Source organism: Oncorhynchus mykiss, chromosome 26 (genome assembly GCF_057628025.1).
Source record: "Oncorhynchus mykiss isolate SJ-2025 chromosome 26, ASM5762802v1, whole genome shotgun sequence".
Taxonomy (NCBI): domain Eukaryota; kingdom Metazoa; phylum Chordata; class Actinopteri; order Salmoniformes; family Salmonidae; genus Oncorhynchus; species Oncorhynchus mykiss.
This window is the reverse complement of record NC_143047.1, coordinates 15,866,345-15,993,380: the sequence shown is the minus strand read 5'-3', so window position 1 is coordinate 15,993,380 and position 127,036 is coordinate 15,866,345. Positions and strand designations below refer to the sequence as shown.

Below are 127,036 nucleotides of genomic sequence, written 5' to 3'. Positions count from 1 at the left end.
TCCACATCGACGGGACTGCAGTGGAGAAGGTGGAAAGCTTCAAGTTCCTTGGCGTACACATCACTGACAGTCTGAATTGGTCCACCCACACAGACAGTGTGATGAAGGCGGCATCAGCGCCTCTTCAACCTCAGGAGGCTGAAGAAATCTGGCTTGGCTGCTAAGACCCTCAGAAACTTTTACAGATGCACAATTTAGAGCATCCTGTTGGCTGTATCACCACCTTGTACGGCAACTGCACCATTCGCAACCGCAGGGCTCTCCAAAGAGTGGTACGGTCTGCCCAACGCATCACAGAGGGCACACTGCTTTCCCTCCAGGACACCTACAGCACCCGATGTCACAGGAATGCCAAAAAGATCATCAAGGACATCATCCACCCAAGCCACAGCCTGTTCACCCCACTATCATCCATAAGGCAAGGTACACTAGAATGAAAAACAGCTTCTATCTCAAGGCCATCAGACTGTTAAATAGCCATCACTAGCCAGCTACCACCCAGCTACACAACCCTGCACCTTAGAGGCTGCTGCCCAATATAGATAGACATGGAATCACTGGCCACTTTAATAATGTTTACATACTGCTTTACTCATCTCATATGTATATACTGTATTCTAGTCTAATGTATTTAGTCAATGCCAATGTGAATTGTTAGATACTACTGCACTGTTGGAGCTAGGAACACAAGCATTTCGCCACACCCGCAATAACATCTGCTAAATATGTGTATGTGACCAATAAATTTGATTTGATTTGATACATACTGATTACCTTATGCCTAACCCTAACCTGGAATGAAGACCCCCAAAAATGTTTTGTGTTAAAAAAATAAAAAAAGAAAGAAAAAATTGGTATGTCAAACCAAAACAATGTGTGCACTAAAATTACAAAAAGTTAACTCTGACAGCCCTAAAATATATATACAGTGCCTTGCAAAAGTATTCAGACCCCTTGATTTCTTCACATTTTACTGTGTTAAAGTGGGATTAAAATGGATTTAATTATATTTTTTTTGTCAGCAATCTACACAAAATACTCTGTAATGTCAAAGTGGGGAAAAAAAAGAAAAAAAATCATGACCAAAATATAGTTGTCAAATCAAATTTTATTTGTCACATACACATGGTTAGCAGATGTTAATGCGAGTGTAGCGAAATGCTTGTGCTTCTAGTTCCGACAATGCAGTAATAACCAACAAGTAATCTAACTAACAATTCCAAAACTACTGTCTTATACACAGTATAAGGGGATAAAGAATATGTACATAAGGATATATGAATGAGTGATGGTACAGAGCAGCATAGGCAAGATACAGTAGATGGTATCGAGTACAGTATATACATATGAGATGAGTATGTAAACAAAGTGGCATAGTTAAAGTGGCTAGTGATACATGTATTACATAAGGATACAGTCGATGATATAGAGTACAGTATATACGTATGCATATGAGATGAATAATGTAGGGTAAGTAACATTATATAAGGTAGCATTGTTTAAAGTGGCTAGTGATATATTTACATCATTTCCCATCAATTCCCATTATTAAAGTGGCTGGAGTTGAGTCAGTGTCAGTGTGTTGGCAGCAGCCACTCAATGTTAGTGGTGGCTGTTTAACAGTCTGATGGCCTTGAGATAGAAGCTGTTTTTCAGTCTCTCGGTCCCAGCTTTGATGCACCTGTACTGACCTCGCCTTCTGGATGATAGCGGGGTGAACAGGCAGTGGCTCGGGTGGTTGATGTCCTTGATGATCTTTATGGCCTTCCTGTGACATCGGGTGGTGTAGGTGTCCTGGAGGGCAGGTAGGTTGCCCCCGGTGATGCGTTGTGCAGACCTCACTACCCTCTGGAGAGCCTTACGGTTGAGGGCGGAGCAGTTGCCGTACCAGGCGGTGATACAGCCCGCCAGGATGCTCTCGATTGTGCATCTGTAGAAGTTTGTGAGTGCTTTTGGTGACAAGCCGAATTTCTTCAGCCTCCTGAGGTTGAAGAGGCGCTGCTGCGCCTTCTTCACAATGCTGTCTGTGTGAGTGGACCAATTAAGTTTGTCTGTGATGTGTATGCCGAGGAACTTAAAACTTGCTACCCTCTCCACTACTGTTCCATCGATGTGGATAGGGGGGTGTTCCCTCTGCTGTTTCCTGAAGTCCACAATCATCTCCTTAGTTTTGTTGACGTTGAGTGTGAGGTTATTTTCCTGACACCACACTCCGAGGGCCCTCACCTCCTCCCTGTAGGCCGTCTCGTCGTTGTTGGTAATCAAGCCTACCACTGTTGTGTCGTCCGCAAACTTGATGATTGAGTTGGAGGCGTGCGTGGCCACACAGTCGTGGGTGAACAGGGAGTACAGGAGAGGGCTCAGAACGCACCCTTGTGGGGCCCCAGTGTTGAGGATCAGCGGGGAGGAGATGTTGTTGCCTACCCTCACCACCTGGGGGCGGCCCGTCAGGAAGTCCAGTACCCAGTTGCACAGGGCGGGGTCGAGACCCAGGGTCTCGAGCTTGATGACGAGCTTGGAGGGTACTATGGTGTTGAATGCCGAGCTGTAGTCAATGAACAGCATTCTCACATAGGTATTCCTCTTGTCCAGATGGGTTAGGGCAGTGTGCAGTGTGGTTGAGATTGCATCGTCTGTGGACCTATTTGGGTGGTAAGCAAATTGGAGTGGGTCTAGGGTGTCAGGTAGGGTGGAGGTGATATGGTCCTTGACTAGTCTCTCAAAGCACTTCATGATGACGGAAGTGAGTGCTACGGGGCGGTAGTCGTTTAGCTCAGTTACCTTAGCTTTCTTGGGAACAGGAACAATGGTGGCCCTCTTGAAGCATGTGGGAACAGCAGACTGGTATAGGGATTGATTGAATATGTCCGTAAACACACCGGCCAGCTGGTCTGCGTATGCTCTGAGGGCGCGGCTGGGGATGCCGTCTGGGCCTGCAGCCTTGCGAGGGTTAACACGTTTAAATGTCTTACTCACCTCGGCTGCAGTGAAGGAGAGACCGCATGTTTTCGTTGCAGGCCGTGTCAGTGGCACTGTATTGTCCTCAAAGCGGGCAAAAAAGTTAATTTAGTCTGCCTGGGAGCAAGACATCCTGGTCCGTGACTGGGCTGGATTTCTTCCTGTAGTCCGTGATTGACTGTAGACCCTGCCACATGCCTCGTGTCTGAGCCATTGAATTGAGATTCTACTTTGTCTCTGTACTGACGCTTAGCTTGTTTGATAGCCTTGCGGAGGGAATAGCTGCACTGTTTGTATTCGGTCATGTTACCAGACACCTTGCCCTGAATAAAAGCAGTGGTTCGCGCTTTCAGTTTCACGCGAATGATGCCATCAATCCACGGGTTCTGGTTAGGGAATGTTTTAATCGTTACTATGGGAACGACATCTTCAACGCACGTTCTAATGAACTCGCACACCGAATCAGCGTATTCGTCAATATTGTTATCTGACGCAATACGAAACATATCCCAGTCCACGTGATGGAAGCAGTCTTGGAGTGTGGAGTCAGCTTGGTCGGACCAGCGTTGGACAGACCTCAGCGTGGGAGCCTCGTTTTAGTTTCTGTCTGTAGGCAGGGATCAACAAAATGGAGTCGTGGTCAGCTTTTCCAAAAGGGGGGCGGGGCAGGGCCTTATATGCGTCGCGGAAGTTAGAGTAACAATGATCCAAGGTCTTTCCACCCCTGGTTGCGCAATCGATATGCTGATAAAATTTAGGGAGTCTTGTTTTCAGATTAGCCTTGTTAAAATCCCCAGCTACAATGAATGCAGCCTCTGGATAAATGGTTTCCAGTTTGCAAAGAGTTAAATAAAGTTCGTTCAGAGCCATCGATGTGTCTGCTTGGGGGGGGATATATACGGCTGTGATTATAATCGAAGAGAATTCTCTTGGTAGATAATGCGGTCTACATTTGATTGTGAGGAATTCTAAATCAGGTGAACAGAAGGATTTGAGTTCCTGTATGTTTCTTTCATCACACCATGTCACGTTAGCCATAAGGCATACGCCCCCGCCCCTCTTCTTACCAGAAAGATGTTTGTTTCTGTCGGCGCAATGCGTGGAGAAACCCGTTGGCTGCACCGCCTCAGATAGCGATAGCGTCTCTCCAGTGAGCCACGTTTCCGTGAAGCAAAGAACGTTACAGTCTCTGATGTCCCTCTGGAATGCTACCCTTGCTCGGATTTCATCAACCTTGTTGTCAAGAGACTGGACATTGGCAAGAAGAATGCTAGGGAGTGGTGCACGGTGTGCCCGTCTCCGGAGTCTGACCAGAAGACCGCCTCGTTTCCCTCTTTTTCGGAATCGTTTTTTTGGGTCGCTGCATGGGATCCACTCCGTTGTCCTGTTTGTAAGGCAGAACACAGGATCCGCGTCGCGAAAAACATATTCTTGGTCGTACTGATGGTGAGTTGACGCTGATCTTATATTCAGTAGTTCTTCTCGACTGTATGTAATGAAACCTAAGATGACCTGGGGTACTAATGTAAGAAATAACACGTAAAAAAAACAAAAAACTGCATAGTTTCCTAGGAACACGAAGCGAGGCGGCCATCTCTGTTGGCGCCGGAAATTCATGTTTTTGCATAAATATTCAGTATTCTTTGTTTAGGCAAGCCTAAATTAGTTCAGGAGTAAAAATGTGTCTTAACAAATCATATATTAAAAGGGGTTGACATGATTTTTCTATGACTAACACTTCCTCTGTCCCCATACATGGGCCTTCTGAATGGCGCAGCGGTCTAAGGCACTGCATTGAAGTGCGTCACTTCAGACCCGGGTTCGATCCCGGGCTTTATCACAACTGGCCTTGATTGGAAGTCCCATAGGGCGGTGCACAATTGGCCCAGCGTCGTCCGGGTTAGGGGAGGGTTTGGCCGGGGTAGGCAGTCATTGTAAATAAGAATTTGTTCTTAATTAACTTGCCTAATTAAATAAAAAGTTAGATAAAATAATACATAGAACATCTGCAAGGTCCCTCAGGCAATAATTGAATTTCAAGCACAGATTCAACTACAAAGACCAGCAAGCTTTTCGAAAGCCTCATAATGAAGGGCAGTGATTGGTAGATGGGTAACAATAACAAATCAGAGATTGAATATCTCTTTAATAGTAACGCTGTGGATGATATATTAAACCACCCAGACACATCAAAGATACGATAATCCTTGTAAACTGCAAGACAGGAATGAAACTGCTCATGGATGTTACCATGAGGCCACTGGTGCTTTCATTTATTTGCACAATGGAAAAAAAGTGATAGATAACAATACAGATAAAAAACAATAAAAAAAGAACAGTGGTGCTGGAAGCCCAAAGGCTTATATGAGAGTTAGGCAATATGGAGGAGATTACTGAGTAGATTGGTTCATCAGGCTGACCCCCAGTCTTCGCTTGAAGTTGTTGAGGGATGATGATGTTTTGGCAATGTGAAGATAACAATTCCAGAGTATGGTACTGTACCTTTGGAAAGTATTCAGACAAATCAAAAACTGAAAAATTGGGCGTGCAAAATTATTCAGCCCCCTTAAGTTAATACTTTGTAGCGCCACCTTGTGCTGCGATTACAGCTGTAAGTCGCTTGGGGTATGTCTATCAGTTTTGCACATCGAGAGACTGACATTTTTTTCCCATTCCTCCTTGCAAAACAGCTCGAGCTCAGTGAGGTTGGATGGAGAGCATTTGTGAACAGCAGTTTTCAGTTCTTTCCACAGATTCTCGATTGGATTCAGGTCTGGACTTTGACTTGGCCATTCTAACACCTGGATATGTTTATTTTTGAACCATTCCATTGTAGATTTTGCTTTATGTTTTGCATCATTATCATGTTGGAAGACAAATCTCCGTCCCAGTCTCAGGTCTTTTGCAGACTCCATCAGGTTTTCTTCCAGAATGGTCCTGTATTTGGCTCCATCCATCTTCCCATCAATTTTAACCATCTTCCCTGTCCCTGCTGAAGAAAAGCAGGCCCAAACCATGATGCTGCCACCACCATGTTTGACAGTGGGGATGGTGTGTTCAGCTGTGTTGCTTTTACGCCAAACATAACGTTTTGCATTGTTGCCAAAAAGTTCAATTTTGGTTTCATCTGACCAGAGCACCTTCTTCCACATGTTTGGTGTGTCTCCCAGGTGGCTTGTGGCAAACTTTAAACGACACTTTTTATGGATATCTTTAAGAAATGGCTTTCTTCTTGCCACTCTTCCATAAAGGCCAGATTTGTGCAATATACGACTGATTGTTGTCCTACGGACAGAGTCTCCCACCTCAGCTGTAGATCTCTACAGTTCATCCAGAGTGATCATGGGCCTCTTGGCTGCATCTCTGATCAGTCTTCTCCTTGTATGAGCTGAAAGTTTAGAGGGACGGCCAGGTCTTGGTAGATTTGCAGTGGTCCGATACTCCTTCCATTTCAATATTATCGCTTGCACAGTGCTCCTTGGGATGTTTAAAGCTTGGGAAATCTTTTTGTATCCAAATCCGGCTTTAAACTTCTTCACAACAGTATCTCGGACCTGCCTGGTGTGTTCCTTGTTCTTCATGATGCTCTCTGCGCTTTTAACGGACCTCTGAGACTATCACAGTGCAGGTGCATTTATACGGAGACTTGATTACACACAGGTGGATTGTATTTATCATCATTAGTCATTTAGGTCAACATTGAATCATTCAGAGATCCTCACTGAACTTCTGGAGAGAGTTTGCTGCACTGAAAGTAAAGGGGCTGAATAATTTTGCACGCCCAATTTTTCAGTTTTTGATTTGTTAAAAAAGTTTGAAATATCCAATAAATGTCGTTCCACTTCATGATTGTGTCCCACTTGTTGTTGATTCTTCACAAAAAAATACAGTTTTATATCTTTATGTTTGAAGCCTGAAATGTGGCAAAAGGTCGCAAAGTTCAAGGGGGCCGAATACTTTCGCAAGGCACTGTACAGCCTTATTCTAAACACACAACCGACACACAATACACCATAATGACAAAGCAATAACAGGTTTTTAGAAATGTTTGCAAATGCATTAAAAAAACATACATTTGCATAAATATTCAGACCCTTAACTCAGTACTTTGTTGAAGCACCTTTGGCAGCGATTACAGCATTGAGTCTTCTTGGATGGGGAGCGTTAATGTACAGCTATTTTCAGATCTCTCCAGAGATGTTTGATTGGGTTCAAGTCCAGGCTCTGGCTGGGCCACTCAAGGACATTCAGAGACTTGTCCCGAAGCCACTCTTGCGTTGTCTTGGCTGTGTGCTTAGGGTCGTTGTCCTGTTGGAAGGTGAACCTTCACCCCAGTCTGAGGTCCTGAGCGCTCTGGAGTAGGTTTTCATCAAGGATCTCTCTGTACTTTGCTCCGTTAATCTTACCCTCGATCCTGACTAGTTTCCCAGTCCCTGCTGCTGAAAAACTTCCCCACAGCATGATGTTGCCACCACTATTCTTCACCATAGGGATGGTACCAGGTTTCATCCAGACGTGACGCTTGGCATTCAGGCCAAAGAGTTCAATTTTGGTTTCATCAGACCACATAATCTTGTTTCTCATGGTTCGAGTGTCTTTAGGTGCATTTTGGCAAAATCCAAGCAGGCTGTGATGCCTTTTACGGAGGAGTGACTTCCATCTGGCCACTCTTCCATAAAGGCCTAATTGGTGGAGTGCTGCAGATGGTTGTCCTTCTGGAAGGTTCTCCCATTTCCACAGTGGAGTTTACCCCACCAACATTTAAATGCTGAAATCGCCACTGGCATTGCTTAAAATGCTAAGGTCCTATTATACACTGAGTGTTGCTGGGTTTTTCACAGCCAACAGTTTCCCATGTATCAAGAATGGTCCACAACCCAAAGGACATCCAGCCGACTTGACACAACTATGGAAAGCATTGGAGTCAACATGGGCCAGCATCCCTGTGGAATGCTTACGACACCTTGTAGAGTCCATACCCCAATGAATTTAGGCTGTTCTGAGGGCAAAAGGAGGGAAATATACACTGTATTTCTAAGTGAACTAAATCTAAGTGAGGCTTCCAAGCAGAGTCCTTTAGAGAAAAGTCAGACAATAGAAACCCTTATTCTGCTCTATGCAGACCACCTTGGCTGGCTTATTTATTGCAGATCCATGCTGTAATTTTATAAGCATCAGTATGAAAATCCCTTCACATTCCTCCTCGGATCTCATAGGATTATATTACCTCTGAATTATCAACCCTTCTAGAATGAATGAAGAATGATGTTGTCGTTAAAGTCTGTATAACGACAAACTGAAAGTTCTTTGTTCTTTTGAAATGTCCTCCACAATAGATGTGGAAGAAAAAAAGAACGAACCAATGAGGGACAAAGTGTTTTTGGAAAACATCTAAGCTGCATGATACCTTTATTAAAAAACAGAGCTCCTTTAACAGTCTTCTGGAGAATCAACATCTACATCAGTTTAACTATTACACACAAAGAAAGCAGCCACACACAACTATAACAGCATTAATTTTTAAAGTGCACATTTGGACTTTCCTATTCAAACCTTTGATTAAATGGGCTGAACAGTTAAAGTACAGTTGTAAGTTTAGCAAAATCTTCAAAAGCAAATAGATAAAACATCTGTCAATAATACTGTATGTCTACATCAATGCCACATATATTTGTCATGTGAACAAAAAGTATAATGAGTGAGACAAGTAAAAACATATTGTTGTACCACACTGTGTACAGATGAAAGCCATAATCATTCCTCTTTCATTTTCATTTTCAAACATGACCTGCAACAGAAACATCTGATAATGCCAATGAAAGCCAGCAGAGTAAATAACACAACAGTCAGTAAAAAGACCATTACATCTACAGAGTGGTACGAGTACCAGGGCATTTTGTAGGACTCTGTACGCAGGTGAGCAGCACCTTTGTGTCTCATGACAAACTCAATCCAGAAGAGGGCAGTGTCCAGGGGCTCCATTGGCACGTCCCTGTGTAGCCTGGAGAGTCTCTGCATGTTCGTCCTGTAGGATGGCTCATCCAGAACTTCCTGTAAGGCCTGGGAGAATATGTTTCTATCTAGTGTTGCTAAATCTACAACCTTTGCTACACCCTTCACTTTCATTCTAGAAAGATTGTCAGTTTGGTCGAACACCAGAGGAAGGCCTACTATTGGAACACTGTGGTAGATCGCCTCGAAAATCCCATTTGTTCCTCCGTGAGCTACAAACAGCCTTGTCTTAGGGTGTCCTAAAAGATCATTCTGAGGCATCCAGTCAACTAGTAAGGTGTTGTTACCCAGAGTAGCTGGCCTGTCTCCTTTATACCTCCAGATTACCTTCTGAGGCAGTTGGGCAAAAGCAACAGCTATCTCATCAGCTATATCATGTGGAAGCTGCCCAATTAAAGTCCCCAAAGACATGATAATGACTCCATGTACCCCAGAACTCTGAACAAACTCCTCTAGTTCTTGGGGAAGAGGCTTGGCAGGTTTACATTGGAAGCCTCCCATATATATAACATTAGGCATGGTGGGACGAGGGAACTCAAACACAAAGTCAACTCTCACAACTGTGGCACATTTAAATAGTGCGCCAGCACAACGCCTCCCCCATTTAATGGGTCTGTCAGAACCAAGTCATACTTGGTTTCTCTAATAGACTGCATCAACTGTTTATTCTCTAACATGTGGATTATCATCTCACACACTTTGCGGTGAATTTCAAAAAACCCGTCCTTCAACTCCATGTCCAAACTAAAACGAGTCCAAGCAGAGTTTCCCTCTCTCTTTATCTGTATTAGTCTTGACACAAATGAGCGAAAGAATTCCTCATCAGCTCCACCTGGAATATCAATTGTGATTGAACTGTAGTGAGGGGAAGTTTCCTTGATGTACCAGCTGTCTGATGGCCGTACTACTGACACACTGTGACCTCTTGAATGCAGCGCTTCAATAATGACCTTCATGTTGACCCAGTGGCTGCCTTCTTGAGGAAACACCAGGACTTTCCCACCATGGACAGCAGGAATAGAGAGGGTCAACAGGGTAACAATGAAGATACCAGGGAGACACATCTTCACTAGCTGCTTCACATAAGCATGCATCAATTTTACCTGAAATATACAAAAAGAAGGTCAAATAAATCTAATGAAATTATGTTTTGACATAAGAATAATTAAAACAGGCCTACGTTTTTTTTTCTTTAGGCTACAAATAAGTTCCTACACTGTCCACAATATTGATTGGCCTACTTTAAAGTTCAGCCTAGTTATGTCAAAAGGTTGATTAAGTAATACAGTATAATATTTCACTCAGTCACAGAAATACTTTTTTTACATGAGAAAATTTTAACAGGCTTGATTGTGACCGCTTAATTATATATTTTTCGCTACAAATAAGTCCCTACACTATCCACAATACTGATACTTTCAAGTTTAACCAACTTTTCATAAGAAAAGATTGATCACGTAATACAGTATAATCTTTCATTCTGAGAGATCAATTATTTTCTTTTCCGATATAAATGTCTCTTGAACGTTAGTCAAATTCTGTAGATTTTGCCAAGGTGAAACCTATTTCACATCCTAATGTTAGACTACACGTTAACATTGTATTATATTTAGCAGTAGCTCCGAATCAACAACCTATCGTGAGTGTGAACAAACAACGTCACGACAGAATCAATTAATGCGGACCTAATTTAATTGAAGGCTTACGTTCCGGTTTTCATCCAAAGAACAAAGAATTTGAAATTAAGGCTATTTCAGAGCCTGTCTGTCTATAAATCAGTTCGAAAGTATTTGTAATAATCTCGGAAATCAGAAAGGAAGAGGCGAAATCAGTATAGTCTCTAGACATCCGCGTTGGCTCCCACAATTTTCAAATTCTCCTGCTATTTCTGTTTTTCAAGGCCGTAGACTTGTCAGCATATAGAATGGGTGGGTTCGAGCCGATCGCTTTTATCAAGTCGCTCACCACCTTTCAAAGCGTATTGCGTAATGACAGGGCCGGTCCTGAACGTTCTGCATTTTTGTCGAGACAAAAATCTTCAATGCACGTAACTAACGTGAGGTTAATCCAGTCAATCGCACCATAGCGATGTTGTTTTGTGTTGGCAGGGTTCACACACACACACAATAGCTGAATTTGCAGAGCTAGCGAGCAAACTAAAGCAAACATTAACTATCAAGCTAGATAGTACCTATTCCATTTTATGTGGCGTAGTCAAAGATGGAATCTTTGCTATTGTCTGTTTATTCCAAGATCAGCATGCAGCTGTAGTGCTTCAAAGTCCCTGTGATAAGGTTAGCGATAAACTGAACTCCAAACTGAACAGAACTACACTATCTTCTACCGTTGTCTTAAATATCTGTAATGGTCTCATTGCAAAAGCTAAAATTGTCGCTAGGGGACTTTGAAGTACCTGTGTGCGGATCTTGGAGTAAACTGACAATAGCAAAGATTATATAGCAAACACCACAGAAATGAGATGCCCATCTCCTACTGTAAATAACCTGCACACTGTGTGTGTAGCCAGCCAGCCAGGTAGAAAAATGAAAAAAAAAAAGACAGAGTATTTTTTCAGTACACCAAAACGCAAGGTAAGAACCCTAGTAGCCTAATATCTCAAAGACTAGTTGATAAAATGCTCATAAGAAAGAAGTGAAATGGAAATGTTTCACAATGTTGTCATTAGGCAGAGCAGGCAACAAACAGCAGAGCTGGGGACAGATGGGCAGGGACAGACTGGCAGGGACAGATGGGCAGGGACAGACTGGCAGAGACTGATAGGCAGGGACAGACTGGCAGGGACAATGCCATGGATACCCCCCACTCTCAACTTAAAATGGTGACTGAACTAAGATTTGTTTAAGCCAATGGTATTGCTGTTGTGATAAATTGTGTAGTTTTTGGTACCGGTAGGTAGGAGTACGGCAAACACCTTATTTCCTTTCTAGGAGACAGACTGAGGCAGTGAGGGTGGTGAAAGGGAAAGAGCCAGGGAGAGAGACTTCAGAGGACAGTGTCACAGCCACGGCAGGACCAGGTGTCACCCTTGTTGCCAGCTGCACCAGTATAGGGGACAGTGGCACAGCCACAGCAGCACCAGGTGTCACCCTTGTTGCCAGCTGCACCAGTATAGCGGACAGTGTCACAGCCACGGCAGGACCAGGTGTCACCCTTGTTGCCAGCTGCACCAGTATAGCGGACAGTGTCACAGCCACGGCAGGACCAGGTGTCACCCTTGTTGCCAGCTGCACCAGTATAGGGGACAGTGTCACATCCACGGCAAGACCAGGTGTCACCCTTGTTGCCAGCTGCACCAGTATAGGGGACAGTGGCACAGCCACGGCAGGACCAGGTGTCACCCTTGTTGCCAGCTGCACCAGTATAGGGGACAGTGGCACAGCCACGGCAGGACCAGGTGTCAACCTTGTTGCCAGCAGCACCAGTATAGGGGACAGTGGCACAGCCACGGCAGGACCAGGTGTCAACCTTGTTGCCAGCTGCACCAGTATAGGGGACAGTGTCACAGCCACGGCAGGACCAGGTGTCACCCTTGTTGCCAGCTGCACCAGTATAGGTGACAGTGGCACAGTATTGTCCAGTTACCTCAGTGATGGCACAAAACCATATCAGCCACACCCACAATTTATAGATCCACAAACTATTGACCTTTCAATTTCCTCTGGCTACATTATAAATCTTTTCACTGTAGCCAAGGGTTTTCAAGCCAGCCATCTTTTGGCCAAAGAGCCTTCATTAGTGCAGGATTTAGGAACTGGAGAAAAGCCATTGTAAAATTCACAGCACATCAAAACTGCCAAACCCACCGCCACGTTGTAACTGTAACAGCACACCAGCTAAATCTAATCAGTGTCCAGTTATCCAGCGCGTGGGGTAAACAGCAGAAATGACGAAAGCTACCTTGCACTGTATGAGAAAGCAACGGCATTGATTGACTCCAATGAATCCATTGAGACACACTCAAGACGATTTGCTGGCAAAGCAGTGGATCACTATAGGGCATAATTCTTTTAAGTGTTGCATGGTGTGCAGGTTCAGTTTGGTGACCATTTTGACGAGGACAGTCTAAACGTCCTGCAAAAGTTGGAAAGAGCGCTTCTTACGGGGGAGTTGGATGAGTTTCTAGATCAGTACCCTAAGTTGAACATAGATTCTCTTTCAGTGCAGTTGCCTCTCTTTTGCAACAAATACCCCTATAGCAGCCGTGGAGAGGCAGCAGAGGTCCTCAGGAGGCTTCCAGTGGAGGTGCGGGGGTTGGTTGACCAAGTTGAGGTGCTGATCAGAATTTGGTTTGTGGTGCCAGTGTCTTCATGTGAGGCTGAGAGGAGTTTAAGTGCAAGACTTGGTTACGGGCCAGCATGGGCCAAGAGAGACTGAACGGTGTAGTTGTCTGTAATGTACATAAAGACAGGCTGGACAGTCAAGAGGGAAAATATCTGCCAGCAATTTGTTGGATCCATTGAAACCCACAAACATATGTTTGGTTCTTTTGTTCAGTAGTGTGTATAGTAGTGGTTCTCAACCTTTTTTGGGTACAGGAACCCCTGCATATTTTGAGGCAAGGTTTTGAGCGGTCCTCGAGACCTCCACCCCCTCTATATTATATGTAAAGTTACTGGAATCCTTTTGGTGCTGAATACATTCATTACACTTTTTATTTCACGAACCCCTTGCAATTACACCAGGGACCCCTAGGGGTCCACGGTCCACTATTTGAGAACCCCTGATGTATAATATGATATTTGTTCTTTTTTTTATTTTTTGAATTTTACCCCTTTTTCTCCCCAATTTCGTGGTATCCAATTGTTGTAGTAGCTACTATCTTGTCTCATTGCTACATCTCCCGTACGGGCTCGGGAGAGACGAAGGTCATGAATGTCACAACCCAACCAGCCGTACTGCTTCTTAACACATCTCGCATCCAACCCGGAAGCCAGCCGCACCAATGTGTCGGAGGCTACACCGTGCACCTGGCAACCTTGGCTAGCGCGCACTGCGCCCGGCCCGCCACAGGAGTCGCTGGTGCGCGATGAGACAAGGAGATCCCTACCGACCAAGCCCTCCCTAACCCGGACGACGCTAGGCCAATTGTGCGTCGCCCCACGGACCTCCCGGTCGCGGCCGGTTATGACAGAGATATTTGTTCTTTTGTTTAGTGGTTTTTAGTACATGACAGTACACTTACTAATTATTTATTTTGTTATTTTATTTCAAATTGCAGACTTTGTGTGACATACTTGTCCATAGCTGCTGTTTGAAGAGTTGAGACACTGACTGAACAATAAATACAGATTTTTGAAGAATATTTTGGTTGATTTATTTGGGTTATTCCTTGAAGTAGTTCTTTCGCTTTTATAACTGTTCTTATTTTTAGCTTTTTGTTATTTTCAAGCTATTGTAGTAGACTCAGGACAGTAGCACATATTTAATGACTATATAAATGTATCAGAAAAAGTCAAATAAAAAGGTCAATTCAATACGGATACCAACTAAGTTGTCCTTCTGGAAGGTTCTCCCATGGCACTTTCAAAAGTTACTTTTCCTACCCAGATGCAGAAAACTGTAAGCTTCAACTGCTGGCTACTCATCCATTGTACAGTGGCTTGCAAAAGTATTCACCCCCCTGGACATTTTTCCTATTTTGCTGTCTTACAACCTGGAATTAAAATATATTTTTGGTGGGGGTTCGTATCATTTGAAGATGCAAAATATTTTCCATTGTGAAGCAAACAAGAAATAAGACAAAAAAACGGAAAACTTGAGCATGCATAACTATGCACCCCCCAAAGTCAATACTTTGTAGAGACACCTTTAGCAACAATTACAGCTGCAAGTCTCTTAGGGTTTGTCTCTGTAAGTTTGGCACATCTAGCCACTGTAATTTTTGCCCATTCGTCAAGGCAAAACTGCTCCAGCTCCTTCAAGTTGGATGGGTTCCAACTTTATGATGGTTCTCAATGGAGATTATTTTAAATGAGATCACACCATGTTCATTGTATTTATGAAAACTGCACCCATATACAGTGTACAGTACCATTGCCACCTACTGGCCTTTCTTGGTATTGCTGCCACAAAGAAACACAGTGGGAAAAATAGTTAAGCCCGCACAAAGAGCAGGCGGGCCTACCGGCTTAAATAGCCCAACTAATCAACCTCAACAAGGAACAGGTGAAACTAAACAGACAAAACAAACAGAAAAGGGATCGGTGGCAGCTAGTAGGCTGGTGACGACGACCGCCGAGCGCCACCCGGACAGGGAGAGGAGCCACAGACGGCTGGAGCATTCTTTAACCCATACGGCATGACGAGGTACTCATAATGGCCCGATGTGGTACTAAACGCGGTTTTCCACTCGTCTCCCTCCCGAATACGCACAAAATTATACGCGCTCCTGAGGTCCAGTTTCATGAAAAACTGCGCTCTGTGAAATTATTCCACAGCCGTAGCGATGAGAGGTAGCGGGTAACTAAACCCCACTGTGATGGAATTGAGACCGCTATCATCAATGCATGGACAAAGACCTCCCTCCTTTTTCTTCACAAAAAATAAACTTGAGGAGACGGGTGAAATGGAGTGCCGAATGTACCCCTGTCCCAGAGATTCCGTGACATATGGCTCCATAGCCAACGTCTCCTCCTGTGACAATGGGTACACGTGACTCCTGGGAAGCGCAGCGTTGACCTCGAGGTTTATCGCACAATCCCCCTGTTGATGAGGTGATAATTTAGTCGCCCTCTTCTTACAGAATCGGCATACTCAGAGGGAATGCGCACAGTGGAAACCTGGTCTGGACTCTCCACCGACATGGCACCAATGGAAACTCCCATAAACCTACCTGAACTCTCCTCTGACCACCCCTGGAGAACCCCCTGTCTCCACGAAATCCTGGGATTGTGACTGGCCAGAAAGGGGCCCCCCAGCACCACTGGAAACGCAGGTGAATCGATAAGGAAGAGACTAATCCGCTCCCTATGATTCACCTGCGTCACCATGTCCAGTGGAACCTTGGCCTCCCTGACCAGCCCTGACCCTAATGGCCGGCTATCTAGGGAGTGCACGGGGAAGGGGGGATCTATCGGCACCAGCGGAATTCCCAGCTTGAGGGCGAGTCCTCGATCCATAAAGTTCCCAGCTGCGCCTGAATCGACTAGCGCCTTATGCTGGGAAGAGGGAGAAATATCAAGGAAAAAAATGTATATAAACATGTGACCAACAGGGGGCTCTGGGTGAGTTTGATGCTGACTCACCTGAGGTGACCGAGAAGTGTTCTGCCTGCCCTCTCGACTCCCAGACGGGCTCCTCCCCCTCCGGTTCCCCTTGAAGCTCCACCCTAACTCCATAGGAATGGGAGCGAGAGGGCTAGGAAGTGCGCTGGAGCCGGCCGCCGGGGGAGGAGTGGGCGGACTCGTCGGAGGAGCCTGAGGTGAAGTGGGGAGACCACTCCTCTCCCATCGGTCCATTCTCTCCATCATCTGGTCCATCACAAACCCAATCCGATGGAGGATGGTGGTGTGATAGAGGACCCGTTCCTCCATCAATGGGAGGGGGTGGCTGCTGCTCCTGCTGACTCCATGCTCTTGGTGTGGGCTTCTGTAACGATCTAATCGTAGTGGGTGCGGAGTCAGGCGCACGAGGCAGAAAGTTCAGGATAGCGTTTATTACGCACAGGGAAAAAAATAGCACTTGCCAAGAATACCGGGTGCACAATAACAAATGCCCAACACAATACGTACTGCCACACAGAAACACAGTGGGAAAAATAGTTAAGCCCACACGAAGAGCAGGCGGGCCTACCGGCTTAAATAGCCCAACTAATCAACATCAACAAGGAACAGGTGAAACTAAAACAGACAAAAAAAAAAACAGAAAAGGGATCGGTGGCAGCTAGTAGGCCGGTGACGACGACCGCCGAGTGCCACCCGAACAGGGAGAGGAGCCACCTTCGGTAGGAGTCGTGACAGCATGGAGAAAAAGTGTGACGGCCCTCGAGGACTGGAGTTGCTCACCCCTGCTTTACAGCCTTATTCTAAAATGGATTAAATTAAATAAATACTCAGCAAGCTACACAAAATATCCCATAATAACAAAGTGAAAACAGGTTTTTAGAAATGTTTGCTAACTTATTAACACTAAAAAACAGAAATACCTTATTCACATAATTCATACCCTTTGCTGTGAGACTCAAAATTGAGCTCAGGTGCATCTTATTTCCATTAATCATCCTTGAGACGTTTCTACAACTTTGAGTCCACCTGTGGTAAATTCAATTGATTGGACATGATTTGGAAGGCACACACCTGTCTGTATAAGGTCCCACAGTTGACAGTGCACGTCAGAGCAACAACCAAGTCATGAGGTCGAAGGAATTATCTGTAAATCTCTGAGACAAGATTGTGTCACGGCACAGATCTGGGAAAGGGTACCAAACATTTTTTGCAGCATTGAAGGTTCCCAAGAACACAGTGGCCTCCATCATTCTTAAATGGAAGAAGTTTAGAACCACCAAGACACTTCCTAGAGCTGGCCGCCCGGCCAAACTAATCAATCGGGGGAGAAGGTCCTTGGTCAGGGAGGTGACCAAGAACCCGATGGTCGCTCTGACAAAGCTCTAGAGTTCCTCTGTGGAGATGGGAGATACAACAAATTTTATTCGTAACATATCATACGGTTAAAAACTTGTAAAATATTGGACAAATTCGTAACATATCATCCGAATTGGAATTCGTAACATATCATACGAAATGGATGATGGACATCCACAAATGAATGAGTACCATACAAAACGTAACATATGGACTGTCTTGGATTTATGTACAGAATAATACAACATGCTGTGAGACCAGGTTGCAGCCTGGGAAATCCCAGAACTGGTGCAACATCACTGGAACATTGTTAATGTGGAAATCAACACGTCTGCCTAGGATGACTAAAATGATCCTGAATTAATCGTGAATATTGATGAGTAAGAAAGTTACACAGGGTCAAAGATCATACCTCTAGACATGCTAACCAATAACAGTGGAGGTCAGCATGTCTTAAGCATAAAGTATGTTATGTTGAACTGGGTGAATAGAATGTGAATAAGTCATCCAATATGCTGTAATAAAAATAAAGTGTAGCTCCCTAATCTTAAACTGCATCAATGATTGCCAATTTAGAACTAACTCGTGTTTAATTCTACCCCACATGATAGGGAGAATTGGATAAATTGGAATCTTGCCATGTAGATAACATGGCTCATCTCTCTATGGCTCATCTCTCATGAGCCATAGATCAGCCCCCTGTAATAACTCATAGAAGTCCAAACCTGGTTGGAAAAACTCATCACAAACAGCCTAGTAATGTGGCTGGAGAGTCAACCTGTTGTGAACAGTAAATAGCAAATAGAAAAGTATCCTTTATTAAATATCCTTTATTCTCTCTCTCTGTGAAAGTCATTTTGTCTGAGTGCCCTAATAAAGTTATTGAAATGTATGACATTGGTGATGGTGCAAAAGTTAAATGTCCCTCTCCACTGTTTATCCACCATACATTGTAGACTCAATTGTTTGACAGACCTTGTAACTATGAACAGAAAATCTCTCAATAAGAGAGAGAGAGTTCAATCAACTCATCTGAGTGAATCAATGTTCCTGTGTTTGGACTTTCACCTTCATGTTGTTTTTAAACTCTCATAAGAATGTTACATATGAACTACATGTTCACTCATTCTCCAATCTAATGTGTTCCTGGATATGTATGGATTTGACATAAAAGGCACAGGTAGATGAGCTGGTTAAGAAGTTTTAAAGTTGGCTTTTTCTACAGAAACAGATGGTGCCTTTCTCTAAGCAGTAGGAAGCAGATCATTAGTCATCCTTTGATCTGTTCTTGATTATGGTGATATCATTTATCAAAGTGCAGCTGCTACTACTCTTAAACCTTCAGATGCCATATACCATAGTGGGCTTTGTTTTGTTACAGGTGACAGTTTTGATACTCATCACTCTATCCTGTATCACAAGTTTGGCTGAACGTCGCTAAAGACCCGTAGATCTCTACATTACTCCCTTTATGTTTACAAGGCCCTACTTCATAAACTTCCGTCTTATCTAACTTTGCTGTTGATGTATACACACCTGGGTTGCCTAACCCGTTCACAGGATTGGTTAACTGTGGAGGTTCCTAGGGTCTCCAAAGCTAGGTAAATCTGCTTTTAGTTTTAATGCACCATCTTGAATGCACCATTTGCAAATGTATAACGTTTAATACAAAGATTGTTCCTCTCTCTATATCAATTACTTTCTTTATGATTGGCTTTACAAATTCCTCATCCATAGCATCAGTGACAGGTATTGTAAAAGAACTGGAGTAGGATGACTCGTTGGATGTACCAACTTTTTGTCGTTCGGTACCACTGACTGTGTGTCCCTGAGAGTGAAGAGCCTTGATCAGAATGTCCATGTTAACCCATTGACTTCCCTCCCCAGGAAAGACCAACAACATCCCACCATGGCAAACTGAACCACACACAATTAAAAAAAATATAAATAGGCACAAAGTCATGTTTCCAATGTATGTTATCATTTATATGATATATAAAAACAAACAGAGCTAGGAAATCATATTCAGTTTGTATGACACGTTGAACGGATATTTACATATAGTCAGTTAGCTGACTATATATTCTCATTTATGTACAAGCATTTCGCTACACCCGCGAAAATATCTGCTAAATATGCACAATAAATACAATTTGATGTGATACAAATCATGAAAGACCATGAAAGCTGTTCTCAATAGGGCGTAATTAATTCTCTATAGGGTTTTGAGAGATTGAGACAATGAAGATGAAACTCTATTCTTCATTTAGATTCACATTGATACAGTATGTAAACAATATCTCAATACATTACATCCTTGCCAATGAACATTAACTTAACATAATTATTATTAGCTTATTCATTCTGGTGTTAAGATGTAGTGAAATGTTACTTACATGTCAAATGTGTAGCTCACTTTGGCTTTTGTGTGGCTTGTTGGTGTATTGGGGTTAAGTAAAGGTCAAAGTACTGCTTCATGATTTCCTTTCCATTTGTTAAAGTCACAGTGATGGTTACTCAAAACTCAGTGAGTAAACATGATTATAATATGGATGTATGTTATTACGATGGATGTATCATATAATATGGATGTATGATATTAAAATATTGTTTAACATAGCAGACACATTTCAATGTCATACAACAAGATCTTCTGGTCCAAACATGTCAATGAAACCCTCTCGGAATTGCCTGTATAGATCTGCCTGATGCTTTTTCTACCCCACACGATAGGGAGCATTGTAACCCTCCCATAAATTGGAACCCTCTATAAATACAACTAGGCATGGTGGGACGAGGGAACTCAAACACAAAGTCAACTCTCATGAGTCAAAGACCAGCCCCCTGTAATAACTCATTGAAGTCCACACCAGGTTGGACAAACCCATTACAAACATCTTGGTAATGTGGCTGAATTAAAAATCTACCCTGAGCTTCCCAATGAAAATAGAAAAGCATATTCTTTATTCGATCTTTATTCTACCTGTGAAAGTCATTTTTTGTGAGAGCAATGATCCAGTCATTGGAATATAAGACATGGGGGATGGTGCAAGGGTGAAATGTCCCTCTCCACTTGTTATCTACCATACATTTTAGACTAGAGGTAGCTGAAGATAATGAGCCACCAAAATACCAGTCCCCCATGCTGGGTGTCACGCCCTGGCCTTAGTTATCTTTGTTTTCTTTATTAGTTTGGTTAGGTCAGGGTGGGACATGGGGAATTAAATGTTTTGTCTGGTCTAGGGGTTTTTGTATGTTTATGGGGCTGACCCTTTTCTAGGTAGTTTGTAGGTCTATGGTTGCCTAGATTGGTTCTCAATTAGAGGCAGCTGTCTATCGTTGTCTCTGACTGGGAACCATATTTAGGCAGCCATATTCTGTGGGTACTTTGTGGGTGTTTGTCTTCTGTCTTTGTGTCATTGCACCAGATAGGACTGGTTTCACATTTGTTGTTTTGTATTTTGTAGTGTTCTCATGTATGGTCTTTATTAAACATGTTGAACTCTAACCACGCTGCATTTTGGTCCTCCTCTCCTTCAGCAGAAGAAAGCCGTTACACTGGGTCAGTAAGCACCATGTATAACTGGCTCTCCTCTAGGGATAGGATATCATTAAGGAATAAACACTTATTTTTTTAACTAGACAAGTCAGTTAAGAAAAAAATTCTCATTTACAATGAGGGCCTACCCTAGCACAATTGTGCACCGGCTTATGGGAATCCTTATCCCAGCCAGATGTGATACAGCCTGGATTTGAACCAGGGACTATAGTGACAACTCTTGCACTGAGATGCAGTGCCTTAGACCGCTGCACCACTCAGGAGCCCACTTAAGTGCACAAAACATTAGAAACATCTGGTGATTCCTTGACAAAGACTGACCAGGTGAATCGAGGTGAAAGCTATGATCCACTATTGATGTAATTTGTTAAATTCACTTCAATCAGTGTAGATGTAGGCAGGTCAAATAAGGACTTTGAAGCCTTGAGAGAATTGAGACATGGATTGTGTATGTGTGCCATTCATAGGGTGAATGGGCAAGACAAAAGATTCACAGTGCCTTGCGAAAGTATTCGGCCCCCTTGAACTTTGACCTTTTGCCACATTTCAGGCTTCAAACATAGAGATATAAAACTGTATTTTTTTGTGAAGAATCAACAAGTGGGACACAATCATGAAGTGGAACGACATTTATTGGATATTTCAAACTATTTTAACAATTCAAAAACTGAAAAAAATTGGGCGTGCAAAATTATTCAGCCCCCTTAAGTTAATACTTTGTAGCGCCACCTTTTGCTGCGATTACAGCTGTAAGTCGCTTGGGGTATGTCTATCAGTTTTGCACATCGAGAGACTGACATTTTTTCCCATTCCTTCTTGCAAAACACCTCGAGCTCAGTGAGGTTGGATGGAGAGCATTTGTGAACAGCAGTTTTCAGTTCTTTCCACAGATTCTCAATTGGATTTAGGTCTGGACTTTGACTTGGCCATTCTAACACCTGGATATGTTTATTTTTGAACCATTCCATTGTAGATTTTGCTTTATGTTTTGGATCATTGTCTTGTTGGAAGACAAATCTCCGTCCCAGTCTCAGGTCTTTAGTAGACTCCATCCGGTTTTCTTCCAGAATGGTCCTCTATTTGGCTCCATCCATCGTCCCATCAATTTTAACCATCTTCCCTGTCCCTGCTGAAGAAAAGCAGGCCCAAACCATGATGCTGCCACCACCATGTTTGACAGTGGGGATGGTGTGTTCAGCTGTGTTGCTTTTACGCCAAACATAACGTTTTGCATTGTTGCCAAAAAGTTCAATTTTGGTTTCATCTGACCAGAGCACCTTCTTCCACATGTTTGGTGTGTCTCCCAGGTGGCTTGTGGCAAACTTTAAACGACACTTTTTATGGATATCTAATGGCTAACTTCTTGCCACTCTTCCATAAAGGCCAGATTTGTGCAATATACGACTGATTGTTGTCCTATGGACAGAGTCACCCACCTCAGCTGTAGATCTCTGCAGTTCATCCAGAGTGATCATGGGCCTCTTGGCTGCATCTCTGATCAGTCTCCTCCTTGTATGAGCTGAAGGTTTAGAGGGACGGCCAGGTCTTGGTAGATTTGTAGCGGTCTGATACTCCTTCCATTTCAATATTATCGCTTGCACAGTGCTCCTTGGAATGTTTAAAGCTTGGGAAATCTTTTTGTATCCAAATCCGGCTTTAAACTTCTTCACAACAGTATCTCGGACCTGCCTGGTGTGTTCCTTGTTCTTCATGATGCTCTCTGCGCTTTTAACGGACCTCTGAGACTATCACAGTGCAGGTGCATTTATACGGAGACTTGATTACACACAGGTGGATTGTATTTATCATCATTAGTCATTTAGGTCAACATTGGATCATTCAGAGATCCTCACTGAACTTCTGGAGAGAGTTTGCTGCACTGAAAGTAAAGGGGCTGAATAATTTTGCACGCCCAATTTTTCAGTTTTTGATTTGTTAAAAAAATTAAATATCCAATAAATGTCGTTCCACTTCATGATTGTGTCCCACTTGTTGTTGATTCTTCACAAAAAAATACAGTTTTATATCTTTATGTTTGAAGCCTGAAATGTGGCAAAAGGTCGCAAAGTTCAAGGGGGCCGAATGCTTTCGCAAGGCACTGTAAGTGCCTTTGAACGGGGTATGGTAGTAGGATTCGGGTGCCCCGGTTTGAGTGTCATCTATAACTTACATATCTGAATTGTGAATTTTGTTAGGTCGTCCAAAAAGTGACATATTGCAGCTGGGATTTTCACGCTCAACAGTTTTTCAAGAATGATCCCCCATCCAAAGGACATCCAGCCAACTTGACACAACTGTGGGAAGCACTGGGGTCAACATGGACGAGCATCCCTGTGGAATGCTTTCGACACCTTGTAGAGTCCATCCCCTGACAAATTGAGGCTATTCTGAGGACAAAATGGTAACTCAAAATTAGGAAGGTGTTTTGTACAGGACTGTGTTTGTTAGTGACATAGGTTGTTGCAATTGTTCATTCACTTCCAGGCCTGTAGCCTTTACGAAGTGAGTGCCTAAGTGTTATAATTTAATTAAGATTAAACACTTTATGACAATACATTACATATATGTTATGGCCTTTCTTTGATGGCCTAGTTTTTCCCTAACACAGGTATTGTAATAGAACTGTAGTAAGACGACTCTTGTTTGATGTACCAACTTTTTGTTGGTGTGTCCCTGAGAGTGAAGAGCATTGATCAGAATGTCCATGTTAACCCAGTGACTTCCCTCCCCGGGAAAGACCAGCAACATCCCACCATGGCAAACTGAACCACACACAATTTAAAAAAATTATAAATAGGCACAAAGTCATGTTTCCAATATATGTTATCATTTATATGATATATAAAACAAACAGAGCTAGGAAATCAAATTCAGTTTGTATGACACGTTGAACAGATTTTGACATATAGTCAGTTAGCTTGTAGCGGTATTTATTAGAGAGGGGTAAAGAAAGATTTTGTTTGGGCGCCAGGCAGGTATTAACCATGCCAAAAGGAAAAGAGTAGAATAGAGAGAGTACCACTACCAGACCCACACACATCAGCAGAAGAGACTGCCTAGAGGGTAGCCTGTTTACCAGATAGCCAGTGGAGAGAAAATAATACACACCATATAAAACCCACATCACAGCACAGGGGTAACCCAAACAAGAATACCTCATACAATAATAGTAATACTAATAATGGCAGAGCAATTCAACAGCAACTTCATACAAGAACGAACCCAGTCATCAACATAAGATTTGCAATAATCTGTATTATTTTCTAGTGGATGAGTGCAGAGGGTATGAATGTGGGGGGTGTTCATCGACACAACAGAGGCCTTAAAAATGTCCACAGTCTTCTCGGCCACATGTCATTAGTACACCTCAATACAGTTCACATAACAATACACAACTTGCAAGCAACCTCCCTTTTAACTAAAATGTCCAAATACTTTTGGCAGGGCAATAATAGTCCAGCTCTAATGAACTTCAATGGGAAGTGCTTTGGAAAAATAGAGAGCCTGTTGCAGGGTAAAGCACTGGAACAATAGAGGGAAGAGAGAAAGAGAAAGAGAACAAGAGAGATCTTAGCTGTGGTCTTCAGGCGTGCAGGTGTACTGTCTGACTGTCCGATGGTTTGTTGGTTTGTATGTTAAAGCTTCGCAACAATGTTGCTACTAATCCAAGCGATCCATAACGGGCGTGGTCCCAAACGGAAACAACCACGACCTAGAGCGATTACACCGATGATTGAGTTAAATACTCTATAAACTACATACGCTGAAAACAAACAAAACTTCTGCAGCACAGCACACACAATCAAACTGTCGCGCCACCAAAGAGCCCCTCCCCAAAGAGCTGAATGAGCTCTCTTCATTTTCTCCTTCCTTACTGCTCTTAAAGTGGCAGTGCACGGTGAAGGCTCCGTGCAGATTTCGCCACAAGCTGACTATATATTCTCATTTATGTACACGCATTTCGCTACACCCGCGATAATATCTGCTAAATATGCGCATGTGACCAATAAATACAATTTGATGTGATACAAATCATGAAAGACCATGAAAGCTGTTCTCAATAGGGCGTAATTCATTCTCTATAGGGTTTTGAGAGATTGAGACAATGAAGATGAAACTTTATTCTTCATTTAGATTCACATTGATACAGTATGTAAACAATATCACACAATACATTACATATTTGCCTATGAACATTAACTTAACGTAATTATTATTACTTTAGTCAGTCTGGAGGTAAGATGTAGTGAAATGTTACTTACATGTAAAATATGTAGCTCACTTTGGCTTTTGTGTGGAATGTTGGTTTATAAGCGTTAAGTAAATGTCAAAGTACTGCTTTTATGAGAACCTTTCCATTTGTTAAATTTACCAATGATTTTAGGGTGTTCTGAGGGCAAAAGGAGGGAAATATACTCTCTGTATTTCTAAGTGAACAAAAAACTAAGTGAGGCTTCCAAGCAGATTATTCCTCAAACCAGGAAGGCAACTACGTCCATTTCTGTTGGTAAATGTCATCCCCTCTAGGTGTTTCATTTTATTGGTCCCTGATCTGACTTTTTCCTTTCAAACATACTGTATAATAGCATATCAAACGTTTGTTGCCGTGCCATAGGCCGGTCTAGTACCATCTACCCACAGCACATACAGTGGGGAGAACAAGTATTTGATACACTGCCGGTTTTGCAGGTTTTCCTACTTACAAAGCATGTCTGTAATTTTTATCATAGGTACACTTCAACTGTGAGAGACAGAATCTAAAACAAAAATCCAGAAAATCACATAGTATGATTTTTAAGTAATTAATTTGCATTTTATTGCATGACATAAGTATTTGATACATCAGAAAGGCAGACCTTAATATTTGGTACAGAAACCTACCAATTTTTTCAGCTCCAAGGGCCAGTACATCAAGAGCCAGACTAGTGCAACATTTTGGGTCAGTCACAGAGGAGGAAGAATCAGGTATTGATGAGATATTGAATATATTAATCTATACAATTCCTTGTTATTCAGTGGCCTTGTAATTAATTTATTGTATTTTTATTAAATCTGTCATTTGTAGTTGAAACAATAACAAAGCACACTCCCCTCCCCTGTTTTGGTTAAAAGCTGAGTGATGGGGTTGGAGAAATGTAACCACTTTCAATTTATTGACAGAGCTATTATTGCAATAACTTACCATCAATGTTATTAAAATAATAGGTTTAACCATATATCATTAATATAAATCCAAAAATGGCTTTATCAACTTCTGAATGTCCCTTTAAGTCTAATCCTTTCCTTTTTTGCATATCTTATTTTAGAGAGGAGGACCAGTGGATTGGAATCCACTCCAGTTTTAAACATTGATGAAGAAATAGGTATGTTTAAATTGTTTTACTTTCAAAATTGGGTCATCTTGGTGTTACTGAATTATACTGCACTACATCTTTATTTTGACAGCGATGTAACATTTTAGATGTGTCTCAAGTCTCCAGAATTTCGGATTTGAGATCAAATGTTTGATATGAGGTTACAGTACAGAATGTCACCTTTTATGTCAGGGTATTTTCAGACATTTCTGATTTACCGTTTCGAAATGAAAGCACTTGTCAAGTTTTATTAGTCGTATGTACAGGATACTGATGGTAACACGATCCAACGAAATGCTTACTTGCAGGTTGTGTCACGTTCGTCATAAAGAGCGCAGCGCAGCGTGATTAGAATACATATTATATATTTTAATAAAGACGGACACTAAACAAACTACAAAACAACAAAACGAACGTGAAGCTATACTATAAATGTGCATACACAGGCAACTAGACATAGACAATAACCCACGAAATACCCAAAGAAGATGGCTGCCTAAATATTGTTCCCAATCAGAGACAACGATAAACACCTGCCTCTAATTGAGAACCAATCTAGGCAACCATAGACATATATAAACACCTGCATGATAAACAACCCCATAAACCTACAAAACCCCTAGACAGTACACAAATGCATACATCACCCATGTCACCCCCTGACCTAACCAAAACAATAAAGAAAACAAAGAATACTCAGGTCAGGGCGTGACAGGTTGCTTCTCGACAAAGCAATTGAAAATGCATAGAGTATAGAGACTAATTCAACATTTTAGCATCACTGTCCAAATACTTCTGTAGGGGAGTGCAATAACAACATCCAAATACTTCTGTAGGGGAGTGCAATAACAACATCCATATACTTCTGTAGGGGAGTGCAATAACAACATCCAAATACTTCTGTAGGGGAGTGTAATAACAACATCCAAATACTTCTGTAGGGGAGTGTAATAACAACATCCAAATACTTCTGTAGGGGAGTATAATAACAACATCCATATACTTCTGTAGGGGAGTGTAATAACAACATCCATATACTTCTGTAGGGGAGTGTAATAACAACATCCATATACTTCTGTAGGGGAGTATAATAACAACATCCATATAGTTCTGTAGGGGAGTGTAATAACAACATCCATATACTTCTGTAGGGGAGTGTAATAACAACATCCATATAGTTCTGTAGGGGAGTATAATAACAACATCCATATACTTCTGTAGGGGAGTGTAATAACAACATCCAAATACTTCTGTAGGGGAGTGTAATAACAACATCCATATACTTCTGTAGGGGAGTATAATAACAACATCCATATACTTCTGTAGGGGAGTATAATAACAACATCCATATACTTCTGTAGGGGAGTGCAATAACAACATCCATATACTTCTGTAGGGGAGTGTAATAACAACATCCAAATACTTCTGTAGGGGAGTATAATAACAACATCCAAATACTTCTGTAGGGGAGTGTAATAACAACATCCATATAGTTCTGTAGGGCAATAACAACATCCAAATACTTCTGTAGGGGAGGGCAATAACAACATCCAAATACTTCTGTAGGGCAATAACAACATCCATATACTTCTGTAGGGGAGTGTAATAACAACATCCATATACTTCTGTAGGGCAATAACAACATCCAAATACTTCTGTAGGGGAGTGCAATAACAACATCCAAATACTTCTGTAGGGGAGTATAATAACAACATCCATATAGTTCTGTAGGGGAGTATAATAACAACATCCATATACTTCTGTAGGGGAGTATAATAACAACATCCATATACTTCTGTAGGGGAGTATAATAACAACATCCATATACTTCTGTAGGGGAGTATAATAACAACATCCATATACTTCTGTAGGGGAGTATAATAACAACATCCATATACTTCTGTAGGGGAGTGTAATAACAACATCCATATACTTCTGTAGGGGAGTGTAATAACAACATCCATATACTTCTGTAGGGGAGTATAATAACAACATCCAAATACTTCTGTAGGGCAATAACAACATCCATATAGTTCTGTAGGGGAGTATAATAACAACATCCATATAGTTCTGTAGGGGAGTATAATAACAACATCCATATAGTTCTGTAGGGGAGTGTAATAACAACATCCATATAGTTCTGTAGGGGAGTGTAATAACAACATCCATATACTTCTGTAGGGGAGTATAATAACAACATCCAAATACTTCTGTAGGGGAGTGTAATAACAACATCCATATACTTCTGTAGGGGAGTGTAATAACAACATCCATATACTTCTGTAGGGGAGTGTAATAACAACATCCATATAGTTCTGTAGGGCAATAACAACATCCATATAGTTCTGTAGGGGAGTATAATAACAACATCCATATAGTTCTGTAGGGGAGTGTAATAACAACATCCATATAGTTCTGTAGGGGAGTATAATAACAACATCCATATAGTTCTGTAGGGGAGTGCAATAACAACATCCATATAGTTCTGTAGGGGAGTATAATAACAACATCCATATAGTTCTGTAGGGGAGTGTAATAACAACATCCATATAGTTCTGTAGGGGAGTGTAATAACAACATCCATATAGTTCTGTAGGGCAATAACAACATCCATATAGTTCTGTAGGGGAGTGTAATAACAACATCCATATAGTTCTGTAGGGGAGTGTAATAACAACATCCATATAGTTCTGTAGGGGAGTGTAATAACAACATCCATATAGTTCTGTAGGGGAGTGTAATAACAACATCCATATAGTTCTGTAGGGCAATAACAACATCCATATAGTTCTGTAGGGGAGTATAATAACAACATCCATATAGTTCTGTAGGGGAGTGTAATAACAACATCCATATAGTTCTGTAGGGGAGTATAATAACAACATCCATATAGTTCTGTAGGGGAGTGCAATAACAACATCCAAATACTTCTGTAGGGGAGTATAATAACAACATCCATATAGTTCTGTAGGGGAGTATAATAACAACATCCATATACTTCTGTAGGGGAGTATAATAACAACATCCATATACTTCTGTAGGGGAGTATAATAACAACATCCATATACTTCTGTAGGGGAGTATAATAACAACATCCATATACTTCTGTAGGGGAGTATAATAACAACATCCATATACTTCTGTAGGGGAGTGTAATAACAACATCCATATACTTCTGTAGGGGAGTGTAATAACAACATCCATATACTTCTGTAGGGGAGTATAATAACAACATCCAAATACTTCTGTAGGGCAATAACAACATCCATATAGTTCTGTAGGGGAGTATAATAACAACATCCATATAGTTCTGTAGGGGAGTGTAATAACAACATCCATATACTTCTGTAGGGGAGTATAATAACAACATCCATATAGTTCTGTAGGGCAATAACAACATCCATATAGTTCTGTAGGGGAGTATAATAACAACATCCATATAGTTCTGTAGGGGAGTGTAATAACAACATCCATATACTTCTGTAGGGGAGTATAATAACAACATCCAAATACTTCTGTAGGGGAGTGTAATAACAACATCCATATACTTCTGTAGGGGAGTGTAATAACAACATCCATATACTTCTGTAGGGGAGTGTAATAACAACATCCATATACTTCTGTAGGGGAGTATAATAACAACATCCATATAGTTCTGTAGGGCAATAACAACATCCATATAGTTCTGTAGGGGAGTATAATAACAACATCCATATAGTTCTGTAGGGGAGTGTAATAACAACATCCATATACTTCTGTAGGGGAGTATAATAACAACATCCATATAGTTCTGTAGGGGAGTATAATAACAACATCCATATAGTTCTGTAGGGGAGTGTAATAACAACATCCAAATACTTCTGTAGGGCAATAACAACATCCTGGCAGAGATTTTTCCTCCACATTTCCTTTAATATGAAGCAATCTGCCATTCCACATTATGGAATTAGTCTTAGTTGAATTCATTCAAATCCACTATTGGAATGTTTATACAGAGTCGTTCCTTTTGTAACCACTGTCTGTAATTGTGGAAGCTGGAAGCATTTGCCTATGAGGAGAGTTTACTCTGTAGTCAAAATACACTGAGTGTACAAAATATTCCTAATATTGAGTTGCACTCCCTTTTGCCCTCAGAACAACCTCAATTCGTCAGGGCATGGACTCTACAAGGTGTCGAAAGCGTTCCACAGGGATGCTGGCCCATGTTGACTCAAATGCTTCCCACAGTTGTGTCAAGTTGGCTGGATGTCCTTTGGGTGGTGGACCATTCTTGATACACACGGGTAAATGTAGATCATGAAAAACCCAGCAGCGTTGCAGTTCTTGACACAAACCGTTGGGCCTGGCACCTACTACCATACCCCTTTCAAAGGCACTTAAATATTTTGTTTTGCCCAGTCACCCTTTGAATGGCACACATACACAATCCATGTCTCAATTGTCTCATGGCTTAAACATCCTCCTTTAATCTGTCTCCTCCCTTTTATCTACACTGAAGTGGATTAAACAGGTGACATCAATAAGGGATTATAGCTTTCACCTGGTCAGTCTGTCAGGGAAAGAGAATGTTTTTTACTCAGTGTGTTGTTGCTGTTTTAAAAACATTCAGAATTTCTATTCGATGATGGGATCAAGTTCTATTGTTTGATATTCCAATTTAGACTTTACTCAACATTTTGGTCTGCCCTCTAATTGAATTTACTGTAGAATCAAAGCTGAGGTTTTTGGCTTGTCACGCCATAGATTGTGCAGAGATATATTTGCTGTCACCTACTTACAGCCCTGTGTGCGTTTTAATAGATTAATTATATAATATTCTTAATTGAATCCTTTTCCCATTTTTGTGTTCATAGAGAAATTAACATCCTCCTAGCTGACTTAGAAGACCCTGAGTGTTCAAATCCTACTGTGCCTGGTGCATCGCACAGTTGGAGTGTGAGGAAGGAACTCTCACAGGATAGGTGGAGGGAGTCCAGGCCTGAGATAGTAGATTCTCTGCGATGTAGAGACTGTCTGCCGAAACAGCTTTACTGCGAAGACTGCGATGTCTCTACACATGCAAAGTTCCCCCTGCACAACAGACAGTCCATCATCGAGGGGTTCTACACGCCCCTTCCTCCAACTACAGCCATATCTCTCCACAGTGATGGCAAATATGCACTTCATGAACAGGGTGTGCTTTAATTTTTTTTTGCGGTTGAATGTATTATATCAAAGTTCAAATGTATTCTTGTATGTTGTTGTATATAAATATTGTCCCTAGATTGTTTCTTACCATTGGATGTACCAGAGGTGATATGTGATTGCCTGACAAGCACCATCCATGTTGGCCCCTGGAAACATATAGTCCTCGTAGTAATAAATGGTATGTGCAATTTCTACAAGAACCAAACAGTGATGTAGCAATGCAATGTAAAACAAACTTAATTCAGACTACATTTTTTTCCTCAAGCTCGCTGCAATGTCACAGTGCCTGCTGCAATGTAACAGCAAACTTGGCAGATCTGATAAAGAATGGGTACTGGCCTGCCACTGTCAACTGTGACACCATATACCAAGTAGATCTGTTCAGCTCTTTCAAGGAGCTGAAAGTGTCAGCCCCAGGAATGTCCCGTCTGGCATTTATGTGGATTTTGGAGCAGCAAACTGACTTCTTTGGCATGGTAACAATCAATTATACTCAGCTTTACCAATGTATGACTTCAGGTTAACTATGTTACATTTTGTTACAACACTTTGTGTAACAACTTTATTTCCAGTACTATAACTATGTTAAAACTTCAGGTCTCTTGCTACAGTGTGTTAGCCTCCTGCACCACTGTCCTGCGATGCACCGTATCTGTGCCCCTCTTGCTACAGTATGTGTTAGCCTCCTGCACCACTGTCCTGCGATGCACCTTATCTGTGCCCTCTTGCTACAGTGTTAGCCTCCTCCTGATTTGATTCCAGGACCATGGACAGAGACGGAGAGAAAACATCGCTGACTGCAATGCAGCACCACAGCAGTGGAAAGATGACACTCTAGCTGGAGATTAAATAAATACATGTTTGAAACTGATGTTGGACAATCAAATTCAACATGTAACTAAACGAAATTCGTTCCGGCTGGGTCATTGACATGAAGCTTATTTTACACTGCTCCAGCGAAACGAGGCCCGCCATGCATTTATGACAGCAGTTGTTTCCAAAGCTCAAATTATCTTATTCTGTTTTACAGTTCTACAGAAATATTAAAATATATGTCAAACACGTTATATAAAAATGATATTTTTATTGTAATTGTAACAATTATGGGGTCGTGCCATGTGTGATAACCGGTGGGATATTCATAAGAAACTCGTTTTCTACTATAGGTAGTAGGTAGCATAGTGATGGCAACATTGTAACTCTCCGATGCATGGGGTTAAATATAATTGGAGCTTATTTGTTCATCTTCCAATAAATAAGTGGTAAGTCTACCTGTTTGACAGACACACTTATCAAATCCATAGATGTCGGTATAGCCAAAAACTAAAATACTGTCGCATGCACTGATTAAATACCTCCATGTCTGTGAAGGGCTTGGTGTGTTTGACTAAAACTTGGGCTCGAGTTGAGTGAGGGTATCACATACCCTTTGTTAATGAAAATTATATATATTGTTTGCTTTATATTTTGAAATAAATACATAAAACGATTCCAAATGATATAACAATTCTTAACTCGGTGATGGCTTATGGTAGAAACAAGTTCTAAAGACGTGACTCCGATGCATATGGTGATATATTGATTCCTCTCTATGACAATCTGAAGCTAAACTGCTGCCTATAATATTCGAGGAGATAAAAAAATATACTTTTTTGCTATTCTATCTTTATTAATTGAGCTTTTCTCTTTCTGAAAAGAGAAGATGTTTGTTTAAACGCAGGCAGCTTTTAGGGAAGCACTTCTGTTGTTGGGTTATACAGTACCTTGCAAAAGTATTCATCCCCCTTGGCGTTTGTCCTATTTTGTTGCATTACAGCCTGTAATTTAAATAGGTTGTAATTTGGATTTAATGTAATGGACATACACAAAATAGTTTACATTGGTGAAGTGAAATTGAAAAAATAACTTGTTTCAAACAATTCTAGAAAATAAAAAATGGAAAAGTGGTGTGTGCATATGTATTCACCCCCTTTGCTATGAAGCCCCTAAATAAGATCTGGTGCAACCAGTTACCTTCAGAAGTCACATAATTAGTTAAATAAAGTCAACCTGTGTGCAATCTAAGTGTCACCTGATCTGTCACATTATCTAAGTATATATACACCTGCTCTGAAAGGCCTCAGTCTGCAACACCACTTTGCAAGGGACACCACCAAGCAAGTGGCACCATGAAGACCAAGGAGCTCTCCAAACAGGTCAGGGACAATGTTGTGGAGAAGTACAGATCAGGGTTGGGTTATAAAAAAATATCAGAAACTTTGAACATCCCACAGAGCACCATTAAATCCATTATAAAAAATGGAAAAAATATGGCACCACAACAAACCTGCCAAGAGAGGGCCGCCCACCAAAACTCACAGGCCAGGCAAGGAGGGCATTAATCAGAGAGGCAACAAAGAGACCAAAGATAACCCTGAAGGAGCTGCAAAGATCCACAGCAGAGATTGGAGTTTCTGTCCATAGGACCACTTTAAGCAATACACTCCACAGAGCTGGGATTTGTGGAAGAGTGGCCAGAAAAAATAAGCAAACACGTTTGGTTTTCGCCAAAAGGCATGCGGGAGACTCTCCAAACATATGGAAGAAGGAACTCTGGTCAGATGAGACTAAAATTGAGCTTTTTAGCCATCAAGGAAAACACTATTTCTGGCGCAACCCCAACACCTCTCATCACCCCAAGAACCCCATTCCCACAGTGAAGCATGGTGGTGGCAGCATCATGCTGTGGGGATGTTTTTCATCATCAGGGACTGGGAATCTGGTCAGAATTGAAGGAATGATGGATGGCGCTAAATACAGGGAAGTTCTTGAGGGAAACCTGTTTCAGTCTTCCAGAGATTTGAGACTGGGACTGACAGAGGTTCACCTTTCTGCCTGACAATGCCTAAGCATACTGCTAAAGCAACACACAAATTATTTAAGGGGAAACATTTAAATGTATTGGAATGGCCTAGTCATTGCCCAGACTTCAATTCGATTGAGAATCTGTGGTATGACTTAAAGATTGCTGTACACCAGCGGAACCCATCCAACTTGAAGGAGTTGGAGCAGTTTTGCCTTGAAGAATTGGAAAAATATCACAGTGGCTAGATGTGCCAAGCTGATAGAGACAATCCCCAAGAGACTTGCATCTGTAATTGCTGCAAAATATGGCTCTGGGGGGGTGAATAGTTATGCACGCTCAAGTTTTTTTTTTAAGAAAGTTTTATTTCTAGTTTGTCCCCCCCCCCCCAAAAAAAATGTTTAATTCCAGGTTGTAAGGCAACCAAATAGGAAAAATTCCAAGGGGGGTGAAAACTTTCGCAAGCCACTGTACAATGGCCTAGTAACCAGCAGTTGAAGCTTACCGTTTTCTGTATCAGTAGAGCCTCTATCTGGGTAGGAAAGGTAACTTTTGAAAGTGCCATGCTTAGTTTCAGAAGAATGTCTAAATTGTAATTATTTTTGCCTCGCCTAGGGCGGCAGAACGTCTAGGGCATTGGTGATTTTATCAATGTAATCAGATTGAAAATATGAGGCCATGTTATTGACATTGTACTGATTACACAGCCTACTAACCAGATGTGTTAAAAACGGTGTTTAATTTGTAGCATAGGCTTATTAATTGGGCTGCTGTTATGTTCTGTTCCTCCAACTATTAGCTGATAAAAAATAGGGGGAGTGGCAGATTTGTCCAGGACCGACACTGCCATTCATTACGCAATAAGCTTTGAAAAGCGGTGAGCGACTTGATAAAAGCGATCGGCTCGAACGCACCAATTCAATGTGCTAAGTCTACGGTCTTGAAAAACAGAAATAGCAGGAGAATTTGAAAATTGTGGGAGCCAACGCGGATGTCTAGAGACTATACTGATTTCGCATCTTCCTCTCTGATTTCCGAGATTATTACAAATACCTTCGAACTGATTTACAGACAGACAGGCTCTGAAATAGCCTTCATTTCAAATTCTTTGTTCTTTGGATGAAAACCGGAACGTAAGCCTTCAATTAAATTAGCTCCGCATGCATGGATTTTGTCTTGACGTTGTTTGTTCACACTCACGATAGATTGTTGATTCGGAGCTACAATAAATAATACAATGTTAACGTGTAGCCTAACATTAGGATGTGAAATAGGTTTCACTTCGGCAAAATCTACAGAATTGGACAATTTCCTAACCTTCAAGAGACATTTACATCGGTGAAAAAAGTATTTCTCTCTCAGAATGAAATATTATACTGAATTACGTGATCAACCTTTTGTTATGAAAATATGTTTCAACTTGAAAGTATCAGTATTGTGGATAGTGTAGAGACTTATTTGTAGCGAAAAATATAGTTAGGCGTCACAATCAAGCCTGTTTTAATTTTTCTCATGTAAAACAAAAGTATTTCTCTCTTAGAGTCAAAGATTATACTGTATTACGTATTCAACCTTTTGACATAACTTGGCTAAACTTTAAAGTAGGCCAATCATATTGTGGACAGTGTTTGTACTTATTTGTAGCCTAAAGAAAAAAAACGTAGGCCTGTTTTAATTCTTCTCATGTCAAAACATAATTTCATTAGATTTATTTGACCTTATTTTTGTATATTTCAGGTAAAATTGATGCATGCTTATGTGAAGCAGCTAGTGAAGATGTGTCTCCCTGGTATCTTGATTGTTACCCTGTTGACCCTCTCTATTCCTGCTGTCCACGGTGGGAAAGTCCTGGTGTTTCCTCAAGACGGCAGCCACTGGGTCAACATGAAGGTCATTATTGAAGCGCTGCATTCAAGAGGTCACAGTGTGTCAGTAGTACGGCCATCAGACAGCTGGTACATCAGGGAAACCTCCCCTCACTACAGTTCAATCACAATTGATATTCCAGGTGGAGCTGATGAGGAATTCTTTCGCTCATTTGTGTCAAGACTAATACAGATAAAGAGAGAAGGAAACTCTGCTTGGACTCGTTTTAGTTTGGACATGGAGTTGAAGGACGGGCTATTTGAAGTTCACCGCAAAGTGTGTGAGATGATAATCCACATGTTAGAGAATAAACAGTTGATGCAGTCTATTAGAGAAACCAAGTATGACTTGGTTCTGACAGACCCATTAAATGGGGGAGGCATTGTGCTGGCGCACTATTTAAATGTGCCACTTGTTTTCAATGTTAGATGGACTATAGGTGGTGAGGGTCATTTTGTTATTGCTCCCTCTCCGCTATCTTATGTTCCATTTCCTGTTGCAGAGTTAACAGACAAGATGAGTTTTTTTGAGCGTGTCCATAACTTCCTTGTTTATGTCATCAGGCAGTATCTGTACAGACAGGCAATTAGACCTCATTATTCTGCTTTAGTTAGTCGTTACTTTGGTCCTGAGGTCGACTACTTCTCATTGTTTCAAGCTGCTGATTTATGGCTCATGAGAGTTGACTTTGTGTTTGAGTTCCCTCGTCCCACCATGCCTAACATTATCTATATTGGAGGGTTCCAATGTAAACCTGCCAAGCCTCTTCCCCAAAAATTGGAGGAGTTTGTTCAGAGTTCTGGGGTGCATGGAGTCATTATCATGTCTTTGGGAACTTTTATTGGGCAGCTTCCACATGATATAGCTGATGAGATAGCCATTACTTTTGCCCAACTGCCTCAGAAGGTAATCTGGAGGTATAAAGGAGACAGGCCAGCTACTCTGGGTAACAACACCTTACTAGTTGACTGGATGCCTCAGAATGATCTTTTAGGACACCCTAAGACAAGGCTGTTTGTAGCTCACGGAGGAACAAATGGGATTTTCGAGGCGATCTACCACAGTGTTCCAATAGTAGGCCTTCCTCTGGTGTTCGACCAAACTGACAATCTTTCTAGAATGAAAGTGAAGGGTGTAGCAAAGGTTGTGGATTTAGCAACACTAGATAGAAACATATTCTCCCAGGCCTTACAGGAAGTTCTGGATGAGCCATCCTACAGGACGAACATGCAGAGACTCTCCAGGCTACACAGGGACGTGCCAATGGAGCCCCTGGACACTGCCCTCTTCTGGATTGAGTTTGTCATGAGACACAAAGGTGCTGCTCACCTGCGTACAGAGTCCTACAAAATGCCCTGGTACTCGTATCACTCTGTAGATGTAATGGTCTTTTTACTGACTGTTGTGTTATTTACTCTGCTGGCTTTCATTGGCATTATCAGATGTTTCTGTTGCAGGTCATGTTTGAAAATGAAAATGAAAGAGGAATGATTATGGCTTTCATCCGTACACAGTGTGGTACAACAATATGTTTTTACTTGTCTCACTCATTATACTTTTTGTTCACATGACAAATATATGTGGCATTGATGTAGACATACAGTATTATTGACAGATGTTTTATCTATTTGCTTTTGAAGATTTTGCTAAACTTACAACTGTACTTTAACTGTTCAGCCCATTTAATCAAAGGTTTGAATAGGAAAGTCCAAATGTGCACTTTAAAAATGAATGCTGTTATAGTTGTGTGTGGCTGCTTTCTTTGTGTGTAACAGTTAAACTGATGTAAATGTTGATTCTCCAGAAGACCGTTAAGGAGCTCTGTTTTTTAATAAAGATATCATGCAGCTTAGATGTTTGCCAAAAACACTTTGTCCCTCATTGGTTTGTTGTTTAATTTCTTCCACATCTATTGTGGAGGTCATTTCAAAAGAACAAAGAACTTTCAGTTTGTCGTTATACAGACTTTAATAACGACAACATCATTCTTCATTCATTCTGGAAGGGTTGATAATTCAGAGGTAATATAATCCTATGAGATCCGAGGAGGAATGTGAAGGGATTTTCATACTGATGCTTATAAAATGACAGCATTGATCTGCAATAAATAAGCCAGCTAAGGTGGTCTGCATAGAGCAGAATAAGTGTTTTTTTTGTCTGACTTTTCTCTGAAGTACCCTGCTTGGAAGCCTCACTTAGTTTTTTGTTCACTTAGAAATACAGAGAGTATATTTCCCTCCTTTTGCCCTCAGAACAGTCTAAAATCATTGGTAAATTTAACAAATGGAAAAGTTCTCATAAAAGCAGTACTTTGACATTTACTTAACGCTTATAAACCAACATTCCACACAAAAGCCAAAGTGAGCTACATATTTTACATGTAAGTAACATTTCACTACATCTTACCTCCAGACTGAATAAGCTAATTATAATTACGTTAAGTTAATGTTCATAGGCAAAGATGTAATGTATTGTGTGATATTGTTTACATACTGTATCAATGTGAATCTAAATGAAGAATAGAGTTTCATCTTCATTGTCTCAATCTCTCAAAACCCTTTAGAGAATTAATTACGCCCTATTGAGAACAGCTTTCATGGTCTTTCATGATTTGTATCACATCAATGGTCGCATACGCATATTTAGCAGATATTTTCACGGGTGTAGCGAAATGCTTGTGCATAAATGAAAATATATAGTCAGCTAACTGACTATATGTAAATATCCGTTCAACGTGTCATACAAACTGAATATGATTTACTAGCTCTGTTTGTTTTTATATATCATATAAATGATAACATATATTGGAAACATGACTTGTGCATATTTATAATTATGTTGATTATGTGTGGTTCAGTTTGCCATGGTGGGAAGTTGTTGGTCTTTCCTGGGGAGGGAAGTCAATGGGTTAACATGGACATTCTGATCAAGGCTCTTCACTCTCAGGGACACACAGTCAGTGGTACCGAACGACAAAAAGTTGGTACATCCAACGAGTCATCCTACTCCAGTTATTTTACAATACCTGTCACTGATGCTATGGATGAGGAATTTGTAAAGCCAATCATAAAGAAAGTAATTGATATAGAGGGAGGAACAATCTTTGTATTAAACGTCATACATTTGCAAATGGTGCATTCAAGATGGTGCATTAAAACTAAAAGCAGATTTACCTAGCTTTGGAGACCCTAGGAACCTCAACAGTTAACCAATCCTGTGAACGGGTTAGGCAACTCAGGTGTGTAAACTTCAACAGCGAAGTTAGATAAGACAGAAGTTTATGAAGTAGGGCTTTGTAAACATAAAGGGGGTAATGTAGAGATCTACAGGTCTTTAGCAACGTTCAGCCAACCTTGTGATACAGGATAGAGTGATGAGTATCAAAACTGTCACCTGTAACAAAACAAAGCCCACTATGGTATATGGCATCTGAAGGTTTAAGAGTAGTAGCAGCTGCACTTGATAAATGATATCACCATAATCAAGAACAGATCAAAGGATGACTAATGATCTGCTTCCTACTGCTTAGAGAAAGGCACCATCTGTTTCTGTAGAAAAAGCCAACTTTAAATCTTAACTTCTTAACAAGCTCATCTACCTGTGCCTTTTATGTCAAATCCATACATATCCAGGAACACATTAGATTGGAGAATGAGTGAACATGTAGTTCATCTGTAACATTCTTATGAGAGTTTAAAAACAACATGAAGGTGAAAGTCCAAACACAGGAACATTGATTCACTAAAAGGTTGACTAAATAACCTGCTTCCTACTGCTTCAAGAAAGACATCTGTTTCTGTAGAAAAAGCCAACTTTAAAACTTCTTAACCAGCTCATCTACTTATTTTTTTTTATGTCAAATCCATGCATATCCAAATGCCTAAGTATTTATATCCGGGAACACATTAGATTGGAGAATGAGTGAACATGTAGTTCATATGTAACATTCTTATGAGAGTTTAAAAACAACATGAAGGTGAAAGTCCAAACACAGGAACATTGATTCACTCAGATGAGTTGATTGAACTCTCTCTCTCTCCCATTGAGAGATTTTCTGTTCATGGTTACAAGGTCTGTAAAATAATTGAGTCTACAATGTATGGTGGATAAACAGTGGAGAGGGACATTTAACTTTTGCGCCATCACCAATGTCGTACATTTCAATAACTTTATTAGGGCACTCAGACAAAATGACTTTCACAGAGAGAGAGAGTAAAGAATATGCTTTTCTATTTGCTATTTACTGTTTATGACAGGTTGACTCTCCAGCCACATTACTAGGCTGTTTGTGATGAGTTTTTCCAACCAGGTTTGGACTTCTATGAGTTATTACAGGGGGCTGATCTATGGCTCATGAGAGATGACTTTGTGTTTAAGCTCCCTCCCACTATGCATTATGTTATCTATATGGCAAGATTCCAATTTATCCAATTCTCCCTATCATGTGGGGTAGAATTAAACACGAGTTAGTTCTATATTGGCAATCATTGATGCAGTTTAAGATTAGGGAGCTGCATTTTTTTGTTGACGTGCTTGGCTTTATTTCTATTACAGCATATTGGATGACTTATTCACATTCTATTCACCCAGTTCAACATAACATACTTTATGCAAGATCATACCCTTAAGACATGCTGACCTCCACTGTTATTGGTTAGCATGTCTGGAGGTATGATCTTTGACCCTGTGTAACTTTCTTACTCATCAATATTCACGATTAATTCAGGATCATTTTAGTCATCCTAGGCAGACGGGTTGATTTCCACATTAGCAATGTTCCAGTGATGTGATGTTCCCAGGCTGCAACCTGGTCTCAGAGCATGTTGTATTATTCTGTACATAAATCCAAGACAGTCCTTTTAGTATGATATGTTACGTTTTGTATGGCATGCATTCATTTGTGGATGTCCATCCTCCATTTCGTATGATATGAATTACAATTCGGATGATATGTTACGAATTTGTGTATGATACGTTATGAATTACAATTTGTTGTATCTCCCATCTCCACAGAGGAACTCTAGAGCTTTGTCAGAGCGACCATCGGGTTCTTGGTCACCTCCCTGACCAAGGACCTTCTCCCCCGATTGCTTAGTTTGGCCGGGCGGCCAGCTCTAGGAAGTGTCTTGGTGGTTCTAAACTTCTTCCATTTAAGAATGATGGAGGCCACTGTGTTCTTGGGGACCTTTAATGCTGCAAAACAAATGTTTGGTACCCTTCCCCAGATCTGTGCCGTGACACAATCTTGTCTCTGCGCTTTACAGACAATTCCTTCGACCTCATGACTTGGTTTTTGCTCTGACATGCACTGTCAACTGTGGGACCTTATACAGACAGGTGTGTGCCTTCCAAATCATGTCCAATCAATTGGATTTACCACAGGTGGACTTAAAGTTGTAGAAACATCTCAAGGATGATTAATGGAAATAGGATGCACCTGAGCTCAATTTTGAGTCTCACAGCAAAGGGTATCAATACCTATGTGAATAAGGTATTTCTGTTTTTTATTGTTAATAAGTTAGCACACATTTCTAAAAACCTGTTTTCACTTTGTCATTATGGGGTATTTTGTGTAGCTTGCTGAGGATTTATTTTATTTAATCCATTTTAGAATAAGGCTGTAAAGCAGGGGTGAGCAACTCCAGTCATTGAGGGCCTGATTGGTGTCACACTTCTTCTCCATCCCTAGCAAACACAGCTGATTAATCAAATTTGATTCTAAACTGAACATCATGAGTAGGTGATTATTAGAGTCAGGTGTGTTGGCTGGAGCTGGGGCAAAACTGTGACACCAATCAGGCCCTCGAGGACTGGAGTTTCCCACCCCTGCCGTAAAGTAACAAAATTTGGAAAAAGTCAAGGGGTGTGAATAATTTCTGAAGTCACGGTATACAGTGCCTTGCAAAAGTATTCATACCCCTTGGTTTTCTTCTCATTTTATTGTGTTACAAAGTGGGATTTAAAAAAAATACTCTGTAATATCACAGTGGAAGAAAAATTCTTACACATTTTCAAGATGAATAAAATGTAATAACTAAAATATAGTCTTTGAATAAGTATTCAGCGCCTGGGTTTATACATGTTAGAAACACCTTTGGCATCGATTACAGCTCTGGTAGTTAATCCACTGTTCCTAGGCCATCATTGAAAATAAGAATTTGTTCTTAACTGACTAAAATAGAAATAAATAAAATACCCATGTGGGTGACTGAAAGATGACCGAGGTCAGTGGCGGTAATGCACCTAATTGATGCAAGTTGCCAATCGCAATATAAAGTCAAGAGAAGAAAAACTAGAAAAGATTTGGTTGACCGTTTTATGTATGGATTAATTGGCGAAGTAGAGGACCTTGTGCATTTCAGGTAAAATAACAACTCAATGCTTATATCCCAGGATAAATTAGCTGGCAACATCAAGCTAGCTAAATAGGACAAATTAGCTAGCAAGTGCAAGCTAGCTAGCTAAATTGCCCAAAATCTTTAATGCTTTTCGACCTTTCCCCAAATTAACATAATTGGTTCAGAGTTTGTTTTGATATTTTAACCTGCGTGTCGTGATCGTGTTTTTTGGGGGGGACAAATAAATTCATGCACGATGGCGCAGGCGCGCAGCCGGTTTGGGTTCCGTTTAAGGCATCAATCACCGAGTTAAGAATTGTTATAGAACGCTTGATATAATCTGGATACGTTTTATGTATTTATTTCAAAATATAAAGCAAACAATAGATATAATTTTCATTAACAAAGGGTATGTGATACCCTCACTTAACTCGAGCCCAAGTTTTAGTCAAACACACCAAGCCCTTCCCAGACACGGAGGTATTTAATCAGTGCATGCGACAGTATTTTAGTTTTTGGCTATACCGACATCTATGGATTTGATAAGTGTGTCTGTCAAACAGGTAGACTTACCACTTATTTATTGGAAGATGAACAAATAAGCTCCAATTATATTTAACCCCATGCATCGGAGAGTTACAATGTTGCTATCACTATGCTACCTACTACCTATAGTAGAAAACGAGTTTCTTATTAATATCCCACCTGTTATCACACATGGCACGACCCCATAAATGTTACAATTACAATACAAATAACACTATTATATAACGTGTTTGACATATATTTTAATATTTCTGTAGAACTGTAAAACAGAGTAAGATAATTTGAGCTTTGGAAACAACTGCTGTCATAAATGCATGGCGGGCCTCGTTTCGCTGGAGCAGTGTAAAATAAGCTTCATGTCAATGACCCAGCCGGAACGAATTTCGTTTAGTTACATGTTGAATTTGATTGTCCAACATCAGTTTCAAACATGTATTTATTTAATCTCCAGCTAGAGTGTCATCTTTCCACTGCTGTGGTGCTGCATTGCAGTCAGCGATGTTTTCTCTCCGTGTCTGTCCATGGTCCTGGAATCAAATCATCTGAGTTTGCTTGGACACCAGCCTGATCTCCAGCTCCTTCCACCTCTGGAAACTATCAAGGTGTTCATGCGACTTCTCATGCAAGCTGAGTAGGTGGCACAGATTGTTCCAGTCCCTGCTTCCATCCCTGACCAGCGCAGATGTGCAGTCGTGTGATTAAAGTTTGCAGCAAAAACAGAAGGCTGCATCGTTTTGCTTGGAATTGATACGGCTTGGTCTCTCCACTCTCTCCCCGTTCGCCATTCTCCTTTTGTAGTGGGCCACCGAAAACTTTCGTTGCCCCTCATCTCTTGGGAAATTCCCCTCCTTATCCTGATGTGGCCCTGCCTGCACTACCATATCCCGTAAAGATCCATTCCTATATTTTGGCCACTCAGCGGGATCTTTTATGTTTTTTGTCTGGGAGTCGGATTTAGCAGCAGCACCACCACTGTCATCCGAGACGGGGAGCAACGAATCTGAGTCTGGGTCCAAGATAGTAGGGTCTTCGCCGTCATTGTTTGAGAGCTTTCATCATCGGTGGAAGTGCATGGCTCGGACTCCTCCGGTTTGCCAGAATCAGCGAACTGGGGCTCGTCCTCGGTAAATGAAAGGCCTATCCTCCTAGGCTTGTCATTTTCTTCACCGGCTGATGGACATTGCTGCACGCGGATACATTTCACCAGCAAATGTCTTTGGTTTAGAGATTGTGCCTCTCTTCTCATTGTTAAAAAAATCGCTTCCTGATAGTTTGTCTCTTAGACATGGTAGAAAATTGTTTCAAATCTCTATAGATTACTTTAAACTAAAATTATATCCACTAGTAGTAGCTAGCTAACATTAATCGTCTTCTTCACACACAAACATGACACAAAATACAATCATTTAATTGGCAGATTAATTTGTATTAATGTTTCACAATTGTATCATCCCATATAAACACACACATCACCCTAGCTACCAAACTAGTGGGAGTGAATTTAGGGAGGGGTGGGGTGGCTGGGGTGGAATGGTGTGGGGTGGCTATGAGTTTGTGGCTGGGGTGCCGCAGGCGGTGTAATAACAGATCAGGGGCGCAGGAGGACCGCAGCCAATTGTCAAAATGCCGCCCCAAATTCAAGTGCTTTTGTCTGCCCACATGATAGGGAGAATTGGATAAATTGAAACCTTGTCATGTAGATAACATTATGCATGGTGGGAGGGAGCTTAAACACAAAGTCATCTCTCATCTCGCCATAGATCAGCCCCCTGTAATAACTCATAGAAGTCCAAACCTGGTTGGAAAAACTCCTCACAAACAGCCTGGTAATGTGGCTGGAGAGTCAACCTGTCGTAAACAGTAAATAGCAAATATAAAAGCATATTCTTTACTCGCTCTCTCTGTGAAAGTCATTTTGTCTGAGTGCCCTAATAAAGTTATTGAAATGTACAACATTGGTGATGGCGCAAAAGTTAAATGTCCCTCTCCACTGTTTACCCACATTACATTGTAGACTAGAGGTAGCTGAAGATAGTGAGTCACCAAAAAAACAGTCCCCGATGCTGGGTCAGTAAGCACCAGGTCATACTGGCTCTCCTGTAGGGACAGGATGCCTTAGAGACAAAACTTTAGAGTGGCCTTGTTAACATTGACCTTGTTTTTGTTTAAACATATAAATGGACCTATCCTACTCAATTATTTGACAGACCTTGTAACAATAAACAGAAAATCCCACAATCAGAGTGAGAGTTCACTGAGCTCATCTGAGTGAATCAATGTTCCTGTGTTTGTGGACTTTCACCTTCATGTTGTTTTTAAACTCTCATAAGAATGTTACAGATGAACTACATGTTCCCTCATTCTCCAATCTAATGTGTTCCCGGATATAAATACTTAGGCATTTGGACATGTATGGATTTGACATTAAAAAAAATAAGTAGATGAGCTGGTTAAGAAGTTTTAAAGTTGGCTTTTTCTACAGAAACAGATGGTGCCTTTCTCTAAGCAGTAGGAAGCAGATCATTAGTCATCCTTTGATCTGTTCTTGATTATGGTGATATTATTTATCAAAGTGCAGCTGCTACTACTCTTAAACCTTCAGATGCCATATACCATAGTGCACTGCGTTTTGTTACAGGTGACAGTTTTGATACTCATCACTCTATCCTGTATCACAAGGTTGGCTGAACGTCGCTAAAGACCCGTAGATCTCTACATTACTCCCTTAATATTTACAAGGCCCTACTTCATAAACTTCCGTCTTATCTAACTTCGCTGTTGAAGAATAGACACCTGAGTTGCCTAACCCGTTCACGGGATTGGTTAACTGTGGAGGTTCCTAGGGTCTCCAAAGCTAGGTAAATCTGCTTTTAGTTTTAATGAACCATATTGAATGCACCATTTGCAAATGTATGACGTTTAATACAGAGATTGTTCCTCTCTCTATATCAATTACTTTCTTTATGATTGGCTTTACAAATTCCTAATCCATAGCATCAGTGACAGGTATTGTAATAGAACTGTAGTTGGACGACTCTTGTTTGACGTACCAACTTTTTGTCGTTCGTACCACTCTGATGGTGTGTCCCTGAGAGTGAAGAGCCTTGATCAGAATGTCCATGTTAACCCAGTGACTTCCCTCCCCGGGAAAGACCAGCAACTTCCCACCATGGAAAACTGAACCAGACACAATCAACATAATTATAAATATGCACAAGTCATGCTTCCAATATCAATTATCAATTATCAATTATCTGAAATATTATCTGAAATCAATTATCTGAAATATAAAACAAACAGAGCTAGGAAATCCTGATCAGTTTGTATGACACGTTGAACGGATATTTACATATAGTCAGTTAGCTGACTATATATTTTCATTTATGCACAAGCATTTCGCTACACCCGCGATAATATCTGCTAAATGTGCGTATGCGACCATTGATGTGATACAAATCATGAAAGACCATGAAAGCTGTTCTCAATAGTGCATCATTTATTCTCTATAGGAGTTTGAGAGATCGAGACAATGAAGATTACACTTTATTATTTTCTAACCACTAGGCTGGTAACTTAGTGGTTAGAGCGTTGGACTAATATCTGGAAGGTTGCAAGATCAAATCCCTGAGCTGATAACGTAAAAATCTGTTGTTCTTCCCCTGAACAAGGCAGTTAATCCTAGGCCGTCATTGTTAAGACTTGCCTAGTTAAATAAAGGTCAAACTTTTAGATTCACGTTTGATACAGTATGTAAACACAATACATTACATCCTTGCCCATTAACTTAATGTAATTATTATTACTTTAGTCAGTCTGGTGTTAAGATGTAGTGAAATGTTACTTACATGTCAAATGTGTAGCTCACTTTGGCTTTTGTGTGGCATGTTGGTGTATTGGGGTTAAGTAAAGGTCAAAGTACTGCTTCATGATTTCCTTTCCATTTGTTAAAGTCACAGTGATGGTTACTCAAAACTCAGTGAGTAAACATGATTATAATATGGATGTATATTATTACGATTGATGTATCATATAATATGGATGTATGATATTAAAATATTGTTTAACATAGCAGACACATTTCAATGTCATACAACAAGATCTTCTGGTCCAAACATGTCAATGAAACCCTCTCGGAATTGCCTGTATAGATCTGCCTGATGCTTTTTCTACCCCACACGATAGGGAGCATTGTAACCCTCCCATAAATTGGAACCCTCTATAGATACAACTAGGCATGGTGGGACGAGGGAACTCAAACACAAAGTCAACTCTCATGAGTCAAAGACCAGCCCCCTGTAATAACTCATTGAAGTCCACACCTGGTTGGACAAACCCATTACAAACATCTTGGTAATGTGGCTGAATTAAAAATCTACCCTGAGCTTCCCAAAGAAAATAGAATAAAGATTGAGTAAAGAATATGCTTTTCTATCTGTGAAAGTCATTTTGTGTGAGAGCCATGATCCAGTCATTGGAATATAAGACATGGGGGATGGTGCAAGGGTTAAATGTCCCTCTCCACTTGTTATCTACCATACTTTTTAGACTAGAGGTAGCTGAAGATAATGAGCCACCAAAATACCAGTCCCCCATGCTGGGTCAGTCAGCACCATGTCTAACTGGCTCTCCTCCAGGGATAGAATATCATTAAAGAATATACACTTTTTTTTTAACTAGGCAAGTCAGTTAAGCACAAATTCTTATTTACAATGACGTCCTACCCTGGCAACGCTGGGACAATTTTGCACCGCCCTATGGGACTCCCATTCACAGCCGGATGTGATACAGCCTGGATTTGTAGACACCTCTTGCACTGAGATGCAGTGCCTTAGACCGCTGCACCGCTCAGGAGCCCACTTAAGTGTACAAAACATTAGAAACAGCAGTTTTTTCCTTGACATCGACTGACTAGGTGAATCGAGGTGAAAGCTAGGATCCCTTATTGATGTAATTTGTTAAATCCACTTCAATCAGTGTAGATGTAGGGGAAGAGACAGGTCAAATAAGGACTTTGAAGCCTTGAGAGAATTGAGACATGGATTGTGTATGTGTGCCATTCATAGGGTGAATGGGCAAGACAAAATATTTAAGTGCCTTTGAACAGGGTTTGGTAGTAGGATTCGGGTGCCCCGGTTTGAGTGTCATCTATAACTTACATATCTGAATTGTGAATTTTGTCGGGTCGCCCAAAAAGTGACATATTACAGCTGGGATTTTCACGCTCAACAGTTTGTTTCAAGAATGGTCCCCCATCCAAAGGACATCCAGACAACTTGACACAACTGTGGGAAGCACTGGAGTCAACATGGACGAGCATCCCTGTGGAATGCTTTCGACACCTTGTAGAGTCCATCCCCTGACAAATTGAGGCTATTCTGAGGGCAAAATGGCAAGTCAATATTAGGAAGGTGCTCCTAATGTCTTGTACACTCAGTGTGCTTTAGCGGGCTTGTTAACATTTACATTGTTTCTGTTTAAACACATAAACAGACATACCCATATCAATTATTTGACAGATGCGATCATTAACATAGAATCCCTTGATGAGAGGGAGAGTTCAATGAGTTAATCTGAGTGAACACAATGTTTTTGTGTTTGTGGACTTTCACCAATTTGTACATGTTTGCCATATACAATATGTTTTTGTGAGAGCTGGGGCCACCAATATATACGAAAAATGTATGCACGCATGACTGTAAGTGACTTTGGATAAAATAATCTGCTTAATGGCATACATTGTTATTATTTAGCTGTACACAGCGAAATCACCAGTGTACATTGAACTCAGAGATTGTACATTGTACTATATCATAATGTATGTATGAATACAACTTAACTGGTGTTAAAATAACAGTTTTGAAAGTTTTTACTCTCACAGTTTATTATATTTAAACACTGTAGGGTGTAAAGCCTTATTTGAATATTTACCAGTGTGCCTTTTGAGGGAATGATCGAGTTACCACCCATGACTGTGTTTGTTAGTGACAGACCTTCGTTCATTCACTTCCAGGCCTGTAGCCTTTACGAAGTGAGTGCCTAAGTGTTATCATTTACTTAAGTTTAAACACTTTATGACAATACATTACATATATGTTATGGCCTTTCTTTGATGGCCTAGTTTCTCCCTAACACAGAGGTCTGAAATTGTTTGCTTTCAAGCCACATCAGGCCTGCAAATCACATTATGCTGGTTGGCAAAGTATGTATCTTTCTGTAGCATGAAATCAATAATTCAATCAATGTACATGCAAAAACACAGATATTGAAACAAATCATTCTAAACATCAACCTGCAATAGAGCATGATGTGAAATGTGATAATGGTGGGCAGGATTTTATTTATATTTTTCTACACTACACAGAGTAAAAAAAAACATTAACACTCTGAATTTAACATATACAGTAAATGTTTGCAGTGTGGCATTGAATCACAAAATGCACAAACAACTGGAAATACTTTACAAATAAATATATTACACACTAACATTTTATTATGTTGGCATCAATTCAACATTATACATTTTCATGATTCAAAGATGCACTATGCAGAAATCGCTCTGCCATTTCCTGGTTGATAAAATTGTAATAGTTCGCCTAATTTCAGTTTATGTGACAAAACAAACACGTTTAGTGTAAATAATCATTGTACCATCTAAAGATTGTGACATATATATTTCCTTAACGAATAATATTGCATTTTCAGCTGTTTGAAGCTGGTGTGCAAAACCAAAGGTAAAATACGCAAAAACTAAACTTAAACACGGGAATCATAGAAATAGTGCACATAGAATATATCTACGGCATCTTAGACTTGCTTTCAATGAGAATGACAGATCTATAACACACATATCTGTGTGAATTTTGTTGGTTCACCCTAAAAGCTACATATTACAGCTTTGATTCATACTTATCCTATTATTTTTGTGTACCAGAATGTGGAGAATTGGATCTGTTCATTCACTTTTAATCTTTATTTTCAAGCAACTTCTAACGCTTAAATATCTGACTATTGCAACAAGAAGAAGAATAAGCACTACTACAACAGCCAACAATATCAGGACAACATCTACAGAGTGGTAGGAGTACCAAGGCATTCTGTAGGACTCTGTACGCAGGTGAGCAGCACCTTTGTGTCTCATGACAAACTCAATCCAGAAGAGGGCAGTGTCCAGGGGTTCCATTGGCACGTCCCTGTGTAGCCTGGAGAGTCTCTGCATGTTCGTCCTGTAGGATGGCTCATCCAGAACTTCCTGCAAGGCCTCCAGGAAGTTATTGTCCTTGTCTACTGTTGCCATGGATAAAAGCTTCGCTCCTCCTCTTTTTTTCAGACGAAGGAGGTTGTCATATTGATCAAAAAACAGAGGTAGACCCACAACAGGAATTCCATGGTAAATAGCCTCTTGAACCCCATTTGTTCCTCCATGAGCTACAAACAGCCTCGTCATTGGATGTCCTAACAGATCATTTTGCGGCATCCATTGAACTAGTAAGGTATTGTTGCCCAGAGTAGCTGGCCTGTCTCCTTTGTGTCTCCAGATTACCTTCTGAGGCAGTTGGGCAAAAGCAGCAGCTATCACATCAGCTATATCATGTGGAAACTCAGACACAAAAGTCCCCAAAGACATGATAATGACTCCATAATTCCCAGAACTCTGAACAAACTCCTCTAGTTCTTGGGGAAGAGGCTTTGCAGGTTTACATTGGAACCCTGCCATATAGATAACATTAGGCATGGTGGGACGAGGGAACTCAAACACAAAGTCAACTCTCATGAGCCATAGATCAGCCCCCTGTAATAACTCATAGAAGTCCACACCTGGTTGGAAAAACTCATCACAAACAGCCTGGTAATGTGGCTGGATTACAAGTCTGTACTGAACTTCCCAAAGCAAATAGAAAATCATATTCTTTACTCTCTCTGTGAAGGTCATTTTGTGTGAGAGCCCTGATCCAGTCATTGGAATATAAGACATGGGGGATGGCGCAATGGCTAAATGTCCCTCTCCACTGGTTGTCCACCGTACATTGTAGACTAGAGGTAGCTGAAGATAATGAGCCACCAAAATACCGGTCCCCCATGCTGGGTCAGTAAGCACCAGGTCATACTGGTTCTCCTCCAGGGTCTTCATTAAATCCTTGTCTTCCAATACAGCAGTTGCCATGTCACATTCCAGTCTATGAACCTTAGACATTGCAGAGAACATCTCGATTTGCAAATGTATAAAGTTTAATACAGAGCGTGTTCCTCTCTCTATATCAATTACTTTCTTTACGATTGGCTTTACAAATTCCTCAAATTCCACACCATCAATGACAGGTATTGTAATAGAACTGTAATGTAGAGACTCTTCTTTAATATACCAACTTTGAGTTGTCCGTACTACGGTGATGGTGTGTCCCTGAGAGTGAAGAGCCTTGATCAGAATGTCCATGTTCACCCAGTGACTACCTTCTAAGGGAAATACCAGAATTTTCCCACCATCGTAGATTCTCCAAGAAGCAACCAGTAAAGATATGAGAAGGTATGAGCTTATGCTTCCATTGTAGCTTGCCATCTTTCATCTGAATGATAGGAGAAATCAGACGGCAGGTTGAACAGAATGCAAAACAACAACTCTTGTTGTTTTATCAGGTGGACTCTGACCGACTTAAAAAGGATTGGACCCTTTTTTTTCTATTTTCGCCTAAAATGACATACCCAAATCTAACTGCCTGTATGTAGCTCAGGCTCTGAAGCAAGGATATGCATTTTTTGGTACCATTTGAAAGGAAACACTTTGAAGTTTGTGGAAATGTGAAAGGAATGTAGGAGAATATAACACATTATAACACATCTGGTAAAAGATAATACAAAGAAAAAACAACCGTTTTTGTCTTTTTTTTGTATCATCTTTGATGCAAGAGAAAGGCCATAATGTAAGTCCAGCTGAGGTGCAATTTAGATGTTGGCCACTAGATAACAGCAGTGTATTTTTTTTTTAACAGGTCAGTTAAGAACAAATTCTTATTTTCAATGACAGCCTAGGAACAGTGCCTGTTCAGGGGCAGAACAACAGATTTGTACCTTGTCAGCTCGGGGATTTGAACTTGCAACCTTTCAGTCCAACTCTCTAACCACTAGGCTACCCTGCCGCCCCAATGAACCATTGCATTTCTGTTCAAAGTGTTGTATCAAGACTGCCCAAATGTGCCTAATTTGTTTATTAATAACTTTTCATGTTCAAAACTGTGCACTCTCCTCAAACAATAGCATGGTATTATTTCACTGTAATAGCTACTGTCAATTGGACAATGCAGTTAGAGTAACAAAAATGTAAGCTTTCTGCCAATATCAGATATGTCTATGTCCTGGGAAATGTTCTTGTTCCTTACAACCTCATGCTAATCGCATGAGCCTACGTTAGCTCAACTGTCCCGCAGGGGACCCACCAATCCTGAAGAAGTTTTAAGTCCCCAACTAAGTCTCCCAGTGTCTAACAGACTCACAGACTTAAAAGCTAATCTCAAGACACCTTTCTAATACAAAGAGATGGTTTTCGAAGCTGGAAAGTAGGAAAATGAATTCACTTTAACAATGATTTGTCTGCTAAATTAACTGTATCCCACAAGCCAAACAGTTGTAGCTTTTGATCATACAAGAGCATTCACAGCTGAATTCTTCAGTGAAGCTTATTCAAAGAGGATTATAATTAAACTCTTGCTTGATATTGTTATGTAATATTGTTTTTCTGAGAAAGTAGCCACTGTCAAAAAAACTGGCAATTTATTTTGTATTTTACCAACCTAGGGCCCAGTTAATTACGTTTTGGCCATTATGTTAATAAATTATAAAAGAGTAATGTAAGGGTATACTGTAAAAGGGTAGTGTATATAAAAAGGTAATATATTTAAAAATGTAATATAAAAGGGTAATGTGTATAAAAGAGGAATGTCGACTTAAATATAAAATATAATTAAATATAAATATATTAAATTCAAAAGGTAATGGGGTCATATACATATACTTATTTACTGTACACTTATTTATAAAGGGGGGATTAAAAGTTATTTATTTATCCCTGTTAATTATTAGCTAGTCTCATGTGGCCAGCCTTCCATAATCCTGTCTCGTTAACCGTGAGAAGCCTGTTTTTCAGAGGCAAGAAAAACAATAACTTGTCACACCTGCATCCGCTCCCCCTCCTCGCGCTCGAATGCGCCAGGCTTCCCAGCATTACACACTCCTGCCACCATCATTACGCACACCTGCCTTCCCTCATCACGCGCTTCAGCAATTATTGGACTCACCTGGACTCAATCACCTGTGTTATTACCTCCCCTATATCTGTTTGTTACCAAGCTCTGTTCCCTGCTTCAGGATGAATGTTTGTTTGTCTTTGCATACCCGGTTCTGACGCTGTCTCCGTTTGATGTCTGTTCCATATGAAATGTTTGACTCCCTGTACCTGCTTCTCTTCTCCAGCGTCGGTCCTTACATAACCTGGATAATTGTATTCATTGTTATACTTTGTGAGATATGTCTATAGGGAGGTATCCTCCTTCCAGAATATAGAGGGATTATTTCATATAAAACAATTGTATGTTAATTTAATCTAGAAACAGATACAGCAACAGAGACAATAATCCCTCATTCATATACACAAATCAAAAATTGTGATGGAACTAGAATCCATTGCTCTCCCACACCCACATGTGAGTAAGTGTCTCCATCTCTGCACTGACTGTAGTGTCTCTGAATTTGTTGTGCTCAGTGTACATAGACTCAGTTTAGTCTTATCTGCTGCCGCCTGCATGGTTGGGGACAATGATCTTTGCCCATTTGTAGATGACAGGGATGAAGAGCAGAGCAGAGCCCAGTACTGAGACCAGGAGGAAGGTCCACAGGAACACACGATCCAGAACCTGAGCCACAAACTTCCAATCCTGCACCACCTGGAGAGAGAGAGAGACCAAACATGCCCTTCAGACTCCAACACATGACCTCGTTGACACAGGCTGCGAGGGCTTTGCAGTCAGAGGTGCAGTTGCATGTGACAATCAGAGGATGGAGACAAATACACAATATGGAGAAGATTAATATATAGAGAGAATTACAGTAAGACTTCAAAAACCTAAATTCAGTACTGTATGATTGATTTTGTATCATAACAAACACAATATTCTCTCATGCCAACCGTGTCATTGAAACTGCAGGGGCAGACTGATTCTCTGTAACTCTATGGGATCATACCTCTCTGACCTCGTTCTCCCTGACCACATGCATGGTGATGTAACGGATAGAGTCCAAAGCAGCCTGCAGGTTATTCGTGGGGGAGAGATGAGGGGTGGACTTCATAATGCCCCCTACTGTCCCCTCTCTCCCTGCCAGTCCTGCCCCCTCTCTCCCTGCCAGTCCTGCCCCATCTCTCCCTGCCAGTCCTGCCCCCTCTCTCCCCGCCAGTCCTGCCCAGGCCCCACCGGGGGTAGCATAGCGGTCCACGTGGCTGCGCATACACAGCAGCTTAGGCAGCCTGTGCAGGAAGATACGACGCACCCAGGGCGCCATGCCTTGGTGCATGGACGTGGAGCGGTGGTGGATGTTGATGGAAAAGACGGTGATGACAATGGAGAGCGTGACAAAGATCATGGTGAACACCAGGTACTCCCCAATCAGAGGGATGACCTTGGAGGAGGACGGAATTATCTCCTCAATCACGAGAAGGAAGACTGTGAGGGACACCAGCACAGAGGTGCACAGGGAGATCTTCTCCCCGCCGTTGGAGGGCAGGTAGAAGACCAGGATGGTGAGGAAGGAAAGGCCGATACAAGGGATAATAAGGAAGAGGGTGTAGAAGAGCGGCAGTCTACGGATGATGAAGGAGTAGGTGATGAAGGGGAAGTGGCAGGATCCGTCCATCCTCAGACCACGGCTGCCTGTTGCTTTCACTATATCCCATTCGCCACTGTCAAAGTAGTCCCTCTTATCCACATGAAAGTCCTCCAGGAGGATGTCAACCTGTTGAATGAATACAAGGTTAGAAAATATGAAACATCAACAGACGTATCTTCCCTTCAACTCCCCAAAGTATAAACAAGAGATTAACACATTTCTGACATCAATTAATGACTGTATGGTTAGGAGGCTGCGAATTCGGGCAGTTTTTTTTTAAAACTCACGCAAAATTTCAACGTCCTGCTACTCATGCCAGGAATATACTATATGCACATTAGTATGTGTGGATAGAAAACACTCTGAAGTTTATAAAACTGGTTAAATCACGTCTGTGACTATAACAGAACGTGTTTAGCAGGCGAAATCCCAAGGAAAACTTTTCACCAAAAATATTACTCCGCCAGTCTCTGTATTGTTTATGGCAAGCGAAAATAGATGGGGCCCTGTTTACAATGCCTAATGCTTAATCCTTGGTCAGATCACAAATAGGCAGCGGATGTTTGGAGAGACAGAAAATGGAGCATAATTTCCAAATGTGCTGCTATTGAATACAGATCGCCCCGTGATCAATTTGATAGTTTATTAACGTTTACTAATACCCAAAGTTGGATTACAAAAGTAGTTTGAAGTGTTTTGTCAAAGTTTATAGGCAACTTTTTTTATTTTAAAAAATGACGTCACGTTTTGGAGTGGTGCTTTTCCATAGATCAGACGGGCTATATAGATGGACATTTTGGATATACAGTGCCTTGTGAAAGTATTCGGCCCCCTTGAACTTTGCGACCTTTTGCCACATTTCAGGCTTGAAATGTGGCAAAAGGTCGCAAAGTTCAAGGGGGCCGAATACTTTCGCAAGGCACTGTACATGGACCGATTTAATTAAAAAAAAGACCCAATTGTGATGTTTATGGGACATATAGGAGTTCCAACAAAGAAGCTCGTCAAAGGTAATGAATGTTTTATATTTTATTTCTGCGTTTTGTGTAGCGCCGGCTACGCAAATTATTCTGTTTACGTCCCCTTTGGGTATTTTGGGGTTTGCATGCTATCAGATAATAGCTTCTCATGCTTTCGCCGAAAAGCATTTTAAAAATCTGACATGTTGGCTAGATTCACAACGAGTGTAGCTTTAATTGAGTACCCTGCATGTGTGTTTTAATGAACGTTTGAGTTTTATCGAGTACTATTAGTTGTCACTCTGAATTTCTGCTGATGTTGATCCCTGTACAGGGACAGCAGCCCGTAACAGGTTTTAATATACTGTAGACTGTTTCACAATGCTGTGTAGGCTACAACCTGTGAGCCATCATAGGTCCAGGAGCCAAACTTCATGGAGCAGTTCTGCAGGTCAAAGGGGAAGAAGGTGACATCGATGATGCAGGCTGACTTGTAGTTAGCGGGCTGTGTCCAGGTGATGGTGCCATCATACTTGACAACAGCCTTGGTGACAGAGCCCTCAAAACGTCCATCGGCACTGTTAGAGGAATGGATTAACATCTGTTATTCTTCTACAGGGTCGAATCAGGCTTTTCTTGATGTGTTGGATTAATTGAATTTTGTGCTGTTTAAAATATAGTCTATGTCTGTGTAGGGCTGCAAAGCTAATGGTAATTTCCCAAAGTTACTGGAATCTTCAGTCATTTTGGTAAATAACAGAAAATCTATGGCAACCTATCGTAATTTTCGTAATACTCATCTCATATGTATATACTGTACTCTATACCATCTACTGCATCTTGCCTATGCCGTTCGACCATCGCTTATCCATATATTTTTATGTACATAGTCTTATTCATTCCTTTACACTTGTGTGTATAAGGTGGTTGTTGTGAAATTGTTAGATTACTTGTTAGATATTACTGCACGGTTGGATCTAGAAGCACAAGCATTTCGCTACACTCGCATTAACATCTGCTAACCATGTGTATGTGACAAATAAAATTTGATTTGGATTTGATTTGAACTCAGACTTCTCCATGACCTTTAATCTTGCATGGGGAACGCAGGATGCTGACTGTTTAAATGATTTTTTTACTAATTTAAATTTGACCCAGCTGATTACAAAGCCCACTTGTCCAAACTTAAATGACTCTACGTAATGTACTTTGATTAACCTCATATTTACAAATACTCCAGAGAAATATGCTGGGAGTGGGGATTTGCTTTAGATATTAGTGACCATTGTCCCATTGTATGTGTCAGGGATATACAGATGCCTCGATCCAAACCTTGTTTAATCAACAAGAGGAATTTAAAAAATTTCAAAAGAACAGGCCTTTTTTTGTGACCTTTATTTTGTGACTTTGATTGCATTGCATCTATACCTGACCCAGAGTTGGCTCTGAACCACTTCACAAATGTTTTAAATAAACATGATAAACATGCTCCCTTTCAAAAACTGAGAATTAAAAATCAATCTTACCCTTGGTTCAGTCCAGAGCTATCTGAAGTCATACACAACAGAGATACTGCCTTGGCCAATGCTAGATTCACAGACTCGGGTCCAGACTGGCAGTATTTTAGGCAATTGAGAAATCTGTGTGTAAAACTAGTTAAAAAAGCAAAATTGGATTATTACGTTAATATGTACACTATTCTGTGTGTACACTACACTATTCTGGAAAGCTGTTAAATCGCTGAAGGGTTGTGTCTCCTCTTCTCTCTCCCATCAAATTAATTTAGATTCAGGCTCTTTTACTGACAAAATTGATCATCATTAATACATTTAATCACCATTTTATCTCTGCAGGCTTTAAATCTGAATGTATTTCAAAGCCAGCTCTTGAAAAGAGTAGTTCAGATGTAGATGGTGAAAATCTATTGAATGATACTGAAAATGCTGGTCAGGAGTTTTCTTTTTGGAAATTCACTGATAAAGAAGTCCTGGATGCTATGCTAACATTAGACAAAAAAAATCTACAGGGGCTGATCATTTGGAGCCTGGTCTGCTTAAGTGTGCAGACGTATTGCTGACTCGGTAACCCACATTTGCAATTTAACATTGTTATCAGGAAGTATTCCAGAAGCATGGAAATCCACATACAGTGCCTTGCGAAAGTATTCGGCCCCCTTGAACTTTGCGACCTTTTGCCACATTTCAGGCTTCAAACATAAAGATATAAAACTGTATTTTTTTGTGAAGAATAAACAACAAGTGGGACACAATCATGAAGTGGAACGACATTTATTGGATATTTCAAACTTTTTTAACAAATCAAAAACTGAAAAATTGGGCGTGCAAAATTATTCAGCCCCTTTACTTTCAGTGCAGCAAACTCTCTCCAGAAGTTCAGTGAGGATCTCTGAATGATCCAATGTTGACCTAAATGACTAATGATGATAAATACAATCCACCTGTGTGTAATCAAGTCTCCGTATAAATCCACCTGCACTGTGATAGTCTCAGAGGTCCGTTAAAAGCGCAGAGAGTATCATGAAGAACAAGGAACACACCAGGCAGGTCCGAGATACTGTTGTGAAGAAGTTTAAAGCCGGATTTGGATACAAAAAGATTTCCCAAGCTTTAAACATCCCAAGGAGCACTGTGCAAGCGATAATATTGAAATGGAAGGAGTATCAGACCACTGCAAATCTACCAAGACCTGGCCGTCCCTCTAAACTTTCAGCTCATACAAGGAGAAGACTGATCAGAGATGCAGCCAAGAGGCCCATGATCACTCTGGATGAACTGCAGAGATCTACAGCTGAGGTGGGAGACTCTGTCCATAGGACAACAATCAGTTGTATATTGCACAAATCTGGCCTTTATGGAAGAGTGGCAAGAAGAAAGCCATTTCTTAAAGATATCCATAAAAAGTGTAGTTTAAAGTTTGCCACAAGCCACCTGGGAGACACACCAAACATGTGGAAGAAGGTGCTCTGGTCAGATGAAACCAAAATTGAACTTTTTGGCGACAATGCAAAACGTTATGTTTGGCGTAAAAGCAACACAGCTGAACACACCATCCCCACTGTCAAACATGGTGGTGGCAGCATCATGGTTTGGGCCTGCTTTTCTTCAGCAGGGACAGGGAAGATGGTTAAAATTGATGGGAAGATGGATGGAGCCAAATACAGGACCATTCTGGAAGAAAACCTGATGGAGTCTGCAAAAGACCTGAGACTGGGACGGAGATTTGTCTTCCAACAAGACAATGATCCAAAACATAAAGCAAAATCTACAATGGAATGGTTCAAAAATAAACATATCCAGGTGTTAGAATGGCCAAGTCAAAGTCCAGACCTGAATCCAATCGAGAATCTGTGGAAAGAACTGAAAACTGCTGTTCACAAATGCTCTCCTTCCAACCTCACTGAGCTCGAGCTGTTTTGCAAGGAAGAATGGGAAAAAATTGCAGTCTCTCGATGTGCAAAACTGATAGAGACATACCCCAAGCGACTTACAGCTGTAATCGCAGCAAAAGGTGGCGCTACAAAGTTTTAACTTAAGGGGGCTGAATAATTTTGCACGCCCAATTTTTCAGTTTTTGATTTGTTAAAAAAGTTTGAAATATCCAATAAATGTCGTTCCACTTCATGATTGTGTCCCACTTGTTGTCGATTCTTCACAAAAAAATACAGTTTTATATCTTTATGTTTGAAGCCTGAAATGTGGCAAAAGGTCGCAAAGTTCAAGGGGGCCGAATACTTTCGCAAGGCACTGTATGTGCTGCCACTCCATAAGGGGGGGGGGGGGGGGGGGGGGGGGTACAAATGATCTTGACAACTATCGCCCCATTTCAAGACTACCTTGTTAAGCTAAGATTCTTGAATCCTTGGTTAACGTATAACTTTGTTCCTTTTCATCTGATAATTGTATTCTTAATATAAACCAATCAGGGTTCATGCCTGGGCATAGTACTACCACAGCAACCACGCTAGTTGTTAATGATCTTGTCAATGCCTTGGATGCTAAAAAGAACTGTGCTGCCTTGTTTATTGATCTGTCAAAGGCGTTTGACACGGTTGATCATTCTGTTTTACTGAAGAAATTATCAAGGGTAGTCCTGGGATATACAGCCTGTTTATGGTTTCAGAATTATCTTAGCAACAGAACTCAGGCCATCTTCATAGATGGGGTTAAATCTGAATTTCTTGAGATTCATAAAGATGTTCCTCAGGGTTCGATTTTGGGTCCATTATTGTTCACTTTGTATATTAATGGCATAGGAAACACTGTTAATAGTTGTAACATTCATCTCTATATGCAGATGACACAGTTTTGTATTCCTGTGCCACCTCAATGCAGCAGGCCATTTGTGAACTTCAGCATGACTTTGATTCAATTTAGAAATCACTTACAGATCTTAAATTAGTGTTAAATACAAGGTAAACCAAGCTCACTGTCACAGTCGTCATAATGAGGAGACCAAGGCGCAGCGTGGTAAGCGTACATACTTATTTAATGAAAGAACAAACACTGAACAAACTATACAAAAACAACAAAACGAACCGTGAAGCTAATATGGCTAGTGCAGACAGGCAACTAAACATAGAATAACAACCCACAAAACACACAAGGAATATGGCTACCTAAATATGGTCCCCTATCAGAGACAACGATAAACAGCTGCCTCTGATTGAGAACCAATCTCGGCAACCATAGACATATAAACCCCTAGACATACAAACCCCTAGACATATAAACCCCTAGACATATAAACCCCTAGACATACAAACCCCTAGACATATAAACCCCTAGACATACAAACCCCTAGACATATAAACCCCTAGACATACAAACCCCTAGACATATAAACCCCTAGACATATAAACCCCTAGACATACAAACCCCTAGACATATAAACCCCTAGACATACAAACCCCTAGACATACAAACCCCTAGACATATAAACCCCTAGACATATAAACCCCTAGACATATAAACCCCTAGACATATAAACCCCTAGACATACAAACCCCTAGACATACAAACCCCTAGACATATAAACCCCTAGACATATAAACCCCTAGACATATAAACCCCTAGACATACAAACCCCTAGACATACAAACCCCTAGACATACAAACCCCTAGACATACAAACCCCTAGACATATAAACCCCTAGACATATAAACCCCTAGACATATAAACCCCTAGACATATAAACCCCTAGACATATAAACCCCTAGACATATAAACCCCTAGACATATAAACCCCTAGACATACAAACCCCTACACATACAAACCCCTAGACATATAAACCCCTAGACATACAAACCCCTAGACATACAAACCCCTAGACATATAAACCCCTAGACATATAAACCCCTAGACATACAAACCCCTAGACATTTAAAACCCCTAGACATACAAACCCCTAGACATATAAACCCCTAGACATATAAACCCCTAGACATATAAACCCATAGACATATAAACCCATAGACATATAAACCCATAGACATACAAACCCCTAGACATACAAACCCCTAGACATACAAACCCCTAGACATATAAACCCCTAGACATATAAACCCCTAGACATACAAACCCCTAGACATACAAACCCCTAGACATACAAACCCCTAGACATACAAACCCCTAGACATACAAACCCCTAGACATACAAACCCCTAGACATACAAACCCCTAGACATACAAACCCCTAGACATATAAACCCCTAGACATATAAACCCATAGACATACAAACCCCTAGACATATAAACCCCTAGACATGTAAACCCCTAGACATACAAACCCCTAGACATACAAACCCCTAGACATAAACCCCTAGACATTAAAAACCCCTAGACATTAAAAACCCCTAGACATATAAACCCCTAGACATATAAACCCCTAGACATATAAACCCCTAGACATATAAACCCCTAGACATATAAACCCCTAGACATATAAACCCCTAGACATATAAACCCCTAGACATACAAACCCTTAGACATATAAACCCCTAGACATATAAACCCCTAGACATACAAACCCCTAGACATATAAACCCCTAGACATACAAACCCCTAGACATATAAACCCCTAGACATACAAACCCCTAGACATACAAACCCCTAGACATATAAATCCCTAGACATATAAACCCCTAGACATATAAACCCATAGACATATAAACCCATAGACATATAAACCCCTAGACATATAAACCCCTAGACATATAAACCCCTAGACATACAAACCCCTAGACATACAAACCCCTAGACATATAAACCCATAGACATATAAACCCATAGACATATAAACCCCTAGACATATAAACCCCTAGACATATAAACCCCTAGACATATAAACCCCTAGACATACAAACCCCTAGACATACAAACCCCTAGACATATAAACCCATAGACATATAAACCCCTAGACATAAACCCCTAGACATACAAACCCCTAGACATATAAACCCCTAGACATACAAACCCCTAGACATATAAACCCCTAGACATATAAACCCCTAGACATATACACCCCTAGACATATAAACCCCTAGACATACAAACCCCTAGACATACAAACCCCTAGACATACAAACCCCTAGACATACAAACCCCTAGACATACAAACCCCTAGACATACAAACCCCTAGACATACAAACCTCTAGACATATAAACCCCTAGACATACAAACCCCTAGACATACAAACCCCTAGACATACAAACCCCTAGACATACAAACCCCTAGACATACAAACCCCTAGACATACAACCCCCTAGACATACAAACCCCTAGACATACAACCCCCTAGACATACAAACCCCTAGACATACAAACCCCTAGACATACAAACCCCTAGACATATAAACCCCTAGACATACAAACCCCTAGACATACAAACCCCTAGACATACAAACCCCTAGACATACAAACCCCTAGACATACAAACCCCTAGACATATAAACCCCTAGACATACAAACCCCTAGACATACAAACCCCTAGACATACAAACCCCTAGACATACAAACCCCTAGACATACAAACCCCTAGACATACAACCCCCTAGACATACAAACCCCTAGACATACAAACCCCTAGACATACAAACCCCTAGACATACAAACCCCTAGACATACAACCCCCTAGACATACAAACCCCTAGACATACAAACCCCTAGACATATAAACCCCTAGACATATAAACCCATAGACATATAAACCCATAGACATATAAACCCCTAGACATATAAACCCCTAGACATATAAACCCCTAGACATATAAACCCATAGACATATAAACCCCTAGACATAAACCCCTAGACATACAAACCCCTAGACATATAAACCCCTAGACATACAAACCCCTAGACATATAAACCCCTAGACATATAAACCCCTAGACATATACACCCCTAGACATATAAACCCCTAGACATACAAACCCCTAGACATACAAACCCCTAGACATACAAACCCCTAGACATACAAACCCCTAGACATACAAACCCCTAGACATACAAACCCCTAGACATACAAACCCCTAGACATACAAACCCCTAGACATAAAAACCCCTAGACATATAAACCCCTAGACATACAAACCCCTAGACATACAAACCCCTAGACATACAAACCCCTAGACATACAAACCCCTAGACATACAAACCCCTAGACATACAACCCCCTAGACATACAAACCCCTAGACATACAAACCCCTAGACATACAAACCCCTAGACATATAAACCCCTAGACATACAAACCCCTAGACATACAAACCCCTAGACATACAAACCCCTAGACATACAAACCCCTAGACATACAAACCCCTAGACATATAAACCCCTAGACATACAAACCCCTAGACATACAAACCCCTAGACATACAAACCCCTAGACATACAACCCCCTAGACATACAAACCCCTAGACATACAAACCCCTAGACATACAAACCCCTAGACATACAACCCCCTAGACATACAAACCCCTAGACATACAAACCCCTAGACATATAAACCCCTAGACATATAAACCCATAGACATATAAACCCATAGACATATAAACCCCTAGACATATAAACCCCTAGACATACAACCCCCTAGACATATAAACCCCTAGACATACAAACCCCTAGACATACAAACCCCTAGACATATAAACCCCTAGACATACAAACCCCTAGACATATAAACCCCTAGACATATAAACCCCTAGACATACAAACCCCTAGACATATAAAAACCTGTAACAATACAAAACTAAACAAACCACCCTCGTCACACCCTGACCAAACCAAAATAATAAAGAACCTGCATATTTGCGCTATAAATGGAGCCCAATTTGAGCTTGTTTCTCAATATAAGTACCTGGGTGTCTGGATTGATTACACGTTGTCCTTCGTAACGCATATAAAAAATCTGACTAAGAAGCTAAAATCCAAGATAGGATTTATTTCTATATAAAAAAACTGTCTTAGTATTAAAAATAGGAGAAAGATTGTTCAAACAACGCTTCTCCATGTATTGGATTTTGGTGATATTGTTTACATGCATGCGGCAACCTATGTTTTAAAATTCTTGATTGCAGTCTACCATTCAGCAATAAGTTTTATCACAGGGGGACAACTTTAGGACTCATCATTGTAGTCTGTATAAAATGTGGGATGGACCTCTCTGTCTGTAAGAAGGAAGCTGCATTCTCTTTTATTTATTTACAAAGCAATCTTACAGAAACCCTCTCTCTATATGTAGCCGATAAAACAATTTCAATGTTGAAAGATAATGATAAAATAATTCCACTCTGAAACCTTATAATTGTATGAAATTGACTAGAATCATAAAATTATAATCTGATGATGTGTGTAGTTTTAGTCAGAATTAGATTAAACAATGTCTCTGTATAGTGGAAAAACACTGTCTGAGCAAGGTGTAGCTTAGGATTTGAACTTGTATGTGTGTGTGTGTGTGCCTAAGAAAATACCGAAGAACAATTCAACTGTTTGAACCGACCTGGCAGGAACTCTGAGAAAATGTATGAGGACAGGGAGTACTTCTCAAGGTTTCCCTAATCTCGGGGGAATGGAACTGTCGGCTGGGCAGTTATACACAGTGGTGAGGACTATGGAGAAGGATAAAACTCACCTACTGTTGGTGTGTATGCATGAGCGTAGGATACCGAACTGTTTGTGTGGAAGTATGTGCGCAGCTATAAAATGGATGTCTTTGTATAACGGACTATCTTTTTGCATAAACTGAGTCTTTGACTATTTATTATTAAACCCATGGTGTTACAGATCTCTGGGATTGGTCAGAGCTATTGATTGTCAGTTATTATCATTGGGATTGAAAATTCTTGTGACAGTAACATCATTAGTTAAGATAAGAAACTTAAGTTACCAAACCCATTCACAGGAATGGATAACACTAGAGATCCCTCCAGTCTTCACAGATTTGGGAAAATCTCCGTTGTGTTTTTATGCCCCAAATTTGTGGAATATTCTGCAAAGTTCACTGCAGTTAGATGTGCTGGTGCCACTCGGGCAGTTTCCATTATTGATTGAGGATACAGTTGAATGTGATTGCTTTTATTAAATGCTTATTGAAATTTTTATGGTGCTGAATTGTATTGTTTTAAACATGTGTATGTTGTTTTAATAATCTGTTTGTATTGTAATGTGTACAGGGCTCTCTTGTAAAATATATTTTTAATCTCAATGTGACTCCCTGTTTGAAGAAAGGTAAATAAAATAAATAAATAAATAAATAATAGAGGCGAATCCAAGTTGTTTAACGTTGCAGATATATTTAGGCTCTACAGTGCAGGTGGAAAGGCAACAACGAAATTAACGCTTAGTTAGCGATAGCTAACTAGCGAGATAACTGCTACAAGTTATATTTTGAATTGGTGATCTAGTTAGTCTGTCGTTCATTACTGTATACCTTCTGCTGAAATGTCGCGCACTCTCTCCTCCGGCAACCGCCCACTCGCACTGGCACACACGCAACCCCACACTGGCACACACGCAACCCCACACTGGCACACACGCAACCCCACACTGGCACACACGCAACCCCACACTGGCACACACGCAACCCCACACTGGCACACACGCAACCCCACACTGGCACACACGCAACCCCACACTGGCACACACGTAACCCCACACTGGCACACACGCAACCCCACACTGGCACACACGCAACCCCACACTGGCACACACGCAACCCCACACTAGCACACATGCAACCCCACACTGGCACACACGCAACCCCACACTGGCACACACGCAACCCCACACTGGCACACACGCAACCCCACACTGGCACACACGCAACTCCACACTGGCACACACGCAACCCCACACTGGCACACACGCAACCCCACACTGGCACACACGCAACCCCACACTGGCACACACGCAACCCCACACTGGCACACACGCAACCCCACACTGGCACACATGCAACAACACAGACATGCACTAAAGGGTCATTCCGATAATGGCTGATATGTCGTTTTTTAAAATTGATTGACCATATTTAAAAGTGTGCTTTTATAAATTACATTAGAAACAATTATTAAGCTAATTTCCAAGACTTTTCATGACCTTACAAAACCTCATTTGACAATTTGGAGCAGGTATCATGCCACATTTTCAATCTGCGCTATCTCGAATAGCCTATATTGCCACTCACAGATTCAAGCGGCAAATAAACTTGAACAAAGCAGAATCAGGAAACGAATACCCACTTGCCATTGCTGTTCAGTTAAGATCCCACCTTCATTCTGCTTTGATCAACATTTTTTACCTCTGTGTGTGAATCTGGGCCAGCGAAAGGCTACTTTGTTTTTATGGAGAAACTGGTACGCAATTCCCCAAAAATGTGAAGTTCCGGTATGGCGTGCTAACATGGCGTTCCAGGGTTGTGCTGAAAATCTCCCCCTGCCAAAATTCTCCACCTCTTCGCGTTCTTCGTTGCTGCGACTTGCTTGCTAGTTGAGATTTCTGCTCTTCTTACATTTCACTGATCTTAGAAGCAGAAAGCATTTTTGTCTGCAGTTTTTCGATTTGGCTATTTGTTTCAAGTGTATGTCGCGGTTCGAACCCCGCCTTCAGCACCCTCCCCCGCCCGCACCAGGGGGCGCCCCATGCCGCCCCAGGGCTGCCCATGTCGCTGTATTTGTCATCTCTCATGTCTCATTCGACTAGTATTTTTGAAAGTGTAAGGATAATAATTTTGCCATAGTTGTTCTGAAATGTTTATTGCTTGCCAACATTTTACTCCTTCTATGTTTAATATAACACACATACATTAATTATTATTTTCAGTTGCCTATCCTGACGTGAAGTTTGTTCTATAGAAGTTTGTTCTATGGAAACTATTTGACTCTGATGTGTGCCACAGAAAGTATTTGACTCTAGCCACAAAATTAAGGAAATTAGAAGGGGGGGAGGTTGGCACAACACCAGACAGCTATTCCCCAAGTCAACCACAGGTAATATATCCTCCCTTTGCAACCCTTGTGTGGAAGTCATAGGCATGGTACTTACTTGTCATAGAGCACAATGTCTGGGATCCAGATGGAGTCCGATGGGACTCGGATGGTAGTGATGCCCAGGTAGTCATCAGTGTTCCAGCGTAGCTTCATGTCCAACCATTCCTAAACAGGAGCGAGAGAGAGATGGATGAGTCACCTTTTTAATATTTGTGATGTGGAGAAATGACCAGGCAGGAGACACCGTTAGTTTCGTTTAGTCAAAACCTCTCGTGCTCAACCGCCCCCGGCACAATAGTGCGCATGTGCATTTCCTATTAGGTGTAGTAACATAACATTGCCATAATACATTACTGCTTAGTAACAGCATAATAACTAATATAAACAGCTGTAGATCACAGATTCTACACCCCTCCCCCATAGTGTTTAACTCCCAGAGAACAAGGTAAATATGTTAGGGAACTACTAATGCAATATCTGAACAATGCATTCTTAAACATTTTTCAACTACTGGGTTGAAGCAGACTTTTCAGAGCCCAGCACAAATCCAGGGGATTATTCTGCCCTGAAGATGGAATTTGTGTCCTAATAACTAACCCAGGTAATGTCCTTTTTCTTTCCTTTTATCTAGGACATATTAAAGTGTTTGTTTGTTTTACTGTCTGTTACCTCCTGAAACAGCTCAACTCACAGGTCAAGCTTTTGAGGTGCCCTTCGCTGTCAAATAGGATATCTCCGTTCCTCCTAGACTTCCGGTGGTGGGCCAGTTTCGGGTGGAAGATCAGGCTCTGTCTCTCTTGTTTGTCCACCGTCAGGAGAATAGTCCTGGGGGTCTCTGCTGGGGCATTGGACCATAGCAGATGATCCACATGAACGTTGACCTGGCGATGATCAATTTGGACTTAAGTCAAAGGTCCTCTGCATTGCAAGATCACACCCGAGTTCCACAGGTGCTTGGGGTGTCTGAAATCACGTACCATCACCCTCTCTCCCTCTTTGAATTCTCTGACATATTTGAGTGTCTGACATGAGCTTTATTCTGTTGTAGCTGGTGCTTTGCCACAGTGCTTGACAAGTCTGGTTTCAACAATGTCAGGCGTTTCAGAAACAGTTCAACTGGTGTACATTCCGTTACTGTGTGTGGTGTGTTACGGTAAGTAAACAGGAACCGAGGAAGCCTTTGGTGGGTGGGCACAGACTGAACCTCGAGTCTAGTCCTTCTTAAAGTTTTGCACAGCTCTCTCCACTGCTCCGTTTGATGCCGGATGCAAAGGTGGTGACAGGATGTGCCTTACTCCTGCATAGGGAACTGGACGTGGCTTGTGAAAGATTGGCTTGGTTCCTTCTTGCACTCTGACTTTTGCTGTGAAGTCTTGTATTTCGCCGTAGCCATCTTTGAAATGTTCTTTGCCGTAATACATTACTACTTAGTAACAGCATAGGAACTCATATAAACAGATGTAGATCACAGATGATACAACCTTATCATCATTCATGAATGGCCATCTCTTTTTACAAGCAGATTCTTTTGACCAGACTGCTACTGGAAATCACCATAAATTACTTTTCTCCCCCTGAGAGAAAATTGATTCCACTACAGTATACACTGAGTGTACAAAACATTATGAACACCTGCTCATTCCATGACATGGGACTGACCAGGTGAAAGCTATGATCCCTTGTTGATGTCTCTTGTTAAATCCACTTCAATCAGTGTAGATGAAGGGGAGGAGACAGGATAAAGAAGGATTTTTAAGCCTTGAGACAATTGAGACATGGATTGTGTATGTGTGCCATTCAGAGGGCGAATGGGCAAGACAGAGTATTTAAGTGCCTTTGAACGGGGTATGATAGTAGGTGCCAGGCGCACCGGTTTGTGTCAACAACTGCAATGCTGCTGGGTTTTTCACACTCAACAGTTCTGTTCTTAATATTATGTACACTCGGTGTATGTGTAACAATGCAACTGCATATCTGTGATAAGCAGATGTAATATCTCAGAGTTTTTGCATTGTCACATGGTGGATATAACAATGTATGGCCAAATAAAGTAGATAGTGGGAGAGAAGCACTGATGTGGACAGAGACATATTTTCAATCTTATCTCCTCATTCACCGCTGATGAATAGATGTGGCCATCACGTTAGCAATTGCCCTCTGTTCTCTGATTTGCATGGAGTTGTTTGTCCTTGTGACATACTGGTGAGTGGCTGACCTGCAGACCGTGGTCTGGAGTGATGATTCCCTGGCTGCAGAGAGCAGATGCAGTCAGAGGATATGAATTAAGCTGCCAAGAGGGCTGGGGGCAAGGCAGGCTGCCGGGGGGCGGGAGTTGCAAACTGGGTTGCTCGTGAGAAATGAAGATGTGAGCTCATCGTGAAATGCCACCAGAACAAGGGGACATGCAGGAGGAAGGGAGATTGATTGTTACTCTAAATTCCATATCGCCTTTGTTTGTAAAGCTGACGCTGCTGTAGAGCAGTGGTTCCCGACCTTTTTTGGTTACTTTCCTCCCAATTGAATTTTGCTCTGCCTTCAGTACGCCTGAAGTTTCCGCTTACGTGCATGTAACCCTATAGACTTACGAGTCTTTTTAATTACCCCCTCTGGATAGGCCAAGTACCCCCGGGGGTCCTAGTACCCCTGGTTGGGAACCATGCTGTAGAGTGTTATGAATTAAACAATGGGTGGGTCTAATCCTGGACGCTGATTGGTTAAAACCGTATTCTAGCTGTTGTCTATTCCACAAGTTACCACCATCTAAAGCAATGACGTTGAAATGCCTATTTGCACTGTTCAATCTCACTGCACAATCCACTGTCTGATCAGCCCAAACAGGCAACTTATAAACTTGACCTTGAATGTAAAAAGCGTCTAGACATTATCTCCCATTTCTTTTAGACTAGCAATTGGTTTTCAATAGTGGAGATTTGTATAAACCTTGCTGTCTGTCTGTCTGACATTTGTAACATAGTTAATTTAGAAACTTGATCTCCAGCTGTCCCATAGTAATGAATGTGTAGGGGTTGGGAGTCGGGACAAGACAGATAGGCAGGCAGCTTTTCTCAGCCAGTCAACATTTTTATGGATACATACAAAGAAATGTCAATAGAAAACAGATCAAATGAAATGAAGTGCATCTAGTTTGCAGTCTGTCCAGCTTCAGTTTGAAGTGATTGTGTTGGCTGTGTTGTGGGCTAGCTCCTCTGAACAACAGTGTCCTGACGAGAGAGCACATTTTCTATGCCAGGTGAAATTGCGCGTCATTGTTATGGATGTATAAAACAAATGCATATTCAGTTACTTTGTTGTTATTCTGTCTGCACTGTTTGACGTGACTATAAGTTAGCCATAGTTGGCTAACTAGCAAGCAAGAACGTTGCCAGCCAGTATGGCAATAGAACATTTAGAACGAACGACTGGGTCTCGTCCATATATACAGAACTAAAATACTTAACAACTGGGTCACGTCTCTGGGAACCGAACCGATAGAACGAACGACCAGCAGGCTTGTAGCAACACCTAGATTTGTGTCGGGACTATATCTTGTGGAACGATGAAATAGTATGAATACATTCCTCAAAATAACTTTTTAATGAAAATATGCAAATCATTATTGAAATATGTTGGTAACCCGTTGTATAAAAGTGATAATGCCCTCAAAGCCAGTGATTGGAGGACATATTGGCATGGTTTGCCTAACATCACCCGTGCCAATATATCCTCCTAACACTGGCTTCTCGGGAATGATCACTTAAATATACTATGCCCCCCCAAAATATGTTTAAGATCTTGCCTGTTTCATCCACACATTGGTTGTCATCAACTGGTTCTTCTCGTCCTGTAATGGAGAGACCATACTGTAAAGGTTTTTTCTGTACCTTTGTGTTGTTATACTGTCCGTATGTGTGTAAATGTGGTAAAAAAAAATCAACAATGTAAATTAGCCTAAATATATTTATAGTGATATATTCTTTCCAGTGATGTAATGTACTTAAGTAAAACATACTTTCAACTACTCAAGTAGTTTTTTGGGGTATCTGTACTTTACTGTTTCTATTTTTGATTACTTTTACTTTTACTCCACTACATTCCTAAAGAAAATAAATGTACTTTTTACTCCATACATTTTCCCTGACACCCAAGAGTAATCATTACATTTTGAATGCTTAGCAGGACAGGCAAATGGTCCAATTCACACGCTTAGAGAACATCGCTGGTCATCCACTGCCTCTGGCGGCCTCACTAAACACACATTGTTCATTTGTAAAGGATGTCTGAGTGTTGGAGTGTGCCCCTGGCTACCCATAAATAAATAAATAACAAGAAAATGGTGCCGTCTGGTTTGCTTAATATAAGGAATTTGAAATAGTTTATACTTTCACTTTTGATACTTAGGTATATTTTAAACCAAATACTTTTAGACTTTTACTCAAGTAATATTTTACTGGGTTACTTTCACTTTTACTTGAGTCATTTTCTATTAAGGTATCTTTACTTTTACTCAAATATGACAATTGGGTACTTTTTCCACCACTGATTCTTTGCCTTGAAAGTCCAGCTTGCATTGACAAACATCAAAATAATCATCAGGAAGACACAAACCACAATATCCCATAATAATCATATTTTTCTCACCACGTCCACTAGCTGGGAGATGGCCAGTCCAAATCTGACCCGTACTGTGCCGTTGAGGTATTCCACAGGCCTCACCCATTTCTGGTAGTTTCTGAAGAGGTTCTTGAACAGTTTGTCCTCTGTCTTGGCATATGAGGACAGTTTAGGGATTCCTATAGAGGCAGGGAAACACCACATTAGCCTTCCTTAAGCTGCATCATGTCAGCGACGTGTTAACTGGGGGCATTATCCTGGTAACAGCTCATGGCCCATGTTCAGCCCCGCTAAAGCACATTGACAATGATTCATAGTCCCTGGCACCTGACACGTTGTCAATAACCCCATCAATCTCCAGTTTAACATGCAGGAAATCACCCCAGCACTCTCAGCATCACGACAATCACATCTCTGGTCTCTGTTATCCCCAGATCAGGACCAGACATTCCACTTTCTAGAGAGGAAGAAATCTAACTGTCACTTTGTCATGGCAACATAGTCAATACCTTTTATTCATGATTTGGTGTTTTCCACTCTTCATGGAAGGAGACAAAGGTCAAATGTGTCCTTCCTGTTATAATTCTCTGCAAACTAGTACATTTGATCAAATATGTTTGTTTTATTTACAAGGAGGATTTTTGAATAATATATTTTATTGTATTTTCCCTCAAATTAATCCTCTTCTTCCATGGACGAGACTCCTCTGCTACCAATACAGTGGTGCTTTATCTCCAGCTCTTCGCCATGGAAGTAGGCCTATAAACAATCTAACAGTGATTAAAGGTAACAAAAGGCTGTCCAAACCTTTAAAAGCTGATGAAGGTTTGGCACAGTATAAACTAAAGATAGCAGCCAGGGTAGCATTTGTGCACCTATTTCCTCCGTAATTGATGACTCACTGTTAGCGGGCTGCATAGACATGGAGAGATTAAATATGACTCCATTGTTCCATGTGTGTGATGCCACCATCAGTGTCAAGTGGGAAGGGTTCAATAGTGTGGTCTGCCAGTCTAGTCAGCCTCCCTCCATCATCCAAAAACAAATGTGTTTCTTCCTATCAGCTCTGTTTTATGTGGCGTCTCTCTCTCTGTAAATCCTCAGTCAGTCATCCCTCGCTCTTCTAATTTCATTTGTCTCAGTGTGTTGTCTATCTGGATCATGAGGAAGGAAGCTCCAATGAGTTTTACTCTCCATAACTTCATTACAGATGGGTCTGATCGTGTGACTGTGGTTGATGGATACCTCATTGTATTAGTGCATCAGCTGGCCTCGGTGACGTGCATGACAGCCTGGTGGTGTAGGCCCTAGGGGGGTTGATGACGGAGAGAAGGGCTGGAGGATGGATCTATAGATAGAGGAGACTTTTTACGTCTGAAGGACACAGTGAGGTCTTTGTGCCCCCTCGCTGGGTTTTAGACAGAGAGAGAACAGAGGTGCACCTTTCATATTAATGATGTCAGCCGTCACTCTAGTCCACATACAACTGCAGACTGGGAGGAAAATCTAGAGTTAGCCTCTGTAAATGCAGAATTAAGCACAAGCAATTCTCAGGATTAATTTATTATATTCAGCACTTCAGTTCAAACGAAGGATGTAACGTTGCTGTATTACCGCTGGAAACAATTCTCCAGCGCAAGGAGAAAATGAAGAAGTATTGATTCAATTCTTAACGGACACAACGCTCTTAAATCATTCCCCATATGCTTATGGGCTTCTTTTCTGTGCGTTCAATTTGGCCGCAAATTTACCTGAGGATGACAGGCCCATGACGGGGCTGACGACAGTTAATTACACCCCTGTGTCATCCTCAGGCTCAGGATCAATAGCAGCATTCTTAGACCTCAGTCAATATCACTGGGATTAGCAGATTCATCATCCTTAGACTTTGTCTCTGTCACTCTCAGCACAGCTTCCTGCAGAAAATTCTGCTTCATGTCTGGCTTCTCTGGGAGATTCTGAACACTACCCTTTGTGAAAACCACTATAAATATGATCCTACAATGTGTCATATAACACCTATAGTACAACCATCATCTATTGTATGTCATTACAAGTAGTAACTTAGCAATGAGATACCTTTAAGTAATACTTTTTAAATAAGGTATATATGAAATAAAAATAATTTAAGTGAGTAAAGACAACTCGTGCCAAATCTCTTCTGCAGCTAGCTCTGACGTCCTTCATTAGACTAACACTAGCAAGTACGCTGAGAACCACGGGACACTATTCATTTAAACTGAGCAAAAACATCTATTCCAAAGCAGAGGGGAAGAGTCTGCACAACTGGAAAATCCTCACAGAGCAAGGGCATTACATACATGGACTACACTATAGGTGCTTCCTTTGATTTTTGTAATGGAGCAACAATTCAGCATGAATTGTCATGACTGAATGATAAACACAATCTAAAGACCACTTCCCAACCCTTTACAATATCTCTAATCCAGTGTATAGATTGTGTTGTAAATGCTCAGTCGTATCTTCATTATGTTCAATCACTGGTTGTATCTACAATTAGCGTAACCTGAGTGTGTGGCCAGTGAGGCATTAGGCCAGTCCATCTCTCCAGAGGATCCCTGGCTGTGTACTGTACTGATGAAAGATGTTCATATTTTATGAGTCACCTCGAAGATGTGGGGTTTACAAAAACGCCCTAAGAGATGGCAGATTAAAATCTGTGACCGTACACACCTCCTAACCCTCTTCTGCTGTCCACACAGCCCATGTTATTAAACCCAACCCGCTAATGAAGGACAGAATTCCAGAAGAGGAGCTCCATTACATTTTTCCATTTTAGTTATTCAGCGGACGCTCACGCTCTTATCCAAAACAAATTACAATCATCGTCTCACAGTCAGTGCGAGAATCAATCTTGTTTCTGCACAGGCTGGCTGGCATGGAGGAGGCAGCCGTGTGGAGCTATCTGGGCTGGCCAGCTTATATTTCTGATATTGACTGGACAGAGTTGTTTGAACTCTGAGGTTCTTTCCCCAAGTCGTTAATAGAGATATTTCTTTCCTTATTCAGCTCATCACCTCTCCCAGCTGAACAGAAGGTCACCAACCACAGGAAATTACTGCACTAAACCAGACAGTTCTGCGTATCATATATACTGAATTAACTGAGAGCAGGATACCAAACCACTGACCTTCATAATACATGTTGGCAACGTCTCTTAGACCATACACCTTGATCAGAAATCTACATAAAAGGGACATTAGGTCTGGATATACTGAGTGGTCATATTGACATTACTCAGCCCATCTGTTAATCAGTTCCTCTTTTAATTTAGTATTAGTCTCAGCTGGCGTTGCCTCTTCACTATCTCCCATCCCCAGACTTCCCATCTGCCCTGCTGCTCATCTCCTTATCATCCTGTTCCTAGTAGTTGATCCTAGTTGTGCAGAGTGGGCATCTCTGATGGCCCATCACTCTGAGAGTCTTTCATGTCCTCCACGGTGGTACTGTAGGGGGAACTTACCCAGAGAGTGACACAGGTGGCAGCAGCAGTATGACAGCAGCAGGAGTAGAGTGATGGCCGCTGGCCCAACTCTCAGCATGATATCAGAGGGGGCTCCAGATCCACACAGCCAGGGAGCAGTCCCTCAGGCAGCCATGACTACAACACAGCTGGAGCCTAGGAAAACACAGCATTAAAATCACGGCACAGTTCACAAAGAAGTTATGGGACATGTATACATCCATATAGATACCGAACATGTACACACAAACATGAATACAGACGCATACTGCATTCACACAGAAACAAATTTTTACATTTGCATACACACACATTTCATCTTACACATTTCACATACACACACATGCACAACAGTGTACATGCGAACACATTACACTCACCTGCTTGGATGTAGTGAACACACACAAACCAATACACATATGATCACAAACAGACATACTGTGCATATCAGACCTGCATCCTCTATTCCTATCATCCACTCAACACACAATCTATCCGAGATGCAGCGTGAGAGTCCAGGCAGTATCGACAGACAGACAGGCAGCGCTGCTCTCTAGTATTCCCCCATATTCCCTCAGCTCAGATAGGCGATGCTTCAGTCCCTTGCTGCTGCCTCTAAATGAATGGTAGTGCACTCTCTCTCCTCCTTTTCCTCCTCCTCAACTTCCTCCAGGGAAAACCAGCCCCCCTCTCTCTCCCAGAAGAGTCTGATCACTAATCACTACCAGTTATCTTCCCCAGCAGCACACTCCCTGCAGCCTGTAGCCCATCCACAGCCAAGTGTCTACACTGCAAGCCCTGCCCCAGCAGCTCTACCTACATAGATCCAGCACACTGCTGTTGTTCTCTCTCGTTCTCTCCCCACAGACAGTGGCTAGCAGCGAGGCTGCCTCAGCCATGCGTCTAACTAAGGTGGCTTCAGACTGTTGCTTCAGGTTTAATGTCAGGGTTAATAGGGGTGGAGGAGTGTGCATCTGTATGTGTGTATTGAGAGCTTGTCTAATATACAGCATCCATTCCCCTGATACTACAGTAGCTGGAGTACCTGTGGGATGAGAATATTTCGATTTTGAGATGTTATTTTGTGTGTATGTGTGTTTGTTTGTGTTTTTGTGTTCGTGTGTGTGTCTGTGTGTGTATGCATGTCTGTGAGCCACATAACTCCATCATGTCTATTATGCATTGTCTCACGTCAGATAGCGGAACGGCCGTCTGCACTATTGAGTTGAGGGATGAGCGTCACGTAGGAGTGAAACCATCTGGTGTGTGACATGGGTCTATGATGACAATGCCTTGTGAGAGTGACAGCAAATGGAAAATGCTGGGAGGAAAAAAATCAATCTCTTCTGCCTAGCCCCTGGGTCATGGTGTGTGTGGAGAAATGGTAATATGTTGCAGACAGCCTCCCACTCTTTCCCTCCTCTCCACTTCTCCTCCCCGTCTTCCCCTCTGCTGGGAGACATGATGATAGTGGCTTGTCTATTACTAAGCTCTGTCTCCCTCTCCCATTAGACTGAGCTTTCTATAGAAACACTGTAACCACATTAGCCTGCCACACATTCTCCTTTGTCTCTTTCTCTATGCATGTCTCGGTCTCGTCTTATCATTCATTTTGTGTCTTAATTCATACTTCCATGTTGGCATAACAAACACGTGGAAAACATTGGCTAACACTTTGTTTGAATTTATATTGCGTTCATTTCAAGCTTGGTTTGTTTTTATTGAATAAAAGGTGGAATAATGTCCTCTACATCTTTGCTAGGCTCAAAGATAGCACCCAGACTGCAGACTGCATCAAAGAGTAATATGTTCAAAACCAAAGCAGTATTTAAAAAAACACATCTTAGCATACACCTAGGTGCACAGTATTACTATCCCCATACTTCTATGACCAAAAAGGCAGATAAACCACATGTTCTGTCATGTCATTTCACATGTCATATACTACTGTATAGCACTACTGTATTTGTAATGACAGACTGTAAACAGGATCCTGTTTTACTTTCTCCTTCCTTGTTTTCACTTTGGCATAGATGGCAGTTTCACCTTGCTGTTCTGGTCTTTTCACTGAGGGGAGAGGTTGCTAGATTTAGTCAAACATGCTGGACACTGTATGTAGAGAAAGTTAACTGAGTGTTCTGAGAATTAAGTGTCTGTGGAAAACCAAATCGCTACAGTTAAGTGCATCTTTCTATAAATATAGCTGCGTCAGTGCACTGTGGTTTGAGTGGTGAGGGACTTGAGTTGTGTTATGAGTCTTTGCTCACATTGCCTTCCTCTGTCTGCAGGCCTGTTGGTCTCTGTGTGTATGTGGCTAAACATTCATCAACCTGTGTAGTATCTGGTTACGTGGGATGCTCAGGGCTGCCTCTACGTCAGTATAACAGACAACAGACAAAAATAGGTATGATGTGAACCTACCTTTGTAACCCATCAGACAGTACATATACACTATATACTATACATGTACGTATACTATTCTACTGGTTTCTTTTTTAGTACCTACCTCTAGTTATTACGCTGTACAGAGCCTCATCTCCTGTAGGATCAGTTGGAGAGCTACAGAAACAGAAAATGAACTTCAAACTCAGACATGTAAATATGTAATTAGAGAAATATCAACAATACACCTCGTTAATGTCCCTGATACTGAAGGAAATGTAAGAGCAGGATTCAGACTTACTGATGAACCACCGATCCCATGCCTGCTGGGAATAAAACTGAGATCAGTTGTATGTACTGTAAAGTCTAAGGGACTCCAGAAAAGAGAGGAACAACTATGAGATTGCATACATACCTGACACACCTTGTAAACCCAAGGGCTCAGGATTCTTTCTGTGTAAGGGAAATATTACATATATCATTGATCATTTGGCATATATCATTGATCATTTGTGCATCTTGAGTGTGGGAAATGCACTTTACAAATGAAATATTATTATTTGTGTCATATCTTTAGAAATAATGTGGTAGTTACTAAAATGTCTTACCGTAGTCTCCCTGACGATTCCAGCCCTGTATTAGAATGTCTTTCTTAATAGTCAGATACAGTATATAATAAACAAAGTGTTTTCTCAGCTAGGGTATTATTAATAATGTCATGATTAGACAAACTGTACCTCTCCACTCACCTATCATAGAATAGTGTCCTTCCTCACCATCAAAGGGGACCTCACTACAGACAAGACATTGACACCATTGTAAACAACTTACAGAAGTCATGGAAAAGGGATATCATCTTAGACTATGAAAAGGGTTATTGTATGAAAACTACTCTTTAAAAATACATACTAAACCTATATGGTAACTTCATTGTTTCATCAAAGATACTGCATATCTGAGATTTTCTTTACCAAAATAGGGAAAACTAACCCAGGCTTTTGACACTTTTATGAAAACGGTGTCATCTCAATAGTATGGTGAAATAGCAAAATTGCCCATTAAAAAAAGAAAATGGTGCTGAAGAGAAACTTACATTACACCAGCTGCGACTAAAACATCCAGGATATGGAAATCAAAGACAGAAAACATACATTATGACTTAGTTCTTAAAGAAATGAAGGAAAGGAACAATATGTGATGCAAAATATGCAATGTAAAAATATGAACTGATATACAATACCTGGTACAACTGAGAGTAGACTGTATGTTTGATCCGTATCCTGATTCTCACTGAGGGAAGAATACAAATATTTTTTGCCCTGTCTCAACAATGTGGACATTGATAAATCAAGTAGTATTTTGTTTTAATTTGGTGGGTTTTCTATACCTTGGTTGATGGTCAATGCTTATCACTGTAACAGAAAGCAACAGTAAGGAATGACTTAAAGCATTGTGTTAAAATACATCGACACTTAACATCAAGCATTTGTTCACTTTCCCCACCATGTCACATAGCTAGACATGGTGATTGTAAGGCCGGGATTCAAATATCCACGTTGGATCTGCGTTATAGCTTGCTTGATATTTAAAGGGGATTTCCGATTGAGCCGTCATCTGCAGTGTTTTGTGAATGCGAACTGCTAGTGGACTAATCTACAGTTAAAATACATCAACAAATATCTTGCTAAACTTGACTCTTTACAGATTAGTTTATCAAAATGACAAATTCCACATTGCTTGGTTGACATTTAAAGGGAATTTCCGATTGAGAGGTCAATCTGCAGTGTTTTGTGAATGAGATCTCCGTAAACGGCGGTGAAAGTGCCTTTTAAAGCTGAATTGTCGGCTGTCCAGCGCACTGTGTTAAGAATGGATTCCTGGCCTAAACTGAACAGACTGTCAACTTCACTTACTTTGTTTCAGGATTCCCCAGTACCTCCACACTAACAGCAGTACAGACAGCGTCAGAAACAGGAGGACCAAGGCTGCTGCCAGTCCCGCTCTCCCTTGTCCTCCCATATTCTTTAGTCCCTCTGTGAAGAACATTGATATAATAGATTCTGGTGTACAGTACACGCTGGTGTTAAACTTGCTGCCGAGTCAGAGTATGTAGCCTTTCATTGCAAAGCAATATATTGGCTGAAAATGTGACTGAATTACAAATATTCAAACAGCACTGCAACAAATTGACAAATATACTGTATGCATAGCAATCTTATCATTACAAACATAATATTGACAGAATGTTACCTTTCTGTTCTCCATTAACCTGAAAGACTACTAAATTATCCCCTGTTGACCTCAAGTGACTGGGTACAAGTTTATCTCTGGTGTACACACAGCTGTAGTTGCCTGAGTCTTCTCGTGTGACATTCTTCATGTCGAAAATAGCATCATCTTCACCTTCCTCCAGCAGCGCAATTCTTGTCCCAACTCCATTCTTGCAAAGGTAAAAATTGAACTTGTCCTCAGGTCCTCTGATGCCAGTAGTGCTACATTTAAAATTGATGTTTACCCCTTCAGTCACGCTAGATGGTCCAAATATCTTTGCTGGGTAGATCTCTGCATAAAAACAAAAAACAATAAGGGGTGAACCCTTCATTTTCTTTTTGAAAATGTGACTTAAGTGGAAGTTAGGATTTCTCTTAAGTGTAAGTCTGTGCATTAAGAATGTAATTTCTGTTTTATACTGTATTGTATACACTGATGTGTTAAATATTTCCAAAACACTAATCACCTCAAAACAATAAACAGAAATACTTTACTTTTGTGTTCAGATGTTGCATCTTCACATTTGACAAGGATGGATGCTACGGCTGCATGGACAAATGAATACACTCAGGGAAAGTATTTTGTTCAGGAAATTAACATAAATATTAATTTGAAAATGTTTGTATTATTTGAAAAGTAGAAAATACTCACAGCTCACAAGCCATAGGAGTCCTAATGCTGCCATGATGTTGACTGAGACTTCAGTGGTGGTTTCAGCGAAATGCATTGTTGACGTACCTTACCTATTCAGACTAATGATGGTAACCACACATTGTACAAGTCAAAACCCGGGAACATAGGTCTGTTCGGTGTGTTTTCTCAAATACTTTAGACATATTTAGGCATACTTTCGTAACAAAGCCATTTTGTCATTACAGTGTCACACCCTTATGTTGCATAGGAAAAGTGGCCTGGTACATAAGCTATCATTGAAATCATCAGCAACACGTAGAACTTTATATCAGATGTGTTTATTTATTAAATATCACATTTTTAGTAACATTTACAGGCTTTCCTTACAGATCTGCTAGTGGACTAATCTGCAGTTACAATATATAAACAAATATCTTGCTAAACTTGACTGTTTACAGATTGGTTTATAATCATTACAAATTCTACATTCCAAACAGTATACCAATTTGGCAAATTAAGGGGTTCAATACAGTTGATATGATTAAATTCTCAGTTTATATACTTTATTGAACATTCTATCTATCACCCATCCTACCAGAGGTCCAATTGATTGTGACTGCAACCATTTTGTACTTTATGTATCCCACTGTAGAAGTAACAGTTTTAAATACATAAGCCTTTATAGGTTCACACTAAAATGTGAACCTACAACATCTGTTTGTCGAACATGTCATTCCAAAATTATTGGCATTAACATGGAGTTGGTCCCCCCTTTGCTGCTATAACAGCCTCCATTCTTCTGGGAAGGCTATCCACTAGATTTTTGAACATTGCTGCGGGGACTTGCTTCCATTCAGCCAGAAGAGCATTAGTGAGGTCGGGCACTGATTTTGGGCGATTAGGCCTGGCTCGCAGTCGGTGTTCCAATTCATCCCAAAGGTGTTTGCCGCGGTTGAGGTCAGGGCTCTGTGCAAACCAGTCATATTCTTCCACAACGATCTCGAAAAAAAACAATTTCTGTATGGACCTCGCTTTGTGCACGGGTGCAGTGGCGTGCTGAAACAGGAAAGGACCTTCCCCAAACTGTTGCCGCAAAGTTGCAAGCACAGAATCGTCTAGAATGTCATTGTATGCTGTAGTGCTCGGATTTCCCTTCACTGGAACGAAGGGGCCTAGCCCATCCCATGAAAAACAGCCCTAGACTATTATTATTTATCCACCAAACTTTACAATTGGCACTATGCATTCGGGCATCCGCCAAACCCAGATTCATCCGCCAGACTTTTTGTAAATTATTTTTTTTATTTCACCTTTATTTAACCAGGTAGGCTAGTTGAGAACAAGTTCTCATTTGCAACTGCGACCTGGCCAAGATAAAGCGTAGTTCGACACATACATTCAACACATACAACAACAAAGAGTTAGACATGGAATAAACAAAACATACAGTCAATAATACAGTAGAACAAAAGAAAACAAAAAGTCTATATACAGTGAGTGCAAATGAGGTAAGTTAAGGAAATAAATAGGCCATGGTGGTGAAGTAATTACAATATAGCAATTAAACACTGGAATGGTAGATTGGCAGAAGATGAATGTGCAGGTAGAGATACTGGGGTGCAAAGGAGCAAAATAAATACATAAATAAATAAATACCAGAATGGGGATGAGGTAGGTAGATATTTGGACTGTTTACAGATGGGCTATGTACAGGTGCAGTGATCTGTAAGCTGCTCTGACAGCTGGTGCTTAAAGCTAGTGAGGGAGTTGTGAGTCTCCAGCTTCAGAGATTTTTGCAATTCGTTCCAGTCATGGGCAGCAGAGAACTGGAGGGAAAGACGACCAAAGGAGGAATTGGTTTTGGAGGTGACCAGTGAGATATATCTGCTGCAGCGCGTGCTACGAGTGGGTGCTGCTATGGTGACCAGTGAGCTGAGATAAGGCGGGGCTTTACCTAGCAGAGACTTGTAGATAACCTGTTGCCAGTGGATTTGGCGACGAGTATGAAGCGAGGGCCAACCAACGAGAGCGTACAGGTCGCAATGGTGGGTAGTGTATGGGGCTTTGGTGACAAAATGGATGGCACTGTGATAGACTGCATCCAGTTTGTTGAGTAGAGTGTTGGACTCTATTTTATAGATGACATCACCGAAGTCGAGGATCGGTAGGATGGTCAGTTTTACGAGGGTATGTTTGGCAGCATGAGTGAAGGATGCTTTGTTGCAATATAGGAAGCCGATTCTAGATTTAATTTTGGATTGGAGATGCTTAATGTGAGTCTGGAAGGAGAGTTTACAGTCTAACCAGACACCCAGGTATTTGTAGTTGTCCACGTATTCTAAGTCAGAGCCGTCCAGAATAGTGATGCTGGACGGGTGGGCAGGTGCGGGCAGTGATCGAATGAATAGCATGCATTTAGTTTTTTTTGCGTTTAAGAGCAGTTGGAGGCCACGGAAGGAGAGTTGTATGGCATTGAAGCTCGTCTGGAGGTTAGTTAACACAGTGTCCAAGGAGGGTCCAGAAGTATACAGAATGGTGTTGTCTGCGTAGAGGTGGATCAGAGAATCACCAGCAGCAAGAGCAACATCATTGATGTATACAGAAAAGAGAGTCGGCCCGAGAATTGAACCCTGTGGCACACCCATAGAGACTGTCAGAGGACCGGACAACAGTCCCTCCGATTTGACACACTGAACTCTATCAGAGAAGTAGTTGGTAAACCAGGCGAAGCAATCATTTGAGAAACCAAGGCTGTCGAGTCTGCCAATAAGAATGTTGTGATTGACCGAGTCGAAAGCCTTGGCCAGGTCGATGAATACGGCTGCACAGTAATGTCTCTTATCGATGGCGGTTATGATGTCGTTTAGAACCTTGAGCGTGGCTGAGGTGCACCCATGACCAGCTCTGAAACCAGATTGCATAGCGGAGAAGGTATGGTGGGATTCGAAAGGGTCAGTAATCTGTTTGTTAACTTTTCTTTCGAAGACCTTAGAAAGACAGGGTAGGATAGATATAGGTCTGTAGCAGTTTGGGTCTAGAGTGTCACCCCCTTTGAAGAGGTTGATGACCTCGGCAGCTTTCCAATCTTTGGGAATCTCAGACGATACGAAAGAGAGGTTGAACAGGCTAGTAATAGGGGTTGCAACAATTTCGGCAGATATTTTTAGAAAGAGAGGGTCCAGATTGTCTAGCCCGGCTGATTTGTAGGGGTCCAGATTTTGCAGCTCTTTCAGAACATCAGCTATCTGGATTTGGGTAAAGGAGAAATTGTGGGGGCTTTGGCGGGTTGCTGTGGAGGGTGCCGGGCAGTTGACCGAGGTAGGGCTAGCCAAGTGGAAAGCATGGCCAGCCGTAGAGAAATGCTTATTGAAATTCTCAATTATAGTGGATTTATCGGTGGTGACAGTGTTTCCTAGCCTCAGAGCAGTGGGCAGCTGGGATGAGGTGCTCTTATTCTCCATGGACTTTACAGTGTCCCAGAACTTTTTTGAGTTTGTGCTACAGGATGCAAATTTCTGTTTGAAAAAGCTTGCCTTTGCTTTTCTAACTGTCTGTGTATATTTGTTCCTAACTTCCCTGAAAAGTTGCATATCACGGGGGCTATTCGATGATAATGCAGAACGCCACAGGATGTTTTTGTGCTGGTCAAGGGCAGACAGGTCTGGAGTGAACCAAGGACTATATCTATTCCTAGTTCTACATTTTTTGAGAGGGCATGCTTATTTAAGATTGTGAGGAAGGCACTTTTAAAGAATAGCCAGGCATCATCTACTGACGGGATGAGGTCAATGTCATTCCAGGATACCCCGGCCAGGTCGATTAGAAAAGCCTGCTCGCAGAAGTGTTTTAGGGAGTGTTTGACAGTGATGAGGGGTGGTCGTTTGACCGCAGACCCATTACGGATGCAGGCAATGAGGCAGTGATTGCTGAGATCTTGATTGTAAACAGCAGAGGTGTATTTGGAGGGCGAGTTAGTTAGGATGACATCTATGAGGGTGCCCGTGTTTACTGATTTAGGGTTGAACCTGGTAGGTTCATTGATAATTTGTGTGAGATTGAGGGCATCAAGCTTAGTTTGTAGGATGGCCGGCATGTCCCAGTTTAGGTCACCTAGTAGCACGAGCTCAGAAGATAGATGGGGGGCAATCAATTCACATATGGTATCGAGGGCACAGCTGGGGGCAGAGGGAAGTCTATAGCAAGCGGCAACAGTAAGAGACTTGTTTCTGGAAAGGTGAATTTTTAGAAGTAGAAGCTCAAATTGTTTGGGTACAGACTTAGATAGTAATACAGAACTCTTGCAGGCTATCTCTGCAGTAGATTGCAACACCGCCCCCTTTGGCAGTTCTATCTTGGCGGAAAACGTTATAGATAGGAATGGAAATGTCAAGGTTTTTGGTGGTTTTCCTAAGCCAGGATTCAGACACGGCTAAGACATCTGGGTTGGCAGAGTGTGCTAAAGCAGTGAGTAAAACAAACTTAGGGAGTAGGCTTCTAATGTTAACATGCATGAAACCAAGGCTTTTACGTTTACAGAAGTCAACAAATGAGAGCACCTGTGGGGTGGGAGTGGAGCTAGTCACTGCATGACCTGGATTAACCTCCACATCACCAGAGGAACAGAGGAGAAGTAGGATAAGGGTACGGCTAAAGACTATACGAACTGGCCGTCTAGCACGTTCAGAACAGAGAGTAAAAGGAGCAGGTTTCTGGGCACGATAGCATAGATTCAAGGCATAGTGTACAGACAAAGGTAAGGTAGGATGTGAGTACATTGGAGGTAAACCTAGGCATTGAGTAATGAAGAGAGAGATATAGTCTCTAGAGATGTTTAAACCAGGTGATGTCATCGCATATGTAGGAGCTGGAACAACATGGTTGGTTATGGCATATTGTGCAGGGCTAGAGGCTCTACAGTGAAATAAGACAGTAATCACTAACCAGGACAGTAATGGACAAGGCATATTGATATTAGAGAGAGGCATGCGTAGCCAAGTAAACATATGGGTCCAGTGAGTGGTTGGGCTGGCTGGGGACAGCAATTTAGACAGTTAGCAGGGTGATGCTAACAAGCTAACAGTTAGTAGACCCGGGGCTAAACAAGCTAGCAGCTAGTAGACCGGGGCAAGCTAGCAGTTAGCAGGCCGGGTTAGCAAGCAAGCAGTTAGCATGGGCTAGCAGTTACAGACCGGGCAGGTAAGCTAGCAGTTAGCAGGCCGGGGCCGGAAACTAGCAGTTAGTAGACCGGGGCAAGCTAGCAGTTAGCAGGCCGGGTTAGCAAGCAGTTAGCAGGGGCTAGCAGTTAGCAGACCGGGCAGGCAAGCTAGCAGTTAGCAGACCGGGTTAGCAAGCAAGCAGATAGCAGGGGCTAGAAAGTTAGCCTTTGGGGGATGTCGCGATGGGGGTAAGTCTGACAGATGGTGAAGCTTGATTCATCACTCCAGAGAACACGTTTCCACTGCTCCAGAGTCCAATGGCGGCTAGTTTTACACCACTCCAGCCAACCCTTGGCATTGCGCATGGTGTTGTTAACCTTGTGTGCGGCTGGTTGGCCATGGAAACCCATTCCATGAAGCTCCCGACTAACAGTTATTGTGCTGACATTGCCTCCAGAGGCAGTTTGGAACTCGTAATGAGTGTTGCGACCAGATTAGTTTTACGCACTACACGCTTCAGCACTCGGTGGTCCCGTTTTGTGAATTTGTGTGGCCTACCACTTCTGGTACTTAAAGCACTTACAGTTTACCAGGGAAGCTCTAGCAGGGCAGGAATTTGATGAACTGACTTGTTGGAAAGGTGGCATCCTATAACAGTGCCACATTGAAAGTCACTGAGCTCTTCAGTAAGGCCATTCTACTGCCAATGTATGTCCATGGAGATTACATGGCTGTGTACTCGATTTTATACACATTTCAGCAACGAGTGTGGCTGAAATAGCTGAATCCACTAATTTGAAGGTGTGTCCACATACTTTTGTATATATAGTGTAGTTCTCAATAATTAAGTTTTATCTGTCAGTGCATTACTACTGTTTGTCTTCCAGAAAGAGAAAGAGACATCATGATTAGCCTACTTTTCAGTAACTAACAGTCACTACAGTCAGTAGAAGTATGACCACAATAACTGAACATATCAATCAGATTTAGGGTTGCAAAGGGAGGGTAGATTACTGAAAAGTTTCAAATTTGACCATTAAACTACCAGAATGTTGGTATCCTTTAAGGATTTTATGTAATCTATCACAAGACATCAAGTGGCCCTTTTGGGTACTCACAAATGTCTGTAATAATCTCTGGACCTCAGTGTTGCCTTATCATTTGAAAAAATAAATAATAATATGTAAAGAAATTCATGACGAAGCTGTAAAACACAATCTTAAATATAAACCATCAATTTACTGAATACCATAGTTTTTTTTCATTAATTAAGCTATTTTCTCTTGAAACGTATGCTCTATCTACTAGAAACTCATGGACAATATGAACACAGATATAATACATTTATATTATACATTATTTGATTGTCAAAGTTATGATAGATTGCCATAGATTTTCTGTTAATTACGGAAGTTACTGAAGATTCCTGTAACCTTGGTAAATTACCAGTAGTTTTGCAACCCTAATCGGATTACATTGACCATTTGCACACGTGGCTTCCTCCAGTAACCACGAGCACAACTGTTCCTTGATTTTAACTGGCCGATTTATTCTGTAGTTTCAGTCAGAATTATCACCTTCCGTGAGAACTATGATTTATTAGCTTGATATAACTCTGAAGTGCTTACATGCATAAACAGTTTAGCCGGAGCTATAACAGTATCAGATTAAACGCATGAATGAAGGAAAAATACCTCATTGGCTGCTTATTACAGAAGGGAGGAAATCAAATCTTCACACTTATTATTACTGGCATGAATTCATGCTTCATCCTTAATTATTATAACGTTCCCATCCTAACATACACACTTCAACCTTTACGAACTACACCCGAAGGCGTGAAAATGTAACTAACACAGCACGGGATTGCCTTCACACCAAAGGTGTGTTGCTACGATAATAATCCCTGTTACAACAGTTCTTAGCCACGTAGTTCCGTAAGAAAACCCTGTCAAACTGCAGCTACCGCATAATTGTTCAAATAAATTAGATTTAGACGAGATTAGGAGGGTGAGATCCTCTACTCAGACACATAGACAACAACTGTCAGAGTCGTGTGTATAGGTGGCAGGGAAGTCAGGCGCAGGAGAATCAAACTTAGTGGAATGGAGTTGTTTAATGACTTTAAACAAAACATAACTCCAAAACGATGAATAATATAAAACAAAGTAGGTACGAGGACCTGTCGCGCACCAATACAAACAACACGAAATCTGAACAACAAACAATCTCTGACAAAGACATGAGGGGAAACAGAGGGTTAAATACATAACAGGTAATGAATGGGATTGAAAGCAGGTGTATAGGAAGACAAGAAAAAACAATGGAAAATGAAAAATGGATCAATGATGGCTAGAAGACCGGTGACGTCGACCGCCGAGCACCGCCCAAACAAGGAGAGGCATTGACTTCGGCAGAAGTCGTGACAACAACTGAAAGATATGCATGTTTGCATCATGCAGGCCTATGCAACTGTAGGCCTTACAAAAAAATGTACTGCCATCACTATTATGTGGATTCATTAATTCCAGTTAGTGATGTAGGATTAAAAACGTATAGGCAGCCTAGCCAGCCCAATTTTGAAAAGAAACTAAATTTGATCACATTCACATTTTCCCCTGACACACAAATGGACTAAAAATACATTAAGTTACCAATTAGTCTACCCTGACCAGATGGACAGGGCACATAGGCTGTATAAAGCTGCTCTTATTAGTAATCTACAGTTGATCAGACTGAAAAATTGTTTAGTTTTCATCCCATACAGCATGTCAGAATTTGAATTATTAAAACAAATATTTCACCCCTTTTTCGTGGTATCCAATTCGTAGTTACAGTGTGGTCTCATCGCTGCAACTCCAGTACGGACTCGGGAGAGGGGAATGTCGAGAGCTTAACGTCCCCCGAAACACAACCCAACCAAACCGCACTATTTCTTGACACGATGCCCACTTAACCCGGAAGCCAGCCGCACCAATATGTCAGAGGAAACACAGTACACCTGGCGACCGTGTCAGCATGCACTGTGCCCGGCCCGCCACAGGAGTCACTTGTGCGCGATGGAACAAGGACATCCATGCTGGCCAAACCCTCCCCTAACCTGGACGAAGCTGGGCCAATTGTGTGCCGCCCCATGGATCTCCCAGTTGTGGTTGGCTGCGACAGAGCCTGGACTCGAACCCAGTTTCTCTGGTGGCACATCTAGTACTGCGATGCAGTGCCTTAGACCACTGCGCATGTCAGATTTCTAATGTTTAGGTGTAGCCTATGCTGCTGCAACCTTTATATCATAAGTTTTTGCTTGTGTCTGTTTGGAATGACATCCAGGGGTTGACCAGGACCAACTCTGTTTAGCTTCAGAAGTAAACCAGCAGTGGGATGCGTTGTGGTATGCTGCTGGCCTGTTTATGTTAGCTTTATTGTCAAACTTGAGAAATACAATTTTTTGAAGCACACATCCTTAGCTAGATGGAAAATGGGGCGACTAAGACTTCCTCACCCAAAAAACTACAAAATGACGGAATTATTGTTTTATCTTTAAATCAGACTGTCATGAGGCAGAAATGGGATTCAGCAGACGATGTCACCTAGATAATATTTTTGAATTTTAGACAGCACATTGCAGCTGAACTCCAGTACTTTTGATCAATCCATTACTCTTTGTGACATAGAAGACAGATCAGTGCAGGCAGAATTGACGCTCTGTCTAATGTAAAAACAATGGTATCAGAGTACATGTAGCCTTTTTTTACAAAGCAATATATTGGCAAAAATAAAATCTGAATTGACAAATATAATAGTATAGCAATCTATGCATTTAATCAACACAAACATACACTACCGTTCAAAAGTTTGGGGTCACTTAGAAATGTCCTTGTTTTTGAAAGAAATGCACATTTTTTGTCCATTAAAATAACACCAAATTGATCAGAAATACAGTGTAGACATTGTTAATGTTGTAAATTACTATTGTAGCTGGAAACTGCTGTTTTTTTAATGGAATATCTACATACAGAGGCCCATTATCAGCAACCATCACTCCTGTGATCCAATGTCACGTTGTGTTAGCTAATCCAAGTTTATCATTTTAAAAGGCTAATTGATCATGAGAAAACTCTTTTGCACTTATGTTGCCAAAGCTGAAAATTGTTGTCTTGATTAAAGAAGCAATGAAACTAGACTTCATTAGACTAGTTGAGTATCTGGAGCAACAGCATTTGTGGGTTCGATTACAGCCTCAAATGGCTAGAAACAAAGAACTTTCTTCTGAAACTCATCAGTCTATTCTTGTTCTGAGAAATGAAGGCTATTCCATGCGAGAAATTGCCAAGAACCTGAAGATCTCATACAACACTGTATACTACTCCCTTCACAGAGCAACGCAAACTGGCTCTAACCAGAATAGAAAGAGGAGTGGGAGGCCTGAGCAAGAGGACAAGTACATTAGAGTGCCTAGTTTGAGAAACAGACGCCTCACAAGTCCTCAACTGGCAGCTTCATTAAATAATACACCAGTCTCAATGTCAACAGTTGCAAAGAAAAAGCCTTATCTCAGACTGGCCAATAAAAATCAAATATTAAGATGGGCAAAAGAACACAGAGGAACTGCATCACGGAATCGCCTTTACACTGTATTTCTGATCAGTTTGATGTTATTGTAAAGGACAAAAAATGTGCCTTTCTTTCAAAAACAAGGACATTTCTAAGTGACCCCAAACTTTTGAACGGTAGTGTACATTATACACAAACATTGTCAGAATCTTACATTCCACATCTGCATAGACCTGAAAGACAAGATAATTCTCCCTGGTTGAGTTCACCTGACTAGGTATGAGTTTATTTCTCGTGTACACACAGTTGTGGTTGCCTGAGTCTTCTCTTGTAACATCAATATGGGTGAAAATAGCATCATTCTTCCTTTCTCCAGCGCTGCAATTCTTATCCCAACTCCATTCTTGCAAAGGTAAACATGAACCTTGTCCTCAGATCCTCTGACGCCAGTAGTGCTACATTTAAAATCTACAGTCCCCCCCTTCAGTCACATTAGATGGTCCCTAGAGCTTTGTGGGGTAGATCTCTGCATGAAACAAAATACTAAATAAGGGGTGAACTGTAACTTCTACTTAAAAAAGAAAAAGCAGAATATTTCATTTAAGTGGTGTCACGGATCCCCCTGGAACCTTCATTGCGCACACCTGGCCCCTATTCCCACTGATCGTATTTATATATATGTCCCCTTTGTTCACCATAGTGGTGTTGATTATTGTTACTATGTCCGTTAGTCGTGTGAGAACCTGTGCAGTGTGTTCTGGGCTTTCGTGCCCTTGTGGATTGCGCAGATGATTACTGGTCTCGTCCCGTGTGATAATAATTTATAATCATTTGTGTCATTTATTCGAGGTACTCCTCGCTTTTTTGTGTGGGTTTCAACCCTGTGTTTTGTTACGTGTTTGGTCTTGTCCCCGTGCCTTTAAACTGCACGCCGTAATTTGGGCTGAATCACTCATGCCAACGTGACAAGTGTAAGTAAAAATTTGCCCATAAGTGTAAGTTGATTTAGTATCAATAATGTAATTTGTGGTTTAACAGTATATGCTGTATTTTTGTGTCTGAAGAAAAAATACTTGATAAATTCTGAATATGCACAGCAATCCACTCACCATTGTTTCTAATCATTACAAACATACACACACATTAACAAAAGCTTACTTTCTTCCCCGTAGACCTGGACGGCTAGTAAATTCTCGCCTGTTTACTTCATTTCATCTGGTAGAAGGTTATCTCTGGGGTACACACAGCTGTAGATCCCTGAGTCTTCTTTTGTAACATCCTTCATGGTGAAACTGGTGTCATCTTCACCTTTCTCCAGAACTGTCATTCTTATCCCAACACCATTCTTACAAAGGTAAACCTGAACCTCGACCCAGTGTTGTTCCAGGTCGACAGTGCTACATTTAAAATCTGTTACCCCCTTCTCTCACCATGAATGTTGAGACAAAGAGCCTCAAAGGGTAGGTATCTGCATAGATCAGAATACTCAATAAGTAGATAACTCCCAAGAATAAGTGGATGATAAACAACTGTTTGTTTGAATAAAATGTCATTTTTTTGTTTTCTGAGTACTGTATATAATGTAGATGCTATATTTTTAAACATATATACTTTAACTGTGTATTCAGATTTGGCAAGTTTGGATGCTGTGACTACTTGGAACTAGAATACTTGATCAAGTCCTGTTTCTCTATGATGCAGATGAGCTTTGTAAATACTATAAACATAGATCATTTAAAGAAATGTTGCTCTTGATCCTTTCTATCACTCGAAAAGTAGAACATATTCACCATGTGAGTCCTAATGCTGCCATGATGTATTGTCTGTCACGCCCTGACCGTAGTTATCTTTGTTTTCTTTATTATTTGGTTAGGGTGTGACATGGGTGGTTTGTGTAGTTTTGTATTGTCTATGGGGTTTTGTATGTTTATGGGGTTTTCTAGTCTAGGTGTTTGTATGTCTATGGTTGCCTAGATTAGTTCTCAATCAGAGGCAGCTGTTTATCGTTGTCTCTGATTGGGGACCATATTTAGGTAGCCATATTCCTTGGATAGTTTGTGGGTTGTTATTCTACGTTTAGTTGCCTGTTTGCACTAGTCATATAGCGTCATGGTTCATGTTATTGTTTTGTTCAGTGTTCGTTCTTCTCATTAAAAGAGTTATGTACTCTTATCACGCTGCGCCTTGGTCTCCTCATTATGATGGCTGAGACATTGGGTAGAGGTTTGGTCTCAGAGAAATCCAATGTTGATGTGCCTCAAAATGTAGACTCACAACAGTAACCTCACATTGTACGAATAAAAAAACAGACTATAGCCGATAACGTTCCTCATATGCTGAGAATGGATTCAGCCATACTTTTGTAACAAAGTGTTCAATCCCTTATTATACGTTCAGTTTCAAGAGTAGGCGTGTCATTAGAGAAATGAACAGGTTCTGTAATATTCATTGTGCTAGATGGCTAACTATACAGTTTCACATGTAGCTATACTGAAAAAGAAAAAAGACAAATAAGAGAAGAACTGTGCATGTATCTTTGCATAGACAAAAACTGTGTGAATTTAAAAAAAACTCCACTCAAAAAATATAGGAATTAGTCCGTTGTTGATAGAGTCTAAAAATGTTTTGTATGTCAGCAATGAAATTTTAAAGATATGTCACTTTCAAAATACAGAAATCTGGCCTGTATGATGCATTTTGTATCAGATGCTGCATTTGGCATTATATGATAGAATATGTATCAGAAATAACTTTAAAATACAGATATCTGGCACTTATCTTCAAAACTTGATTGATGACATGCAAAACATTTTGGGACAATATCAACAATGGACTAATTAAACAAATACCAAAATATAGTTTTTGGGTAGAGTTTTCCTTAAGATGCATTATAAACTGGGTTGTTCCAGCCCTGAATGCTCATTGGCTGAGAGGACGTGATATATATCAGACCTATACAACGGGTATGACAAAACATTTATTTTTACTGCTCTAATTACATTTTTAAACAGTTTATAATAGAAATAAGTCACCTCTGGGGTTTGTATATGTATATGGTATCCATAAGAACAGCCGTTAGCCGTGGTATATTGGACATAAACCACACCTCCTCATGCCTTATTTCTTAATTATACCAATAAACAATCTATACATTCTTAAGCATTCTGTCAATATATTCGGAATTAATTCCTTCATAGTGAATGTCACTACCCTATAGAATCAGGTAATGTTACAACAAACTTATAGCAAAGAATGCTAAAAACAGTACTATAAATAACCATTGAGCAAAGTAACATTGGTTATTGATTGTATGTTGCTCATTCATTTCCCACATTTTCTTGACAAAAGGCTGTCCCTGTAAAGCTAACTTGCCCCCTGCGTTCACTGTCATATTGTTCCATTGGACCAGGTTGGCAGATTACAGTACATACTGCTGTAGTCCTTTTTAGCTTCAGTGCCTGTGAAAATGAAACAAAGTCCATTGTTTCAATATCTCTTGTTGTGTAACACTAGTATGGAGACGATAATAGACTATTATTAGGCTTACCTCAAGTATCTTCCTTGGGCACTTGCTGCTTGGCTCTTTTCTCTACAATATATTAACACATATCTTAGCATGTTAATAACTTTTGCCAAAAGACAAATAAAAGCCTATTGATAATTTATATCCCACTAAAATGTAACAGCATAATCCCTTGTTGTAGGTTCAATTACAATTATGCCATGTGTGAGGAGTACAGTAAAACTAGTATTTAATGCTTCATGAATGTAGTTATATTTAGGAGCAGTTATTAGCTGCTGCAATTATGTGTTATGCATGTCTCATAAGGCATTATACAGTGAGTATACCTAACATTATGAACACCTTCCTAATATTGAGTTGCACCCCCTTTACCCTCAGAACAGCCTCAATTCGCCGGGATATAACGTTCCTTCCTACAAGGTGTCGAAAGCTTTCCACAGGGATGCTGGCCCATGTTGACTCAAGTGTTTCCCACAGTTGTCAGGTTGGCTGGGTGTCCTTCAGGTGGTGGACCATTGATACACACAGCAAACTGTTGAATGTGGACAACCACAGCAGTGTTGCAGCTCTTGACACAAACCAGAGCGCCTGGCACCTACCACATTCAAAGGCTCTTAAATATTTTGTCTTGCCCATTCACCCTCTGAATGGCATACATACACAATCCATGTCTCAAGGCTTAAAACACTTTTTTAACTAGGCAGGCCAGTTAAGAACATATTCTTATTTACAATGATGGCCTAACCCATCCAAACCCAGACTACGCTGGGCCAATTGTGCGCCTCCCTATGGGACTCCCAATGACAGCTGGATTAGAACAAGGTACTGCAGTAACACCTCTTGCATTGAGATGCAGTGTTTTAGACCACTGCACCACTCAGGAGCCCCATCTACACTGATTGAAGTGGATTTAACAAGTGACATCAATAAGGGATCATAGCTTTCACCTGGTCAGTCGATGTTGTTACGGTGCGTGAATGAGGACCCAAAAGCGAATTAACGTAAACAGAGCTTCTTTAATAACAAAACAAAACGTAGGCTCAGATGGACCGGCAGGTTCCGACAGGACAGGACAAGGTTGCAGCAAACATGACGATAGTCTGGTTCAGGCATGAACAACACAAACAAGAATCCGACAAAGACAGGAGCAGAAACAGAGAGAGATATAGAGGACTAATCAGAGGGAAAAAGGGAACAGGTGGGAAAAGGGGTGACGAGGTAGTTAGGAGGAGACAAGGCACAGCTGGGGGAAAGAGGGGGAGAAAAGGTAACCTAACAACGACCAGCAGAGGGAGACAGGGTGAAGGGAAAGGACAGAAACAAGACACAACATGACAGTACATGACAGTACCCCCCCACTCACCGAGCGCCTCCTGGCGCACTCGAGGAGGAAACCTGGCGGCAACGGAGGAAATCATCAATCAGCGCACGGTCCAGCACGTCCCGAGAGGGAACCCAACTCCTCTCCTCAGGACCGTACCCCTCCCAATCTACTAGGTACTGATGACCACGGCCCCGAGGACGCATGTCCAAAATCCTACGGACCCTGTAGATGGGTGCGCCCTCGACAAGGATGGGGGGGGGGGGGGGAAGACGAGCGGGGGCGCGAAGAACGGGCTTGACACAGGAGACATGGAAGACCGGGTGGACGCGACGAAGATATCGCGGAAGAAGAAGTCGAACTGCGACAGGATTAATGATCCGAGAAATACGGAACGGACCAATGAACCGCGGGGTCAACTTGCGAGAAGTGGTCTTAAGGGGAAGGTTCTGAGTGGAGAGCCAAACTCTCTGACCGCGACAATATCTAGGACTCTTAGTTCTACGCTTATTAGCAGCCCTCACAGTCTGCGCCCTATAACGGCAAAGTGCAGACCTGACCCTCTTCCAGGTGCGCTCGCAACGTTGGACAAAAGCCTGAGCGGAGGGGACGCTGGACTCGGCGAACTGAGATGAGAACAGCGGAGGCTGGTACCCGAGGCTACTCTGAAAAGGAGATAGCCCGGTCGCAGACGAAGGAAGCGAGTTGTGGGCGTATTCTGCCCAGGGGAGCTGTTCTGACCAAGACGCAGGGTTGCGAAAAGAAAGACTGCGTAAGATGCGACCAATAGTCTGATTGGCCCGTTCTGCTTGACCGTTAGACTGGGGGTGAAAGCCGGAAGAGAGACTGACGGAAGCCCCAATCAAACGGCAAAACTCCCTCCAAAATTGAGACGTGAATTGCGGACCTCTGTCCGAAACGACGTCTGACGGAAGGCCATGAATTCTGAAAACATTCTCGATGATGATTTGTGCCGTCTCTTTAGCAGAAGGAAGCTTAGCAAGGGGAATAAAATGAGCCGCCTTAGAGAACCTGTCGACAACCGTAAGAATAACAGTCTTCCCCGCTGACGAAGGCAGTCCGGTGACAAAATCTAAGGCGATGTGAGACCACGGTCGAGAGGGAATGGGAAGCGGCCTGAGACGGCCGGCAGGAGGAGAGTTACCGGACTTAGTCTGCACGCAGACCGAACAAGCAGCCACGAAGCGACGCGTGTCATGCTCCCGGGTGGGCCACCAAAAGCGCTGGCGAATGGAAGCAAGCGTACCCCGAACGCCAGGGTGGCCGGCTAACTTGGCAGAGTGAGCCCACTGAAGAACGGCCAGACGAGTAGGAACGGGAACGAAAAGAAGGTTCCTGGGACAAGCGCGCGGTGACGGAGTTTGAGTGAGTGCTTGCTTTACCTGCCTCTCAATTCCCCAGACAGTCAACCCGACAACACGCCCCTCAGGGAGAATCCCCTCGGGGTCAGTGGAGGCTACTGAAGAACTGAAGAGACGAGATAAAGCATCAGGCTTGGTGTTCTTAGAGCCCGGACGATAAGAAATCACGAACTCAAAACGAGCGAAAAACAGCGCCCAGCGCGCCTGACGCGCATTAAGTCGTTTGGCAGAACGGATGTACTCAAGGTTCCTATGGTCAGTCCAAACGACAAAAGGAACGGTCGCCCCCTCCAACCACTGTCGCCATTCGCCTAGGGCTAAGCGGATGGCGAGCAGTTCGCGGTTTCCCACATCATAGTTACGTTCCGACGGCGACAGGCGATGAGAAAAATACGCGCAAGGGTGGACCTTGTCGTCAGAGAAGGAGCGCTGAGAAAGAATGGCTCCCACGCCCACCTCTGACGCGTCAACCTCGACAATGAACTGTCTAGAGACGTCAGGTGTAACAAGGATAGGTGCGGATGTAAAACGATTCTTGAGGAGATCAAAAGCTCCCTGGGCGGAAACGGACCACTTAAAGCACGTCTTGACAGAAGTAAGGGCTGTGAGAGGGGCTGCCACCTGACCGAAATTACGGATGAAACGACGATAGAAGTTCGCGAAGCCGAGAAAGCGCTGCAACTCGACGCGTGACTTAGGGACGGGCCAATCAATGACAGCTTGGACCTTAGCGGGATCCATCTTAATGCCTTCAGCGGAAATAACAGAACCGAGAAATGTGACGGAGGAGGCATGAAAAGAGCACTTCTCAGCCTTCACAAAAAGACAATTCTCTAAAAGGCGCTGGAGGACACGTCGAACGTGCTGAACATGAATCTGGAGTGACGGTGAAAAAAATCAGGATATCGTCAAGGTAAACGAAAACAAAGATGTTCAGCATGTCTCTCAGGACATCATTGACTAATGCCTGAAAGACAGCTGGAGCGTTAGCGAGGCCGAAAGGAAGAACCCGGTATTCAAAGTGCCCTAACGGAGTGTTAAACGCCGTCTTCCACTCGTCCCCCTCCCTGATGCGCACGAGATGGTAAGCGTTACGAAGGTCCAACTTAGTGAAAAACCTGGCTCCCTGCAGGATCTCGAAGGCTGAAGACATAAGAGGAAGCGGATAACGATTCTTCACTGTTATGTCATTCAGCCCTCGATAATCTATGCAGGGGCGCAGGGACCCGTCCTTCTTCTTAACAAAAAAAAACCCTGCTCCGGCGGGAGAGGAGGAGGGGACTATGGTACCGGCGGCAAGAGCTACAGACAAATAATCTTCGAGAGCCTTACGTTCGGGAGCCGACAGAGAGTATAGTCTACCCCGGGGGGGAGTGGTTCCCGGAAGGAGATCAATACTACAATCATACGACCGGTGTGGAGGAAGAGAGGTGGCCCTGGACCGACTGAACACCGTGCGCAGATCGTGATATTCCTCCGGCACCCCTGTCAAATCACCAGGCTCCTCCTGTGAAGAAGAGACAGAGGAAACAGGAGGGATAGCAGACATTAAACATTTCACATGACAAGAGACGTTCCAGGAGAGGATAGAATTACTAGACCAATTAATGGAAGGATTATGACAAACTAGCCAGGGATGGCCCAAAACAACAGGTGTAAAAGGTAAACGAAAAATTAAAAAAGAAATGGTTTCGCTATGATTACCAGAAACAGTGAGGGTTAAAGGTAGCGTCTCACGCTGAATCCTGGGGAGAGGACTACCATCCAGGGCGAACAAGGCCGTGGACTCCCTTAACTGTCTGAGAGGAATGTCATGTTCCCGAGCCCAGGTCTCGTCCATAAAACAGCCCTCCGCCCCAGAGTCTATTAAGGCACTGCAGGAAGCTGACGAACCGGTCCAGCGTAGATGGACCGACAAGGTAGTGCAGGATCTTGAAGGAGAGACAGGAGTAGTAGCGCTCACCAGTAGCCCTCCGCTTACTGATGAGCTCTGGCTTTTACTGGACATGAAGTGACAAAATGACCAGCAGAACCGCAATAGAGACAGAGGCGGTTGGTGATTCTCCGTTCCCTCTCCTTAGTCGAGATGCGGATACCTCCCAGCTGCATAGGCTCAGCACCCGAGCCGGCAGAGGAAGATGGTAGTGATGCGGAGAGGGGGGCAACGGAGAACGCGAGCTCCTTTCCACGAGCTCGGTGACGAAGATCAACCCGTCGCTCAATGCGAATAGCGAGTTCAATCAAGGAATCCACGCTGGAAGGAACCTCCCGGGAGAGAATCTCATCCTTTACCTCTGCGCGGAGACCCTCCAGAAAACGAGCGAGCAAAGCCGGCTCGTTCCAGCCACTGGAGGCAGCAAGAGTGCGAAACTCAATAGAGTAGTCTGTTATGGATCGATTACCCTGACATAGGGAAGACAGGGCCCTGGAAGCCTCCTCCCCAAAAACAGATCGATCAAAAACCCGTATCATCTCCTCCTTAAAGTCCTGATACTGGTTAGTACACTCAGCCCTTGCCTCCCAGATTGCCGTGCCCCACTCACGAGCCCGTCCAGTAAGGAGAGATATGACGTAGGCGACACGAGCAGTGCTCCTGGAGTAAGTGTTGGGCTGGAGAGAAAACACAATATCACACTGGGTGAGGAACGAGCGGCATTCAGTGGGCTCCCCAGAGTAACACGGCGGGTTATTGATTCTGGGCTCCGGAGATTCGAAAGCCCTGGAAGTGGCCGGTGGATCGAGGCGGAGATGGTGAACCTGTTCTGTGAGGTTGGAGACTTGGGTGGCCAGGGTCTCAACGGCATGTCGAGCAGCAGACAATTCCTGCTTGTGTCTGCCTAGCATCGCTCCCTGGATCTCGACGGCTGAGTGGAGAGGATCCGAAGTCGCTGGGTCCATTCTTGGTCGGATTCTTCTGTTACGGTGCGTGAATGAGGACCCAAAAGCGAATTAACGTAAACAGAGCTTCTTTAATAACAAAACAAAACGTAGGCTCAGATGGACCGGCAGGTTCCGACAGGACAGGACAAGGTTGCAGCAAACATGACGATAGTCTGGTTCAGGCATGAACAACACAAACAAGAATCCGACAAAGACAGGAGCAGAAACAGAGAGAGATATAGAGGACTAATCAGAGGGAAAAAGGGAACAGGTGGGAAAAGGGGTGACGAGGTAGTTAGGAGGAGACAAGGCACAGCTGGGGGAAAGAGGGGGAGAAAAGGTAACCTAACAACGACCAGCAGAGGGAGACAGGGTGAAGGGAAAGGACAGAAACAAGACACAACATGACAGTACATGACAGATGTCATGGAAAGGTGTTCTTAATGTTTTGTGCACTCAGTGTACTTGTTTGTAATGCATTATGAAGAGAGTATTAACACGAAGGGTTACCAACAGTTGTTATCTGTCAGTAGATCACTACTGTATGTCATCCAGAAAGACATATTAATCATCTTAATTACCTCTTTTTGAACAGCAGGAACTAACAGCCACCACAGTCAATAGAAGAATGACCACAACTGTTGAACTTATCAGTCGGATTACATTGACCAGTATCACACCATGTGCAGCCTCTGAAATAGAGACCAAATGTAGACAGATGCATCATCATTTAGACAGATCTTATTCTAAGTGTATCCATGTGGTCAATGACATGGAATAAACCCCCCTCAATCTTTCACACCCTAAAACTTCCCCTATAACATCAATAAGGACAAATCTTACTTCAATGGAAGTATAAAGTATATAATCGGCCAGAGAACCTGTGTGCATGCGTATATTGTGATGAATTTAACTACAGCTAAATGTATGGTAAATGCTCGCTAATGCAGCAGCATTTAAGAAGTAGTGACTTGGACAATTTCTATGATATGATGTTCTGATTACAATGCAACCCAAACATGTAATGTATTTGTTCAATCAGTTACTATGGGTTACTACTTTATCATCTTCTTTGACTTTCTAGTACTCCGTCACCTCGATACCTGTATCATTACAGTTAGAGACTCGAGGCTGTGGGATTCATATGTAGTGACTAATGGTGTAGGTTGGTATCTACTGATGTGGATTTAATTTTTTTCAGCAACATTAGATCTTTGAGTCTGTTTTAGCTAGGGCTTTGTAAGTGATGGTGAGTCACTGTCAGGAACGATGCTGGAGATGACAAGCAGGTACAGGGAGTGAAAATGTAATTAACCACGGACATTGAACAGGACAGGACAGCGTCTGGACAGGAACACACAACAACATTTATGCTGACACAGGGATCTAACCAAAGAAACAGACAGATATAGGAGGGGAAATCAACAAGGTAATGGAGTCCAGGTGAGTCCTTCTAGGGGCACCACCCGGCGTCCCACCTAGGCGACCCTGACGGGCCGGCCGAGGCATGGGCGCTGGACAAGCCGGCTGGGGCGTTGAAGCCGACGGCAGAACAAAATCAATTGGCGAATATCACAGTCAATCAATACACTGGTGGGTAAGTAATACTGTGAAACACTATCATTCCACTATTACTACAGATATATTATGAATATTTTCTGAAATTAAAATACAAAATTCAACAACAACAAAAAACCTGTGTAGCACCTTTAAATTAGAATTCAATCTTCAAAATGTCAAAAACATACTAGAACGTTTCTGGTTAACGATAACAACGTTAATGAAACAACGTTGACATACCTTTTGTTTGGGCTATGGCCTCTTACGACAAGGAATAAATTGCAAAACGTGAAACAAATTTAAAGTTAATATTGTTACAAAAATATGACAAAACAGGTTAATTATTTGAAATATACTCCCCCAGGATAAAGACATGATCATGGTGTTAAAGTTTTGTTGAAACGTTAGATAACTATCTCTACCTTGTGTACTTGTGGAATGGGCCAAAATACCAGTTTTCTATAGAGACAGACATCTTTACCAAATATGGGCAGAGTGTAGTCAACTGAATGATTCAATTTGAAGAAACACATCAGTCCTCTGACCTCTTCTTCATTGTTTATGGTGTTCACATCAGCAACATTGAAATGTGTCTGATACAGTGTAAATAATGATTACCCTTGCAGTGCCAGTCTAATTCCCTGATATAATTATCCGTAGGTTGCAGTTGGACTATGTCTATGTTGTACAGCAGTGGATATTCAAATATAAATCCATTTGTTAATATATGTATTATTTATCACTGGGCTTTGTAGTTGCATACAAGTAAAAAATAAACAACTGTCTGTGAGATTCACATATTTAACTTGTTGCTCAGTTAGAGTATGTAGCCTTTCATTACAAAGCAATGTATTGGCTGAAAATGTGACTGAATTACGAATATTCAAACAGCACTGCAACAAATGGACAAATATACCGTATGAATAGCTATCTTATCATTACAAACATACAATATACAAAGATATTGACAGAATCTTACCTTTCCATTCTTCATCAACCTGAAAGACTACTAAATTCTCCCCTGTTGACCTCAAGTGACTGGGTACAAGTTTATCTCTGGTGTACACACAGCTGTAGTTGCCTGAGTCTTCTCTTGTGACATTCTTCATGTCGAAAATAGCATCATCTTCACCTTTCTCCAGCAGCGCAATTCTTATCCCAACTCCATTCTTGCAAAGGTAAAAATTGAACTTGTCCTCAGGTCCTCTGATGCCAGTAGTGCTACATTTAAAATGGATGTTTACCCCTTCAGTCACGCTAGATGGTCCAAATATCTTTGCTGGGTAGATCTCTGCATAAAAACAAAAACCAATAAGGGGTGAACCCTTCATTTTCTTTTTGAAAATGTGACTTAAGTGGAAGTTAGGATTTTCCTTAAGTGTAAGTGTGTGTATTATTTCTGTTGTAAAAATATATACTGTATTGTATACACTGATGTATTAAATATTTCCAAAACACTAATCACTACAAAACAATAAACAGAAATACTTTACTTTTGTGTTCAGATGTTGCATCTTCACATTTGACAAGGATGGATGCTACGGCTGCATGGACAAATGAATACACTCAGGGAAAGTATTTTGTTCAGGAAATTAACATAAATATTAATTTGAAAATGTTTGTATTATTTGAAAAGTAGAAAATACTCACAGCTCACAAGCCATAGGAGTCCTAATGCTAACATGATGTTGACTGAGACTTCAGTGGTGGTTTCAGCGAAATGCATTGTTGACGTACCTTACCTATTCAGACTAATGATGGTAACCACACATTGTACAAGTCAAAACCCGGGAACATAGGTCTGTTCGGTGCGTTTTCTCAAATACTTTAGACATATTTAGGCATACTTTTGTAACAAAGCCATTTTGTCATTACAGTGTCACACCCTTATGTTGCAGAGGAGAAGTGGCCTGTTACATAAGCTACCATTGAAATCATCAGCAACTTTGTATCAAATTTGTTTATTTATTAAATATCACATTTTTAGTAACATTTACAGGCTTTCCTTACAGATCTGCTAGTGGACTAATCTACAGTTACAATATATAAACGAATATCTTGCTAAATTTGACTTGTTTACAGATTAGTTTATAATAACTCCAAATTCTACATTCAAAACACTATACCAGTTTGGCAAGTTAAGGAGTTCAATACAGTTGATTCAATTCTCAGTTTATATACTTTATTGAACATTCTATCACCCATCCTACCAGAGGTCCAATTGATTGTGACTGCAACCATGTTGTACTTTATGTATCCCACTGTAGAAGTAACAGTTTTAAATACACTAAAATGTGAACCTACAACATCTGCTTGTCGAACATGTCATTCCAAAATCATTGGCATTAACATGGAGTTTGTCCCCCCTTTGTTGCTATAACAGCCTACATTCTTCTGGGAAGGCTATCCACTAGATTTTTGAACATTGCTGCGGGGACTTGCTTCCATTCAGCCAGAAGAGTATTAGTGAGGTCGGGCACTGATGTTGGGCGATTAGGCCTGGCTCGCAGTTGGTGTTCCAATTTATCCCAAAGGTGTTCGATGGGGTTGAGGTCAGGGCTCTGTGCAAGCCAGGCATGTTCTTCCACACCAATCTTGAAAAAACTATTTTTGTATGGACCTCGCTTTTTGCACATGGGCTGTGTCATGCTGAAACAGGAAAGGACCTTCCCAAACTGTTGCCACAAAGTTGGAAGCACAGAATGATCTAGAATGTCATTGTATGCTGTAGTGCTAGGATTTCCCTTCACTGGAACTAAGGGGCCTAGCCCATCCCATGAGAAACAGCCCCAGACCATTATTATTTCGCCACCAAACTTTACAATTGGCACAATGCATTCGGGCATCCGCCAAACCCAGATTTGTTTGTCGGACTGACAGATGGTGAAGCTTGATTCATCACTCCAGAGAACATGTTTCCACTGCTCCGGAGTCCAATGGTGGCGAGCTTTACACCTCTCCAGCCGACCCTTGGCATTGCGCATGGTGATCTTAGGCTTGTGTGCGGCTGGTAGGCCATGGAAACCCATTTCATGAAGCTCCCAACTAACAGTTCTTGTGCTGACATTGCTTCCACTAATTTGAAGGTGTGTCCACATACTTTTGTATATATAGTGTAGTTCTCAATAAAAAAATATGTATCTGTCAGTGCATTACTACCGTTTATCATCATGAGAGAAAAAGACATCATGATTAGCCTACTTTTCAGTAACTATCAGTCACTACAGTCAGTAGAAGTATGACCACAATGACTGAACATATCAATCAGTTTTAGGGTTGCAAAGGGAGGGTACTGTCCCCTACACTCAACAATAAATAATCAATAATATTTCAACCAGACCGTAGCTTTTTCAATAGGAGAGAGAGAGAAAATGTCTGCTCCAAGCTGTTGCGCATGCAAAACTCTGCTGGCACCCAGCCATCCACCGATGCGATGTGATAGTTCTCGCACATTTTTCAGAATAAAAGGCTGAAACTATGTCTAAAGACTGTTCACACCATGTGGTAGCCATAGGGAAATTAATCTGGTTGATATCCCTTTAAGTGGAGGGAAGGCATGCAATGGAACAGGGAGCATTCAAACTAAGAGGTACTTCCTGGTTGGATTTTCCTCAGGTTTTCACCTGCAATATCCGTTCTGTTATACTCACAGACAATATTTTGACCGTTTTGGAAACTTTAGAGTGTTTTCTATCCTAATCTGACAATTACAGTGGGGCAAAAAAAGTATTTAGTCATCCACCAATTGTGCAAGTTCTCCCACTTAAAAAGATGAGAGGCGCCTGTAATTTTCATCATAGGTACACTTCAACTATGACAGACAAAATTAGAAGAAAAAAAATCCAGAAAATCACATTGTAGGATTTTTTATGAATTATTTGCAAATTATGGTGGAAAATAAGTATTTGGTCACCTACAAACAAGCAAGATTTCTGGCTCTCACAGACCTGTAACTTCTTCTTTAAGAGTCCCATCTGTCCTCCACTCGTTACCTGTATTAATGGCACCTGTTTGAACTTGTTATCAGTATAAAAGACACCTGTCCACAACCTCAAACAGTCAAACTCCACTATGGCCAAAGCGTAAGAGCGGTCAAAGACACCAGAAACAAAATTGTAGACCTGCACCAGGCTGGGAAGACTGAATCTGCAATAGGTAAGCAGCTTGGTTTGAAGAAATCAACTGTGGGAGCAATTATTAGGAAATGGAAGACATACAAGACCACTGATAATCTCCCTCGATCTGGGGCTCCACGCAAGATCTCACCCCGTGGGTTCAAAATGATCACAAGAACGGTGAGCAAAAATCCCAGAACCACACGGGGGGACCTAGTGAATGACCTGCAGAGAGCTGGGACCAAAGTAACAAAGCCTACCATCAGTAACACACTACGCCGCCAGGGACTCAAATCCTGCAGTGCCAGACGTGTCCCCCTGCTTAAGCCAGTACATGTCCAGGCCCGTCTGAAGTTTGCTAGAGAGCATTTGGATGATCCAGAAGAAAATTGGGAGAATGTCATATGGTCAGATGAAACCAAAATATAACTTTTTGGAAAAAACTCAACTCGTCATGTTTGGAGGACAAAGAATGTTGAGTTGTCCCCAAAGAACACCATACCTATTGTGAAGCATGGGGGTGGAAACATCATGCTTTGGGGCTGTTTTTCTGCAAAGGGACCAGGACGACTGATCCGTGTAAAGGAGAGAATGAATGGGGCCATGTATCGTGAGATTGAGTGAAAACCTCCTTCCATCAGCAAGGGCATTGAAGATGAAACGTGGCTGGGTCTTTCAGCATGACAATGATCCCAAACACACCGCCCGGGCAATGAAGGAGTGGCTTCGTAAGAAGCATTTCAAGGTCCTGGAGTGGCCTAGCCAGTCTCCAGATCTCAACCCCATAGAAAATCTTTGGAGGGAGTTGAAAGTCTGTGTTTGTTAAAGGATTTTTTATCAATAATGACTAATTATGTATACATTTCAGTCAGGACTGACTAATCAGAATACTATTATGTTACTGTATAGATGTATGAATTTTATTTTAACCCTAGTACTGAAGATAATGTGTGTAAATATAATCAAGAATTAGAATAATGACTGTCTGTTCCTTGGTAGAAATGAATGAACTTATAGCCAGACTGGCTAGAATGCTTATCTACACAGGCAGACGTTGGCTCGGGTCGTAAATTATCTTAGTAGGGAAGGACGATGTGGGAAGACTTGAGAACTATACTGCCACTGTACTGGAGAGGAGACGAGACAGGGTAGTACGAAAACTAATGACGTCATTTTCAGTTTATAAACTGTATCATGTTCAGTACTCTCGAGAATAAACGCTGCTGGTTGATTTTGAGACTGGTCTCTGTCCATTTTATGCAAATAAGAGTCTTACAAATTCTTGGGAATTGACAGAGTGTTTAATTTTAATTGGGTATTAAAACAGAGGAATTTAATTCCTGTAACAGTGTTGCCCAGCAACAGCCCCAAAACATCACTGCTCTAGAGGAGATCTGCATGGAGGAATGGGCCAAAATACCAGCAAGTGTGTGAAAACCATGTGAAGACTTACAGAAAACGTTTGACCTCTGTCATTGCCAACAAATGGTATATAACAAAGTATTGAGATAAACTTTTGTTATTGACCAAATACTTATTTTCCACCATAATTTGCAAATAAGTTCATTAAAAATCCTACAATGTGACTTTCTGGATTTCTTTTCTCATTTTGTCTGTCATAGTTGAAGTGTACCTATGAGGAAAATTACAGGCCTCTCATATTTTTAAGTGGGAGAACTTGCACAATTGGTGGCTGACTAAATACTTTTTTTGCCCCACTGTACATGCCCATAAAGTTATCAAATTAAATCATCAGAAACATGAAGAACATTATATCAAATGTGTTTATTTAATAAATGTTCCATGTACTGTAGAATGTACATGTTTTCCTTGCAGAACTGCTCGTGGACTAATCTACCATTATAACATGTAAACAAATATCTTATGTTACTAAGCTGTTCATTTTACACCAAAGAACAATTACTATATTTTGATTAACTTCACTGTTAACAGATTTGTTTATTAAAATTCCATATTCCACATTCCAAACAGTAAACCAATTTGGCAAATGACAAGTTCAATACAGTTGACATGATTAAAATCTCAGTTTCTTAGTTTATTGAACATTTCACCTATCACCCATCCTACAGTCAGAGATTCAACTGACTGTGTGTGTTACGGTGCGTGAATGAGGACCCAAAAGCGAATTAATGTAAACAGAGCTTCTTTAATAACCAAACAAAGGTAGGCTCAGATGGACCGGCAGATTCCGACAGGACAAGGTTGCAGCAAACATGACGATAGTCTGGTTCAGGCATGACTAACACAAACAAGAATCCGACAAAGACAGAAACAAAAACAGAGAGAGATATAGAGGACTAATCAGAGGGAAAAAGGGAACAGGTGGGAAAAGGGGTGACGAGGTAGTTAGGAGGAGACAAGGAACAGCTGGGGGGAAAGAGGGGGAGAAAAGGTAACCTAATAACGACCAGCAGAGGGAGACAGGGTGAAGGGAAAGGACAGAAACAAGACACAACATGACAATACATGACAGTACCCCCCCACTCACCGAGCGCCTCCTGGCGCACTCGAGGAGGAAACCTGGCGGCAACGGAGGAAATCATCGATCAGCGCACGGTCCAGCACGTCCCGAGAGGGAACCCAACTCCTCTCCTCAGGACCGTACCCCTCCCAATCTACTAGGTACTGATGACCACGGCCCCGAGGACGCATGTCCAAAATCCTACGGACCCTGTAGATGGGTGCGCCCTCGACAAGGATGGGGGGGGGGGGGGGAAGACGAGCGGGGGCGCGAAGAACGGGCTTGACACAGGAGACATGGAAGACCGGGTGGACGCGACGAAGATATCGCGGAAGAAGAAGTCGCACTGCGACAGGATTAATGATCCGAGAAATACGGAACGGACCAATGAACCGCGGGGTCAACTTGCGAGAAGCGGTCTTAAGGGGAAGGTTCTGAGTGGAGAGCCAAACTCTCTGACCGCGACAATATCTAGGACTCTTAGTTCTACGCTTATTAGCAGCTCTCACAGTCTGCGCCCTATAACGGCAAAGTGCAGACCTGACCCTCTTCCAGGTGCGCTCGCAACGTTGGACAAAAGCCTGAGCGGAGGGGACGCTGGACTCGGCGAACTGAGATGAGAACAGCGGAGGCTGGTACCCGAGGCTACTCTGAAAAGGAGATAGCCCGGTCGCAGACGAAGGAAGCGAGTTGTGGGCGTATTCTGCCCAGGGGAGCTGTTCTGACCAAGACGCAGGGTTGCGAAAAGAAAGACTGCGTAAGATGCGACCAATAGTCTGATTGGCCCGTTCTGCTTGACCGTTAGAGTGGGGGTGAAAGCCGGAAGAGAGACTGACGGAAGCCCCAATCAAACGGCAAAACTCCCTCCAAAATTGAGACGTGAATTGCGGACCTCTGTCCGAAACGACGTCTGACGGAAGGCCATGAATTCTGAAAACATTCTTGATGATGATTTGTGCCGTCTCTTTAGCAGAAGGAAGCTTAGCAAGGGGAATAAAATGAGCCGCCTTAGAGAACCTGTCGACAACCGTAAGAATAACAGTCTTCCCCGCTGACGAAGGCAGTCCGGTGACAAAATCTAAGGCGATGTGAGACCACGGTCGAGAGGGAATGGGAAGCGGCCTGAGACGGCCGGCAGGAGGAGAGTTACCGGACTTAGTCTGCGCGCAGACCGAACAAGCAGCCACGAAGCGACGCGTGTCATGCTCCCGGGTGGGCCACCAAAAACGCTGGCGAATGGAAGCAAGCGTACCCCGAACGCCAGGGTGGCCGGCTAACTTGGCAGAGTGAGCCCACTGAAGAACGGCCAGACGAGTAGGAACGGGAACGAAAAGAAGGTTCCTAGGACAAGCGCGCAGCGACGGAGTTTGAGTGAGTGCTTGCTTTACCTGCCTCTCAATTCCCCAGACAGTCAACCCGACAACACGCCCCTCAGGGAGAATCCCCTCGGCGTCAGTGGAGGCTACTGAAGAACTGAAGAGACGAGATAAAGCATCAGGCTTGGTGTTCTTAGAGCCCGGACGATAAGAAATCACGAACTCGAAACGAGCGAAAAACAGCGCCCAGCGCGCCTGACGCGCATTAAGTCGTTTGGCAGAACGGATGTACTCAAGGTTCCTATGGTCAGTCCAAACGACAAAAGGAACGGTCGCCCCCTCCAACCACTGTCGCCATTCGCCTAGGGCTAAGCGGATGGCGAGCAGTTCGCGGTTTCCTACATCATAGTTACGTTCCGACGGCGACAGGCGATGAGAAAAATACGCGCAAGGGTGGACCTTGTCGTCAGAGAGGGAGCGCTGAGAAAGAATGGCTCCCACGCCCACCTCTGACGCGTCAACCTCGACAACGAACTGTCTAGTGACGTCAGGTGTAACAAGGATAGGTGCGGATGTAAAACTATTCTTGAGGAGATCAAAAGCTCCCTGGGCGGAAACGGACCACTTAAAGCACGTCTTGACAGAAGTAAGGGCTGTGAGAGGAGCTGCCACCTGACCGAAATTACGGATGAAACGACGATAGAAGTTCGCGAAGCCGAGAAAGCGCTGCAGCTCGACGCGTGACTTAGGGACGGGCCAATCAATGACAGCTTGGACCTTAACGGGGTCCATCTTAATGCCTTCAGCGGAAATAACAGAACCGAGAAATGTGACGGAGGAGGCATGAAAAGAGCACTTCTCAGCCTTCACAAAAAGACAATTCTCTAAAAGGCGCTGGAGGACACGTCGAACGTGCTGAACATGAATCTGGAGTGACGGTGAAAAAAATCAGGATATCGTCAAGGTAAACGAAAACAAAGATGTTCAGCATGTCTCTCAGGACATCATTGACTAATGCCTGAAAGACAGCTGGAGCGTTAGCGAGGCCGAAAGGAAGAACCCGGTATTCAAAGTGCCCTAACGGAGTGTTAAACGCCGTCTTCCACTCGTCCCCCTCCCTGATGCGCACGAGATGGTAAGCGTTACGAAGGTCCAACTTAGTGAAAAACCTGGCTCCCTGCAGGATCTCGAAGGCTGAAGACATAAGAGGAAGCGGATAACGATTCTTCACTGTTATGTCATTCAGCCCTCGATAATCTATGCAGGGGCGCAGGGACCCGTCCTTCTTCTTAACAAAAAAAAACCCCGCTCCGGCGGGAGAGGAGGAGGGGACTATGGTACCGGCGTCAAGAGCTACAGACAAATAATCTTCGAGAGCCTTACGTTCGGGAGCCGACAGAGAGTATAGTCTACCCCGGGGGGGAGTGGTTCCCGGAAGGAGATCAATACTACAATCATACGGCCGGTGTGGAGGAAGAGAGGTGCCCCTGGACCGACTGAACACCGTGCGCAGATCGTGATATTCCTCCGGCACCCCTGTCAAATCACCAGGCTCCTCCTGTGAAGAAGAGACAGAGGAAACAGGAGGGATAGCAGACATTAAACATTTCACATGACAAGAGACGTTCCAGGAGAGGATAGAATTACTAGACCAATTAATAGAAGGATTATGACAAACTAGCCAGGGATGGCCCAAAACAACAGGTGTAAAAGGTGAACGAAAAATTAAAAAAGAAATGGTTTCGCTATGATTACCAGAAACAGTGAGGGTTAAAGGTAGCGTCTCACGCTGAATCCTGGGGAGAGGACTACCATCCAGGGCGAACAAGGCCGTGGACTCCCTTAACTGTCTGAGAGGAATGTCATGTTCCCGAGCCCAGGTCTCGTCCATAAAACAGCCCTCCGCCCCAGAGTCTATTAAGGCACTGCAGGAAGCTGACGAACCGGTCCAGCGTAGATGGACCGACAAGGTAGTGCAGGATCTTGAAGGAGAGACAGGAGTAGTAGCGCTCACCAGTAGCCCTCCGCTTACTGATGAGCTCTGGCTTTTACTGGACATGAAGTGACAAAATGACCAGCAGAACCGCAATAGAGACAGAGGCGGTTGGTGATTCTCCGTTCCCTCTCCTTAGTCGAGATGCGGATACCTCCCAGCTGCATAGGCTCAGCACCCGAGCCGGCAGAGGAAGATGGTAGTGATGCGGAGAGGGGGGCAACGGAGAACGCGAGCTCCTTTCCACGAGCTCGGTGACGAAGATCAACCCGTCGCTCAATGCGAATAGCGAGTTCAATCAAGGAATCCACGCTGGAAGGAACCTCCCGGGAGAGAATCTCATCCTTAACCTCTGCGCGGAGACCCTCCAGAAAACGAGCGAGCAAAGCCGGCTCGTTCCAGCCACTGGAGGCAGCAAGAGTGCGAAACTCAATAGAGTAGTCTGTTATGGATCGATTGCCTTGACATAGGGAAGACAGGGCCCTGGAAGCCTCCTCCCCAAAAACAGATCGATCAAAAACCCGTATCATCTCCTCCTTAAAGTCCTGATACTGGTTAGTACACTCAGCCCTTGCCTCCCAGATTGCCGTGCCCCACTCACGAGCCCGTCCAGTAAGGAGAGATATGACGTAGACGACACGAGCAGTGCTCCTGGAGTAAGTGTTGGGCTGGAGAGAAAACACAATATCACACTGGGTGAGGAACGAGCAGCATTCAGTGGGCTCCCCAGAGTAACACGGCGGGTTATTGATTCTGGGCTCCGGAGATTCGAAAGCCCTGGAAGTGGCCGGTGGATCGAGGCGGAGATGGTGAACCTGTTCTGTGAGGTTGGAGACTTGGGTGGCCAGGGTCTCAACGGCATGTCGAGCAGCAGACAATTCCTGCTCGTGTCTGCCTAGCATCGCTCCCTGGATCTCGACGGCTGAGTGGAGAGGATCCGAAGTCGCTGGGTCCATTCTTGGTCGGATTCTTCTGTTACGGTGCGTGAATGAGGACCCAAAAGCGAATTAATGTAAACAGAGCTTCTTTAATAACCAAACAAAGGTAGGCTCAGATGGACCGGCAGATTCCGACAGGACAGGACAAGGTTGCAGCAAACATGACGATAGTCTGGTTCAGGCATGACTAACACAAACAAGAATCCGACAAAGACAGAAACAAAAACAGAGAGAGATATAGAGGACTAATCAGAGGGAAAAAGGGAACAGGTGGGAAAAGGGGTGACGAGGTAGTTAGGAGGAGACAAGGAACAGCTGGGGGGAAAGAGGGGGAGAAAAGGTAACCTAATAACGACCAGCAGAGGGAGACAGGGTGAAGGGAAAGGACAGAAACAAGACACAACATGACAATACATGACAGTGTGTGCCACCATCTGGTACTTTATGTATCCCACTGTATAAGTAACAGTTTTAAATACATAACCAATTATAGGTTCAATTACAATTGTTCCAGATGTGGTAAGTACAGTAAAACATGTATTTTATATGGTATAACCACATATTATTCAATATCAGAGCATTATCTTGTGGCAGATTGTGTCCCTTCTATGCGACGCTCGTCCCTCAATCAATCTGTCTTGTAGGATGTGGAACTCATATTCATATATTGATCATCCACCATTCAAATTGTGAAAACATTGTTCCATATGTTTTTACTACAAAAGCGGTGACAGTGATTTAATAGTTTGTCATTGTGAAAAATGCAAAACAAAGCGTTGGCTATCTCCTGCAAAAACTATATGCAAGGACATTGGCCTCCAGTGCAGTAAATCAAGTTGACCAGCTGCTTAGTTTACTGCTGTAAACGTTAGCTAGCTAGTTTAGTGACATAGCTACCTTAGTCTACCTTGCTTTGTTGGGTCAGCTTATCACAACGGCTTACTCAGGACAGAAGGCTACAATATCTCACGGCAGAACAGCTGCTTCATGAAAACTCTGAATAATTTTAGAATCAGCACTACTACAGTAACTTGCTAGTTAGATAGCTTTTGTTGAAAGCATTCAATACTGTGGGCAGCACTAAGCAGGTAGCTGGTTGGTTTGCAGCATCATTTCACTGACTGGCTCAGCTAACACGAGCAGGCTGCTAATGTTGGACACCTTATTATTTGCTTATTTTTTACCCTTATTTTACCAGGTAAGTTGACTGAGAACACATTCTCATTTACAGCAAAAAGCTGGGGAATAGTTACAGGGGAGAGGAGGGGGGATGAATGAGCCAATTGTAAACTGGGGAGGATTAGGTGGCCATGATGGTAGGAAGGCCAGATCGTGAATTTCGACAGGATACAAGGGTTAAATGGGTGTCCTGAATCTCTGTGGTCACTAAAGATCCCATGGAAGTTATCGTAAGAGTAGGGATGTTAAATCTTCTTCAGGATTGGTGGGTCTCCTGCGGGATGGTTGAACTTATGTAGGCTAATGCGATTAGCATGAGGTTGTAAGTAACAAGAACATTTCCCCAGACATAGACATACAGTGCCTTGCGAAAGTCTTCGGCCCCCTTGAACTTTGCAACCTTTGCCACATTTCAGGCTTCAAACATAAAGATATAAAACTGTATTTTTTTGTGAAGAATCAACAACAAGTGGGACACAATCATGAAGTGGAACGACATTTATTGGATATTTCAAAAAAAAATTATAAATCAAAAACTGAAAAATTGGGCGTGCAAAATTCAGCCCCTTCACTTTCAGTGCAGCAAACTCTCTCCAGAAGTTCAGTGAGGATCTCTGAATGATCCAATGTTGACCTAAATGACTAATGATGATAAATACAATCCACCTGTGTGTAATCAAGTCTCCGTATAAATGCACCTGCACTGTGATAGTCTCAGAGGTCCGTTAAAAGCGCAGAGAGCATCATGAAGAACAAGGAACACACCAGGCAGGTCCGAGATACTGTTGTGAAGAAGTTTAAAGCCGGATTTGGATACAAAAAGATTTCCCAAGCTTTAAACATCCCAAGGAGCACTGTGCAAGCGATAATATTGAAATGGAAGGAGAATCAGACCACTGCAAATCTACCAAGACCTGGCCATCCCTCTAAACTTTCAGCTCATACAAGGAGAAGACTGATCAGAGATGCAGCCAAGAGGCCCATGATCACTCTGGATGAACTGCAGAGATCTACAGCTGAGGTGGGAGACTCTGTCCATAGGACAACAATCAGTCGTATATTGCACAAATCTGGCCTTTATGGAAGAGTGGCAAGAAGAAAGCAATTTCTTAAAGATATCCTTAAAAAGTGTTGTTTAAAGTTTGCCACAAGCCACCTGGGAGACACACCAAACATGTGGAAGAAGGTGCTCTGGTCAGATGAAACCAAAATTGAACTTTTTGGCAACAATGCAAAACGTTATGTTTGGCGTAAAAGCAACACAGCTGAACACACCATCCCCACTGTCAAACATGGTGGTGGCAGCATCATGGTTTGGTCCTGCTTTTCTTCAGCATGGACAGGGAAGATGGTTAAAATTGATGGGAAGATGGATGGAGCCAAATACAGGACCATTCTGGAAGAAAACCTGATGGAGTCTGCAAAAGACCTGAGACTGGGACGGAGATTTGTCTTCCAACAAGACAATGATCCAAAACATAAAGCAAAATCTACAATGGAATGGTTCAAAAATTAACATATCCATGTGTTAGAATGGCCAAGTCAAAGTCCAGACCTGAATCCAATCGAGAATCTGTGGAAAGAACTGAAAACTGCTGTTCACAAATGCTCTCCATCCAACCTCACTGAGCTCGAGCTGTTTTGCAAGGAGGAATGGGAAAAAAATGTCAGTCTCTCGATGTGCAAAACTGATAGAGACATACCCCAAGCGACTTACAGCTGTAATCGCAGCAAAAGGTGGCGCTACAAAGTATTAACTTAAGGGGGCTGAATAATTTTGCACGTCCAATTTTTCAGTTTTTGATTTGTTAAAAAAGTTTGAAATATCCAATAAATGTCGTTCCACTTCATGATTGTGTCCCACTTGTTGTTGATTCTTCACAAAAAAAAATACAGTTTTATATCTTTATGTTTGAAGCCTGAAATGTGGCAAAAGGTCGCAAAGTTCAAGGGGGGCGAATACTTTCGCAAGGCACTGTATCTGATATTGTCAGAAAGCTTAAATTCTTGTTAATGTCCCATCTGAAAGATAGCCCCCTACACAGGGCATTGTCCCCAATCACTGGCCTGTGGAATTGTTTGTTTGTTTTTTACCTTGGAAATGGTGTTTCTTACTAGCCCTCCAACACCACTGTCAGCAGCATCTGGTCTCCCATCCAGAGGTTGACCAGGACCAACTCTGCTTAGCTTCAGAATCTTGCCTTCCAGACATGAAAGAAAAGATAATTCTCCCCTGTTGAGTTCACCTGACTGGGTATGAGTTTATTTCTGGTGTATACACAGCTGTAGTTGCCTGAGTCTTCTCTATATTGGTGAAAATAGCATCATCTTCATCTTTCTCCAGCGCCGCAATTCTTATCCCAACTCCATTCTTGCAAAGGTAAACATGAACCTTGTCCTCAGGTCCTCTGATGCCAGTAGTGCTACATTTAAAATCTACAGTCCCCCCTTCACTCACATTAGATGGTCCATAGAGCTTTGTGGGGTAGATCTCTGCATGAAACAAAATACTGAATTAGGGGTGAACCGTAATATCAAACAAGACTAACAATATCACGCTAACTATAATCTGGTAAGAAAATAAGAAAACCGTAAGCTGAAAGATCATAGTGACGCAAAAGTAGGAATGAAGACTTAATATACCCAACAGTTTGAGAAAAAAAAAAATGTTATAGAATGAATGCAATTGTACTAAAAAAAGAAAAAGCAGAATATTTCATTTAAGTGGTGTCACGGATCCCCCTGGAACCTTCATTGCGCACACCTGGCCCCTATTCCCACTGATCGTATTTATATATATGTCCCCTTTGTTCACCATAGTGGTGTTGATTATTGTTACTATGTCCGTTAGTCGTGTGAGAACCTGTGCTGTGTGTTCTGGGCTTTCGTACCCTTGTGGATTGCGCAGATGATTACGGGTCTCGTCCCGTCTAATAATCATTTGTGTCATTTATTCGAGGTACTCCTCGCTTTTTTGTGTGGGTTTCAACACTGTGTTTTGTTACATATTTGTTTAGTCTTCGTCGCTGTGCCTTTACATGGCACACCGCAATTTGGGCTGAATATAAAACCCCTATTACGCATTCCTGCTCCTGTCTCCCGAATCATTCATGCCAACGTGTAAGTTAAAATTTGTCGATAAGGCCTCCTGGGTGGTGCAGTGGTCTAGGGAACTGCATTGCAGTGCTAGCTGTGCCACCAGAGACTCTGGGTTCGCGCCTCAGGCTCTGTCGCAGCCAGCCAGCTGCTAGTGACTCCTGTGGCGGTCCGGGCACAGTGCACGCTAACCAGGTTGCCAGGTGCACGATGTTCCCTTTGACACATTGGTGTGGCTGCCTTCCGGGTTGGATGTGGCGGCTTGGTTGGGTTGTGTTTCGGAGGATGCTTGGCTTTCGACCTTCGTCTCTCCTGAGCCCATACGGGAGTTGTAGCGATGAGACAAGATAGTAACTACTAACAATTGGATACCACAAGATTGGGGTAAAATAAAAAATTAACAATAACATTTGTCCCTAAGTGTAAGTTGTTCTAGTATCAAGAATGTCATTTGTGGTTTAATAGTATGAGGTATTTTTGCATCTGAAGAAAAAAAATACCAGACATCAAATTGATAAATTCCGAATATGCACAGCAATCCACTCACCATTATTTCTAATCATTACAAACATACACACACATTAACAAAAGCTTACTTTCTTCCCCGTAGACCTGGACGGCTAGTAAATTCTCGCCTGTTTACTTCATTTCATCTGGTAGAAGGTTATCTCTGGGGTACACACAGCTGTAGATCCCTGAGTCTTCTTTTGTAACATCCTTCATGGTGAAACTGGTGTCATCTTCACCTTTCTCCAGAACTGTCATTCTTATCCCAACTCCATTCTTGCAAAGGTAAATCTGAACCTCGACCCAGTGGTGTTCCAGGCCGACAGTGCTACATTTAAAATCTATGTTACCCCCTTCTCTCACCATGAATGTTGAGACAAAGAGCCTCAAAGGGTAGGTATCTGCATAGATCAGAATACTCAATAAGTGGATAACTCCCAAGAATAAGTGGATGATAAACAACTGTTTGTTTGAATAAAATGTCATTTTTTTGTTTTCTGAGTACTGTATATAATGTAGATGCTATATTTTTAAACATATATACTTTAACTGTGTATTCAGATTTGGCAAGTTTGGATGCTGTGACTACTTGGAACAAGAATACTTGATTAAGTCCTGTTTCTCTATGATGCAGATGAGCTTTGTAAGATACTATAAACATAGATCATTTAAAGAAATGTTGCTCTTGATCATTTCTATTACTCGATAAGTAGAACATACTCACAGGTCACAAGCCATGTGTTACGCCTGTTGTCGGAAGGAGTGGACCAAAGCGCAGCGTGAAAAGTGTACATGATTTTTTTTATTATCAAAAAACACTCTAACAAAGTAAAAGTTCTGTCAGGTAACAGAGACTAAACAGAAAATAACTACCCACAAAACACAGGTGGGAAAAAGGCTGCCTAAGTAGGATTCCCAATCAGAGACAACGATAGACAGCTGCCTCTGATTGGGAACCACACTCGGCCAAAAACAAAGAAGTAGAAAACATAGAAATAAAGAAACTAGAATGCCCACCCTAGTCACACCCTGGCCGAACCAAAATAGAGAATAAAAGCCTCTCTATGGCCAGAGTGTGACACCATGTGAGTCCTAATGCTGCCATGATGTATTGGCTGAGACATTGGGTAGAGGTTTGTTTTCAGAGAAATACAATGTTGATGTGCCTCACAAATGTAGACTCATAACAGTAACCTCACATTGTACGAATAACAAAGTAACAAAGTGTTCAATCCCTTATTATACGTTCAGTTTCAAGAGTAGGCGTGTCATTAGAGAAATGAACAGGTTCTGTAATATTCATTGTGCTATATGGCTAACTGATACAGTTTCACATGTAGCTATACGGAAAATGAAAAAAGACAAGAGAAGAACTGTGCATGTATCTTTGCATAGACAAAAACTGTGCGAAATAAATGGCTATTAAAGAAAAAGTCCACTCAAAAAATATATGAATTAGTCCGTCGTTGATAGAGTCCAAAAATGTTTTGTATGTCAGCAATGACGTTTTAAAGATATGTCACTTTCAAATATACAAAAAAACGTATTATACTCTTGAATCTTAAGCTGCAATATAAACTGGGTGGTTCCAGCCCTGAATGCTCATTGGCTGAGAGGACGTGATATATATCAGACCTATACAACGGGTATGACAAAACATTTATTTTTACTGCTCTAATTACATTTTTAACCAGTTTATAATAGAAATAAGTCACCTTTGGGGTTTGTATATGTATATGGTATCCATAAGAACTGTCACGAGTCCGACCGAGGGTGGTTCCCCTTCCCGGTCGGGTGGTGCTCGGCGGTCGTCGTCACCGGCCTATTAGCTGCCACTGATTGTCTTTCCTCCCCCTCCTTGTATGTTTATTGGTAGCAGCTGTTTATGTATAATTAGTTTGTCTTTATTAGACAGCCGGCCCGCCTGGTTGTTGTGCGGGATTATTTCAGTGTAACCTTCGGCTCTGTTGTAGAGGTACGTGTTAGTGCCTGGTCGTGATTTTTTCCGTTGTACATTTTGACTCCCTGTGTTTGGGAATGTAACTATGGTGAGCACCCTGTAGTGCGTTGGTGCTATTAAAGACACACAGCATTGCACTCTCTGTCTCCTGCGTTTGACTCCACACCCATGACACCCGGAGCATTACAAGAACAGCCGTTAGCCGTGGTATATTGGACATAAACCACACCTCCTCATGCCTTATTTCTTAATTATAGCAATAAACAATCTATACATTCTTAAGCATTCTGTTAATATATTCTGAATTAATTCCTTCATAGTGAATGTCACTACCCCATAGCATCAGGTAATGTTACAACAAACTTATAGCAAAGAATGCTAAAAACAGTACTTGTCCCACCCTGACCATAGTTTGCTTTGTATGTTTCTATGTTTTGTTTGGTCAGGGTGTGATCTGAGTGGGCATTCTATGTTGGATGTCTTGTTTGTCTGTTTCTGTGTTTGGGCCTGATATGGTTCTCAATCAGAGGCAGGTGTTAGTCATTGTCTCTGATTGGGAGCCATATTTAGGTAGCCTGTTTTGTGTTGGGTTTTGTGGGTGGTTGTCTCCTGTGTCAGTGTTTGTACCACACGGGACTGTTTCGGGTTTTCACGTTTCTTGTTTTCTAGTTTTTTCATGTATAGTTTCATTATTAAAGAACCATGAATTATAACCACGCTGCATTTTGGTCCGCCTCTCCTTCACAGGAAGAATCCCGTTACAGTACTATAAATAACCATTGAGCAAAGTAACGTTGGTTATTGATTGTAGGCTGCTCATTCATTTCCCACATTTTCTTGACAAAAAGCTGTCCCTGTAAAGCTAACTTGCCCCCTGCGTTCACTGTCATATTGTTCCATTGGACCAGGTTGGCAGATTACAGTACATACTGCTGTAGTCCTTTTTAGCTTCAGTGCCTGTGAAAATGAAACAAAGTCCATTGTTTCAATATCTCTTGTTGTGTAACACTAGTATGGAGACGATAATAGACTATTATTAGGCTTACCTCAAGTATCTTCCTTGGGCACTCGTTGCTTGGCTCCTTTGACTACAATATATTAACACATATCTTAGCATGTCTTAGCATCTTAGCATCTTATTAATAACCTTTTGCCAAACGACAAATAAAAGCCGATTGATAATTTATATCCCACTAAAATGTAACAGCATAATCCCTTGTTGTAGGTTCAATTACAATTATGCCATGTGTGAGGAGTACAGTAAAACTAGTATTTAATGCTTCATGAATGTAGTTATATTTAGGAGCAGTTATTAGCTGCTGCAATTATGTGTTATGCATGTCTCATAAGGCATTATACAGTGAGTATACCTAACATTATGAACACCTTCCTAATATTGAGTTGCACCCCCTTTACCCTCAGAACAGCCTCAATTCGTCTGGGCATGCACTCTACAAGGTGTCGAAAGCTTTCCACAGGGATGCTGGCCCATGTTGACTCAAGTGCTTCCCACAGTTGTCAGGTTGGCTGGGTGTCCTTCAGGTGGTGGACCATTGATACACACAGCAAACTGTTGAACGTGGACAACCACAGCAGTGTTGCAGCTCTTGACACAAATCAGAGCGCCTGGCACCTACTACCATACCACATTCAAAGGCTCTTAAATATTTTGTCTTGCCCCTCAACCCTCTGAATGGCATACATACACAATCCATGTCTCAAGGCTTTAAAAAAACATATTTAACCAGTCTCCTCCCCCTCATTTAACTAGGACGGTCAGCTAAGAACATATTATTATTTACAATGACAGCCTAACCTAGCTGAAATTGGGCCAATTGTGCGCCTTCCTATGGGACTCCCAATGACAGCTGGATTAGAACAAGGTACTGCAGTAACACCTCTTGCATTGAGATGCAGTGTCTTAGACCACTGCACCACTCAGGAGCCCCATCTACACTGATTGAAGTGGATTTAACAAGTGACAGGGATCATAGCTTTCACCTGGTCAGTCGATGTCATGGAAAGGTGTTCTTACTGTTTTGTACACTCAGTGTACGTGTGTTTGTAATGCATTATGAAGAGTGTATTAACAGGAAGGGTTACCAACAGTTGTTATCTGTCAGTAGATCACTACTGTATGTCATCCAGAAAGACATATTAATCATCATAATTACCTCTTTTTGAACAGCAGAAACTAACAGCCACCACAGTCAGCAGAAGTATGACCACACCTGCATTTATCAGTCGGATTACATTGACCAGTATCACACCATGTGCAGCCTCTGAAATAGAGACCAAATATAGATGGATGCATCATCATTTAGACAGAACGTATTCTATCTAAGTGTATCCATGTGGTCAATGACATGGAATAAACCCCCCTCAATCTTTCACACCCTAAAACTTCCCCTATAACATCAATAAGGAGAAATCTTACTTCAATGGAAGTATAAAGTATATAATCGGCCAGAGAAAAGGTCAATGTTAACCAGAGGAGGCTGGTGGGAGGAGCTATAGGAGTACAGGCTCGTTGTAATGGCTAGAATGGCATAGATGGAACAGAGTCAAACGTGTTTTCCATATGTTTGATGTGTTTGATACCGTTCCATTCATTCCATTCCCGCCTTTACAATGAGCCCATCCTCCTATAGCTCCTCCCACCAGCTGCTGTTACTGTGACTGTGTAGAAATAATGGGAGATTTACGAAACAGGCAGTAATAAAAATAGATAAACATACAACTATTAGTAATAGATTGACTGCATACTGAGTATGTACCGTATGTATGGATCATTTTGAGACCACTTGCTGACTCTGATCTGCATTTGTAAAGATACTCACATATCATAAGAAAGATGGAACCCATGATGTAACTTGAAGCCTTTTGTGATTCTCTAGGCCTATCTGACACTATGCAAGACTGAGGAGGTAGGTAGGTATCATCATGTACAGTTTTTAAGTGTGAATATCTGGGAAACAATAGGGGCCTATTAGAAGCGTCTTTGATCATGATGAGAGGTTGCATCACAGAGCTTCCAATGACCCACTTCGCCCTGCTTATATTAAAGACACACATAGTCAAATGTCTTAGTTCACTTCATCTAGTAGTTACATAATAATTACCTGGTTGTTACTTCTTTTTGATTCACCATATCAAGCACCAGTACTTAGGTATTACCTTTGAGTTCTCTCCCAACTACCACACACCTTTCTGATTAACACCAGGTAATACATTGAGTATTCGAGGCTGTGGGATTCACATGCAGTGACTAATGGTGTAGGTTGGTATCTACTGATGTGGATTTAATTTTTTTCAGCAACATTAGATCTTTGAGTCTGTTTTAGCTAGGGCTTTGTAAGTGTTTGGAGTCACTGTCAGGAACGATGCTGGAGATGAGAAGCAGGTACAGGAGAGTGAACATTTAATTAACCACGGACATGGAACAGGACAGGACAGCGTTTGGACAGGAACACACAACGACATTAATGCTGACACAGGGATCTAACCAAAGAAGCAGACAGATATAGGAGGGGAAATCAACAAGGTAATGGAGTCCAGGTGAGTCCAATGAATCGCAGCTGCGCGTAATGATGGTGACAGGTGTAAGTAATGAAGGCAGTCTGGCGCCGCAGGCGTGACAGTGTTACATTAGACCTTTTTGCAATGTGTAACACACAGTCTTCCTATTAATTTTCAAATGCTGGGTTCCAAACTCCACAGGCCTATGATACTGAGCTTATAAAAAGCTCACACCAACACATTTATAATGAATAGAAACATTTCCAACAATAGTGTCCAACAATGATACTGTAGTATGTAGTACTCTAGAAAATGTTTTCATCCCTTTCAAAACTCTCATTCAAGTTCCACTACTTCACAAAATGAAGTCCACAAAAATAGGCAATCATATCAACTAGAGTTTGCAAGAGAGCATATGTAACGTCTCTATTTATGTTGTATGTCTTATGATTATACGAATGGAGGTCGGGCCTTTGATATCCTTTGAACTTTACTGAAACCATTGCAGGGATTCATACATTGTTATTCACTAGCTCAGTAGCTCAACTAGTGCACGAGTGAAACATGAAATGGAATGCTGAGTGTATCAGTTATCAACATAATGAAAATGTGGACTTGAAAATAATATGGACTTAACAATAATGTTCACTACATTAAACTACAGCATGCAAGGAGTGAGTAGACAAAACAGATATTGTACACTTGCACAATGCAAGATAAACAGTCCACGTGTATGGCTTAACAAAAGATTGCAGTTTGCTGTTATTAAATGTACTGATAACATCCTGTGTGGTCTGGTACACGGCTTCTGCTTAAGGCCCTTCAGTTGCTGCATCTGAGAACAAAAACCACAGAAAAAGTCAGGTCCACGTCCTTCATTGTGACTTGACATGTGGATGGAAGCTATGTGTGGAGAGACCCCAAGTCCTATTTATATTCCTGTGTTCACCATTATACATTTTCACTCCTGTGCTTCTCTGTAAACAGCAAAGCGTGTGCAATACTGTGAGACAGAGCTCGTGGCTAAAAATAGGAATGTGACTGAATAGGTCTACATCTGGACAGGTTTTCTATGCAAACGGCCTCTTGCACCTCTCATGATCAGAAATAACACCCCCAACAGAGAAACGTAAAACTTACTACCTGACTTTTGTGAAAATCCCCAAACTATACCAAAGTTCCCTGTGTCCCATATATCAAGACATTGAGCTCACCATGTCTGGACAGTAGTAACTAACAGTCAGTAGAAGTACGACCACAACAGTTGAACTTATCAATCAGATTACATTGACAAGTCTCACATTATGTGCAGCCTCTGAAATACAGAGTAGATGGATGAATTACCCTTTTTTTTGTCAATGTGTTGGTCTATTGAACTCTTCCTTTCATATAGTGACTATGAATAAAAAGTGTTTTGCAAAGTTTTAAGCTATACATTCTCACCATTAACCTGAAGAAAGGCTGAATTATTTCCATATCATTTCCTGACTGCATTTTCCAGGGGTTTTGATTGCAGATCAAGCACACAACTGTAGTTGCCTGTGTCAATGTTAATAACACTTTTAATCGTAAAAGTTGCCCCCATCCGATTAACATCAAACTCCTCCATCTGAACAGCAGAGCCATTCTTGCAGAGGTAAGAATGACTGGTCATTTTAATTCTCTACAGTTTGTTAACAGTTTGTTAACAAATTCCTTGTTAACAAACTATAGTTTTGGCAAGTCGGTTAGGACATCTACTTTGTGCATGACACAAGTAATTTTTCCAACAATTGTTTACAGACAGATTATTTCACTTATAATTAATTCACTGTATCACAATTCGAGTGGGTCAGAAGTTTACATACACTAAGTTGACTGTGCCTTTAAACAGCTTGGAAAATTCCAGAAAATGATGTCATGGCTTTAGAAGCTTCTGACTTCCAAACACCTGAAGGTACCACGTTCATCTGTACAAACAAAAGTACGCAAGTAAAAACACCATGGGACCACGCAGCCGTCAACTTGCTCACGAAGGAGACGCGTTCTGTCTCCTAGAGATGAACGTACTTTGGCGCGAAAAGTGCAAATCAATCCCAGAACAACAGCAAAGGACCTTGTGAAGATGCTGGAGGAAACAGGTACAAAAGTATCTATATCCACAGTAAAACAAGTCCTATATCGACATAACCTGAAAGGCCGCTCAGCAAGGAAGAAGCCACTGCTTCATGGGGACAAAGATTGTACTTTTTGGAGAAATGTCCACTGGTCGGTCTGATGAAACAAAAATAGAACAGTTTGGCCATAATGATCATCATTATGCTTGGAGGAAAAAGGGGGAAGCTTGCAAGCCGAAGAACACCATCCTGACCGTGAAACACGGGGGTGGCAGCATCATGTTGTGGTGGTGGTTTGCTGCAGGAGGGACTGGTGCACTTCACAAAATAGATGGCATCATGAAGGAGGAAAATTCTGTGGATATATTGAAGCAACATCTTAAGACATCCGTCAGGAAGTTAAAGCTTGGTCTTGGCAAATGGGTCTTCCAAATGAACAATGACCCCAAGCATACTTCCAAAGTTGTGGCAAAATGGCTTAAGGACAACAAAGTCAAGGTATTGGTCAAGGTATTGGAGTGGCCACCTCAACCCTATAGAAAATGTGTGGGCAGAACTGAAAAAGCGTGTGCCAGCAAGGAGGCCTACAAACCTGACTCATTTACACCAGCTCTATCAGGAGGAATGGGCCAAAATTTACCCAACTTATTGTGGGAAGCTTGTGGAAGGCTACCCAAAATGTTTGACCCAAGTTAAACAATTTAATGGCAATGCTACCAAATACTATTTGAGTGTATGTAAACTTCTGACCCACTGGGAATGTGATGAAAGAAATAAAAGCTGAAATAAATCATTCTCTCTACTATTATTCTGACATTTCACTTTCTTAAAATAAAGTGGTGAACCTAACTGACCTAAGACAGGGAATTGTTACTAGAATGAAATGTCAGGAATTGTGAAAATGAGTTTAAATGTAGTTGGCGAAGGTGTATGTAAACCTCTGACTCTAACTGTATTGTATCCATATGTTCACTCTTTCTAACAACGATAACATATCCAGAGAGTAAAAAGATCCCATCACTTGGATGGAAAGTGAATGATCTCCTTTTTCTTGCTCTTCAGAGAGTGGATATTGGGTTTTAGAGAACACACAACTGTAATTGCCCTTCTGTTGGCTAGTCCACATATACTGCAACCCCATCCAAACACAAGTACACATGTACCACTTCTGACTCCTCCTTGCGCCCAAATGTACTATATTTTACTACTCGGTCACTGTCCTCCATTATTCTTGTTTCTGTCCCATAGATCTTTGCTGGAAAAATGTCCTTAACTAATATCTGAAAAAAGGAAAAGTAGTTGGCACATAGAACATGCATATACAGTATTTTTGTGTTCCATATTATATTGAAAATATCATTCAAAAATCCCAGTGGCTAGATGTGTCAAGCTTATAGAGACATACCCCCAAGATACTCGCAGCTGTAGTTGCTGCAAAAGGTGGCTCTATAAAGTATTGGGGGGTGAAAATAGTCTGGGTAGCCATTTGATTAGCTGTTCAGGAGTCTTATTGCTTGGGGGTGGAAGCTGTTTAGAAGCCTCTCGGACCTAGACTTGGCACTCCGGTACCGCTTGCCGTGCGGTAGCAGAGAGAACAGTCTATGACTAGGGTGGATGGAGTCTTTGACAATAAATAGGGCATTCCACTGACACCGCCTGGTATAAAGGTCCTGGATGACAGGAAGCTTGCTCCCGGTGATGTACTGGGCCTTACAGACGGAAGAACAAAATCAATAGGCGAATATCACAGCCAATCACAACACTAGTGGGTAAGAAATACTGTGAAACACTATCATTCCACTATTACTACAGATATATTATGAATATTTTTTTAAATTAAAATACAAAAACTCAACAACAACAAAAAACCTGTGTAGCACCTTTAAATTGGAATTCAATCTTCAAAATGTCAAAAACATACTAGAACGTTTTTGGTTAACGATACCAACGTTAATGAAACAACGTTGACATGCCTTTTGTTTGGGGTATGGCCTCTTACGACAAGGAATACATTGCAAAACGTGAAACAAATTTAAAGTTAATATTGTTACAAAAATAGGATAAAATAGGTTCTTTATTTGATAAATACTCACACAGGATAAAGACAAACATGATCACGGTGTTAAAATTTTGTTTAAACTCTCTCTACCCTAAAAGTATCTTAAATTGTGTGACTTTCTGGTCTGCATGACTCAAAACACAGACAGCAAGATGATTTATAATTAAATATACAATATTTATTACTTGCCTGCCACCATACATTCATTTAACAAAATAAATTAAATTATGTACAATTTATTGAACATTTTACCCACCACCCCAACCACAAAACCAAAGGCCTGATTGATATCGACAACCACCTAGTCTGGTAGGTTCAATGAACATTCTTTCAAATTCAATTATAATTGTGTCATGAGGGAGGAGCACAGGGAGATTTAGGCCTACTGTAGATTACATGTAAGAATTACCAACTAAATAGTATTG

General features: G+C 41.8%; 3 protein-coding genes and 3 pseudogenes across 6 annotated transcripts; 1 reads left to right on the top strand and 5 right to left on the bottom strand.

Moving 5' to 3' along the window:
- Window positions 1–8,335: 8,335 nt before the first annotated feature.
- LOC149971386 (UDP-glucuronosyltransferase 2A2 pseudogene) lies at window positions 8,336–9,525 on the bottom strand (annotated as a pseudogene). Its single transcript, XR_016492245.1, has one exon. The product of XR_016492245.1 is annotated as a UDP-glucuronosyltransferase 2A2 pseudogene (transcript).
- Window positions 9,525–20,020, bottom strand: LOC110506464 (UDP-glucuronosyltransferase 1A5-like). Its single transcript, XM_036963878.2, has 2 exons — window positions 19,967–20,020; window positions 9,525–10,073 (listed from the first exon to the last, which is right to left on the bottom strand). The coding sequence occupies exon 2, from the start codon at window positions 10,062–10,064 to the stop codon at window positions 9,525–9,527; it is 540 nt and encodes a 179-aa protein (XP_036819773.2). The 5' UTR covers window positions 10,065–10,073; window positions 19,967–20,020.
- A 15,497-nt stretch (window positions 20,021–35,517) lies between these two features.
- Window positions 35,518–38,245, top strand: LOC110506463 (UDP-glucuronosyltransferase 2C1 pseudogene; annotated as a pseudogene). Its single transcript, XR_016492244.1, has 2 exons — window positions 35,518–35,645; window positions 36,250–38,245. The product of XR_016492244.1 is annotated as a UDP-glucuronosyltransferase 2C1 pseudogene (transcript).
- An 11,334-nt stretch (window positions 38,246–49,579) lies between these two features.
- LOC110506462 (UDP-glucuronosyltransferase 2B13 pseudogene) lies at window positions 49,580–51,910 on the bottom strand (annotated as a pseudogene). The gene has a single exon (XR_016492243.1). The product of XR_016492243.1 is annotated as a UDP-glucuronosyltransferase 2B13 pseudogene (transcript).
- Window positions 49,582–76,506, bottom strand: LOC110506461 (neuronal acetylcholine receptor subunit alpha-5). Its single transcript, XM_021586085.3, has 8 exons — window positions 76,073–76,506; window positions 75,693–75,848; window positions 72,236–72,387; window positions 71,394–71,438; window positions 67,653–67,762; window positions 56,490–56,667; window positions 54,492–55,256; window positions 49,582–54,193 (listed from the first exon to the last, which is right to left on the bottom strand). The coding sequence occupies exons 2-8, from the start codon at window positions 75,769–75,771 to the stop codon at window positions 54,035–54,037; spliced, it is 1,488 nt and encodes a 495-aa protein (XP_021441760.3). The 5' UTR covers window positions 75,772–75,848; window positions 76,073–76,506; the 3' UTR covers window positions 49,582–54,034.
- Window positions 76,507–77,372: 866 nt separating this feature from the next.
- Window positions 77,373–81,156, bottom strand: LOC110506230 (uncharacterized). Its single transcript, XM_090222246.1, has 13 exons — window positions 80,997–81,156; window positions 80,840–80,890; window positions 80,325–80,636; window positions 79,988–80,107; window positions 79,462–79,486; window positions 79,315–79,364; window positions 79,168–79,183; window positions 78,824–78,867; window positions 78,683–78,707; window positions 78,490–78,527; window positions 78,376–78,397; window positions 78,199–78,251; window positions 77,373–77,759 (listed from the first exon to the last, which is right to left on the bottom strand). Exons 1-13 carry the CDS (start codon window positions 81,070–81,072, stop codon window positions 77,650–77,652), a joined length of 942 nt encoding a protein of 313 aa, XP_090078372.1. The 5' UTR covers window positions 81,073–81,156; the 3' UTR covers window positions 77,373–77,649.
- Between the last annotated feature and the right edge of the window lie 45,880 nt (window positions 81,157–127,036).

What these genes read in the sequence shown, in the direction of transcription:
- LOC110506464 (XM_036963878.2), bottom strand. Translation starts at nt 10,064, where the DNA reads ATGCATGCTTATGTGAAGCAGCTAGTGAAGATGTGTCTCCCTGGTATC.
- LOC110506461 (XM_021586085.3), bottom strand. Translation starts at nt 75,771, where the DNA reads ATGCTGAGAGTTGGGCCAGCGGCCATCACTCTACTCCTGCTGCTGTCA. An exon ending in CCACCTGTGTCACTCTCTGG is followed by an intron (nt 72,388 to 75,692) that starts GTAAGTTCCCCC and finishes CTGCCTCTATAG; the next exon opens with GAATCCCTAAACTGTCCTCA. An exon ending in CCAATGTGTGGATGAAACAG is followed by an intron (nt 67,763 to 71,393) that starts GCAAGATCTTAA and finishes GCTCCTGTTTAG; the next exon opens with GAATGGTTGGACATGAAGCT.
- LOC110506230 (XM_090222246.1), bottom strand. Translation starts at nt 81,072, where the DNA reads ATGCATTTCGCTGAAACCACCACTGAAGTCTCAGTCAACATCATGGCA. An exon ending in GAATCGTCAGGGAGACTACG is followed by an intron (nt 78,528 to 78,682) that starts GTAAGACATTTT and finishes TCCCTTACACAG; the next exon opens with AAAGAATCCTGAGCCCTTGG. An exon ending in GTACAGCGTAATAACTAGAG is followed by an intron (nt 77,760 to 78,198) that starts GTAGGTACTAAA and finishes CTCTCCCCTCAG; the next exon opens with TGAAAAGACCAGAACAGCAA.